Genomic DNA, 124,086 nt, shown 5'->3' with positions numbered 1-124,086 from the left:
CAGCTTACCATGATGAACATTTTAAAATATGTTTTTATTTAAATCAGGAAGAACCTGACTTTAAGAGTAGACTGCAGATAAAACGGCCTCTTTGCTAGACGCAATAAGCTACTTCAGTCACTCATCAAAATCAGCTACCGAGCTAAACCTGAAGCATAATAAATACACAATTTTTCTAGGATTTCAAATTAAATATTGTTGCCAAGATTTTTTAAAAAATGTTTTGCAAGGTCTAGGTTTTCAGGAGGAATTCTTTACATTCCTGAACTCAGAAAAATCCCTAGCTTTCTGTGCTTTACAAGCTTCTGGTGGAAGAGAACAAGAATCTAAAGGAACTGCTGCTTGGGAAAATAAAATAAAAATCGAGGAGTACGAGTTAGTGCTTCCTCCTCGCTGCAGAACAGTCATAATTTAACTGGATAACCTCCTAACAACACCAAGTCAAAGTAACTTTGGTAGCATTTATCTATTTTTGATTCATATGGAAGACGTATTAATTGTTCTGCAATAGGGATTAGTCAGATTTTCAGAGAATTTGGCAAGAAACAAGCCCTGTTCACCAAGCTAGGCCGGTTCCCACACTCACATCCCTCCCGAGCAAATTACAGGACAAATTGGGGGGGGTGGGGGAGAGGAGAAAAGCAGTAATTTATGAAAACATGGTACACCATAATTTAGCCATTTTTCTGCAATAAGGATGGCAAATGATTAATGGGGGAAAATGAAATATATTTCACTGTCATTTCAATAGATCTAAGATTTACAGCCTCTTGACTGGGACAGGAAAAACTCAGCTTGCATAGAAATGCATTTGCAAATCAGTTAATTGTAGATGTGCAAAAATAATAATAATAAAAAAAAATGAATCCGTGCGCTTCGGTGAAATAAACCGAGCGGGGAATTTAGCAAGAGAGAGAATTCCAGGCAGCGCGGTGCTGCGTGCGCTGCCTTTGTGAGGGAGCTTTGAATCCCCTCGCACCCATGCAGCTCCTCCCGCCCGTGCCAGCCCTGCGGATCCACCTCAGCACGTTTCCATGGGCTGGACGAGCAGCCGCCGGTGTCTCGGCCGGCAGGACCAGGCTGATGCGCTGCGGGTCAGCACCGCCCGCTCCGGACACCGCTGCACCGGGACCGGCGGCCGCGGCGCCGAAAACCCCCAAACCCCAGCTCCAGGGAATAAAAACGGCCTCACCTGCCAAAACCGGGAAAGTTAGAGCACAGCCCCAGCCTCTGGAGTTGCAGTGACCGTTCTCGGGCTGCAGCGGTTCAGGGGAGGCAGACAAAGCACGGTGGCCGATGCTGGCATGTGCTGAGGATCAAACTCAGTTAAATATACAGTTAAAACTTCCCAAAATATTACAGAAACCGGTGCCCCTGCTCACATCCGACTGGATAACCTCTCCTACGTGACAGTCCTTGCATGAGACTGCAGTGAAAAAAGCGGAGCAAGCTGCAAGCTTGCTCAGGGGAGCAGAATGTAATCTCTGCCTTTATTTGCAAAGGGAGCAGAGGCGAGAGGACCCGCGCGGCTGCGCCAGCGGCACCTTCGGCAGGAGGACGGGATCGGGGGGACCCGTGGCCGCTGCTCGGTGCAGCCCGGGCACCGGCAACCACACACCGGGGCTGCAACGGGCTTAAAACCTCGGGCTGAACACACCTACGCACCCAAACCCCCTCGGGTTTCAGCGAGGAGGAACGACACTTACTGAGCAGCCAGGATTCAGCCCCACTGAAGGTGGTCCTCTGCTCAACAGATGCAATCAGTTTGTATCTGACACGGGAAACACCCAGCTCAGGCATCAACGCTTAAATATTAATGTTGCTATGATATTCCATATCATATTTCTGAAACAGGCTGCAGAGCGCAAGTGAACACGAGTTGCAATAAATCTGCATTTTGGAACATTCGGTGGGTGCAAGGCCAGGGAACCCGGGCGCAAAGCGCTGCTGGAGAGACTCTCCTGCTCAGCTCCGCAGCGAACTCCGGACCGCCACCCGAGGAAATTTGAGTGCTGCAAAATATTTGGGACAAAGATGTGTAGCAAGCGTTTCCTGACATATTACTTACACACCACGGATTCGATAAAATCATAACGTTTGTCATGACTCCAGAGGTATCGGTCCTGTTGTTTCTGGGGGAGCTGTTCTGGCTGCACGTATACAACCCCTGTGCTCAGCACAGCTGCATCGCCCTTCTGGAATATCCCTATTACAAGCGTAAATTAAAACCTATAAAATAATATGGAGATTATAAAAATTGTGTTAAAACTGATAACAGCTTTACTGATTTACTGACAATGAAAATATATAGCATTTTTTTCTGCCAGAACATTTATCAACACACAGCAACCCCGGACTAACTTGACATGTAAAATGATCAAAATGGATTATGAGATCTCTTCCGTTCATTCCTATTGATTTTGGTTATGATAAAATTCATCAGTGTGCAGAGGGACCCGTGTGGCCGGCGTGTCCCCCGGCCGGGCTGTGATTGCGAGTCCCCCACCCCGAGAATGCCGAGCGCCAAATTAACTCCTCACTTTCACTTTTAAACCAGCAAGTGCAAAATTCTGAGCTAAAACGGGAAAGCACGGACAAAACGATGTCGTGTTTACCAAGCGTCTATCTGAACGTTTGTCCTTTAAAAATAAACTTTTTTGAGGCTAATCAAAGTTATTTTTGTGACTGCCACAACAAACTGCCAGCAAAGGGACCGTTTTTAATCACTTTTATTGATTCATGCTTTCAGTTCTTACTCAGTTAAAAACAAGGCACATTAAATACATCCTCTTATTGCTCTATAAATGCATGCGGCTCATTCTGTATATCAAAAGTAATAAATAATGGCAGTAAAACACCAAGACAGTTATAAAAATGACAACCCAGCCTCAAACACGGTATTTAAGAGTTCAGTCTAGAACAGCAACCTAACGAAATACCCAAGTGCCACATGTAAGACATGCAGTGTGTGCGTCTGTGTGCGCATAGATACACACACCTATAGATAAACACACTGCACGTACACGCGTGCATCCCCTCCCCGGGCGTGCAGTTTATTTAAAACACAAAATAACCAAACCCATCCAGAAATCCAACTCCTACCTCAAAAAGAAAACAAAAAGAAAAAAAAAGAAAAAAAAAATCACTTTTTTTTCCACCTACGATCAGAACAATGCGAGACAGTGACATTTTGCAACTCTTTCTACAGTACATTCAAATGGAAAAAAACCCACAAGCCAACACAAAGCCAACATTCCTGAAAACAAATGTGAGGTGACAAATAGATACTTGTAGATTTTCTTCATGTACAGATGTAGCTGTTTTAGCAACGCATGCATTTCTCTCCTTGCACAAGGACGAGACCTCGCTGTGCCACACAAAGAGCAGAGAAGCGCGACAGCAAAGTGCCTCAGACGCAAAGCAAATTCAGACCCGAGGACACACGCACGGCCGAGAAAATCCCAAAGTCACCGTCTGTGTGCAACAGGACAGACACGAGAACAGGGAGCACAGTTTGGGGAGCAAGCGGAAAATCCTGGCTTTACAGGTAAACTTGTATTGTTAACTCTTAACAGTGCCACTTACAGGGGAGTGGAGAATTTTTCTTTAAACCACACAACAGATGTTAAATATAGCAAGTTTTTATCTTTCCGTGGCCTGGAAAAGGTCTCATTACTTTTTTTTTTCCTTAAATTATTGTTAATAGTAGAATCTTAAACCCTTCCCTCTTCCTTGCTCACTGAACCGAAACAACCTGTGTACCGTGCATCCATTTCCCTCAGTCCTGCAGAACATGTAAAACCCGTTACTGTGCTCCGATTTGGAAAGGGTTTGGAAACAAGCAGCTGTGTCAAACATTTACACGCTTTACCTAAATCGCTGGAACGTATTTCGAAAAGCAAAGTTTCGCAGGAACGCCCCGATGCGGCGGCTCCCGCGGGCTGCGCCTCGTTCACGCCGGGCTCCTCACCAGTGCCTGCGCGTTGGTACAAAGCGGCGCCACAACAAAAACCAACATGCAAAAACCACCTGAAAAGCGTTTTACCCGAGACCGTCTCCTTCCTTCTAGATTTTACCAGTTTGGACTGACAGAAATATAACCATTTACTGAATTTCAAATGAGGCCTGCCAGGATTTTATATGTCTACTGGTTCTGAACATCCGATTTTTTTTTTAAAGGACACAACACCTGTACTTGCTATGCTCCATACTGACACTCCTCAGCATCCCCGTTTTGTGTATGTAATCATTTTCCCCTTTAAGATACTAAAGTAACCTTTGCTGTTCAGCACTGTACTGTTATTTTCCATTAGTGAAAGTGGTGACATCGGTTAAAATACATTTTAAACAAGTAGAAATCCTGACGCCCTGGAACTGAAGCTTGGTTTTGATTTGTGAATTGGTATTTATGCTCAAAGGATATAACAGAATGACAAATTCATCAATAAACCAATTCTGATGTTTTTCCCTTCCTTGTTGTACAAGAGGCAGAATCTTCCGGCCGATGCCGACCCTGGCCAGCCTCACAACAGAAAGGCCAAGAGCCACGTTGGTGAAAACAGCTCAAGTAACTGGTCCTAGGTTGGGTGTTGTTTTTTTTTTTCTATTAATCTGCTGAAAAATAGCCCTTTCTCTTTTCTATAAAACTTAGTGGAATGCAAGCCTAATTTCATTGTTTCACTTTACGTTTGAGAATTTTTAATACACATAATTAAGACTTACGCTATCAAAAACTGCCGTATTCTGCGTAAGAGTGTTTGTCCAAAACTGAAAACACTATGAAGTGCTTACAGCATAAACCAGCACCTGCTAGACAATGCTATTTATTGAGGGAAGCTTATTTTTATTAATATGGGAGAACGGAAAGCTGTCCCCTAGCTCTTAACTAAATCATCAGCTTGGGTGATTAATCAAAATGTCTTGTAGTTTTCCAGCTTCATACTGCTGATATTTCTGTCTGGCCAAGTATCGGTACCACTGAAATAACAGCAAATGAAAGAGCAAAACAAGACACCTACGGAAGATTCCCGATGGTTCTTCCCCATCGTCACCACCTCGGGAAGTGTTGCTTTTGTTCTCTTTGCGATACCATCCCCAGCCCAGGACATCAGCGTTCCTTCCCCGCTCTTTGTTGAAGAGGACGGATTGACAGGGTTTAAACACTAAATGCATATTTGCAAAACTCAATGCAATGCACTTACAGACAGGATTCATTTTCTGAGCATCATTTTTTTTCTTTTTTGAAGGTAAAGGCAATATAAAAGTTAATGAACAAGGCAATACGTGTGCTTTAGTGCGTGCACCCACATCTTCCTAGACTGCATTCCCAAACTCTTGTTCACGAACTCCTAAAGCTAAAGAATACCCAACCCCAAAGGCCACATACTGGAGTATTAAGAGCTGCGCAGAAAACCATTAATAACGAAAACAAGTGCACCAATGTGTTTTTGTAGAGCTACACCGACGGACAGACCCCGGCCACCTGGGACAAGCAGGACGACGAGCAGCACTGGAATGTTTCTGCGCGGAGGCGGCTGCGTGGGCTCAGAGCCCCCCGCCGCTGCGGTCCACCGAGATCAGCACCCGCTGCCGCAGGTTCTCCTCCGCCGTCTTCATCAGCACCGCCAGCCGGCTGCCCGACACGTGGCCCTTCTGGATGGCGCTCATCAGCTGGGACACAGGACAGAGCAGCCGTTAGCTGGGGACACCGCAGAGAACCGCGGGTCGCAGCCCACGGACACCCCAGGGCCACGCGGGTCGGTGCCACCAGCTCTGCTGCACGGGGGGACGCGGCCCCCGGCCCCAGGAGCTGCTGGCTCTCGGACAAAATAATTACTGAACACACAGAACCGATCCTTCCATGTATACTGGTGTAAGGCTTGTCAAAGACTCACCTCAAAGCTCATTTACATTTTCCGGCATTATCGGGGAGGTTTTGGCAAGGAATGGGTCGTAGAAGTACCAAATATGATCCCTTTGGAAGTAACTGCAGGCAACCATCAACAGCAGGGTTTCTTCAGGGACATTTAAGGATGTAGGAGAACCCATCTGTTTCGTGGGGTGCCTTTTTTTTTTTTTTTTGGTTAATATCCACAAGATGTAACGAATGGAAGAACACCATTCCTGACGTACCACTGACCCGGGCCATACCCTTTTCCATTCATATGCCCTTCTCTGTAGAGATGGCATACTTGACTTCCACAATTCCTTCAAATCCAAATTCCTTTATAGACTTTTAAAACTAATTTCCCTTTAAGTCCTTGAAACTGGACTCAGCTCTATCTCAACGAACACACACTAGTGCTAAGATTTTAGTTAATTCTGCTTTATCCCATGGATAAAGTGAGCATTAGACTTGAAATTACATGCAGTCAGCTTGTCAAAGACTACTGTGGAAAGCAATCAGCACTTAGAAAATGCAATTTCTTACTCCCATCAAGTGCTAAGAATCCTTCAGATTTCTTCCCTTCCATAGGAAAGTCTATTAATTATACCTGCAGCCGGACCTATGCGAATGCGTTATCAACCCCACCAAAGCTGGCAGGAGTACCCAGGAGGGGAAGCGCCAGAGGGAAACCCACGGTTCACAGATCCCGCTGGAAAAGCCTCCCCGCGCTCTCCACACCGGTATCTGAGCTACCCTGGCAATGAAAGCCAAATGGAAGCACTTGGCATCGCTCTGCTCCCCACCCCAGCACAACGCTTCCCTATATTCTAATATAAACGTCCACAAATATTTGCACATGGCTTTCCACAAGCATTCTGCGGTAAAATGCAATTACCTGAAAGTTTTCAGAAAGCAAACACGAAAGTATTGGGAACTGACTTAACAGATCCATTAAAAAAAAAATTAAACAAACATTCAATGTATTTTGTTCCTTCCATGGCAACCTCCTGTTAGTTGATCGGCCTCAGGAGCTGCAGACACAGCGATCGCTGGTGCAGCGCCGAGCACCACCGGGCAATATTCACATTGCACCGGGAAATGTACAGGAGGAGCCGGGAGCCACAGAGTTAACACAGTTTTACAAAACTAACAGTGAACTATACCAAAACAGTGACTTGCCTCTTATACTTCACAGGTCCTAAGACTTAGGGCAGGCAAGCCCGAATGAGACTGTTCAGCACAGTAAAGCAAAAAACCCCAGAAAGTCACCAAAAAAAAAAAAAAATCCACAGAGGGCATAATCACTGGTTGTTTCAACTTCTTAACCACAGTGTATCCAAATGAACCAAATTATAGTTGAAGACAGCCCTGACAATAAATGGTGGGTTCCCCGCCCCCAATTAATTGCAGTTTCCACGTGCAAAGGGCTGTCGGGGTGACCCTGTTCACCAGCCAGAAATACAGCTGGGACGTTCCTTACATTTGAGCACGAACTCCCAAAGCCACTGTTTCATCTTGCTGCCCCACGGTTTGTTTGGGGTTTCCCCCTGGCTTCCCCAAGCACATTTCAGTTAGCTAGCTAAATTGCTGCATTTTAGGCAAATAAATAGTCCTTTTTTCCAATGCTGGACACAACCTGTGAAAATTTCCCGCATTTAGATTCAACAATGCTGCTCTTATCTACAGCTCATCTCGAGAGAGACAATTACCATTTCCTTTGCCTTGATCTTGTTTGTTTAACTTGACACAGTGAAGAAAGGGCTGACATTGACCAAAATCCCCAGCATTAATTTATCTCATGTTCGGCATTCATCATTGCCACCAGGCAGGACAGACATGGCAGTCACTCGAAATACCACGCCAGGAAAGGCTGCTCAGAAACAGAGCTGGCAAACTGCATACGCAACAGGAGCTGGGCAAATGTGTCTCCATAGCACCCTGAATTTTATTTTCAAGCCCTGCAAAAAGCAGATGTATGGGTTGCCACTGTTTTTCATACAAACTGAGATAACGTTAGCCAATCCAGGAGTTAAAATGGGATTATATGGACTGGGTGTGTTTTAATCACAAGCTCATTCTTTAAAATATCCAAAATAGTTTAGAAACTACCAATCACTTAACAGGCCCAGATAAACGCCAGTGCGCGTAACTGTGCCCTATAGTTTCCAATGGACAATTGTGTCATTTTGAACGTGTTCCAACGGCGTTTCTGTACTAAAATAAGCCAAGCTCAGGTCTGCGGTATACTTTGTAAATTGGACCTGTTCTTTGGGTCTTACTGTTTCTGCACATAAAGAAAAAAAAAAAGTCCTTGAATTTCAAAGTTGCTTGAGGATGGCTTTGCGTGCCACTTCTCTCGTAACTACAGCATCTACTCAGGTAACACTCACCTCGTCTCCAACCCAGCCCCTCAAAGAGGGACAAAAATTAATCCCTATGCCTTTTTCATTAAAGTTACAGCTTCTCTTGTGACAAAGAAACACTTACCTGCAAAAACTCATTGAGCTCAACCTGCCCATTTTTGTTCAGATCCACTTCGTTCAGAATATCATGAAGAGTATTTTCAGCAATTTGCACACCGATGCTCTAGACAACAACAACAACGCACAGAAGTATGTCAGCTGGATTGTTCAGCACTATTTCTGCCCCACTCTGAAATTTAGATAAGAGGCTTAAAAAGGAAACTAAACGCAAGGAAACGTTACCTCCAAGACACGCTGGACATCCAGTATAGTAATAAACCCTTTCTTGTCCTTGTCAAACATGTGGAATCGCTTCTCATACCTGCAAGATAAGGATTATCAGTGGGAAAAACTGCACTCAGGAGAACGACAGGTACTAATTCTGAGCAGCAGCAGAACTCTACTTACCTTTCAATATCTGAAGGCATGAGGCTGATTTCAGAGCTGTCCGTTAATTGATCTGTTTTTACTTTGTAGCCCATTTCATAATAGAGAAATTTTTTAGCGGCTTCAAGTTCTTCCTACAACAAAAAAAGAAAGAAAAAAACTGTATATCTGAGGAATAGCAAGTTCTTACACAATTATTTTTAATGTAGTATTTATTAGCTTCTTCACTAGAATTTATCTGAGGTCCAAAAAATTAAGCAGATGGTAGCTGAAAAGTATTCAAAAATAGGTTAGGCTTAGGAACTTTGAAGTCTTTAAGAGATATCAAGTCTAGTAAAGACTTTTAATTACTGTGTAAGTGCTTCTAGGACCACAGCCCACCTCAGTCACACATGGTATATCCACCTATTTCACGAAGAACAGGACCTGCAGGTCAGGCCTGCAAAATGTCATTTAACTCACAGCTCATGTCTTAGCACAAAGTTTCACCTCATTGTCCAAAATCCGCAAAAAATCAGGAGGCTCAACACCAGGCAGGTTCTTTATGTTTTAAACTAGTTTTCTTTTCAAAGTTCAGTGCAAGGTCCGCCAGTTTTTTAATTAGCAATAAACACCTGACGTACATAAAGTACTGCAGAGCAGAGCTGCTCCTCCAGCCACGGGGACACCAGACACGGGTCTAAGAGCCACACAACCCCCTGCCACGGAGGCACCAACATGGAAGAGTCTGCAAACTCTGGTTTTGTGCAGGTGACGCGTTTTGTGTTTGAACAGGTTGTGTGTTTTGTTTTTGAACAGGTGCAAACCCAGTGTCTTCTCCCTTCGAGAGACAGGGCAGACAAAAAGGAGTGACACCAATCACGAGATCCTCCTTTTCTGAAGCAGATCCTTTGAAAAGTGTCAGTAACCAAAATATTTGAACAGGAATGGGGTAGTAATGCCAAGTCTGCTTTCATTTTTAAACTTGGGGAAGAAGAGGACTCAGATCTTCACCCTGCCCGCAGCCCCGGCCAACACCAACTCATCGCACAGCTATTTTATAAAGTCTTTACAATGAAACACACCAAGTGAATCATTCTCTCAGGAAGAAAGCATCACTTCAAGTTTCCTATTCAACTAATTTAGATCGTTAACATGGAAACTACTTCAGAAAAACAAAACAGTTTTGGATGAAAAAGGCCCTTTGTACCTTTTTCTTCTGCTCACTCCAGTTAAGTTCTTTCCCCATGATATCTACGATTCTTGGCAGGGCCTCCTCTGCAGCCTGCACGTTCAGAAAGGCCAAGCGAGTACGTCGGGAAATCATATCCACTGCCGTGCGGGCGTACTCCTTAACGCCATACACCACCTACGGCAACACAAGGGGAAAATGCAGGTGAGAAAGCAGGCAGGCGCTGTCGGAAGTCACGCTGAGCATCACAAAACGCACTGCTGGGCTGGCTGTACAAACTGAGTGCTCTGCAACTAGTTCCCGCCCAACCAAGAGAAGGGTCTGAAAAGCTCCCTTTGCCCTGGAACATTTTATAAATTTTATCTGGAATCAAACATGTATACATGAAATAAAAAACTATATCTTATATAATTAAAATATTGAATAATATATAAATATATTAGTACTTGTATGTTTTAACATAAAAATAAAGCATGCTCTGGTGAAGGGGAAAAAATAGAACAGAAGAAACATCTGGACTCCACCAAAGGGAAGAGCTTATAGAGCAAGACAGACCTGCTCTAGAACCTGCTTATCCCAAGAGAAGAATCAAAGAGTACTATGTAGTTTTCCCACATACCTCAGCTTCAATATAAGGAAATTCAGATACCAGCCGTTTTCCGACAATAGGCCATCTCTTTCCTGTAACTTGGGCTATTTTGGCCACCTCGTAAGCCTTGCCACCATACGTCGAAGCCAGATGCTGAGCCACCTGTGGAGTTGAAAACAAATTCAATGGGCTTTTGACAGCGCATCAAATATACACGTTCTTCTTGTCAATTCTCTTATCACCAATAACGAATAGGCTGAAGAGGGTATTAGATTTTGATTGTGTGGGTGGAAACTACCTGGGCTGTGACTGGGTTAGACCAGCACCGACACCCCTGTGTAGGTATCAGTGTGACTGTGAGTAACGATGCTCCAACTCTTCGGCTACACTGGGATCACACCTAAGGCAGAGATTTTGTTGGGCTCAAAGGAAGACAGACCCCAGCATGCCATACCATTTTACAGCAGGAAACAATCAACATTGGAGGAAGGGAAAAGGGAAGAAAAGAAGAACAATTACTAGAATTTATTTTTATTAAAACTGTCTTTGCCCCAGCCAGATAATAAGCTGTTATCAGGCTCAGAGCTTTGCACAAGTTATGCTGACATTTGATCTAGTGGGGAAACAAAACCCTCCGATGCAGAAACACCTGAGCATCGAGAGAAACCATGACTCACCTCACTTTCGAGTCCGTAGTCCTGGACCAGCCTGATGTAGAGCGTGGGGCTCCAGTCCTTGGCCCCCTCGAGCTGCAGGCCGATGGTCCTGCTGGAGCTGGCCCGCAGGTTGTGAGCCCGCACCGCCGCGTCCAGGGCGTCCTGCGCCATGGCACGGTACGTCGTCCACTTCCCACCTGCAACCACACGCGCACCTCTTCGTTTGGGGAGAGCGAGCGCAACGCGAAGTTGGTATGTACTGTAGATATTGTATATGTCACATTACTCTTGCTAGATTTGCTCCAACAAGCCGGTCGTGCTACCACTGACAGATCATTATCTAGTTGTAGGAACACGAAGGATTATTTTGCAACGTGAAAGGTTTTGAATAAACGACACTGGGGAAGCCCAAAGCAGCTATATGTTAAGAGAACTTCCAGTACCTGCTATGGTGACAAGGCCACTGTCGCTAATGGTGACGACGTGATTCCGGGATATCGACTGCGTGTCTTTGGAGTTGGGGTCCGTGACCAGAGGACGAATGCCACTCCACGCTGCCAACACGTCTCCTCTTCTCACTGTCCGTAACCAAAGACCAACAGAGTCAGCCAGAACTGATGGGTGTCTACCCCCCATCCTGCCCATGGCCTTCGTGGCGTTGCCTCCGAGCAGATACTGGCTCTGAAACGAGGACCACACCACGCTTGCTGAGCAACTCAAAAGCTGGAGAAGATTCTCCAAAGTCACAGAATAAGCCGGGCAGCACTGCCGTGACTGGGATCAATAACATTCTCCAGCCCAAAACAAAGTCAGAGAGGTCCATTTTTCACACCAGTTAAAAATCCAACAGGATAGAGATATCTGGGAACTGAGCCACCAAGAGCTGTCACTCACTCATCACCTCAAAAAAACCCCCAAACCCCCCCAAAAAACCCAAACTACCAAAACCAAAGCACACGCAGCCCAGCACCGTGTCTCCTTCTTTGCTTGTGCTGACAGGACAGTTCTTATTTTAGAAACCGAAATAAAGTGTGTTCCACATGAGCGTAATGTTTGCTTTTGGACTTCAAAGCTTATCTCTAACTTGTAGGTTATTTTTCCAAGTTTTCCTGTTGACAAGTGATCTTTATCTCATCAGAAGTGCAGTTACACACATGCACGAGGAGGCAGTTTATGGCAAGGTCGTGGTGAGCTGTGGCACATCCCCAAACTCGCACCCGCACCAGCAATCGGTACCGCACGCAACCCAAAAGGGCCCGGACATCTCTCACACCACCTCCTCCTCCTCCTCCTCCAGGAACACTGTCCTGCCCCACAGGAAACCTCACTAAATGGTCATTTACTTATTTCTTCCCCTATGCTGCTCCTCTGCCTCCTGTCCAGTTACAAGTACGTCCCTCAAGCCAGCCCTGATTTCTCAGCAAACTTCAAGTAAGAAAACCTGAAGGCACCGAGTAGTCACGAAAGCCCTTAACAGTTGTAGGAAAACACCCTGGCCTCTGAAAGTCACTTTTTGTTTTTCTTTTAAATGTATAACACCCATAGAAAATTTAATGAAATTAATTCTGCTGCTTATTAAATTTGCAATAGAAAAATTGACCTATTTGCTTTTTGCTGAAGTCTTCGGAACATTGTTTGTTTTTTTTTTTTTTTAATACAACTTACAAATAAATGATAATTGAAAATCAGTAACGGGGTGTAAAAATATCCCCAAAGAACACAAAATAGATTTCAGAAATCAATGGTGCTCTGCCAGCATGTTTAACCTGCCAAAATGAAGTGTTAATCACAGAAATAAGATACCATATTACGTTTATAAACTAATGAAACTAGAAAAAGCAGCATGCGTGACACTATAATTAAACAGTTGGAACACATCCAAGCCTGTGTAAGTTGATAACCCTGGCACTGTCTCTGGCAGCAAAAAGGCAGGTCTGCAGCGCATTGATATGGGCAGCACAGTTGTTAATTCAATAACAAGCAATCTATAAACACTGCTAATTGCATATGTGAAAAACAGCGTGCGCCCAGGTAGGCTTCATTCAGAAGAATTAAACACTTGGTAACATACCTTGCAAAATCTGTCTTGTTCACAGTCTTAACTCTACCAGGTACCTGTCTGCCCTACCACACTTCTGCTCAGGAAACTTGAAGGTACATTTCCTGGAGACTTCTTCCGAATTTTATGTGATACAGAGCCATCAATTATCCACTTCAGGAAACAAGTGCCCCAGCTTTTCCAGCCTCCAGACAGCAAGTTTTCCTAAACCTGAGGATGCTGCACTGCTCCTGACCCAGTGCTTTTCGCATTGATTTTAATGCTGCTGCTACGACAGAAATGCAGAAGTACAAACGCTTTTACAGGATAATTTAAACAAAACCAAAAACCCACCACTCTGAAGGAAAGAAGCCTCTCTCCTTTAAGCCTGCACTGAGCCGGAGCAGGCCAGCATCTTACAGCAAATTTGTTCTCAGCTCAGCTCCTGAAGGGAACTTTTTATAAATTCTCCTTTTTGTCCATTATACTTTCCTCTCCTCCTGAACACTGACACTATTTGATATTTACCATATCAGGAAAAAGTAAATTCTAAGAATAGTGTGCCTAGAAAATCGGAAATAAAAACAAAGACATGGGAAAAGTCAGAAAACTCTTCCTTTAAGAACAGCAGGTGAGTTATCTGAAGCATGATAGGATGAACTGGCCCGGCTCTGCACAACGTTAATGCTGCCGCTGCCACCCAAGGTGACCAGGGTGACTTGGCTGCGAGCGGGACAGTCAGGGCCAGCCCGGTGAAAGGTGTGTGAAACCTGAACATGCAGATATCAACCAGTTTCCATTTAAATAGTCCAAGTAGAGCAGGTATAGCTGGTAAAAACACTGTTTTTTCCTCTCTGATGCATAGATCAAGATGACAGTTCTGTCCCGACAGGTTAAAAACACCCAGATGCTCCAGAACCACCGTTACCAGGCACGAAAAAACCTGAGCAAGAAGCATTTGTTCCAGCTGCACGGACCCACCGGCACCTTCCCGGGCAGGGACGGAGCTGGCGCAGCTTTACCTTCCACATCCGCGCTCAGGTAGTTGCGCACTTCGCTCAAAATGAAGTTGATATCTTCCTCGGTTGGGATGGGGTGGGAGGTGACATCGGTCGGGCTGTCCGTGGTCCCCGCGATGGTCATCTTCTCCCACGGCAGGAAGAAGATCACCCGGCCGTCGCTGGTGGCCGGGTCCAGCAGGCCCATGTGGTCAGGGCTGGAATACACAAGGGTCGTGGTTCAAAAGAGCTCAGGCACCACCAGGGATTCTGCTCTTGCACGCCTTGTACCCCAGATAAACTATTAGGACCTTACCTTTGTTCTTAGGTCAAATGACTTGGAAAAAAAAAAAATTAAAAAAAATAAATCTGAGATATCACACATGGCTGTGACCTGACTTTAAAAGGTAGTCCCAGAAGTTTTGAGAAATAACGCCCTCGAATGTGATGCTCAGATATTGTTAATTTCCTAAGTGAGTTAGCAGACCACAACCTTAAATCGAGCAATCAGGCCTCTGGCATCTCACATCTCCATTCGCTCTTGGAAATCTTGCCCATTGGAATTTCAAATACAAACATTTGGAAATTTTAAAACAGTGATCACCTGAAACTCATTATGGAATCAATAACTGCTTTTAATCAAAAACCAGACAATAAGTTATATTATGGTACAAAGGAAAAGGCTGAAACAGAATGCACATTAAAATGGAAGAAATAAGAACAGAACCTTAGCTCTGTTTTGATGCATCTATGTAGATAAGAAGAAAAATTAAACATGAAATATTATTAACCCACGTTATCAATTACCTGTGCCCCAAACAGAGTAAAGACATACAAAATCTTGATTACTTCTACAGCCTGGGCTCACAGAAAGGGCCGACGGTTAATAGCAGGAAGAAAAAGTAGAAAAAGCAAGAGAACAGCAGGATTGAAATGGTAAGAACGGCGAGGACATTGAAAGAGAAAATGTCCAAGGCCACGGCAGCCGCGGCACAAACGCCCACAGATCCCCCGAGGATTTGACCAAGAAATACATTCTGAATGCTCCCAGCTCTCACCACAGCATTCCTGAACCGGGAACCGTATTTTGAGGAAGAAAAGGCAAAATATATCACCTCCATCACGACTTACAGCCACTAACTGGATGCTAGTATTCAGAGACTTTTTTTTTTTTTTAATTTATTTATGCCAGTCCTACAAACAGAATGATTCAGTAAAACTGAGAAAAGCATTAGTTCTTTGTACAGGAAATTTTAACTTATGTATAAATGTTTCCTAGTATAATTTTAAAAAAATAAAACCCAAAACATGTATCCATATGTGCAAACCCAGTTATCCTTACCACTTATTAAATAGCTCTGCTGATATTTTAGAAAACAAAAAGCTTCTGTCAACACTTCCAAGTAAACAGCTTTTATACAGGAGAGCACTTAAGCTGCCCCTTTTTGTCGTCCATTTGTATTTAAAGGCAAGACGCTGAGTTTTAAAGTCCCTGTGGGAACACGTGCCGGCGGTTCAGCAGCCTCCAGGCTCTGCCCCGTTCCTGACAGCGCAGGAGGACCCGGGGTCTATGGAAGGGGACCCCAGGTGCACATTTAGGTGGTAAGAAGGACCAGAGGGGAATAATTCAATGGCCTCAGCTACCACCACAATAAGCTGCATGCAGACAAAGACCTGTTGGATGTGAATTACCTATTTAAGAGAGCCGCAAGCTGAATCACTGAATATTTCATTTTTAGGAAGTCTAAACTGCTCACTGAAGGGAAGTTTTCAATATCAGGAAAGGCTAGGAGAGAAGCTGAAAATTTCATATATAGCATGTATATTAGAACATTTTTTAGATGATATTTATAGACAGCTTAAGCCTACAGTCGGAGAAGTACAATTTAATAGGGGAAGTCAACACAGATTTGTGAAAGGTAAATCACGTCAGACAAATGATTACTTTTGAAAATGAAAAAGCTATTGATTTAGAGGCAGAGGAAACTAGAGATTTAATATATGGTATCAGAATATTCAGAAAACTTTAGACGTTTTCTCAAAAGTATGATTTTTTTTTTAATGTGATTTCATAAAACCTATTCAAAATAACGAAGAGAAAGAAGTAAAGACTTAAGCCTCAGTTTCACCACACCACCTATGGACTGAAGTGTTTTCAATTAGATTGCACAGCAAACAATAAGAAAGGATGAAACAGTTTTCCATATGCCAATTAATTTACTGAATTAATGACTACCGGCTATCCTGGGAAGCTCCCTCTCAATCTCCTATTGCTATGTTTGTTCCATCTTATAGAAATAATTGAAAAGCCACCAAAACAAATTTAAATTAAAGCGTTCCCATCAAAAACAGGCATCCTAATGCTCAAATATTGGCTGTGGTGGGACTCCAGAGGCATCTGACCAAAGCACTGACACATGCAGCTAAAGAGCAAATATGTGACTTTCCAGGGCAGAATTGAGGTTTAACAGCCACATTTACCTGGAATCTGGAATGCAGAGCACACAGGAAAATTCAAAAGAAGAAAAAAGACAGAAAACATCTGAAATTTGTCAGAAGGGAGGGAAAAAAGTATTGCATTCATGGGCAAATTTGGGGCAGGAAGCCTATCTGAACAAAAGGAGCCCAAACCCTCGCGTTTTAGCAGAGAACAGACTTCAACAATAGGGAGTGACAGGGATGAACGGCAGCTCCTAGAATAGCCATGCGTACACTAAAAATAGAATTAATGAGAGCAGGAATACTGGGACTATTAATGAAGAACACAAATGAGTAAGAAGCCCATGGGAGATGAATGCATTATGTTAACATTAGTTTTACAAAATCTTAACTGTTCATACGCAAAAACCTCCACCTGTTATAAAATTTTCATTTCCGCGAGTCCGGGCCAAAATTCTGCAAGACGTTTTCCACAAGGCAAGTGGACGCGGTGAAATAATCTCTGCTTGTTGAGGGTTACTCCGTGGCACCGGGAGAGGACTTGGTACAAGGGGGATTAAACCCCGGGAGCGGGTTCCACGCCGGGCAGTTCTCAGGCTGAGTTATCCCACTGCAAGGGAACCCGGCGCGGTTCCATCGTGTGGGCAGATACGATTTTACATGAAAAGCCAGGCCCACACGCTGACATACACCAGGGAACAACGAGAACGAGAATTCTCTATGTTTCCAATTCAAATCATTAGGTTATCACACAATAAATAAATTAGAGCCCTCATGTGCATGGAGCCATCTTCTACTTTGAGTTTCCAAAGTGACTCAAGGTTTTAAAACTTCCCGTGTTTTTGCTGTAGGGCCGTACAGTCAATCACACACGTGCTTCTCGTAGGACCTGAGGAAACCAGGATTACAGCCCGTTTCTCCACACTGCTGGTGCTTTAAAGCAGCTCTCAGGTCATTTTCCCATTTTACATGTGGAATGACACCAAAAGAAGAACAGATTGCAAGAGGGATTTATACAAGGGCAGAAGTGCCTTAATTTTACAGTGTATGGTCATGTCCTATTGGGACAGCTCTGGCAAAACCAACATGTTATACCCTGGAAATCTGAATTTCTATTCACAGAGGAGCGTGATGAAGATACAGAAGGTATTACTGCAAGTGCTCTGCACCGGCAGAACTGGGAGCAGTCTAGGAACAGGAATTTCCATTAGGATGCTAATGACTGCAGGAACAAAGGTAATATTTGAGCTTCAGCTGACAGGGCTTATGTGGGAGAAGGGGACTTGGTTTTGCAGCAGCAAATAAGCAGAGCGCGGTGTGGCAGCTGCCACACGCTCCGCGGGGGGGTACGGCCCTCGCACCACCACGGCCACGGGCTCGTGGCCACGGCAGCACCGCAATCCAGTCCTGGCGCTTTGAACTACTTCTCATGTTGCCCATGCATTGTATTTACTGGGAGTGGAGTCATAATGTGGCAGAGCACAGAGTTTGATATCTAACAGGAGAAGCGTTTCTGTATGAAGGCTGCAGCCTCTCTGGAAGGTTTTCTGTGCATCTTGTTTTCTTAAGGGAGGTGAATAACCAGTCAGCACGCTCCACTCAAACTCCTTATTACAAAAAGGCACCTTCACAAGTCTGTTGTAAATGCTCTGCGTGAACACCCTTCTGCTTCAGCAGCAGTTCTGCCTTGGTGACTTTCAACTAAGAACTACAAGACTTCAGTCTTTTCTGAAGATCTGAAATTGTTCTTCTAATCGGCATGGTGCCAGAATCCTCTTAAAAAACAATAAATAAATTATGCATTCAAAACTACCGTAAAACCCACAAATGCATCTCTGCAAGCTTATTTATTACACACATCAGTAGATTGTTACAAACGGTCTAGGCTTTGAGTATCGTTACCTGTAATAACCAGGCATGACAATGTGCACGCCTGCGCTGGGCTGACAGATGTTGGGCACCTCCTGATCATCCATTTTGCGCACCGAGTCTGTGAAAGGTCCCGTAGCATTGATAACACATTTGGCTTTGACATCAAATTCCTGCCCTGTGAAAGAAAACAGCATCAATCACATACACCATTTGTTTTCCTGCTCACTGACACTCTCTATTATGAATCTTTCTCTGAACTTAACCTACTGTAAAGTATATCGTGCTTGTCTGAACAGAACGGCTGGAATGATTTTTGAAAATTAACAAAGTTTTAATGTAACACCAAATTTGAAAGAAAATGTTTTACAGTAAAATTCAATCTTATCTGTAAAGGCAGAGGAAGGTGGAGCAGGTAGGAGTTCAGCTGAAAGCTGCCTCTCAAACGAGAGAGATTTCAGCGTCAACCCATAGACTTGGTAAATGGGATTATTACTGTACAGCACGTAGCATTTTACAATATCATCTTTGCTTGACAGAAGGGTTTGGATGTAAAGCTTAGTCTACTCTGCCAAAACACTAGGATTTGAGTGAAAAACCTGACAGAAGTTAAAGCTGATTGACACTAATGGTATGCCACCGCGCTCTGGGAAGATGGCTCCTTTCTCGGTTCATTGATGTTTACAACCGGCAGCGTTCCCCGCTCCTCCCTCCTTCGTTATTTCGGTGTTTCTTTAACAGAGAGAGAACACTCTCCTCAAGGGCTCTGCTTTCTGGTCAATTGCAGCACAGGGAAGCCCACTGCAAAAAGTCATCGCTCCCGCCCGCCGAGTGGGGTGCTGGACCCACGGCATCGCTCCTGCCTGCCAAATGGGGTGCTGGACCCACGGCATCGCTCCTGCCTGCCAAATGGGGTGCTGGACCCACGGGCATTGCTCCTGCCCACCGAGCGGGGTGCTGGACCCACGGGCATCGCTCCCACCTGCCAAGCGGGGTGCTGGACCCATGGGCATTGCTCCCACCTGCCAAATGGGGTGCTGGACCCACAGCATCGCTCCTGCCCGCCGAGCGGGGTGCTGGACCCACGGGCATCGCTCCCACCTGCCAAGTGGGGTGCTGGACCCACGGGCATCGCTCCCACCTGCCAAGCGGGGTGCTGGACCCACGGGCATTGCTCCTGCCCACCGAGCGGGGTGCTGGACCCACGGGCATTTCTCCCACCTGCCAAATGGGGTGCTGGACCCAAGACATCGCCCCTGCCCGCCGAGCAGGGTGCTGGACCCAACCAAGGGCATCGCTCCCACCTGCCAAATGGGGTGCTGGACCCACGGGCATTTCTCCCACCTGCCAAGCGGGGTGCTGGACCCACGGCATCGCTCCCACCTGCCAAATGGGGTGCTGGACCCACGGGCATTGCTCCCACCTGCCAAGCGGGGTGCTGGACCCACGGCATCGCTCCCACCTGCCAAATGGGGTGCTGGACCCACGGCATCGCCCCTGCCCGCCGAGCGGGGTGCTGGACCGAGGGGCACGAGGTGCATCGCCACTCGGCGGGCGGGAGCCTGCCCGGGGTGCCGGGGAGGGGACCCACCTGTGAGGACGTCCCTGCAGCGCACCCCGCAGACGCGCTCCTTCCCGCCGGCCGGCTCTGTCGTCTTGAGCAGGCGCAGCACTTCAGCGTAATTGGCGGTGGCAGCCCCGTACCTGGCAGCAGTGAGGGCGATGGCGAGGTTCATCCGTGCGTCGTTGTGCTGTCCTGCAGCGGGGACGGGACCGGGGGAAGGACACCAGTCACCTCCAGCCACAGACTTGTGCTATGGAAGTGTGTCAGAACCGATCTGTCACATCTGTCCCTGTCACATTGAATAGGCGTGATGGCTGCTCGCGCCTAACGAGCGTTATTTAAAGACGCAGGGAGAGCTGTGCTGCGCACCCGCACGGGCCTCCCCGCCACCCCGGGCTGCACGAGGTGCCACAGCCTCTGCACGTTACAAAACCAAGAATTAGCACTCGTTCTCCTCCAATTTAGGAGCAGGCAAATCACTTTTTTCTTTACCTTTTCCTGTGCAATCCTGCTGTAATTCTGTAACTGTATCTAAGTATTCGTTTGACAGTCCAAGCAACATTAACCAGCAATTCCTATTAGCCAGAGTACCACACAACATGCAGCATCCAAGAAACCACCTTTCGGCAACTGTGCCAAATTATCAGCTTTCTAGAACTGTTTTTTTTCTTGTATATGCATTTTAACTTCCCAACATACAACGTAAGAGCATCAAAAAAAGAGAAATAAGAAGACAAGAATTAATGAAGGATTCTTAACATATATCATTAAAGATTTATTACTGAAATTCCCTCGTTAAAGAAAACCAAGAGAGAGGCAGAGGGATCATGAGGGGAAGATGATTAATTACTTTGAAATACCGGCTTCACCTGAGACTTTTCCTATTTATTATTGCCACTGAAGTTAAAGTCCTGGATGCTGGCTGAAAAGAATTACTATACATCGAAGGGGCCAGGCTCGGTGTGTCCTGAATAATTAATTTACAAGAGGACTAAACTTCCTGAGGTACGGTTCACTTCCCCATGTGTTTGGACCCCTTCTATCACAGGTAATACTGATAAAGTGATAAATTTGTAATAGATATTGTACTTGATTTATGTTGCCAGCATTCCCAACATTTAGTATAAATGGTTTATGTAAAGTCTGGTCCTTCTGATTCTGCCTGTGCAATCTCAAACCACTGCGCAAATAATCTGTTCCCAGCTAAAAGGGCAAAGTTATAAAGATGGGATCAATGGCCTCGCAGGCACCACCTCCCCTCCCCAAACTTCTCATTCTAACACAGCCCAGATGATGCAGCGCAATCAGTCTTCAGCTAAAAGAAAAAAAAAAAGCTACACGAAGCGTACAGAAACAGTAAGATGATAAAGCACCGATGAAGAAACAAACAGTAACTCCAATTCAAGTAAGCAAACAATGCCCAGAATAAACTGCAGAAAAGAACAGCAAAACAACTGAGCAAGATGTCAAGAAAAGTTGGGGATGCTCCATCACACAGGATGCACAAGGCTAAACAACCATCTGTCAGAAGTGGCAGGCAAATCATTACATAAACGCATCAACATTTCTGCCCCAGTAGTGTCAGGGAACGGATAAAATGACCTTAGAGGTCCACCTCCAACCTTAGCGTCTTAACGCAGGGTTGAGAGAACGTACATCTCGTATCTAGAGGGAGCACTAGACAAAAAAAAAGACAAAGAACAGCAACAAGCTGCATGACAGTTGCTGCCTCTATGTAAAGCAGAATGCAGCACATATTCCAGAGTAACCCAGGGAACGCTCCTCGGGCCCAAAGCCGGCGGCTGTCAGAGCGTGGGGTTCTGCAGACACCCCTCTTTGCCATCAGTGTGGGGTTCTGCAGACACCCCTCTTTGCCATCAGTGTGGGGTTCTGCAGACACCCCTCTTTGCCATCAGTGTGGGGTTCTGCAGACGCCCCTCTTTGCCGTCAGAGTGGGGTTCTGCAGACACCCCTCTTTGCTGTCAGAGTGGGGTTCTGCAGACACCCCTCTTTGCTGTCAGAGTGGGGTTCTGCAGACACCCCTCTTTGCTGTCAGAGTGGGGTTCTGCAGACACCCCTCTTTGCCGTCAGAGTGGGGTTCTGCAGACACCCCTCTTTGCTGTCAGACACGTGGGGTTCTGCAGACGCCCCTCTTTGCCGTCAGAGTGGGGTTCTGCAGACACCCCTCTTTGCTGTCAGACACGTGGGGTTCTGCAGACACCCCTCTTTGCTGTCAGACACGTGGGGTTCTGCAGACACCCCTCTTTGCCGTCAGTGTGGGGTTCTGCAGACACCCCTCTTTGCCATCAGTGTGGGGTTCTGCAGACACCCCTCTTTGCTGTCAGACACGTGGGGTTCTGCAGACACCCCTCTTTGCCATCAGTGTGGGGTTCTGCAGACGCCCCTCTTTGCCGTCAGACACGTGGGGTTCTGCAGACACCCCTCTTTGCTGTCAGACACGTGGGGTTCTGCAGACACCCCTCTTTGCTGTCAGAGCGTGGGGTTCTGCAGACACCCCTCTTTGCCGTCAGACACGTGGGGTTCTGCAGACACCCCTCTTTGCTGTCAGACACGTGGGGTTCTGCAGACGCCCCTCTTTGCTGTCAGAGTGGGGTTCTGCAGACACCCCTCTTTGCTGTCAGACACGTGGGGTTCTGCAGACGCCCCTCTTTGCTGTCAGAGTGGGGTTCTGCAGACACCCCTCTTTGCTGTCAGTGTGGGGTTCTGCAGACACCCCTCTTTGCTGTCAGAGTGGGGTTCTGCAGACACCCCTCTTTGCCATCAGTGTGGGGTTCTGCAGACACCCCTCTTTGCTGTCAGACACGTGGGGTTCTGCAGACACCCCTCTTTGCCGTCAGACACGTGGGGTTCTGCAGACGCCCCTCTTTGCCGTCAGACACGTGGGGTTCTGCAGACACCCCTCTTTGCTGTCAGACACGTGGGGTTCTGCAGACACCCCTCTTTGCTGTCAGAGCGTGGGGTTCTGCAGACACCCCTCTTTGCCGTCAGACACGTGGGGTTCTGCAGACACCCCTCTTTGCCGTCAGACACGTGGGGTTCTGCAGACGCCCCTCTTTGCTGTCAGAGTGGGGTTCTGCAGACACCCCTCTTTGCTGTCAGTGTGGGGTTCTGCAGACACCCCTCTTTGCCGTCAGAGTGGGGTTCTGCAGACACCCCTCTTTGCCATCAGTGTGGGGTTCTGCAGACACCCCTCTTTGCTGTCAGACACGTGGGGTTCTGCAGACACCCCTCTTTGCCGTCAGACACGTGGGGTTCTGCAGACGCCCCTCTTTGCTGTCAGAGTGGGGTTCTGCAGACACCCCTCTTTGCTGTCAGTGTGGGGTTCTGCAGACACCCCTCTTTGCTGTCAGAGTGGGGTTCTGCAGACACCCCTCTTTGCCGTCAGACACGTGGGGTTCTGCAGACACCCCTCTTTGCCGTCAGTGTGGGGTTCTGCAGACACCCCTCTTTGCCGTCAGACACGTGGGGTTCTGCAGACACCCCTCTTTGCTGTCAGACACGTGGGGTTCTGCAGACACCCCTCTTTGCCATCAGAGTGGGGTTCTGCAGACACCCCTCTTTGCTGTCAGACACGTGGGGTTCTGCAGACACCCCTCTTTGCAGAGGGGTGCGATACAGGGATGCCTGAGCCACGGGACACCGCAAGGAACTCAGCACAAATAGAAACACCCTCCAAGCGCCCTCCATGTACGAATGGAACCCTGAAGTTCTCCTTTTCGTGCAGTGGGATTTATTCTTTTAGAGCAGAAGGACCCCTGGACTAAAAGGGTCTCCCCAGCTGCTTTTTGATCCTCCATGGATTTGCTGTTTCCACCAGTGCACCCGGCGGTACCGACACAAACGGGTTTGCTGTGGGTTCCGCAGGCTGTGGACTCCGCGCAGGGCAGCAGATGTGCAGTGCCAGCCCACGGTCCCTTTGCTCTGTGGCAGATCTTACTGCTTACATCTTGCAAGCCTGCCCCTTCCCAGTTTTGTGACTTAACTGTCCAGAACAAAACTAATCCAGATAATCCAATCAGCAGAATAAACAGGTGTAATTTCTAAAAAGAACAAACACCTAAGTAACAATTGCTTATTAAGCCCCAAATCCAAGAGCCTCTCAGCATTTGTTGCAACTCCTAACGCTCACAATGTGAGTGAGCTAAGGGTATGCTGAGCGCGTTTCAGGATCTGGGCTACTGTGCTCGAGACAACGTTTTCACGCTTCCTCTGAAACTCTCATCCATTTTCCCCTCATCATTATTCTGATGCAAGAAAGCCCTTGCTATTACTCAATTTTCAGCTGTCCAAAAGGAACTGTGAGTGCCGCTGTAATGTATTTGCAGGAAGAGGACTGGGAAATAACCAGTTCCTGATTAACTACACATCCAGAAAAACCCACTGGCTTCAGATTGATGTGATCTACAGCGTGGAGTCCTTGAGTATAAACAGCAGAGATCTGCAGAGGTCTAGATTTGAAAGAAATGAAGAGTGACTTACCAGCTCAGAAATTTATCATCTGTGGAGAATAATACTGCAACAGTTTGGTAGAGATGGGGTCACAGTCCAATAGTTTTCATACTCAGGAACGGCTTTTTTTCTTTTTTTCAAACCCTCCAACTCACATGTGCACATTTTCCCCCAGACAATTACATTACAATCCTGCACTTTATATGCAATTATCTTTTTTTTCCTTCGATGTCTGAAGAAGTGGTTGCTGTTCCTCCATGCTCAACCCCCATTCTAAAAGTACCATAGCTGGATGAATTGTTACTACAGCACTGTTCACAGTTGACAAAGCGTATTTTCTGCTGATTAAAGTAAAACTAGCTATTTGCGCATGTGCTACTTTGGAATCAGGAGTGATTATTCTTACACGCAGATTGGCACATGCCCTGGTACTTAGATGATCCTTGCCGTTCTGGAGAGAAATTAAAGGACAGCAAAGCAAAGATTCTGCATCTTTTTTGACTTTCCAGTTAAACATCATCCTCTCCATGTACGATTCGGAAATCCTCCAACCCCAAGTTAAAAGCCTCCAGGCTGAACTTCCTCCAGAAGAGCCGTGTAAAGCTTTATTGGCACGAGCACTATCCCCATGTGCAGAAGATGGCCAGGAAACCCACGGCACAGCTGTGTGACAAATGGCAAGGTGACCAAAACTTCTACGGGATGTCCTGGATCTCTTGCTTCAGAGAGCTCTGTCCTTCTCAGCAACCACTGCACTCCAAAGCACGACAAAGAAAATAATTAACCCCCTTATTGGAACAGGCAACCTCTCTAGGATACCACAAGTTTTTTCCAAATGTTATAAGCCAAAGAATTATTTTTTACAACAGAATGGCTAAGCCAAATTAACTGGGCAGTGTTTTCCATATAGTAACAATGGAGCGATACTTTGATTTTTGTTACGGGAAGTCAACCTTGCTTTTAACAAAACACTGGCTTAACTGTCTTTATGAAAATACCACTGAATCCTCTTTAAAAAAGCCCTCCTTATTCTTAGCAGGCATATTGCTGAAGACGTTTAGTGCGCGAAGAAAAAGTGTGTCCTGCATCATGTTAAGAGCAACAGTGATGCCATTTGGTTTATAATTTCTTTTTTGTGTAATTTAGGAAAATTCTATTTTCATTCCTTAGTAGCAAATGCTATATTTCTACAGAGATGAACAGACAATGCTTCCGTTGGCACTAAAAGAATCCTCCCACAGAGTGCACATAGTGTACATTCAATTTTATTTTTGTCTGCGCTGAGCCCCAGCCAGCAGTGGTAACAAAGCCCACAGACTGTAGAGGTTTGTTGGTGACTGACTCAGCCGAGTTGTGTGAAAACCGCCGTGTTGTTAAGGCACTCTGGTAGTTCTGGTCTGTTCTGTCCTGTGTCGCTGTCTGACACCTGTTACTTTTACACCAGCTCCTGATTCCTCCTCCGCTAAGATGAGCATCACACAGCAGCCAGTGGCTGCATTTTCTTTAAGAAGCCAGAAGCTCTTTTAATTCTCAGAGGGTAACTTTTGCTCACGTTAACCTTTTCCTGCTAAGAACACGCGCGTGGTTACCGAGCACACCTGCTGCATGACAGCTACCCGTGTAACACGCGCACGAGCGCTGCGGCAATTGCCCCAAATCCGCGCTGGCTCCTGCCGCAGCACCACGGCCGCGACGTGGGGTTTGCAAACTCCTGCCTCTAAAGAACAGGTCGGGCCCTGCAGCAGCCACGGAGCCGCCTCACCTTTTCTGCATTTACAGCCTCTGCTGATTAGACATATCTAGTTATTGCTGTGGAGGTCAGGTTTAATGGAGAGTTGGAAATTAGCCATGCAAGAAGCTATCTGACAGTCTTAATGAACTTTCTCGAGAGGGCAAATCTTTCCACAGAGCCACCTACCAGGCTTCTTCTGAAAGGAAAGATACATTAAAAGAAATATTTGAATGAGAGAACTAGGCCCACAGTATGGTGACAATTTTATATCCCTGTATAATGCGGCCATACAAATAAGTAGGTTTTTCGTTTGTTTGTTTTCTTTTAAAAAGCTGTAGGGATAAAAGCAAACAAATACTTGCAAATTACTCTCGCTTGCATGTTACTCGTTTACTAATACCAGGGAGCTCCACTTATTTAACTGGAATATTTAAGTACAACACAGGAGACAGCCCCTTGGACTTGGAACGTACCCAAAACCCATTCCCCAGCATCGAGACAGGGATATATCACCGGATCACCACGGCAATAACGCCCATTCCCCCCCAAAAGCACTGACAGCCTGAAAGTTTTTTCTGAAAGTATATTTCTGTACCTGTCCATTCTTGCAACGGCCTTGCACTAGATAATTGCATGTACATAGTAAAGAAAAGCAATGCATGAAAGCAAATTTATTTCATGTGCATGGAAGTTTTCTTGCTGTATGTGTAGATACAAACCTTACCAAAACCTTACCGAATTTAAGGCTGATGAGCAATAATTATACATCACTCTACATAATTAAGTTACCAGGACTGCCCGCATCCTCTAATTTTTAAGTGCTTAATTGCATGAACAGTTTTATTGCAAGCGTTAAACCAGGAACTCAACATCTGTTGTACATACGGAACCCGGTGACATCCACCCAAGTTCAGGCATTATGAATCAGCTGGAGTGACTCAAAATTGTTCCAGACTTCTTTGACAAAGGACCCCGCAAGTTCCTTTCCCCAAACATAAGCAGCGTAAGGTCAGAGGTAAACATCGAACTGGACTCGTGAGTCACAAGTCAGTAAAAACGCCCTCCGACCTGAACTATTTCTTGCTCTCTGAATCACATGAAACTGGAGTCAAAAATTTGCTGCAAACTAACAGACTTTCTAGGATACGTAGCATGCACGCACTTGTTCTTGGACTGCTTCAGAGGGAAGCGTTCTGACTCAATTACATCAGTTCCAGCCCACCCACGTATACCAGAGCAATATCACACCAGACTGCTAATGCTCACACAAATCATGTATCATCTGAATCCTGCTTTCCACTGTGTTATCTGCACTACTGAAATACAGCCCGAGCAGGTGGGAAGAATGATACACAGCTAAATACGCACTTTGCACTGGAAAAAACCACACGCCCCGCATTATTTTAGTTCTTTCAGATCTGCCCGAAGATGCAGATGTTTTCAGCCCTCACTCCATAGCAGCCACAATGGAAAGGAAAGCCTTGAGCTTGGCCTTCTCACCGCTGAAACCGAGTTTAAATAATCCAGTAGCAATCATTTTGATTAAGTTCTTGCTTCCTCCACTTAGCACCAGCTTAGATCACAAGCAATAAGCCTCCCTGTCCCTGTGAGCGATGCAGAGGTACCTCACCCCAGCTCTGAGGTTCTGCTCCTCGGGGCCGGGAAGGATTAAAGCCCATTTCCCACCAACAGCTGCGTTTACCAAAGCTCAGCACAGCCCAGAGCGCGGCAGAGACCACCCAGGCGGCAGCGTAACCACCTAAGCCAGGCTTAGGGAACTTCAGGTCAAGATTATTTTCATAAGGCAAGATTAAAGAAATGGAGGAACCTGTGACCAGATTGTATGCATGGATAAAAAAAACCCACAATCACAAAGCAGCTTAGGAAATGAAAGTATGATATATTCCAACTTACATACAGAGTTAAAAACAAATGAATAACACAAGCAAGAGACAGGAAGTTTGCAAAAGCTTTTTTAAAAATTTGAAAAATCACAATACCCTGAAAATATCTAATCATGTCTACTGCCAAGTTACAGCCGAGAAGATAGAACTCCTATCAAAACAGAGATACTAGAATACCAAACTAAGCCACAATATCCAGGCACATCAAGCAAGAGACAAATTTGGAATTACTGTTCTGTGCTACTGCTTTATAATGATGTTGTTTCCCACTTCTTTTGTATCAGCCTTCAGCTTGTCACCACAATCATATTGCACTGTCAGTGTCAGTAAACGCACAGTGTTAAAATGAAACTAAACATTGTCACTGCCAGTTTATGGGAACTGTGCGGAAACGTCAGGGTGAGCAGCTGTCACGGCAGGTCTGCAGCCGTGTCACCGTGCCAGAGACGTGGTGACGCCAACATGGCCATGTCACCGTGTCAGAGAGACCCGGTGATGTCAATTTTGCCATGCCACTACGCCAGAGATGTGGCAATATCAACATGGCCATGCTGCCACATGAGAGATGTGGCGATGTCAACATGGCCATGCCACCATGCCAGAGACCTGGTGATGTCAACGTGGCTGTGTCACCATGCCAGAGAGACCTGGTGATGTCAACATGGCTGTGTCACCATGCCAGAGAGACCTGGTGATGTCAATTTTGCCATGCCACTACGCCAGAGATGTGGCAATGCCAACATGGCCATGCCACCCCACCAGAGAGACACGTTGATGCCAACTTGGCCATGTCACTGCACCAGAAACGTGATGATGTCAACACAGCTCACTACGTACCCGCGTGGTGTCAGAGCTCCCACCAACAGCCTAAATTTGGGGCAAACTTCAGTCTGAGGCAAATTTTGCTTTGCACGCCACAGCGGTGATTTTCTAGGTCTAACTGAAGTAGCAATCGCCCTGCCAGCTCCGGTGCCGTGTGTTCAGTATGCAGGTCACCCAGCTGGGCTGCGGGAGCCAGTGGGGACCAGCCGGGAACAAGGAGCAGCAAGATGCACAGGCCTTCCATAATCTGTCTGCCTTCAACATATAGTCATACCTACAATATGGAACAGCGTACATATTAACTAATGACTGACTATTAAGTTCACATAAAACGCACCCGTATAAATTACGGCAGAGTTACATGCTTCGGCGGAGTCTCTGCCCTAAAAGCCACGACACGCTGGGGAACGCTCAGATGTTTGTGCCACAATGTGCAAATAACATCGTTTTGCTCAGGAATAATCTTAAATCTTTTAGGTAACATGATCTAAAGAATTATTCCCCGTTCACTTCTTAGGGGACACAAAAACCATCCTTTGCTTACGTGAGCATTAAAAAAAAAAAAAAAAAAAAAAAAAAAAAGGAAAAGAGAGAGGCACAGAATTCACTAGAATATTCATCATTTCCAACCTTAAACCCACAGCGTACAAACAGATGAATCCAGCAAGTCAGAGAGCAAAGCCAATTTAATCTGTGGCTCCCCTGAGGTAAATGTAGTTCACAGTCCTGCCCCCACCCCAACCTCAGCCATAATCCCCGCGTCCTGGAGGTAGGAAAGCACTGGAGTGAGGAAAATTCTGCAGCAGGATATAATGATCCAAAATGACAGGGACAATAATGACAATGAATTTCATGTCTCCCAGTCATGAGCTGGGGATGCTTGACTGGGCTGACTTACACAATTAAATTGTTACAGGTACAGCGGGAGCCGCAGTTATCACCCGCGCTTTTGGGAGGGATGCCCGGGGAGCAAAGGGCCGCTCCGGGGGCTGCTGCACCCTCTGACAGCCGCAAAACCGGGTTAAAGACACACCGAGCCGTTCCAGGCTATTGATTTTACCCCTTTGGAAAAGAGCTCCAGCAGATAACACACATTAGGAGAGCAAGCAGAGACCCAACGGGTCTTCTCTCATTTTGGAAGCGCCGTTTATATGAAAATTTCCCGTGTCTCCCCAGCAGCGCTGACACAAGGCCGGCCAGGACAAGCACGGTCGCTGCCCAGCTCAGCCCCAGCCCTCGCTGCCCCTGTTCTGCAGGATTTCACACACGACTGTTCCCGTGGACAAAGCGTATTGCAAAGCAAGGGACACGGAGCACGCAGCATTTCCAGGTTATACCGCGGTTAGTGTGCCTGCGAGGCTTCTCTCACCCGCCCGCCTTCAATCTTCCAACACCAAGAAATATGGTTAGCTGTGTTTCACCTACAGAGTCCTTCTAGTGACAAACTGTCAAAGAGTTTTTATACCCAGGGAAGGAAAAAAGTCGTACAGTTGTCTGCATCTGTAATAGGGTAATACCCCTATAACAGCTCAACATTCTCAAAATATTAATTTGTCAAATATGAATTATAAAGCTATAACATTTCATAATTCAGGACACACTCAAATACTAGGAAAAATAGCTATAAGAGCCTAAATAAAAAAAAGCATTTATTCCATTTTTGACAGCTTAATGAATGCCCTACTCTTTTGCATTGATTTTTGTGTGTGTGCATGTGTGCCCGGGAAGGATTTCTCAGGGGGTTTGCTGTAAACAAGGAAAGCTAAATCCTCTGCCAATGCTTCATTTTATACCTTTAAATAACCCCCATATTAAATATTTCAGGACATAATATATACAAAATATTGAGAATGCAAAAAAATAAAGAACAATTACTTATTCTGCAGCAAGTATACTGGAAATTTGTAGAACAAGATATTAAAACAATCAAATACCTTGATGTGGCAAAACAGTCACAGAAGCGGTCTATGTTGATTCCTGCTTTCAGAAAACAGCAGTAAATTCAGAGAGCAGGGTCAGCAAAGCCCTAAAATCTGAAATTCATGACTGATTCCAGAACACAAGCTTTCCTTACACACCTAAAGGCTCATCTTGCAAGGCAAATATGCTAACAAAAGCCTGCAAGCACCTAGAGATAGAAAAATAATGCATCTTAAAAAGATTCGTGCAACTTAGAATTTCTAAACACTTTAAACTGAAACATTCTGGTCGGTCGGATCTCTGCTTTAATGTTTTTTTTCCCTGGTTCTCAGCATAATGAGCTCTGTATAATTTAAATGGAGATTAATTCTTCCATTTAAAGAGGTTTAAAATAATTCTGCCTGCGATATGGATTCCTCAGCCCAGCCTCTCGTGGAGCCTCTTCTCCCGTTTTCCTTCAGCTACATAAGCAGAACTGACAGGTCGCTGCTCAGATCGCAGCCGCATCCTTCCCCCAAAATGTTGCCTCTTTGCTATTCAGGAGTATCCTAATACCAACAAACGCTAAATGAAGTCTGACATGTACCCCTAAGAAACAAACTTGTAAGTTGTGGCTTCAAAGGAAACCTTGAATAAATAGGACACATTGTGTACACCCAGGCTAACATCCAACATATGCTTGAGTTTCCCGATGCCGAGACAGAGCAAGAATAGCCCCTGGGAAAGGCTGCGATTTGCTGGTACTTCCAACATTTATCATGTACCAGGGTAGGGTTTTTTTTTCCCCCTGTATAAACAATTTTTTAAAATGTAATTAAGAAGATCGCAGCAACATTTCAGTACACATATTCATGAACAATGGCTTGTTCGACACTCCGTTAGTTTGATCAACAATTACAAAACAAAGAGCGTTCCTGGTCTTTCCTTTGCAAAAGAACATCGCCCACCACCCAGTCACGACTGGACAGGTGGTTCTATCAAATTAAAAAGTAACCTCCCTAATGAGTGTGCTTGATTCTTCCCTTTGGCGGTGGCGATCAGTGTGTCAGGCACGGAGATGCCGCTGCAGGTGCTATTAACAACTACATACGAAGTATGGTAGAGACAGGAATAGAGAAAAGCAAGAAAACCAGATAAAACTACATTTAACTGTGCATACAGAGGAAGTTAAGACACGCCATTCTTAAAAGGCCAATTTATTTATTCATTATTTAGAGAATTCAGAGAAGGGATGGGCCCACTTTAAGACACATATATGTATATATTTGCCATTATTTAATGCTCTATTTTATGACTAATCCTTCTGAAAGAACTAAAAGGTGTTTAATTCAACCTTATCATCCCCTTCTCTACTTCAATTCCCTTTCCTTTTTGTCCTCCATTCCTCCAGATTCAGGGCACGAAAGTATATCATTAAAATTCAAGGATAATAATTGACAAGATCGAAAGTGTACTTGCTGAAACATTATGACTCAAAACAAATATACTGTGGACAGAACACAGGTTAATTGATCACAATAAAATAATTAATGTGTCACAACACAGCATGAGCCCATCTACGCCATGGGCTGACCTACAGAGGAGTCACTGCAGACAACCTCGTTCTGGAATGTGGCATGTTAAGAACTGATTTAACATTTAGTTGGAAGTTTTTTTATTCTGGATCAGGTGTAGCTTCAAAGCACCCAAATATATATTAGGAACTCGCAAATTTGACACTTTAGTCCTTCAGAACCACTTTATTCTTCTAGTAAACTAAGGTTTGGTGGAGCTTTGAGAGGGTTTTTTTAAATTATTTTTTTCACTGCAAAACACCTTGTCTTTAAATTTTGCATAGAAATGTGGATAACTAGGCTGTAGTCTTACAAGAAAATGAAAATAAGGCCAGATATACTAGCATGAACAAGTAATTTCACTGGCAGCAAAATTTCAAGTCCATTTTTTGCCACGTCTCACCAAATGAGTCCCCAGCCATCTGATTTTTCGAAACTGAAATGAACCCAATCCTCTTCCTCCATTCGACTGCTCCTCAAGATTTGGTACGTTTCCCTTTTTTCTCTTGTGTGGGTTTGTTGCTGTTGCTGGGAACAAACCCATGGGAGGCAGCTCCATCCTTCAAAGTGCTGCACAGGTGTTTGCCATTAAAACACCACATGGCACCTTGGTGCTGAATTTTCATTTATTGCAGCACTGTTCAAAAACAATTAATTGCCCAAGAAACTCAAAGACTAATTCTAAGGCTACCTTGTAGGTGTATATCTCTGGAATGCTAGAGTACTAAACCGCTATGATACATCCAGCTACCTCTGTTTAATCAGAGAAAAACTTCTATAGATTAGAAATAGGTTTCAAGTTACAGTGCTCTTATGAGAAGTGTAATTACAGCTAAGAGAACCACTTCATTCGTCTTGCATGCTCCTGGGATCCCTTAAAACAGTCTAAGGGATAGATTATGTTAATGAAAAAAATAAATCTGAATTGCTTCTTTGTATGCTATTTACAGCAGCTCTTGTTACAGTACACAAAAAAAAATACCACATAATCCCATAACAAGTTTTGCTTCTAAATAACCTCTTAATTCTTCTAGAACTTAAAAACAGGAGAAGATGCAATCTCCATCAGACAGGTAAAAATCAAGTCCATCCATTAAATCTCCCCTTACTCCCAATTAAGAACCTACACATACCTATTCCTGCACATATATACCATTTATTTGCTTCATTCTGCTGTGCTCTGAGACAACTTGCAATTATCAACATGTGCTTTTGCCAGGATACTCAGACATACTCTGTGGGTCCAGTGTGTTTGGAGAGCCCCTCCTGCTCCCTCCCAGCCCCACAGCCCCTATCGATAAGCTGATGAGCCTGTAAACGCAGTTCTAAAAAGGGAAAAGAACCACCTCCATAATCAATGTGGTGTGAAGACCTTCCTGGCTGCCAAAAGGTCACAAACTACATCTTTGGGTAAAAACTAACTAGAATGGTACCACTCCTGAAGTAAATCAGTATTTCAGCTATTTATTCTTTGGAGGACTCCTCCAAGCCTGCAAGGAATGTATGGCTTCGGTCCTACCCTGAACACACTTGACATTTTGATATTACCAAGCAGGCCCCATTACCAAGAAAGTTTTACCAAAACCTTCTGTCTTGGAAGGGAAATGGAAGAGAAGCAGAGAAGGGAGAATAACAATCTAATTAAAAACACATCATGAAAGAGAGTAGAAGTCTGATGCAAAGAAAAAAAATATATATATTCCATCTTCTAGATATGCCAACACAACCAAGTGCATCAAGAAAGTGAGTATGATCGTACAGCCGGGTACTCCAACACAAGCAGTGAACCTTCCAGCACTTAGAACTTGCAGAAGTTCAGTATTTCTTAAATACTGAAGTTCTGACAGTTTGGGGATGTAACTTGCCCGAGATGAGCAAGTACTGAGATCCAGCAGTCTGGAGAAAACTCGAGACAGCTGCACATCAACACGCACGTGACTACTCCAGATAAGTTTCCAGGTAGTCATTCGTGACATAAGCCAACTCGCCGGTCCCCAATTTCAGTTCACGTTGCCCTGTGCGTCTGGAGAGACCGAAGGGCCAGAGGTGGGAACTCCTTTGGTGGCAGAGCCCCTGCAGCCACAGCCGTGCCAGGGACCTACTGCTGGACCTCCCACCAAACCGGGCAAAAGGCTCGTCCATTCCGACACCACAAACAGGAGTGATGCTCCTGCCAAAGCCGAGTACACATCAATGCTTTTGAACGTGAAAATTGCCATTTTGAGATGGCTGCAAGGAGTTCTGTTAAATCAGTGTTCTATTTAGAACGAACATCAGAAGACTGGCAGAAAACATCTTCCTTTCTCCCACTCGGACACTGATTTTGTGCAAGTGTTATATACAAACATACCCAACAGGAGCTAATACAATAGATTAAATAACTTGAGCTGGAGGCATTTTTCCTCTCATGAATTCATAACCCTGTATTTAAAGGGGTTTTAACATTCATGTCTTATAGCAATCTCTAGTATTTCATTATAATCACAATGAACGCTGTCTTTGCACAGCAACCAATTTTATTGGTGATACACAAAGTAATTGATCTGGGCCTCATCCAGCCCAGTGCAAGAACCACAACCAGCAGCCAGGTCACCCAGACAGGTCTGAAGTTATTTGCACAGTGGAAGTGCTACAGCAAACCATTTAACATCACTGGAATGATCACACTTTTCCTCCTGACTTATGATAGCTCAGAAGTGTTCAGGCTGAGGAGCGTTTAGAAAAATTACGCACAGCTGGAAAGTTGTAGGGAATCCCCAGAATGTTTTCACATATCGCTATAACTACCAGCCAAGAAAACTAATATATTCTCTCCGACATCCAGTACGTTACTGTCGTGAAAAACATGATTTATCTACTAAATGAATGCTTAAGGTACAAGTTGAATCCTTCAAGTTGTTGTTCTTCCCTTTAGAAAGTCAATGTACGTGATCTACAGTTGTGTTCCCCAGCACCAAAGCACAGCACGATGTAATAATGAAAGCTCAGGAAGGCAACGTACCGTCATAGTAGACAATAGCTGCAACAAGCGCGTCTTTGCGTAGCATTGGGAAGAGCTCCAAGGCTCTCGACTTGCTAAGGACATAACTGCTTTTCAGACATTGACTTCCAGCCACCATGTCGTATATTTTTATTCCAAGCCAGTAGTACGGCAGCTGCCACCATCTGCAGGAAAAAAAAAATTCCCCATGAGATGAAATTTAAAGAAAAAGTGCATGTATCCACTGTTGTAGTATAGAAAATATTGAGTAACACAGTGTGTTGTATTACAACAGTTTTATTTTGTACCATCATACACATTCATGGTATCACAATATAATGTAAAAATGCAAGAACTTGTGTCTTGTTCACTACTATTTTCAACTGCTGCACTCACTGTAGTCAGTCAAACAGATTCATGGCTTCATTTATTCTAGAATTAGGTTCACAAACTGGCTCTTTGTACTTCAGTGTAAGCTGAGATCCCAGAGCTGTGTGCTGAGGGCAGATCCAGGCCATGTGCCCCAGCTGGAAGGGTCCCCAGTGCACAGCTGGGCTAACGGCCCCTGCACAGACAGGACCACATCAGCGCCGTCCACCGCTGACCTGCCGGAGCTCTGGCTATTCGAGCCCCTTCTACTAAGCCAGGAATAAAGCCACAGGTTAAGATCATTCAGCAAGAGCTCACTGCTCTAAATTGCTGCAGTGAGTAACTGTTGTGAAAACCTACCCCAAATCATGTCAAGTCTCTGCCTCATACAAGCAGCAAACTGTTCTCTCAACACCAAACAGTCACACGCCGTGGAAGGTGAGTGCACCGAACCGGTGCACGTGCTCATCGCTAGAACACTACGACAGCACGTATTGAAGCCAAGGGTGCACTGGAAAGCACAGCAAATAACACCCTGGGAATGAGAGTCCATTCAGCTGCAAACTCCCTCCTGGCTCATCGGAGGGGCAGAAACGCGCTGAGCAGCTGAATCCCAGACGTGCGGCAGCGGGAGAGACCCGTACATGTCTGCGGCACCTCGTGTCCTGCGGGACAGAGATTGTGACCGGCGCAGAGACCTGCTGGGGAACAGGACCTGCAAACTGCTCCGGGGAAGCAGCTTGTCAGCAGCAACGGGAGGAGAGCAGAGCTTACTTGTACACGGGCAGCATTATCGGCAGAGGAGCTGACAGGTGGGGAGCAATTTCAAGCAGATTTGCACGCTCCTCAAGTGCTTCTTTCACCATCCTGTACTGAAAAATACAAGTGTACATGTGAATCCCAAGTTACTCAACTCTGTCTCCCTGTGCAACATTTAATAAGAAACTGTTTATTAAAGCAGATACCTTGCAATATTTTCACTGTTCTTCCAAAAACACCCTGAGATTTGCTGAAAAATTCAACGCTTAAAAAAAAGGTTTCCCAAGAAAATTAAGTTCCACTAGTTTCATTTCGGTGCCTTGGCAGGTCAATCAAACCATTTTTCATTTGAACGTAAAGCACAACAGGCTGTGTTAGTCCAGCCATGGGCAGGGGGCACTGGAGGAGGGTCAGAGCCCACAGTCCAGCTCTGTGCCCATTCCCATAACCGACCCCAGACGGACTGAGCTGCAGACGCAGGAGCGTTCTTCTCCAAATCAATCACTATGAATCAATACAAAGTCGTTCTTTGGCAAAAAAAATAAAAGGTCGATTTCTATAGCTGGATAACTGCATGTTTTATATGCTTTCCCCCGAGAAGTCACCATTTCTGTAGCAGTATTATAACCATTAAAAGTTTGCGAGGTTTCAATGAGAAGACGAATCGATTTCTCAAAACAAAAACATCACACTTCTACCAACACAAGAATACAAAGCATTTACATGTAATCACTCATTTACCACGTTTTCTTTCCCTATTCCAAAACAAACAGGACAAGTGCTCACTCTCCCAATTTCTGATCACGTCAAGTAGGAAGCTCTTTTATTCTGCACTCAGTCTTGACTCTGCTTTCCTTCCCCAAACTCTACACAGCCTACAAGGCAAGGCAGTTAGAAATAATCCATCCAGAGGCAGCAACACCCATCTCCCTGGTCTGGAAAGCCCAACTCTCTCTGTGCAGTGGCTGTGGAATACAACAGCCAAGTACCAAAAAGATAAAAAGGAGACTCGGATATAATCGGGACAGGGAAGTGTCTACCAGCGATTTTCGCTTAACAACCAGCATGAACAATTACCTGCTCCAAATCCAGCTTCATGATGGCCTTCTGAAGATACCTCACCCCACCGTGGATCAGTTTTGTGCTCCTGCTGCTGGTCCCCGATGAGAAATCATATCTTTCTACAAGGGCTGTTTTTAGTCCTGTGTTACCAGAAAACCAAATTAACTTCTTAAATTGCACAATTTGTATGTAATTCATTAAAGACACTTCTCTAGGGTAGAGACAATCACAAGAAAAATTACTTTGTACATGGATAAATTTGTATTCAAAGTGTAGTGCACTGTCTATATTGTAATGAAAAATTTTAGCCTCCTTCCTAAGGGAAAAGTCAAAACAGAACTTAAACAGAAGCACATTAAAACCTGGAAATTTCACAATAGAAAGGCATTACAGTACATTACAGGGGCCACGCTCCCTCAAGCAAATTACAGTTCGTGTTCGTGGCAGGAACAGAGTATTTTCATGAATGCTTTTAACTCTTTGCAGCAGAGAGCTCTAAAGCTGCCATAGTATGAATTTAAACCGCACACTGGAAAGGCAGACAGCAGCATCTGTCTGTCCATCGGCCTCTCTGGGGTGGGCTGGATGTTACTGCTTGGTGAACAAGCATTTTAACATCTATCCATCTCCAAAACTTATGTCCTTAAAAAAATCTAATTATTACTGGTAACTTCCAAAGATCAGAGTAATTTATTTTTGTCAAATGTGACTGAAGATTAATGGATACAATCAGAAATAATTTGGTGAAGATGTATCAAACACATGAAAAGCAAGATTTGTTGTTAAGTGAAGCAAACATAATAAAAGAGCAAGTTCCATGAATGAACAGCAACAATACACAATTCATTAACCAAATGCCTAGGAATATTTCACACTTCAGAAATCTACTGATATAACCAGAATATCTAGTAAAAGGATAAACAGATTTACCTATAATAACTTCTGTATGCTTTACAACTGCTTTTTCTACCACGATACAGTAGAGGCAGAATTGAAAAGATCCCAAGTTATCTTCAACAATATACGAAACAAAAACTAACAACCAGATTTAAGCTTGTGTGTATCTACCAATGGTGCAGACGCTGCTGCTTTATCCATTTCAAAATTATCACACCTTCTAGACAAGCGTTTTCCAAATCGAGCTCCAAAACACTCCTGGAGTCAGGCTTCACCTCTCATTTCTGAGGCAAATCTACAGGTTACGGAACCTGAAGAATTTTATTGCTCTCTCTCTTATGTTTTACACTTTTTTTTTTTCCATTTTAGTTCCCAAACCAGAACCAAGGTGTACAAACACAGAAACTAAGGGAAGCTGGTTCTCTCTCTCATTGGCTGATTGTACCAAAACCAACTGAGCAAATGTATTCCAAGACAAGCTTTTCTCACAAATCTTTTGGGATAAAACTATTGTCTTCTGGGGGAATACAGTGATTTAATAGACCAGGAGTTAATGCTACAGCCTTGCCCACAGACGCAGCACCCACGCATTCTCATCTCTGTATCTGAAGATCTGTTTTCATTAAACTTATGAAATGACTTATTCTCTTTGAGAGCCGCCAGGTTTGATCGGAACCTGCTGCCCAGTTCCAAAGCTCCTGTGTGCGGTGGAGGACACAGAGCACACATCAGGTCCTGCCTTTTCACCCCCAGCAGAGTTTTTCACGGCTGGAGACCCACTGGGCCCATCCACAATCCATGCTGGGCCCTTTCAAAACAGCTGCTAAAAGTCCTTGTCTTTGCAGCAGATATTCTCCTGCACACACAAGTGAAATGTTAGTAATGCTACAGATGAAGCCATTAAATAGGGAGGAACAGAACGAGAATCCACCCAAGAGCATCCAGCACCAAAGTTCGTTAGGCAGCTGCACACCAGCACCCAGACAACAGAAACTGCTGACACCACCCACTGCAGTGACATTTTTTCTTCAAGTTCATTTTAGCTTCTGAGAACAGAAGTTTTATAACCAGGCATTCAGAGTACACCTTCTCTATCTTCAAGTACTTTTGGAAAGCCAGTCTGATAAATTCCTTATGAACTGTGTAATCCAAGAAGAGGAGTGCAACGGAGTTTTCCAGCCTCACCTCTAGTGACGGCATCTAAAGCACAGCCACAGCCCGTGGCTCCCCCGCCGATCACCAGCACATCAAACTCATCCGTGGTCTGCAGCGCCAAGATTTGCTCTTCTCTGGTGGGGAGATGGTTCTTTATTGGAACGGTCACAGCTTCTGCAGCCTGAACATGCACAAAGGCACCCTACAAAGGTTAAAACCAAAATATATTAGGATCTGTATTTACTGTGTACACATACACACAGCTAAATCACAGCATCTTCTACAGCCATAAAGGTAAACGCAAATATTCCCCGTCACTTTACCTATATTTAACAATAACATTGTACTGAAACATTATGGAGCAACAAACAGCACTAAAACCATAAAGGGTTAGCACACATTTACTTTATCTTGCCTTCTTCAATATCATGCTGTACTCAAGTGCTACTACCTATATTAATTATTTCTAGGAACAGCATTCTGCTACGTCGAATGTTACAGGGTGCCCGGGATGTACTTTAATGAACAGACACATGGTCAGGCTCTCAGCTCGCTACCAAAAAATCCATCAAAGCACAGGACTTAAAGATGAACGCACATTTTATATTTTAAAATTGATTACTTGTACAGTGGCATTAATCTAAGCTCAAATTTGATCAGGTTTATGAAACTATGTGGTTTACTGTCAAATATAGTACATTAAAACAGCAGAGAAATGCTATTTCCATGTCCTTTTTGAAAATCATCTTAGCAAAGCCATTTATATCCCACAGCATGTTAAAATACAACTTTTCTTTAAAGTGACAGAACGTAAGGACGTGGCAGTTTCCAGACAACTTCGGGTTTTACCGGAGTGGCTCTGAGGATCTCTCAGTCTACGTTATGAGCACCATCACTGTATGTTCACATACTCACACTAATTTTCTGTACAATGGGCTGCAGGCAGATGTAGTTATTCAGACAGTTAAACCTGGTTAAACAGGGTGCAGGACCACAGAAGCCATGCTTGCTTTCTCTGCGCCTTCAGCTCCAGCTTTGCTTTTTGTTCCAGCTCTTTTCCTCCCAGGTTTTCCTCCTTCGCCATTGTCCCTCATTCTGCACAAAACCAGGCGGGGAATTTCTCCCAACGCTATTTTTTAATACCTGAAGGACCCATCTTTCCCACCATGGAGCAACCACTCGCACCCAGAGCGGGTTTAACCACTGCTGCTTTGAAATACATCCAAACAAATAAACGCCCACACTGCCCAGAGCAGGACAGAAGAGCTATTAATTGCCTAATAACTGGCCAGTTTGGAATGGGTCAAGATAAACAAAGTAGTAAGAATTAACATTTTCAGAGTTTCCTGAGAATTATAAACGCTTTCAACACAAGAAAATCCTCTTTAAACCCTATAGTCTAAGCTCTGAGCACGATCCAGCCTTAGTCCAGAAGACAGACTTAACTGATGTAAAACAGCTTGTGTCCAGGTCTCCTAGACGGGAAAGAGCAAACTAATACAAATTCAAGTGACAAAACAAAATACTGCTTTCTTACCATCATCTAAAACAAGCTATTTGTCTTGTCTCTTTCCATCCACTGCTCACAATGTGCAAGGAAACTCTCTCATTTAAGTTTTTATTCCCAAGCATTCCTTGAATTAACCGAATTAGGCAAGTTGTTCAGTTATTCATATGGCTTCACTGCTTGCTACACCGCGAGCCGTGAATTCCAGTTGCCACAGAGCAGCTGGCAGTGGCGGTCAATGCTGCAAACGCTCCATCACACGCTGTTTACCCTGCCCCGCTGTTTTATCGCCACTCAGCCCGTACGCTGGGTTTCCCAGACATGGCTCCTCTGTCACTGCCCTTATCAAACCCCTCTGCTGATATAAGCCACCACCAGCCCTCGGGAGCTCCAGCAGCTTTCCCCAGCCCTTACACCGGGGGAACATCCACCTGACATATCCCAGCAGCGGACTGACCCAGGGTAACCCCGTCGCTTGTCACCCCCTGTTCACGTTCGCAGGGGCCGGTGACTCTTCTGTTGTCACAGAGCTCCGAGCAGACGTGGGAGCTCAAGGTGAACGCGATTCTTGCAACACCTCCGCTGTAAATTAACAGCGCAAGAAGCCCGAGCTCAGGTTATATGGTGCATACAACCTAAATATTTCTGTTCAAAATTATTTGCTCGTTCTTCAGCAGTACTGCGATTGAAATGCATTATTTCTCAATGTTCCTATCACTACCATAAAACTGAAAATAAAATCTAATAACCAGCAGCCATGTCTAAAGGAAGTACATATTCAAAAGATAATTAATCATCAAGTTCATCCTGCAATCATGGATTACATTGACTATAATACAAGTAGCTCATGCGAATTCCTTAGGATAGCAGCAACCACTTCAATTGCACGTTGTGTTACAATCCAGTCAATAAGGGAACAAGTTACAGCCTGGCATCCTACACAGCTGTGGGTTTCCCGGGTAAGCTGCTGCACTAAACACGCTTTTTGGTGCTGTATCACTGCCAGGAGCACAGAGAGCTGGTGCCCATTTCCTCGCTCCCCTAAATATCACCCTGGGACTTGGAGACAAGTGACAAGAAGGAAATTGTGAAGACTGAGAACACCTCTGGCTTAGTCTTGCACGTGTTTTGGTTGGTCAAGTTCAGCTACATATGCTCAACCTTCTTAAAATTTAGAAAAGTGAAAAATCCCCATCTCAAGATGAATTTTGCACCACGTTGCCAGGCATGCCTTCTTCAGCAAAACAAGGGACTATTTTCAAAGTGGACAACTTCAGGAATACAAGAGAATACAAGAAAACCAAAATCCAGAGTTTGAGCAGTACCAGTATCATTTGGTTTTTGACCATGTTTTGTGTTTTTTAACACATTAGTCATTGCAAATGGCCCATAGCAGAACCCAGACCAGAGCCCAAGCAGATGCCCTGGTACGGCGAGAGCCCCACGATTAGCACTGGAACATAAGCAAAATGATTAGCGCACTGGGAACCGATATAGATATGATTCATCTTGCTGTCAATTAAATGCAGGAGTGAAGAAAAGCTGCATACAGGGATTCCATCTGCAATAAGGTGATTAGTTTGGCAGTGAACAAGTATGTTTACTGAAATAAGCAATTGCTGTTTATATCTACAATTTCTCAGGCAAGAGTTCCTTGAATGGTTTTGATTACGCTCTTAGCAAGAAGAAATTTAGTTTGGCAGTTTGAATTCAATCATGAAGTTATACAGTGATCTAGTAATCCATAAGCAAGCATTCTTGTTCATTTGCTAATGTAAATCTCCAGGTCGGTTTGCAGCATCAACTTCATCATCCTTATTCATTTAAAAAAAAAAGACCCCAAAGCAGGCCCTGATGCATTATCATATCATCACACTGTATTGGATTTACCTGATGATCAACTCCTACTGACCAACAATGTACTTACACACCAAGAAGAGAGAAGGGTTGCCTGGTGGGCTTAGTTAGGAACAGTCAGCATCCCCTACAACTGCAAAACCAAGCGGTGCTTTCTCCTTTAATGACTGCAGGGGGAGGCAGGGGAGCCACCAGTGGCCTCCAGTTCAAACTTGGCACATCCCAGAACACCCACTCCACATCTAGCACTAGTGCACTTGGCTCCAGGCATTAAAATGAAGGCGCAAAAAATAAGAGTGCAGCAGTTCAGCCAGCATCTATGAGAAGCAAGAGAAACGAGTATTTCCATTTCTCTGTCCCCATCAGCGTTACAAGCTCTGGTGACACAGCTGGCTGTATCACCTTTGCTATTCCGGTATCTGGATATCTGAGGCCAAATCAATCAATGATGTACATAGCCTGTGCATTTTATGTCTCAGAGGAGTTCAGCTTCATCTTGGATGCAATTCTTCTTTTCAGGAGCTTGTGAGTGGTAGTCAGCATAGCACACATGGATTTGAGAGTTCCTGTATTGTTTGAGATGAAATTCATTTACAGTGGAAGCACCAAAAATAACCTGGGAGTCTATGTACCCTTTTGCTTTGACCCAAAACAGTTTGGGAGGGACCAGTTTCTTCAGACCCCTGCACCACCTGCTATGAAGAGTCCCCCTTTCCTCTGGAAAAGGGGTTTTCTTTTTAACCTAACCAACAGCCTCCTTGTCAGAATTACACATTTGCCCTCCACAGCCTAAGTTAGGGAGGCTGCACAGAAGCTGGACCAGCTCCCTTAAGGGAAACAGCTGGATGAAGGAACCACTCCTGTGTGTTTACCGAAGGAGGTTTTGCTTGAATTAGTGTTATATCTACTCATTCCCTTACACATAGCATTAAGCTGTTCCATCTTATTTATTCGGTAAATATCCCAGTGATCGGGTTGCTATAAAACAAACAGAAATGTAATATTCATTTATCAGCTTATGAGTTAAACTCAACAAGAGTTCTGCCACATCAACACGTGTTCCCACCCTCCCTGTGCTCAGCGGGAACTGTGTGTTGTCAAAAACACAACACGGGCAACACACTAAACTGTTGAATGCCTGCGTATGCCACACATAGGTATTCTCAGGTTATATTGCCTCAGCTGCTGTTGCAGAAATGCACTCCAAAATGTCAGTATGTGTGTGTAGAAAAATAAGTTGGGATAAAAATCTTAAAACCCAGGACAGATGTGAACCAACGGAGTTTTTTATTTCCAAGGTGTAAGCACTTTGCAGCTGTTCACAGCCAGTCAAAGTTAACCATGCTAACGGTGTCTCTCTGGTCAGGCTCTGACTCTCACATCCAGCCAGGACAATTTAAATTTCACCGTCAGAAATTGCCAATACTCACCCCTTTTTGCAGGCAAGCCACTGAGTGGTGTGCTCAACTAACAAATCCAAATGACCTCCGCCCGTTCTCAAGGGCCAGAACCTCAGCACCTTGGAACTCCCCGGGACAGCCCAGTTTCACAGAAACATCGAACACCCGCTGAGTGAGCAGGGCACACACAGACAGACAGATCACCGGACTGCGTGTCCAGGGTTACTGGCAGCTGAGCTCTCATTCTGTACCTGGTGCCTCCGTTCCAGGTCGGCACAGACAGTCCCTGAGTGAAGCAATACAAACACGGGGAAAAACCGAGCATTTTATTTCTGTCTTATTATGTGAGGGATTCTGCTCTTGCAATAACAGATTTCCTACAGTGTGTAGCCAATTAGTGCACATCTTGGGGCAATATTCTTCCCTGGCAAAGGAAGACAAGCTCTTTGCCCTGGCGTACATTTGATTGGCAGGCATTATTAAAAAGAGGACACTTGGGCTGGGGGACATGCCCACAGCTTAGATGTGTCAACACGACAAATGGACTGTCCTCCTTTGTGTCAATCCCTCCCGTTATGTTCCACCTGCTGCCCTATATTAGGTGTTTAAGGCAGCAGCTTTAAGGGACATCACGTAGGAAACGCGCAAGTTAGTACAACATGAAAACAACCTGCTGTTCACTTGACAGATCCATTTGCTGAGACATATGCTGGAAATTTCAGATCCTTTGTAGACCGATCCTACACAACAGGTTTACAAATCAGGGGACAAGCGGTTATCTAATTCTGACACCATGATCATCTGTAAAACTCTGGGTTTTAATCTGTCTCTGGAAATTCATAATGGCCATCCAACAGCCACCCATTCCCAGAAAAACGGGAAGTCCCTGAATTCTGGAATACTGCACATACAACAAGTGAGCTAGACAGGTCACTCTTCCCCTCCAACTCCTTCACATCTTTAACAGTCCTAAAGTTTGAAGCTGCCATTTCTGACAGTAATGAAGCCAGATTGTAAAAACCCTACGATAAAGACTCCAGAGAGATTTAGAAACAGTATTATCAGCTAGGTGCAAGACACGCAGCCCAATGGGGAGCTCACTTTAAATGCTAGGCTTTATTTTCTGCAAGAGTATCCAAAGCCATAAGGATCCTGGTTTCTCCACTCTCCAGCTAGGTTGCCCAGAAATGACTCACCCCATTTGCTGCTGCTCCTCCTGCCCGTAGAAACGGCCAGAAGATTCAGGTTATCATTTGTTCAGACGTAATACACACCTTCGTGGAGCTTGGTGAAGACTCTCTCCCACCACCCACGGCTTTACCTTCAACTAGACCACTAAGATCCACCTCTGTTCCCATCTTCAGTTCGCCCAATGCGAATGGCATCTTATAGTAAACGTGTGGTAACCGAAGCAGTTCCGAGTAACAGCTTGCCTGGCTAAAGAGCCGGCTGGTTACATTTCCAAGGTGAAAAGGCAGAACGAGCACCCGCTCACCCCGATACCATCTCAGGGCAAGGGGAGGGGGCTCCTTGGGCTGGAGCTTTTTCCAGACCCAGACTAGAGCAGATCAGGCCACAGCTCTGCTCCTACCTCAGCCGTTGTAGAGAACACTGATTGCAAACGTTCTCGGCCGAACGTGAGGCGCCAGCCTCACAGCCCACATTGAACACAAGATCAGGAGACGCGTTCCCTTGTACACTGAACCCAGACAGAGTGATTTGATAAAACTCTAAAGCACAGCATTACTGCATTGCAACGGTGGGCAGTTATTTGCTTTAAGACAAACAGTAGCTGTTGAGCCACACCAGCTCTGCCGAACACCAGCCCACAACGCCTGTTCCTTTCACTGATTCCTCCTTGGCTCCTGCATCGAGAAGCGAGTTAAAGAGCACGGCGAGGAGCAGACCTGCCAGCGAAACCCATTTCCTACAGCAGCAAGAATCAACGCACAAACTGACACCAGAATCTGCCGCACCTCTTTCTGCACTCCTGCTTCACTTGAACTGCAAGTGCCCAACGTCACCACTCACTGCTGGGGGTTTGTTCTGTCCGTGTGTCCGGGTTCTGAAGCTGAGATTCTCAGAGGTAGTGCTACTGGTTTCACTTCCAGCTTCTAAGTTTGAAAATGCTCTCTATTTAGTGCTTATATTTCAAATCAGTACTTTCCACTCCTCCTGCAACTGAGTAAAATCCCTAGTCCTACACAAAGGTCATTTTTTAAACGTGAAAAGTGATTTATAAGAATCCCACTTCCCCACTGTTTAAAGACCTACAATAGAGAAACATCGTTTAATGCCATCCTCCAGATTAGCACCTACCAAATCAAGCTGAGAGGCTCTTGGCATTCCTTTCCTAACAACACTATTCGTACAAGCCTAACATACGCTCAAACAGATTTTAAGTTTCATACTTTATCAGAAATCATAATTAATACTTACGTGTTTGTTTCTATACTGAGAAAATTGAGAGAGGCCAAAAATTGTTGCTATGGCACCTCCTCCAATGAGAGCGGTTCCTTTCACTGCCTTCTGAAATGCCATTTTTTACTGTAAGAAAAGAAGATAAAAATTAATAGGCAGTTTTTCCATGTTAGAATCTAGGCTACACAGAACAGACCATTTGCAGAAACTAATGACAATGTTGTGACAAGTTGAAACTTAGGGTGGCAATATACTAATTAGCGATTTTGATTGCAGTATTACTAATTTCTAAACAAAGTCTAGACAGAGGCAGGCCAGAGTGCTCTGGTATTTGCTGTGAAAGCTGAATGACAAGAGAGTGTTTAGACATACAAGTAGATGTACGCATGGCCCCCGTTTAAACTCTAAGTACTCGTACATGTGATTAGAGCTTACAGTTCTGTGGCAAAAGCAGAATAAGAACACCCTGTCACAGCCAGCTGGCCACCAAACCCCTGGCACAAGAGAACAGCTCATCTGCTTGACAAGATCACCTTCACCTGCCCTCCTGCCCCGTCAAACCACTTCTACAGCCACAGCTGCCTGAAAGCACTTCGTCCTGCTTCCCAGGCAGGAATTCTGGTGCCGGCATTCCCTGTGCACAGCTTGTCCTACCCAGGATCGGTGGGGAAGCAACGCACCGCGAGTCAGGTCCTGCAGCGAGGAGCAGCAGCAGAGACAGCAGACAAGATTAAGTGTCTCGCAATTAGCGCAGAACCTTGTCATCTGGCTACAGAGGGCTTACAACCAGCCCTATGTGGGTCAGGCGAATCCTTCAAAGACCCAGTGTTCGCACACTGAATGAAAGATTTGCATGGAACTGACCTGAATCTTAAGCAGGCACCACCTCATCCATCCTCGCAGGACCACGGAGCTCGTGTCGCGTTAGAAACAACACCCACCACGGCCGAGGGGCTCCCGGAGCGCTCGAGCCCCCGGGGATGGACACGTCCTCCTCCCAGCCCCAGACCCCCCAGCAGGCTCCATACAAGAGATTTGGCACCGTTAAGGTTAAAGCAGCAGCAGACGGCGTGTACAGCCCTGTGCCAACGCTGGAACGACAGCGGACTTGGAAGGCGGTGGGAGCCAGGCCCACCGGAGCTCCCCATCCAGGGGCTGGGCAGGGGGATTCATCTATTAGTTCTTCTAGTTTGCATAACTGTTCTTTTTTTAAAAAAATACACCAAACATGTTTAAGACACGAGCCAAACAAGAAAACTTCATTTTTAAGACGGTATAGATCTCAACTTCATTCCCTTGCAGCACATTCAGTACGGGGGGAAATTCCACACACCATTATTGTACACAAACATTTGATGCACAGATGCTGTATGTATTATATGTAAGTGATTACTGTACAGAAGGCCAAGACTTGCAGCTTCCCACAAGTTTTTCTGCAGAGCAGCACATATGCTCTTGAAGACTCCCACCATAACAACCTTTCTCGATACGTATGTAGAGTATCACATTTTCCACTTACTTCATACTTCAGTCTCAAAAAATACCAACTTCATCTTTCCCTTAGACCATGACAGGGAGAAACATCCTATCACCAGAGCAGAGTGCCTCAGAACCAGACACCATTCTGCAGGTTTATCCATCCCCCCAAAATTAAAAGGTAAAAACTAACCACCAGCTAAACCCTATCACTTCAAATCTGTTAAAACGACCTTCTATAATATCACTTCGACACACCTGATAATGCCTACAGATACTCACTAAGTCATAACACAACATGAAATTCAGCACTGCACAAGAATCAAAACGTGCGGCTGGCAAACTTGCGCTGCCATCAGCACAGGTCGTCTCCTGCAAAATAAAGTAACTAAGACAATCAGCAGCAGTTCACGTACTGCCGATAGCCACACAAAGCACACGGTGATGGTGAACACAGACGTCATCCCAGCACTCTGTACTACACACTCCGACCAGAAGGTTTCTCGAAGTCGCTAGAAAAACAACTCATCGTTCAGCCTGCAAAGCGTGGCAGACTTTCACACACCTGACGCATCAGCAAAGGAGTATAAAACCCTTGCAAGTGCCTGTTCTGGGAACACAATATGCTGTAGAATCCAAGGGAGTTTAAAAAGAACAAATTAGCATCTTCCAACAAACCGTATTACGCGCCTGCAGAGATACCGGCTTTCAGGAAAACAAATGGAAGCGTATCCGTTCGATGTTTTGCCAAGTTCAGTACGAAACAGTGATAGCTGAAGCACAAACCCCCTCTCACCCCAGTTCAACTAAACTCTTCAGAAGTTCATTAACTTTGAACAAACACAGAGGCACAGCCCAGCAGCTGCCGATGGACGGCAGGCGCAGGCCAACGCGCTCCAGTACGTTAAACATGTGGTTTTCCAGACAGCTTTGGAAGGAATTTATTTTTGTTTTTAACACATGGGCTGACAGGCAACACTTCAGTACAGATGCCATAGGATCTCATTCATTAGCGAGGATAAACTCTAGTCCTCCCAGATATGAGAACTGCTTTAAACAAACAAACAACAAAAGCAACAAGCATCCCCATGTCCCCATCGTGCTTACTTTGACCCAGAAAGCTTTGAAGCACCTGTCACCAGCTCTAACACAATGCTACAGAGACAAGCAAACAGCTTTTATTTAACAGTTTCCTATACCAAATCTTTATTAGGAATGCAACCAACTCCACAGGCAATTGCGTGCAATAAATATTCCTTCATATGTATAAACAAAGGACAGTCAGCCTTCAGAAGTTAAGTGAATAAATGAAAGCTCAACTCAGTATTGTTTGCTTGAAAATTTGGGATGAGATACAAAATCTTTATGATAGCATCTATAATACTGCAGTCTTTTGGCATATCAACCTTTTCCACCTCCAGATTTCTACCAGCGACACATTTTACCCTACAGAACGCAGCCAGCACCATGGGCCGGTGCTGGCACACATCAAACCATGGAATAGCCTGGGTTGGAAGAGACCTTCAGAAATGATCTGGTCCAACCCCCAGCCACGAGCAGGGACACGGGGAACAAGCTGGGGATCGCCAGCAGCCGGACTGTACGCCAGGCTCAGAGGACACAGCTGTGCGAACTGCACTAAGGGAAATTAGAGATGCCTCAGAGAACAACTCTGCCGCTTTCATTATGCAAGATAACACAGAACACACAGAAAGCAGCAGGCCCCTCTGTACTGGGGGGGTTTCTATCCCCAGCCACTGACAGCGGGTACGGGCAGCATTAGCTCTGCTCGGGGCTGGGAGCCACATTTATGTGATTCTCCAGAGAAAGGAACGCTCCCAGGAGACCAGCTGCACAAATTGCCACATAAATCTTGCTCACCATCGGTAAGAGAAGCTTATTCAGGGACAGAAAGGAAAGTACGGCTTAACGTAAGCCACTCCGGTGCAAAGCTCGACAGGCATTCAAATCTACAGACAGCGCTTTCACACCCTGAACATCTCAATTTCACCCTAGGAGCCCGTGTTGGCGAGGTATGAGCAGATGGATTTGGATGAGGCTGAGCTGAGCTCGGGGCATTACAGGCACTGCAGCAGAGCCCCAGACACCCAGCCAGCAGGGTCACAATATGTAATATATAGGTGCCAGGCTGCTGGGTGTCCTGCGAGGCTCTGCCCGACCCCCGCCAGAGCACATGGCAACTCCTCCCTGCCCAAAACGCTCCGGCTTCTCTCCAAAAGGAACCGCAGCGCGTGTGGGAAATGGACACAACGAGGCGTCCCCCGGCAGGACGGCTTCAGGACCGCCCCAGCGTACACACAGCCAAAGAGAAACTGCAGCTCTCCAAATGTACACTTGTGGGGTTTTTCCTCAAGTTCTGTCCCAGAACGGGTGCTAAAGGCTGCTGTGAGCACCAAGCAGGATAAACCAGGGCACAGAAGATGAAAGGGGAAAGAATACAGCCCACACAGTCATGACCAAGGCTGTACACAGAGTGCTATATACATAGGGAAGGAGCTCATACTTAAAAACCTCTCATCTTCTGCAAGCAGGTAATAAACCTTGACTCTCTTCCAAGCCAAGATCAATAGCTTGTGATGGAAACTAAATTTTATTTTAATGAAAACTATAATAGCAAACAGCGTGAGAAGTGATGCAGTCAGAAACAAGTCACCTTTCCATAACACAAATATTCTGAGTCACCTTTAAAAACGGCTCAAACAGCGTGTAGTGCTTTAATGCTGTAAGTGCCGCCTGACACACTAGATCCGCGTGTTAAATCTTACCCTTAGCTTCAATACAGGTGATAAACGGCAGCCTTTGGACCCAGCCCATGGACTGGAGGGTGGGCTGATGTCCCCGGCAGGCTGTGGACACGCGGGGCAGCAGCAGCAGCAGCGTGAGCAGGGGGTGCCGTGCACGGCGTGATCGCTCCCCAGCGCGGTAACCACCGGCCAGCGCCCAGCCAGCCCGCCGAGCGCTGCTCAACACTCACAGGGACGGCACCTCAAACTTCCAGCTATCAAAGGACTCCTGATAAGAAGAAATAGGCTTTAAAATTGAAAGGAAGCACAAAGGAGAGGGGGGAAAAAAAAAAAAAAGAGGCACAAGTTACATGAAATGGAAACTACACAAACGTTCATGCTTTCAGTTTCCAAAAGTTAAAGAAGTTACTACGAACTGTGGTCACAGGAGGAACTGCTCCCTCCAGCAGCGCATTTTGTAACCACAATTCGGGGTCACGCTGACTGTGATAAAGCAGCGGCCGCTGCCCCAAGGAGCTCAGCCCAGAGCCCGGCAGGGGACAGCGGTCCTGCCGGGGACATCCCGGCTGCGCCCCACCGGTGACAGAGCCTGGCCCTCCCGCGCCACGGGCACAGGCTCCGCTTCGCCAGTAACACACTCCGCAAAGCCTGGATTCTCCCGCACCACTTTCAGCCCCACGTTTAAAAACCAAAAAGCATACAACGCGCAACTCACGTCCTGTTTTGTAAAGGAGGAGTTTCAACACCCGCCTTCAGCAGATACGACAAATATCTGCCACCCTCCAGCTCTGATCAGCCTGACACAGACCTGAGGAGCGACTTGCCCTCCTCATTACCCGTAAGGCCCAGCCCAGCAAGACTGTCGGCTGGGTCTTATTTGGAGTTGTGCAACTCTGCACAGCCCAGAGCACACGGGCACCTGCCCAGGGCCAGGAGGCTGCCAAAGGAGCACTGAACTGCCAGCATCGCTGCACTCAGGGCTTTCTACTTATTAAACTATCGGGCTGGATCTAAGCAGCTCATGGCCAAAGTTGGGGGAAAGAATGAGAGGAATGAAGGAAGGGGAACGGTGGGAAATTCAGCCGCAGAATCGTGAGTTAGAGATCAAAGGAAGATGACTACTTTAGCAAAAGTGAAGAGACAGATGGATACAAACTGTGGAGCTTCGCAATAGGAGCGTGTGACGCCCTGTATGCTGCCATCAGACATGGCGTATGAGACGCAAAACCTGTTAAATTAAGAGAAGAAATCCAATCTGTTGTGTTGTATATCTGAGTGCTTTATGAGGCCATTACCATGGAATCTGGGTGCTTCACATTCCATTTTAAACAAACACATCTAATAAAGTGAGTCACTCAATAGAAGGCTTAAAAATAGAAAACTTATAATCATCACCACTAGTTTGCATAACTTGCCATTGGCACAGCAGCGTTGTCTAATTCAATCTGCCTTATTCCTTCCAAAAGCTTCTCAGGTAAGGTTTGGGTGACGAGAGCCCCAGGCCAGGCTGAGCCGAGTCTTGCACCGCCTCTGAAGAGCTGAAGTCACTGTCCTCAGCTCCCTCTCATTCTGAATCTGGCTCTTGATCCTTCCTGCAGGACTACTTGAAAGGTGACCAGTGTGGTGCACAGAACAGCGGCAGGACAGGCCACAATTAGGATTCTTCCTGCAGGTAACTTCAGCGGTTGAAGCTGTACCACCCTGAGAGCGACACCGGCAGTTCATGGGTGTGTCAGTGCAGGAAGTGGCCAAAGAACAAGAAAAAGGTGACGTAATTGGAAAATAATCCTACTAGCGCCCTCCTTAGCTAGATCATCTACATCTCTCCTTTGCTCTTAAAAAGGACTGAAGTGGTTAACACTAAGTTCCATAGGATGTCAGACCACACTCACCAAAGGAAGCATCTCAGAAGCAAGTGATTAAAGCTGAAACCAACCCAAACGGGAGGCGCACCCCCGGCAGCCGCCGAGCACCCCCATCCCCAGCTGGCGGGTCTCATCTCCTGGGCTGCCCTGTGCTAACTGCTACCTGACCAGCAACGACGGCAAACAGGAACCAAGCAGGACACGTGGACGGGCAACCCGAGCTTGTTACCCGCCTCGCCAGCCAAAGTCTGGCCACTGACTCACACCTTGTGACTTCCACGCGTAAGGACTGTAAGCCGTATCTAATGGAGCCACACACCGAGAGAGAGTTCCAGTGGGAACAAAATCCTCCGGATCCTCTCCTAAAACCTCCAATGGTTACTTTGGGTTCTTAAACACAAGTTCCAGCACTTTTTAATTAAAGTAATTAGCCAAGGACTACCTCACCGACCAAGCACAGAAACATAATCCACAATGTCCAGACAGCTCAGTGGGTTACAAGTCCCTTTAAGCCACGGACCACATCACAAATGTGTCAGTTCCTGTACGCAGAACTTCAAACCCCGAACCCCGCAGGGCACCCTGCACCGATCAGTGGAACCAGAGCAGCAGTTGCCATATGGGGAAAATCCTTCCCACGCTCCAGTACCGGCAACTTGCTCGGCTATCGCGCCCAAAAGTAGTTGCAGCACTTGTGATGCACAAAAATAAAGGAAAGTCTTCCCACCCAGCATTACATGATGATATCCCAACTGCTTTAAGCTGTATCCTGTAGGGAACAAACTTTTTCGGTTTCTCTTTCCACTATTTGTATTTTTAACCTAACCACTTTTTTCTTCTGTTTCATCGCTCTCCTCAAAAAAAAAAAAAAAAAAAATATATATATATAAAAAAAAATCTTACAGATAACAAGGGGAAAAGGCTGATTTTTAAATCTTTCTTGGGATTTCAGATAGTAAGAATTTTGCTGGAGAAAGCAATATGTTTCTGAGAATGAGGCAATACTTACAGACAGTGACAGCTGTAACCCAGAGAACTAAAAGGAACACAACGAACACTGAGGTCACAAGTGTTCTGAGCTTTCCCACCATACAAACACCATAATATACTTATCAAGTTTTATCATAAATTTATTTTAATTCCCTCCTGTCCTATTGAAAGATTACTTCAAAATCTGCCAACCAAGGAGTGGGAAACCAAGTCTCCAGTCTGATTATTGCCTAATGCAGGGCGATTGCCACACTTTTTTGTTCTCGTGCCAACGTTGTCTTTAGCTTAAGTAGTTCAAATAGTCATTCTCGCTTTCTATATTAGTGGGGGTTAATATCTGCCATAAAACCCGCCACACACACAATACAAACTTGCAAATACTGTAAACCAATTAGTGTAATTAGAGAGAGATGTTCTGGTTAGATATGGTAAATTTATAGCTGTTCACCCTTTTTTCCTGATTTTCTTCATTCCCCTCACAGCTAATGCAGATATTTGATTAGACAGTCCATCGATTCAGCTCGATCCTAATACCGAACTATATCCATGGTTTTCTTCTGCCCCTTAGTCACACACTAGAGGAAAGAGGATTAAAAACCAAGGTGCTTTGCTTATTACAAGACTGGACATAGACCTGCACAGGCAAACAGGCACCTGCTTAAAAATACCTACAAACCAGGTGATTACTTAGGCGTGTCAAGGAAGCAGCCTAGTTTTATACACTGGCATAAAGACTGAGACCTGATTGCACATGCAATCTCATTCCAGAGGAGGTGCATGCATTCAGTATCATTTTGAAAGCACAATCAACGCTTAGTCTGAGAAACACTTTGCTATGCAAAACAAAGGCCAAGTCCAAGACTTTGTACCCAGCCAGCAGAGAAATGACAACCTGGGCTCCAGCAGCATTTTCGGGTGTAACAACCCCTTTGAGACAGACACGTCTGCTCAGGAACCCGGCTCATAGAAAGCTATTTAGGGATATGGAATGTTTCTAAAAGCAAAACCCATGAGTTTAACGTAATAACAATAAAAATTGCTCTCTAAAATGATGCTTTTTGGAAGAAATGGGCTCCATCCACACCAGCAAGAGCTGTGTGAGGGCTGCAGCGGAGCCGCAGGGCCGGTGCTGAGGACGCAGCCCCATGGTCTCTGCTCCACATCATCCACTGCTGGCAGCTCCAGGTCTGCGCCCGCAGCACCAGGAAGAAGCAGCAGCACACACGGGGACTTCCCTCTTTAAACCGCCATCGTCCCACTTTTGCCTGATCTGCTTCAGATTTTTTTTTTTCCACCCCCCGCCTCTAATTTTTTTGTTTCACATTGATTTCCCTTTTTACCCAGCACTCAGCTTCTCTGTGGTCGGTCCCGGGTACAGGCAGAGCGCCCTGTCCCACACACCCCGAGCTCACCTCCAAGATATTTACGTGGGAAAGTAGAAAGTAACAACTGCAAACTGACTGTGGAAAAAGCACATTTCTTCTAAATATTTCCTAAAGCTTGCAGAGATTGTGCAAAGACAAAGCAGGTGGCAGAAAGGAACCTGTGTGAGCTTTCATTTGGAAAGCTAGTTTGCATTAATGGCCTTTGAACATACCACATCCATCCAGCTTCTCAAACTTCTATTAGTGACAGATTACCAGGTAGAAATGGATCTCTAGAGAAAATATTACACTACATAATAAGGGCCTGGCTCACAAAGTTATTATTACTGTGCTTCTGCGCATGCATATTTGCGCACACACATAATTAAGCAAAACAAAGTGTATATCTGTATATACACGACCAAATAACATTATAAATTAGCTATAAGGTGTGTGTAAAATTTTTCATGCATATGCATGTCTATTCAAAACTTTCATCCAAAGTTAGACTAAATAAAACTGGTAAATGGCTAACATTAATATTATTCTACTTATTGCTGTTATAGAAGAGCCAGTACTGGATTTTGCCTTAGCTATCAGCCCTTAAAGATCTTGAAATATCAGATGGAGTCTTTACTAGCTAATCGTCAGTCACTGCTCATCACTAAACATTTCTGAGGAACCGTACCTATGAATAAGTAGGGAAAAGGAAAGGTCTGACTAACTTCAATTAAAAATACACCACGCTCCTAACGGCTACATCTGCAAGCTTGCTTCTGCTCCATGGTCAGAAGATGAACTTGCAAAGAGGCTGCAGAGTCTTCAGGCCAACGTCAGTGTAATGACACCTGAGCAAAGCTCTCACACAGGTAAACTCTCAGGTGGAAACCCCATCGTAGCAGAGCTGTCACGGTTCAAAGAGAGCTCAGGACAGAGCAGGCTGCAAACACAGAGAAAGAAACTAGGACACAGAGGGAAGTCTAGCCACTGCCCCAGAACCACCAGAACGCAAACGCAAGAGCCCGTAGCGGTAACAGATTCACATGTCTTCAGCGCTCCATGTCCTCAAAAGAAGGCTGTCCTTGCCACCAGAGCTGCCCCGCACGGAGCTGGCAACGGCGTGAGCCTGGCGCCGCGTCCCTGCGAGCGCCCAGCGCCCCTGCCCCTGCACGGAGCTCCGCACAGCCGCGGCAGGCACGGCTCACGGGCCTCTCAGGGCAGCAGAGACTTCGGGAGGGCGCGGGGAGCGGGGCAGAGCGTGCAACGCCTGCCGAGCGGGCAGGGAGAGCTCCCCGGCAGCGCACGGAGAGGGGCTCGCTGTCGATGCGCCTCTGCTGCCAGCGCACAGAGGAGCCAGTTCAGCAGGTACTAAACCTGGCTGTTTCAAACTCTGGGTCTCCGCACACACGCATTTATATCTTTTCCTGTTAAGGGGCTTACAAACGTTTGCTGAAGTTATTGGGTAGGAGAAATAAGAACTACAAAAAAAGTTTAGGACTGACTTGTTACACAGCTACACTCTCACCCAGAAACGGTCCCAGGAGTATGTTCAATGCAAGTGAGAAACAAGTTTCCATTTTCCAAAGTTCAGCATAACTACAGCCACACTATTCCTCGCCCAGTATTCACATTTTTTAATAACGGGAGACACTGTATTCTGCCAGCTCTATGCAAGAAAGAAATCTAGCGAAAGAGTCCTGCAAAACCCTGTTTGTTATAAAATATACCTATGCATGTTATATAAACATACGTACACGTTACAAAAACATACCTGCATGTTATATAAACATATGCACACATTATATAAACATCCCTGCACATGGGCAAACAGCTGTTCATAAACAGAGAGGCACCAGCGCCGCGTCCCAGGCTATCGGGAAACTCAGAGAGCTCAGCCCCTGAGCAGGGTGACACCAGCACGCACAAACGGGACCTGGCTTCCACAACCAGCCACGCTCTCCATTGCTGCGGTCGCTCTTGCCACCTAAAAGCTTAAGTAAAACAGAGGGGAGGGGGCTGGCGGTGTAAGCCCCTGCTGTACCTTGCCAAAGTGAGGTCTGGAGAAGAAGAGGGGCGGTAGCGATGCGTTTGCTACAGGTTTATGCTGAGGGCGGTTTGGGAGTTTCCAGCCGCGGCTCCCACACGCCTGCCCGGCACAGCCCGCAGCCCGGGGCCCCGGCCGCCCCCCCGCCGGGCCGAGGTGCGAAGCCCCGGCAGCCGCCTCCCTTCCCCCCGGCACCCACCGCCACTCACTGCGGAGCCCGCCGAGCCGCGTCCCTCCGCGCTGCAGCCGGCCGGCTGGAGGAGAAGGCGGCGGGCGGCGCGGGGCGGCCGGCTCCTCTGCCCGCGGCGCGGCACGGCACGCCTCGCTTCGCCTCCGGCAGCTCGCCAGCCCCCCCCGCGCTCCGCCTCAACCGCCGGCGGCGCCTCCCCGCCCTGCCCTCCGCCCCAGGCCGCGGCCGGGCCCAAGGGCGGGCGAGTTCTCAGGCAGCGAACGCCGCGCTAGGCCCCGCCGGGCCTGCTCCGCCCGGCGCTCAGCGCAGCGGCCCCCGCGCCCCGCTCCCTGTTTAGGGGCGTCGCGGCCCTTCCCGGCCCCTCCTCCGGCCCGCTCAGCCCGAGCCGGCTCCTTCTGGGCCACGGGGAGGCTTTCTCTTTGCAAGGAAATGGGTGACACAGGGAACTGTTGAGAGAGTCCAGCGCAGCCACGAAGATGCTGGAGGGAGTGGAGCATCTCCCGTGTGAGGAAAGGCTGAGGAGCTGGGGCTCTGGAGCTGGAGAAGAGGAGACTGAGGGGTCACCTCATTAATGTTTATAAATATATAAAGGGGGAGTGTCAGGAGGATGGAGCCAGGCTCTTCTGGGTGACAACCAGTGATAGGACAAGGGGCAATGGGTGCAAACTGGAACACAGGCAGTTCCACTTAAATATGAGAAGAAACTTCTTCCCGGTGAGGGTGCCAGAGCCTGGCCCAGGCTGCCCAGGGAGGCTGTGGAGTCTCCTTCTCTGCAGACGTTCCAACCCGCCTGGACACCTTCCTGTGTAACCTCATCGGGGTGTTCCTGCTCCGGCGGGGGATTGGGCTGGATGAGCTCTCGAGGTCCCTTCCAGTCCCTGACATGCTGGGATTCTGTGTGATTGCATTATATTAATGGCCATTTATCTGCCACAGATCATTGCCTGGTGGGTTAAAGTGCGGTCTGGTGGATGGAAGAGGTTTCCAATACATCTCTTGATCTGTAGTAGAGCTGCAATATTCATAACTTGGATGAGACACAGAGGAAATCCCAAACCAGAAAAATGCTAAATCTGAGGAGCCACCTTTGAAAAAAAATACGCAGCGCATAATGGATGTATAGAAATTCGCATCTTTTTCAGTTGTCGGCTCCGGTATGGCGTGAAGCTGGTTGAGAAACAACATCTCCATGACTTGATACATCTGCCAGCTCTCTTATTTCAACAGAAACTTGTTATGAAGCCCCACTGAGCTCCTGGTTTCTACCAGATTTGGCAGCAGCACAATTCAGCAGTTAATCCAGGTCTCAGACCAGGAGCCAGGCTTTCCAGCTACAGGCAGGCTGCACAACCACCTGCTGGCCCATGGCCTTTGTCACGTTGTTAAGTTTATGTAGACCTGTGAGAAGCAGGCAGGTGGACTCGATGATCCTTATGGGTCCCTTCCAACTTGAGATATTCCGTGATTCCATGATTCAGCCGCCCTGGGACACAGCTAAAGGAGCCCAACGCAGGGTGACACTGTCACGGAGAGGAAACTCACAGCACAAGTGCTGGGACAGGGTGGATCTCACTTCAGTTCTGCAGCACATGGTACGCAGGGTTGTTTATTGAAGGCTTCCTGAACTGAAAGCTTTCCAATTCTTTACCTCTCCAAACCAGCAGATTTCCGATCTTGAACTTCCCTAAGCACTTGCCATATATGGCTTATAAGTGAGCTGCTGACTGGGTGATACCCTGAGACATTTTGTATATCCTCATTCTTCTTACTACTTTCTGTTCTGTGACACCAATGACAAGACTTGGAAGAGCTGCTGCCAAGAGCTGTGGTCTGTGATGGTCCTTTGTTTCTCGTCCTGGTTCCCAGGCTCCTGGGGACACAGCTGACAAATGTGGCTGTTTTGGGGGAAATCATCTGGAGATTCCTGGCTGTTGCTTCTTTTGCAGTGAGAAGGACAAACACACATCACTAATAAGCCAGGATCTTCCTCCAAAACTTGTCGCTGAACTTTTGGGTGTGCTTTTCCCTGCAAATATACATTTTTAGTGCACTGCAGTCGTGGTTCCACAAGTGTTTGGGATTTCCTTTTCCATGCTGGACCAAAACACGAGCTGATATGGTGAGTATTTACACCCATAAACCCCTCGTGAGTCTGTCTTTGCCCCTGCGCTCTGTCGGCGGGTGTCACACATGCAGGGCCCTGCACCCTGTGCCCTGTCCCCGTCCCTGCTTTCCAGGCACACGGGGATGGGCTGTGTCTAACCGAGCTTCCTGGCTGGCTCCCAGAAACTGCTTTTATTGCTGTTCCTCCACGCTCACTGCTTAGCTAACATGCTTTACAGGCGGCATGAGACGTGTTTGCTGTCAGGCACAGAAAAACAACCTGCGGCTGCCATGAAGGATGGGGCACATCTCCCTCCCACCACGTCCTGCAGGCACCTCTGGTGCCCCGCAGCCACTAAATGTCACCGCAGGTCCCATCTGAGGAGCCTGTAGCAACATAATCCCTCCCTCTTGGGTCAGATATAACCAGACGAGCTAAATTGGAAGCCGCAATAGCAATGGATGGCTATCAGCTCTCGAGGTGGCATTTAAAGTCAGTAAACAACTGCCAGGGTTGGATTTCACAAGTTTTGCAAAGTAAGTGATATTCAGGGCACCGATGCTGGAAGCAGTTTTCGTCCCACACACACGGTAGTGCTCTTGGAAGGAAACCAGATTTTGAGGGGCAGCTGGAATTAGTACCCTCCAGAGGTATTCAGGTTTAGAGTCCATGGGAATACCTCAGCTGAACAGAAAGAACTGAAAATGAAAGGAAAAACCCCCAAAAGTGGATTCATTGTTGCTTTTTTTTTTTTGGGGGGGGGGGTGCGGGTACGATTTTGGTTGTTTGGTTTGGTTTGGGGGTTTTTTTGAGTGAGAAAGGAAGAATGATACTTGGCCTATGACAAAAGGCTGTAAATGCAACTTGTGGTGAATAATTTCAGCATGATGCAACACACACAAGTTCCGGAGGTGAACACCCACCCCATATATGTGCATTAACATGGCACTAAATGTTGCTGTCTCATCTGTTCTTCCACCCCCCAAGGTTGTTGTCTCTGTAGATATGGCTGCGTTGTCAGTGTCAATTTTTGATAATTTTTGGTTGATTCAAAACACAGCAGTGTATGAGTGTAAAATGTCTACACCCAGTTTCCAAGCCAACATATTCTGTACTCCAGCACCTCTGTGTTTCATAAACTATTCCAAACCAGCAAACTCTTAATGGGAGTAGCAAGCGAGCACCTGTACTGCTCTTCTCATGAAGGGGAAATCCAAGAATGGGTGAAAACTTTTACAAGGATCACATTTACCCAGCAATCTCCCTCTCCAGGAGAGGTTCCCCACACGTTCATGGTGCAGGTACTGACAAACGAGGGACGGGCTGTTCTCTCCTCCCTTCATCAGGCTTCTTTTCAACTACAGCTGTCTTTTTATCTCAGTTAATTTTCAACCGTGATTCTATCTTAGTTACTGGTTGGTAAAGATTGGTCTTCATACGTTTGAATAGTGAAAGATTTTTACAAGGTTAAGCAAAAAAATGAGATGCCTTAAAGTACCACAAAATTCATCCCTCTTGAGTCTGTTCTTTATTTAAAGTCTAGATGACAATCTTACCTCCCAAGTCTCTGTGCGTGTGGCTTGGTCCCTGGGACACCTGCCAAGACAAGAATTCTAGATGCCCGAAATCATGTGCTCAGCAGGTGTAAATTGTGTTTAGGGAGAGTTCACCTTTTCTCCTTAACACCAGAGGCAGCTTCTCTTCATTAGCAAGGGAAGATCAAGAAAAAGATTATCATGGTTTCCTGACTGCATGCCAAAGTTATGTATCATAAGAAGAAAATCTGTTCATACGTTCACAAATATGTTTTCTCCTAATCTGTCTTCAGGAAAACGCCTTTGTGAGGAGCAAGGGTTAATAATAATCACACAAGAGTTGAAATGAAGTGACAGAAACAGAAGCAGAATTTCTCTACTGAGATTTTTTCAAGCAGATTCATGGTAAGTCCTCCCACTGGAAATTAAAAGTACTTAGTCAGGGCTGTGATTAAACATTTGAAAGTGTTCCTGTCTCTGGCTGCTGCTATCAGGTATCATTTGGAAATACAACTGTGTTGCTTCATATCAGATACTCAATTTACCAACCAAAGCAGGGCTGGATGGCCGGTGCTTGAACATTTTCCCCCCGCACTGCAACAGGTAAAAACAGCCACTGTGTTTGTGTGTCTGAAAAGAGAAAGTGGCTGATTTTTCTATTAAAACTGAAGTAATATGTTATTGTCATCATTATGTCTTATTGTTTGCAGTTATATAAAGACAACACATCAGGGCTGAGTCACAGAAACAAATGCAAAAATTGCAGTTTTAAAAGAATAAGGTCACAGGTCACATAATTTGTTGCAGAACAAACACAATAATTAATTGGCCTCTCCCTGCAATGGCAGCACAGGCAGCTGAACTAGAGGAGAGCCAGGCCATGGAAAGAAGTGATGTGCAGGAGTATCTGTATTTTTCTGGGGCAAAGAGCTGAGCTATAGAGAACAGGAATTTCACTGGCAGAGAGGGAGAAAAGAAAGACAATATCTTTTTGAAAGCAAGACTGCTTGGACTATCTAAGTGTATTTATTTTATGTTGTTTAAAGATTTTTTGTTGTGGTAAAAAGAATCTTCTAAATTTATTTTCTCCTTATGTGTGCCGGAGAGAGATTGTATTCAGAAAATGAAATGGAAAAGGCTTTTTGGAATTAGTGCTATATTATTTTTTTCTCTTAGACAATGACAGACCAAAATCTGCCCCAGTGGATTTACACATCTGCTTTGTATCCAAATGTTTTTTCCATTTGATTGATGAGGCAAAAATATTAGAAAACCTGCTCAAAGGCTTAGACAAACACTTGGAAAGCCCCAGACTAATATTCCAGTATGTAATGAGGAAATAGGGGATCTGAGTCACTCGTTCTCTTCCAGTGTCTCTTTCACTGGCACCGCTTGCCTGATGGCTTTTGTTTGTGACCATTTGAATAGTATCTGGGACCTTTCCAGGGTGTCCACAGGCTTATAACTTATGCAGATCACTCGCAACATAATCAATGGTTGTGCTGGGAAAAGTTATTTTGAATAACCACATCTATCACTGTCAGTTTGGGTTTGGTGACCTTTTGTAATCCAGAGCTGTTCAGTTGAAAACGACGGGATATGGGAAAATCCGTAAGTGTCCCCTTTGCTGGTACCTGGGACAAATCGGCGTTCCGGGGTGTGAAGGACTCCCCTCGGTGTCTGGAGCCCGTGGATCGGACACCACGCTTCAGCTTCCTCTTACCACGACTTTTGACCACGCCAGCCACCCTGTGGCTTCCCCAGAATGTAAGATTATCCCTTTTCATCTACAGAAATATTTTTCCCTGCAGATTTAAATAATTAATTGGGACGTGCCTAGTGGGTCTTGAGATAAACTTAAAAGAGGCAGCAGATATGTGACCAAGTGACCTTTTGCTGTCCTGCTCGTCCCTGCGCTCTCCCTGTGCTCAGAGGGACGCTGTCAAAATTGCTAGGCCTTAAAACTTTAACCCGCACTGACAAGTTGTTCTACATTATAAGTCTTACCTAAAAGACCACCACGATTGTTTTGTTTGTTTTATTTCGACAGCCTTTGCTGAAGGCTCCGCAATATGTATTCATTTGTCCTTTTGGGTAGGTGGATATTTTTAAAAGCCTGGCTTATTCCGTGACCTGTTAAAATCGAGTTGATGTGTGTGCACTCCACTCAGCGCAGAGCTCACCAGGAACAGTACAAATTTTCTGCACCCTGGAAACAGAGACAGGAGCGTGACTTGGAAGCCTTTGCTGAAGAGGCTTTTAGAAGCCATTTTGAAAGGCCTGCAGTTATCCCTCATTATTTTGGGGCGCAGGAAGAAGCCTTGACTAGACTTTTCTGGTAATATTCACTATTAGGTATGTGTTGGTAAAACATGATGACCAGGCAGCTGGTTCTTACCAAGAGGCTTTGGTATATTTCAGGTGGATCTGAATTGCTCTTCAGGCATTATTTCTAACAAAAACACCACTTAATACAGCTCCACGTGGAGAGGTGAATTGGCGCAAACGGTACAAATATATTTGTAGCATCACACTTTCCTTTTTTATGTACCGATGCAGGGATTGATGCGACACCGGTTTTAAAGCGGGTGCAATCACATCGCGTGACACGGGAACGTGTGGTCACACCGGCTGGCCAGGGGGGAATGACAGGGGCTGGGAGAGTAAAAGGAGCAGGGGAAACTTGTTGGTCAACCCTTTACCTCAGCCTGGCTAACTCTCAGATATATTAAAATAATGAATTAGAGTCTTCTCCATATGAATATTTTTTGCCTAACTGCTTTGGGATTTCTGGTCCAGTGCTTCTCTGGGAAAACAGTCTTTAAAGGCTGACAGATCCAACTGTAAGTAACTGTCCGAATAAGAGTTCTTACTTCAAGTATCTACTGTGTTACTTTCTGTCAGTGGAAGTTCTGAAGTAGCAATTAAGGGCAGGGGAAAGGGAACTCTGGCATTGTTACTGAATGGCATTGTTACTGGCCTGGGGACTGGGAAATACTGTCACCTGGTGTCCCCCTGACTGGTGAGCAAACCGCAGTCTTGACTTTCTTTCCAGATTCACCAAGAACGCAAGTTTTGCTCAGCTTCTGCTTTACGCGTGCAGAAAAAATTCCCCCTCTCAATGAACTGAACGGACATCGAAGTCTTGATGTTGCTTTTCCTTGGACTCTTTGGCTCTCGCATGGCCATTCTTGGGAGCGTGCCCAAGACAAACGAAATGTCAAGCCTGTATGCAATTTATATTAGAGCACGGCATCATTACATCACATTGCAAGCGAAGGTGTTCTATTGATATCACCACACAATGTGACGTTGTACCGAAATGTCAGGATCCATTAGTAGATCCTGTGAGCCCCTAAGCCCGTAACTTGTGGCCTCCTCTGGCAAAGTCCTAACGGTATGGAAAAGAAGCAAAGATACACCTTTTGTGGCTTGGTCTGAAAGTTTTTAAATTGAAAGGATGATGTGTGTATTATACAATTTTCTAGGGGTTTTTTATCCATTAGAGGATACCTGTATACAGACATTGCTGACTTTCTAAAAACCTTTTTTTTCCCCTGGAAATAATGACTTGAAAGTATTGACTATGGACATGGAATTGAAGAAAGGAGAAAAAAAGAATAATTTTAAGAACTCTGAGGAAGGAGTTGTCAAGACAAGGCTGTTGAGCACGCATTGGTGGTTCAGTGGTAGAATTCTCGCCTGCCACGCGGGAGGCCCGGGTTCGATTCCCGGCCAATGCAGTTTGTTTTTCGGGGTGGAAAAACGGCCACGTTTCGAGGCCCGAGCGCTTACAGCGCCCTTTTATTTTCTCCGCGGGGTTTCCGAGCGATAACAAACGGCGCCGTTGGGGCGAAGGCATGTCGTGCCGGCGGCCCGGCGCGCTGCGGCGGCGGCTTGTCTTCCTGTTAAACGGAAGGGGAATATTTAGGAAAAAAAAAAAAAAGCAATAGAAACAAAAAACGAAGCGCCGATGGAGATGCCGGGGATTGAACCCGGGACCTCACACATGCGAAGCGCGCGCTCTACCACTGAGCTACATCCCCGGCTGCTCAAATTTCGCGCCGGGCGCTATCAGAGGGCGGGCCGGGCCGCGGCCCCCGCCGTGCGGCGTGGGAAGTGCCGGTGTCCCCGCCGCCGGTGTCCCCGCCGCCGGTGTCCCCGCCGCCGGTGTCCCCGCCGCCGGTGTCCCCGCCGCCGGTGTCCCCGCCGCCCCCGCCCCGCGTGTGGGCCGGGAACGGGGCATCGCCACCCCAGCCGCGCCCCGCGGCGAGCGGCGCCGGGCCCGGGAGCAGCACAAGCCCCGTCTGCGGTGGAGCGGGGCTGTGCGCGGGGAAAAGCCCCGTCCCTCACAGATCTCCTCCTCTCTCTGCACCCCGGTGCCCGCAGCAGCTCCTCGGTGCCCGGACCGCAAAGCCGCCGCGGAACCCCCAGCCCGTTCGGTGGGAGCCCGCAGCGCACACCGGGAGGGGGGAAGAGCCCGGGACATGCTTGAAGCCCCGTCTGCTTCTGTGCGTCTTCCTTAATCTCAGGTTTTCCCAACAAATCTGAATTTCTAAATTGTCAAGTGAGAAATGACTTCCTATGACATAAAATGCACCTCTTCTAGGCTATTTTTCCTATCTAAATATGGATTGGTCAGGTTTAGAGCCCTGATACTAAAAGAAAAATAACCCAGCCAGGTCCTTTTGGTGGCATATTCCCTGCAAAACCAGCAATTTCCATCAGCTTTAGTAGGGACTACCCGGTCCCGCTCTTCATTCAGCTTTGTTTTCAGAATCTAAGTACCATCTCCAGGGTATGTGCTATTTTTCGCGGCTATTTTTCGGATGCACAATGTGCATCTACACTATAGCACATCATGCTGTAGTGTGTTTAATTTTTACTTTTACAGGAAGCTGCTGGAAGCAGCCGTGCACATTGCAAAGGGCCTGAGATGTGGAGGACCCTTCACCACCAAACGCGGTTCCTCCAGCTCACCTCATTTTGACATTAGTAACCTCTGCGACTCACATTTTTCTATCCTGTCAGAAAGCAGCATTTAACAGAACGACCTTCTTCAAAACAGGTCCTAAGAAGCAGCTTTCTAAGAGTTACTGAATTTGATTTTCATAATTAACATACAAACTATTGATGTGTCTGTTAGCACAGAGGAAGAGCAGTGGCTGCTAACAAGGCTGAGCCAAAGGTGCAGAGCAGGTTAATGCCAACCACTGCAATAAAAACACAAAGCAATTTCAAACCTTCTCTTCAGGTTTTTCTCCTCTTGTTTACCTTTCTGTAGACTTCAGAATAGCAGAAAATGAATAATACAGATATTACTATGCCTTTATGGATTTCTCAGCTTTGATGGACAGTCAGTCCAATTGTGAAACTTCTCATTCGGGAGGTGGATCAGAGCAGAGCACATTGAAGCTGCTGAGAAGAGCAGCTACATAACCAAAGTATATCAGCAAGTATTTAATTACTGCCCCTGTGGAACCAACACGAGAGCGTATGTGCTGCCTATATTAAAGTGAAACAACGCTTCTATTGCAGCTAGATCTAAATATCCTCCGGACCATCACCTACCAAACACAGAATAAATTGAATTATTCAGGCAAGACTCAACATGTGGATGCTACGGGAGGAATGAAGATGCCTTACACTGAGCTGTAAAGTAAAACAAAATGACCCATAGATGGCTATAAATCTACTCGATGGTAAGTCCAAGCCTACCAGTGCTGCGTGTTCTCAAAACTCCAGGAGGCAGGAATGGAACGATGCAGCTCCCGGCGCTGCCACGTGCACATCTCCCCATCCTGTCGCCCACAGCTGGTCCTGTCCAGATGTCTGGGGCAGCCCCTGGTTCCAGGAATCCCTGGCCCATGGGGTGCCCAGCAGTTTGCAGTGCTGCCGGCTGCCAGGGCACAAGCCCCACATTCAGCCGCTCTCACAGGACAACATTCACGTCTTTGTGTTTGGGTTTCTGTGCTGACAGCAAGGAAAAACAATGTCACTCTGTTATCTGGCAGCTCCTCCGCATTCCTTGGGGGGATTAACTCCTTCCTGGTACCCGCAAACCTTTCGGGGAGCCCTTCCTTGGCCCTGGGGACAGGGTTTGCATTGCATCTGCTCAATTTTTTGCATTTTCCATCCATTCTTGTGAGACACGTGCTTAAATTTACCCTGTATTTTCCACAGCCATTTTCTCCACGCTGATGGATTTCTGTAGTCCAGCCTGAAGAGAGTTCCATTTCAAAGTTTCCCGATCACAGCCTGCACGGGAACGAGCACAATAAATTCTAATGCGACAGACAGGCCTCACTGTGTTGCTTTCTGAGACAGTTTCCTATCTCTGCACTTGTTCCCAGGATTAAACGTTTGCACTCAAAATTCCTTCTTAAAATAAACGCACTCATTCAATGAAATACAGAGGCACAGCACAGCAGTGTAAAACAAACGTAGGAAGCGTGTTCGTTTCATTGCTCCGGCTCAGCCGCACACACTCATTGCCTTGTGCAATCCCATCTTGTCCATTGGTTTGAGGCATCCAAATGAGTCAGCGCAGAATATTCACGAATCTCTGACATTGTTTATACTTTATTTAGCGTTCCTGTCCTTCAAAAAACATTCCCACTGGAGATTAGGAAAACTGTAAAGTGACAAATTTCAGAGATTATGAACAACATGCTAGCTACTTATTTACGCCACTTACCAAATAATTTTAAATAATAAATGTATTAGGAAAAATAAAGAGGACAAAGTTTTGACTTGCAAAGTTAAACGACTAAAAAAATCAGAAACATTATTTGGCAAACAAATAGTTTTTACCTCCTACCACTAATCAGGGAATATAGTGCCCAGCATAACCATTAGGAAATTCTGCACATGTTAGACTGGGTTGGAATAAAATTACCATCTAAAGTCCTCCAAATACAGCTCTCTTTTTCTCCTGTATTTTTACATCTTTGATTTTACTGAATTAACTCCCTTGTTTGTTCTGGTGAAATGGAGGAATAAAGCAAGTCTTTCGTTAGTTCCCAGTCATGCAAGGAATACTACAGAGTCTGAGTGTTTAGCTGGTGTTTGTTGTTCCCAATGAGAACATCATAAGAACATCCCAAAAATAGAGGTTACGAATCAGCCCATAGTAAAGAATTATGAAAGTTAGAGTTAAAAAGGAGAGAAAAAGGCAGAAAACAGGATTAAACTACTGAACTGGGAGATTCATTAGAGTTGCAGACAGATAAGTAAATTATAGCCCTGCAGAAATTATTTGACCGGCAAATTAATCACCCAATATTACAATGGTTTTCTCAGCCACATTCAGCCCTCGGGAAGCAGGTAGGAGTCTGCACGACTTAATAAAAGGAGCCTCGACTGGTCTTCAGCTTAATCAGAGATGAAAATTAACATCTCAGGATTTGGGGCAAATAGGAGGGTTTTTTGTAAAGCTCAGAAAGACAGAGTCTAGCACAGTTACACAGATTTACACGGATTATAAAGCCGTCCAGCCTGTGGAATGCTCCTGCTTTCTTCACAGGCCTTGGATTCACAGACCTGCCTGTGCAGCCGCGGTAGGAGCTGGTTTGCAAACACACACGGAGCCTCATGAGGACAGATCATTCCACAGGACACTCCGTGTTTGTTTAGAGAATGCCTGATTAAAATATTCTACAAAATATTTTACCCAGTTCTGCAAATGTACACTATTATTATTATTATTTCCTAAAGCACTGACTTATTCTCTAAACCTTATTCCACATTTGCAGTTCTCGCTCTGTCCCCAGCTTGCAGAAACATAATGCACAAGAAATACTTTTTTTTCAGTTTGCTTGCTAAGTATCATATTTTTAAGGTAGAGATATTATGAGCTCTCTCTTGGAACAAATGTTCTTTGCTGTTCCTGGAAAAGCTTTGGATAGATATATTTATATCCCAATTGAAACACTTCACCTTCTAGTGATAAGAATCATACGACATGCTCATTAACCCAGTCTGAACCACAACATCATTACAAATATTAAGGAAGGTCTTTTCTGATTGACTGAAATTACACAACAAGAAGGCAAAGCTCATACTCATCATCTTAATTCAAGCATAACTCTTACTTCAAATTACTACAGAGCATTTCAGTTTCCAGCGCTCCATTTTCTCCAGGGGAATTTCTTGCTTCTCTGTTCTTCCTGTTCGTCAGGTTACATCTGGAATCCAAAACATCAATGTTTTTTTCAGACAAAAGGAAGATGCAAATCTTTTGGAAATAAACAATGTTGAGATATTACAGGATGAGGTGTGAGCCCTTTAAGCTTAGGATAAAATTGTTGTCGTGATTTAACCCCAGCGGGCAGCTCAGCCCCACCCAGCCACTCGCTCACTCCCCCCAGTGGGATGGGGAGAGAATCGGAAGAGTAAAAGCAAGAAAACTCGTGGGTTGAGACAAAGACAGTTTAATGGCTAAAGCAAAAGCTGCACATGCAAGAGAAGCAAAACGAGGAATTAATTCCCCGGTTCCCATGTCAGGTGGGTGTTCACCACCCCAGGGGAGCCGGACTCCATCACCCGTAACGGTGACTCCAGAAGACAAATACCATCGCTCTGAACATCCCCCATTCCTTCTTCTGCCCCCAGGTTTTATCATGGAGCAGGATGCCACATGGTGTGGGATGTCCCTTTGGTCGGTGGGGGTCAGCTGTCCCGGCCGTGTCCCCTCCCAGCTCCTTGTGTCCCCAGCCCTACTCACTGGCAGGGAAGGGTGAGGACCAGAAAAGGCCTTGGTGCTGTGCAAGGGCTGCTCAGCAGTAGTGAAAACATCCCCGTATTGTTTCAGCACAAATCCCAAACATAGCCCCATAGCAGCTACTGTGAAGAAAATTAACTCTGTCCCCACCAAAACCAGCACAAATGTGTCCAACCAAATGGACCTGGAGATCCTGGAGATGTGGCCTCTTATTAACAAGTGCTTTTTTGTACTTAATAATAATTTTTCATCATTGCGGATTACAACAGCCAACAATTTCTTCTGTGTATAATGCTGACTTCTAGGCTTGCTAAAAGGCTTGATTTCTGCATGGACAAAACCCGTCAAACTGAGTGAGGGATCTCTGTCCCACATCCCTTTGGTCTCTTCTTTCCTCCTGCTGGCTGGAGGCAAGTGGCCTCAAGTGGGGCTGAAGAACCATGGAACTGGTGTTTGTCCTCGGCATTCTGGACACTTCCCGTTGCACAGCTCTAATTTCGTGCCATCAGCAGTTCAGTGGCCACAGTTTGCTTTCCACCCAAACCATACGCTAAATGCGGTGGATGAGGAGCAGGAGAGGGGTTGCCTGTGCCCCCCTCTGCCACCTCTCTGTGCAAGGGAATCTCCAATCCTGGGGGCAGTTTGGGGCCCCTCGTGCCAAGAAAGGCCTCGAGGTGCTGGAGCGGGTTGAGAGAAGGGAACGGGGCTGGTGAGGGGCTGGAGCACAAGGGTGATGGGAGCGGCTGAGGGAGCTGGGGGTTCAGCTGGAGAACAGGAGCTGAGGGGAGACCTTCTGATCTCTGACCTGCCTGAAAGGAGCTTGGAGCCAGGGGGGTCGGGCTCTGCTCCCCAGGAACAAGCGCCAGGACCAGAGGAAACGGCCTCAAGTTGCGCCAGGGGAGGCTGAGGTTGGATGTGGGGAACAATTTCTTCCCCAAAGGGCTGTGGGGCATTGGAACAGGCTGCCCAGGGCAGTGCTGGAGTCACCATCCCTGGAGGGGCTGGACAGACGGACATGAGGTTCTCAGGACATGGGGCAGTGCCAGGGCTGGGTTATGGTTGGACTTGATGATCTTAAAGGTATTTTCCAAGCTAAACGATTCCATGATGCTACGATATTGACAAGATTAAAAAATAAACAAACAAAGCAATTCTCCGTCACATGCACAGCCCCGTTCCTCCTGCCCTTCCCCGGCCGTTGTTCTCCCCACCCCTGGCTGCTCTCCTGAGAACCAGCTCTTCTCCGCTGGCTGCGTTCACCTCCGTGGCATTAACCATGCCAAGAGTTTGGTTGTGTTTGTGTTTTTCAATATACCAGCGCATCCAGTTAATTCCTGCTCTAGTTGCCACTGAATAAATTGCCCAAATTTATCCAGATGTTAACCTGCTGCGAGGTGTGGGTATGGTATATTTGACAGTGGAATAAAAATGCAGATTTACTGCTTTAGTAGCTACTTTGTTGGTCACATTTATCAAAGAGGTTTTCCCTGGGCTCGGTTTTCTGAACTGCCAGTCTAGTCTGTTGGGAGCTTGCAGGGTGGAAGGATCTTGCTATGAGGCTGAACAAGACCATACGATGTGTGTTAAATAGGATCTTCATACAGCAGAGAGAGTGAGTTCTTACAGAGCCATTACATGACCATCGTTTTAGGTAAATGAGGAAGACCGAAACTTCAAATTTCTTAAAAAATTAGACTCAACTTTTTATTTCTTTAAAAAAGAGTTAATAAACCAAAGTCAAATTCCCATGGAACTGGGAACTCAGCCAAACTGATTCTTGCCCCTTCACGCAGAAGCCACCACTGACTCCACAGAAACACATCCAAGCCTCACGGCCCGAGGACTTCAGATCAAAAATGTGTCCCTTTCCTCGCTCTGTTATTAATCCAGACTCATTCCATTAACTTGGTCTTCCAATGATATCTCGTACTGGAATGTTGTGATCTGGAAACGAATATATTTCTTCTTGCTTTTCACATCAATACGGCCTAGTTCTGTTGGCTTTTGTAATGAACAATCTGGTAAATATATGATGCAGTTTTGATTCCTCTCTTTATGATACCTCTTATTATTAAAGCTCTCTCATCCAAAAAATAAAATATTTTTATTTACTAGTAAAATTAATGGGATTCAATTTTTACCTCAGTTTTAATCTTTTTTTTTTTTCACATCGAAGAATCGGATCCCATGTCATTTAAACCGAAAAAAAAAAATCACAGTTTTTCTTCCATTCTGCGTGCAGGTGGAACTACAGTTTGAGTATTTTTGATGGAAAATACGGGTCCTCCCAGGCACGGCAGTGACTCCAACCCGTGGCCCGGGAGCCCTGTGGAGCGCGGGCCAGGGAAACCCCGAAAACCAGCAGAATCCACCCAGGGTAAAGCACATTTCTCAGCCACAGTAAAAATAAGGCTCAGCCGATAGCCTATGACAGCGTTTTAAAACTGATAATTAAAAATCTGTCTTACCAATTTTGGTAAATTATTTTCAGCTTAGACTTCCCTTTTTGAAGCACTGGAAATAATTAACTTCTTTAAGCATAACTCCTTTATACTCTGTATTAAAGTCAGGCATTTTAAAAAGCAAAATGATAGTTTAATAACTATACTCATAATTACAAACTCCATTCTCTACACAAGTCCTGTATTCAATTAACATGCTGCATTAACGGGTTTATTCTCCTTGCCATTTACCTCCGATGACAGAAACTGTCACATACATGAAGAGTTTCGCAAATTCGTGACTATCATGAGCTGTTTTTTCTTAATTTTACCACTATTCTCTGGAGCCCGCAGTACACTACGAGCCTTTTACCCGGGAGATAACCAGAATTCCCATGAGATTTTGTTTCTGAACTTGTAACCTGGCAGTTGCTGGCTGCTCGACACCCGTGGCAGAGCCAGCTCTGGGGAAGGTCATTGTCACCCGAGTGGCTGGACAAGCGCTGCCGACAGCTCCGTTTGTGACCGTCATCAGAACCTCCAGCAGCAAACACCGGCTTTAACAGCCCCCTTGCCAAAAAGGGACTGTGTTTGATAACCTGGACTTAGCTCAGAGCGAGGATTGCAACACGCGAGTCGGTCACCTCTCGAAATGAAACGTGTGTTTCGCAAACCAGGACGTCACCCGGGCTGGCTGAGGGAACGGGAGGTGAAAACTGGATGTCCCTGGGGAAAGTCCCTTTGCTGGGGACACATCCCGGCTGAGGAGGACCCGGCGGAGCCCAGGGACACCCTGACCGCCCATGACGGGGGTTCTTGTGCCGCAATCTCAGCGCAGACCGCTGGGCTGGGGGCGGCGGCTGGCACCGCCAGAGCCGCACGCACACAGCTCCCACTCGCTACTCATCAGCATCATAGTTTTCAAAGATATCGTGTAAAACACTCAAAACATCCCTGTTTCAGGAGGCCTTGAGGCTCACAGCCTCAGTGGAAAAATATTTTCTTAAAACTTGTGTGAGGGATGGAGCCCCAAAGCAGCTCACGTCGGTCCTCGAGCAGCAGGGCTGAGCTCACAGGGCCACCCGCACCGCGGCAGCGCTGGTGGGGCCATCGGCACCGCTGTCCCCTCCCCTGCAAACGCAGACCACACATCCTCCGCCTCACACATCGCCATGCACAGCCATTTCAGCCAGCGAGGGGTCGCAGCCGTGCCCTGCAGCGATGGATTCACCGGGCCAAACGCTTCGCTTTTGGCAGCGCGTCCATCCCACAGTGAAGTGTTTGAGAGAACTTCAACAAACTGAGTCTGGTGGGCGATTACAGAAATAGACTCCTAGTAGCTCGGTCACACCAGACATTCCTCCGGCATTATGTTTCGCAGCTGTGAGGCTTTGTGCAAGTGACCGCACTGCGGGATGGGAGACAACGATGCTGACATGTCCCCAGAAACACCCTCTCTCGCGCAGGCGGGTTTGGCACCCGCGGACACGGCTCCTGATACCACGTCCCAAGCAACCTCACGCTGTTGTTATGAGGCTCCAGTAATTAAAAACATCTTGGAGGAAAAATACTCCTTGTGTGTCAAGCGCCTTTCCTGGCTCCAGCTCCGAGCAGCGCCCAGACCCAGAGGAACTTTGGGAGCTGCTCACCGACCCCCTGTGCACAAGGACCTCTGGATGGGGGTGTCCATCTGGACATGGGGCCAGCAACACCCCCCGGCACAGCCGGCGGCTGGAGGGGGCTGCGCTGGAAACCTGCCCCTCTGGCCAGGAGTTGTGTTTTCCCGCAGGCAAACGGGGCAGCATCTCTCAGGGAATGAAGTTCTGAGGACAGTATGAGGGGGAAGGATCCCAGATATGTTGAGAAAATCCCTCCCGAAACAAGAAGGGGTTTCACTTAAAACAGCAAAAGGGATTTCTCTTAGAGAAAGTAGTCAACTAAACCAGATTTCTGTGTGTTTTGTCAGTTAATTCCCAAAACGCAGGGAAAACAATATGCAATTATGCTATTTTAGAGTGCTTGTGGCATAAATACATCACTCAAGTATCATTTTTGGGGGGTTTCCAGAGCTGGCAGAACAGCCTGGAGCCAGTCCCCAAGACAATTCCCAAGCAATGCCAGCGATGGCTGTCGCAGACCCCGTCCAGCTCCACCATCACCGCAGCGCGGCACGGGCCGCCAGGGCACTCATGGCACCTTCAGCATCCTGGTTTTTCATGTATTCTACAGGAAGCAAAATGCCTGGAAGAGCTGGAAAGGTGCAGCTCCACTTTTCTGCTGTCCCTTCCCTGACCTGCCGATGCAGTGGCGGCTGCAGGCGCTTCCCAATTGCCTTCCAGTGCCGTCCCAGCACCCGCAAAGGGGCCTGCGCTATTCCCGGGACAGTCTTGGGGTTCTCTTGCCATTATTCCAACCTGGCTGGCATTCTTGCCAGGTAACAGAAATTCAGAAATGAATAGCAAATGAGAAGCTATAATAGTATCTGCAGCGTAGTTACTACTTCTGGCAGTTTCAAACCTTTTAGGAAAACACTGCCAAGTTAAAAACCCAATCTACATATGCGTTATAGTGTGTATGTGTGTGGGGGTGTGTGTGAGTATATAGATGTGTGTTTTATGTAAGAAAACTTTACAAGGTACTAAAATTAGTCTGGTTTCTGGAATAGCTTCCATCCAGAGGATGCTCAACTGACATCAAACCACGACGCACCCCTTGTCGTGGAGCTGGGGAGCTGCACCCCGGGCAGGCCGGCACCTGTTTGACCCTGAGATGGGAGCGGACACGTAGACGCTCGCTGAGCTGTGCGGGAGCTGAGATGGAGCAGCACCATTTCCAGTGCGAAACAGCCCTAGGGAGGTCAAATGGAATTGCAGTGAAACGTCGGGGCGTGCGTGGAAAAAACAAACAAACAAAAAAACCCCAACAAAACAAAACTAAACCAAACCAGCCCTCCAAACCAAAACAAACCAAACCCAAACAACCCCCCAAAACCAAACCAAACCAAACCAAACCCAAACATCCCCCAAAACAAAACAAACCAAAACCAAACCCCCAAAACAAACCAAACCAAAACCAAACATCCCCCAAAACAAAACAAACTAAAACCAAACAACCCCCCCAAACCAAACCAAACCACAACCAAACCCCCCAAAACAAACCAAACCAAAACCAAACAACCCCCCAAAACCAAACCAAACCAAACAAATCCCCCACACCAAAACAAGCCCACGCCAAGCCCCGAAGCCGGGCGGGGAGCGCGGCCCCGCGGCCGGAGGGACCCGCGGGGACCCGGAGGGAGCCGGGGGGAGGCGGGGGAGCCCCGGGGCCGCCCCCGCGCCGCCGTCAGCGCCCCCCGTCCTCCCCCCCGCCCCGGGGCCGCTCCGCCGGCGCTGCCGTCACGGGGCCGCGGCGTGACCGGCGCTGACGCGCTTGGCGGCGGCGGCAGCAGCTGCGAGGGGGCGCGGCGGCCCCCGGGCCCCGGCTCCGGGCTCCCTGCCCCGGCTCCGGGCTCTCGGCTCCGGGCTCCCTGCCCCGGCTCCGGGCTCTCGGCTCCGGGCTCTCGGCTCCGGGCTCTCGGCTCCCGGCCGCGCTCCGCTCCGCTCCGCAGCGGCGCAGGCAGGTAGCGGCGGGCGGGCGGCGGGGCGCAGCGGGCGGAGCGGCCCGGGGCGGCGGGGGGGCCCGGGGCCCGGGCGGGGCTGTCGGCGGAGCGCGGTCCCGGCAACAGCTCCGCACAGCTGGATCGCCGGGGAGGGCAGATGTTGGTAATGGCAGCTTTAGCACGGATGGGCAGAGAGCATATGGGACGCAACACGTGCCATATGGTCCGTTTAGCCTTTCACCTCGCGGGATATCAATCAAATATATCCTGGGAAAAACGCGGCGGCTCGGCGCGGGGAGATGAATGGCGCCGTGCGGTTCCTGTGCCTTGACCTGTGTGACGATAAGGTGGTGAACGGATCTCATGGCTGTTGTGTGAGGGACGTGGCCAAAGCGAGCCAGACTTCAATCGCTGTAAACGTCTATTTGCATTCTGGGGCCTTGACAGCTGTCAAAGCAGGCAGGCGTTGATGTGCGACCTGTTGTGCTTGCTTGCCGGTAATAATAGAGGGAAAATACAGCTTTATAGTCTTCCGCGGAATAAGCACATGTTAATAAGAATAAGCTGAAATAAACATTACCGTCATAAATACCTTATATCATCTGACACTAGCACTGCAACTGAGTTTCAGGGGTGGACTAAGAGCAGGAAAGGGGGGAGAATGATGCTTCTTTGGAAATGTTAGGAAAATATAAGTGGGTAATGGAGTGTTCATGAGCTGCTCCATTCGCATCTAAGTCTGGCCATGAGCCCCCCTGCGCTCTGATGGCTCTGACTCCACACTGGGGCTCTGAACTTCACATCGGGGCTCTGCTGCTGTCACAGCCGCCGTGTGGAACCCCGACGGTTCCCGCAGGAACACGCACATGTACACTCTCATTTACTGCCCGGGCTGGTGCTGCCGGCGCGTCCCGCAGGGGAGGTCAGTGCGGCACTGTGGGCACCACGGTGAAGATGCTGATCTGTAGCTGATTTCTGGTGGTGTAGGGACCAGGTGCTGCCGGCGGGGTTGGGCACAGGCACAAGGCTCGTGCCTGATGTGCGACTTGCCTCTTCCTCTGCTGGGGCCTGTGCTTTGAGACCTGGCACCTTGCACGAAGAAGTGCTACAGTGAAAGTGGACAAAAAGATGCTTTGGTCCTCTTTCCTGCTGGGAGTTATTCACCGAAGTGAAATTAATACTACTCATTTTGGATCTCTGGGTGATAACACCAGGATCTGTCAGTATAAACATCCTGCAGTGCGTGTGTTGACACAGCGGGAAGGGACCTGGTGCTGCCGCTTCCCCAGCCTTGTCCCCGTGCGGGGGAACGGGTGTTGGCCTGTGGTGGGGATTCCTGGTACAAGTAGTAGCAGCCACTTGTACACATCAAGTAACTTTTTGTAAGTCTTCAACTTCTGCTCTGTAGAAGAGGAAACAAAGCTTCCCTCTCCCAAACCTCACCCTGAAACACTTGCCTAAGCTGGACAGGGTATGTGTGAAGGGCTCGAGTACCGAAGCGTGTTCACAGAGGGAATGGCCTGGTGCAGAGGCTGCGTTGACGGTGCAGCATCCTCTTCCTACGGGCCACACAAACAGGGTCCCTGTCATACAGGGCACCAGCCAAGTCTTGCTGGCCTGGAGAAGGAGCAAACCTGTGATGCTGCCATGGGACACCCGTCTGAGCGAGGTACCAAAGCCGGGCTTGCCTGTGTATGAATAAACAGTCGCTTGCGCACAGGGAGATCCTTCAACACCGTGATGCCCACTTGCCACACACATACCGCAGCGCAGACTCGATGCATTAACAAGACGCCAGAGGTGGGTGTTTCACGGAGTTCCTGATGTGTGGCATCCCCAGGGGAGGCAGCTGCAGTGTGGCTGTGTCTGGCCGTGCTGGCTGCTGCCCTGGTGCTGGCTGCGGCACTGCCCACTACCCCCGGTGCAGCAGCGCTGGCGTCTGCTCTTGTGGCTGCAACAGCTAAAACTCAACCAGGGGACTGGGATCCAGTTACGGTCCTTCTACTGCTGGGTGTACAACTACAGCGCCCACAGATCAGTTCCTGCTCTTCTTCATCTTAAACAAACACTGTGACTTTCCTTGGGAGTTTGCTTCACTCATAGGTAGGAATGACATGAATTTTTGCACTTTTATTGAAAAGAGCAGTCCCCGAAGCAGGCCTACACACAGATGGTCTCCCAAATACGGCCTCTGGGGTCAGCTGCAGCGCATCCTCCTGTGGAAGCTGTTCTAATGAGCTGGAAAACCTTGTTAGTTAGTGGTGGGCGGAGCCTTGCAGGAAGATGGAATTTTACTTTTTGGAGTATGCTTGGGGTTGGTCCCCCTGTGTGGGCTATTCAGGGTCAAAAATGCTTGTAATTCACCTTTGCTTCCTTTAACCACCAATGGGAGGGAGCGGGAGCAGTGACGACACACCTCAGTGTGCACGTGCATGCGTGTGTGCATGTGTGTGTGTGTGCGTGTGTGTGTGTGTGCACGTGTGTGTGTGCGCACGTGTGTGTGTGCGCACGTGTGTGCACGTGTGTGCGCGCCTGCACTTTTCCTTGGGGAGGGCGCAGCAATGGGCGCTGTGGGTGACAAGGGCCGTGAGTTTCTCTGTCACCCTGTTGCACGGGAGGTGATGGTGTCGCACGGGAAGGGGGTGCAGCAGTGACACTGAACGTTTGCCAGGGTCCCTCGCTCCTCTGGCCCATCAGTGCCCCTGTTCCCTTGTGGCCGGTGTTTTGGGGGCCTTCTGTCTTCTGACGTTTCCCAGCTTTTTGGTTTCAGACATTTCTCAGCCAGTCAGCGGCTGCCACAGCTCCCACCCCGCACGGCTGTGGGGTCATCCTGCGGGGACACGAATGCAGAAACAAGGGACAAGGGACACTTCATTGTCAGTGCTCTGGGGGAAGAGCGACGCTGCTTTTTAATTAAACGTGTTCTTGTGCTCGTGTATTTGGATACCAAAATACAGCATTTCACCACATGTATAAAATTGTGTTTGCATTTATTTAATTTAGAGATCTTTTTTAAAAGCATGTAGTCTTGAATGTTTGTTCTCCATTTTTTTTCACATCGTTACTTTGATACTGCTTGATTAGCTCCCTCCCCAGTCATGATTGGTAATTAAAATAGGCATTAAAATTAGTCACTTAGCAATTTTGCTGTTCAATTGGCAATTAAATTACTTAATTGCAATTAAAGTCCTAATTTTAATTGGCAAAATGATAGATGTAGATTTAAGATAATATGTATAAATACTTTAATAAGTGTCTATATAAGGATTACTTAATTACTCAACTTCAAGTTTATGCTGTTAACTTTAGAACTTTTAAGTGAGTAATGAAATTTATATTACATCTATTCTAAGGATATGGTAATTAGATGTATTACTTATCCCTATAAGGGCCTTTGCAGTAAGTTTTTTTCTGTGATGTTGAAACTATAGCCTGTGTGAACTATTGTGGTATGAGTGATGCCAAGCGCTGTGTGACAGTGACAGTCCCGGGAGCCCAGGGGACACATGGAACGGCCTTGGGCTGAGCACCATGAGGACACCGAGACCCCCAAACACTGGTTTAAATGGCCCTTGCAGATCAGAGGTGTCTTAAGCATTGTATGATTTCTCTACCGACCTTTATCACCTTGCCTCCCATTTGATAAATCTCAGTGACTCTGTAGGAGCAGGAGAATATAAGCGCAAAGTGGAAATGATCTTTCTGGATGCGAGCGAGCCAGACGGTGGGAGGTGGTTTGTCTTGGGTGTTTGGGTTTTTACAGCGTCAGCTTAAAGGGAAAAGGATTTTTGAAGTGAGAATGATGACTGACTTACAGCAAGAGAAACATATTGGGAAGGAATGATCACAGTTTTGCATAAACGATTCATATATAAGTGCTTCATGGGGGTTTTATGTAAGGCAAGGATTTTGCATTGAAAATGGTTTTTTTAGGTTCGGGTTGCACCGTGTTGGGTGCGTTGGCTTTTATTCTGTTGCTCTGTGCAGTTCGATGCGCAGTAGCTGTTCCCAGCCTTCACCACACCCCGCACGCTCCAGTCTGGGGAACTTTTCTGACAAATCACCTGTGAGCAGCAGCACCATCCCTGGTGTGCAGAGCACCCTGTTGCCTCAGTTTGCAGCGGGGAAGGACTCACAGTTATTTAATTTCTACTCTTTTTTCTTTTTTTTTTTTCCAGGCTGAATTGCAAAATCTGGGGTCGGTGTCCAGAGCTGCTTTGGGGAGCCCAGCACAGAGAGGCCTCATCGGACCAGCGACCCCTCCAAAGCCATTGCAGCTGATGCTGGATGGATCTGCAAAATTAAGATTAATAATAGTTTTATAACAAGTGCAGTGTGCACATATATATATATATGGCCTCATCAGACCAGCGACCCCTCCAAATCCGTTGCAACTGGTGCTGGATGCACCTGGAAAATTAAGATTAATAATAGTTTTATAACAAGTGCAGTGTGCACATATATATACACATATATGGCCTCATCGGACCAGCAACCCCTCCAAATCCATCGCAGCTGGTGCTGGATGCACCCACGAAATTAAGATTAATAATAGTTTTATAACAAGTGCAGTGTGCACATATATATATATATATATATATGTATTATATATATACAGTTCTGCTTTGCATCCTCGCCCCTACACTTTCCCCAGCCCACACTGCCCCAGTGATGCAAATCAGAGGGAATAAATAAAAGAATAAAATAAAATCGGCTGAAATTTTCCGTGGGGAATGGAAACGCGGGGGGGCGGTGGGGACCTCCCGGGGCCCTCGGGGGCGCGGGTCCGCGCCCCCGAGGGCCCCGGGAGGTCCCCACCGCCCCGGGAGCTCCCGCTATTTTTGGCGCGCCGGGTAGTTGCGTCAATGATGACGCAAGCGACGGGGGGGGGGAACACGCGCGCCGCCACGCCCCACTCTCACTTTTTCCCTTTCGCCGGGTGACGCCACCGCCCTCTATGCAAATGAGGCCACGCCCCCACCCTTAGGGCGTGTCCCTCCGCCGTGACGTCACCGTCGGAAATTAACCAAAAGGGAGCGCTCCCCCGAGGGGGGCGGGGCCAGCCCGGCCCACTGCGGGCGGTGATTGGGCGGCGGGCGGTGACGCGCGGTGACGCGCGCGGGCTCGGGGCGCACGTTGGCTGTGGCGGAGGGAGCCACATAAACAAAGGCACATTGCGGGGACGGGGACACTCCGGCCGCCTCGCAGCGCCGGGCGACACGCTGCCGCCGCGCTCCCGCACAGCCCCGGCGTGTCCCGACGTGTCGCGTCCCGCCCCGCCGCCGCACGGCACTTGGATGCCCGCACAGGTGTCCGCTCTCCGGTGAGTCCCCACGCGCGGAGTGGCGCGCAGCGCACCGCGCACCCACGCGCGAGGCGGGGGACGCGGGGTTTTGGCCGGGGGAGGCGGGGGGGGGGGGGGGGGGTGACAGCGGCAGCTCCGCCGTCCCGTCCCACCCGCGATGGGTCTGTGGCGCTCGGCGCTTCTCCAGCAGCGGGGGTCCCGCTGTCCGTCCGTGGGTGTGTGTCACGCGTGGTGCGGCTGGGCTGCGGGTCCTGCCCGAGCTGGCTGTCACCCGCTCGGGCGGCGGCTCACGGTCCCGCGGGTGCCGAGATCCCCGGGAGGCGGCAAACCCGCGCCTCGCCCGGCTCTCCCCGGAGACGCGTCTCTCGCCTTTTACCGGTGGAGACGGAAAAACGAACCGCTCCTCTCGGCCACAAACGGGGGGCAGACGCGGCTCGTTGTGCGGCAGCCGAGTGACAGCCCGCCTGCGGAAAGTTTTCTTCCTGATTTGAGAAAAAAAAAAAAAGAAACCAAACCAAACCTAGGAGCTCGGGGGTGTCGCGGTACCGAAGAGCCCCGCGGACGCCGGGTGACCCGGCCCTGCCCCGGGAGCGCTCCCGCACCTCGGCGGGGTGCCGGGCCGCGGGGTCGGTGCTGCCGTCGCTCCGCCGCTGCCGCCCGTCCCGGCAGAGCCTCAGGGCAGCTCCGTGTGTCTGTGTTTCAGCCAGCGCGCTGGGCAGGCTGGAGTCCGCCTCCGGGTGCTAAAACCGCGGAAAGTTTGCTCTCCGCTGACCTCCGACACTGTCCGCCTTCAGCTCCCCCGAAAACGCCTCTCACTCGGCTGAAGGTTTGTGCGCTTCGTTCCTGCGGCTCCGCGGCGGCCCCAGCGGGGCCGGGGCAGGGAGGGCTCCGCCGCCGGGCTCCCCCCGCGTCCCCCCGCGCCGGCCGGGGCAGCGCGGTGCCCGGCGGAGCGGCGCGGAGCGGGGCGGGCGGAGGGAGCGCGGTTGTGCGGGCCGAGTCTATATGACCGTGTTTCGTTTCCAGCCATGCCCTGTGTTCAGGCTCAGTATGGGTCCTCGCCACAAGGAGCCAGCCCGGCCTCCCAGAGCTACAGTTACCACTCTTCGGGAGAATACAGCTCCGATTTCTTAACTCCGGAGTTTGTCAAGTTTAGCATGGACCTCACCAACACTGAAATCACTGCCACCACTTCTCTCCCCAGCTTCAGTACCTTTATGGACAACTACAACACAAGCTACGACGTGAAGCCACCTTGCTTGTACCAAATGCCCCTGTCCGGACAGCAGTCCTCCATTAAGGTGGAAGACATTCAGATGCACGGCTACCAGCAGCACAGCCACCTCCCCCCCCAGTCCGAGGAGATGATGTCCCACTCAGGCTCCGTGTACTACAAGCCCTCGTCGCCCCCGACCCCCTCCACGCCCGGCTTCCAGGTGCAGCACGGCCCCATGTGGGACGACCCCGGCTCCCTGCACAACTTCCACCCCAACTACGTGGCCACCACGCACATGATCGAGCAGCGCAAAACGCCCGTCTCCCGCCTCTCCCTCTTCTCCTTCAAGCAGTCGCCCCCCGGCACCCCCGTCTCCAGCTGCCAGATGCGCTTCGACGGGCCCCTCCACGTCCCCATGAACCCCGAGCCGGCCGGGCCCCACCACGCCGTGGACGGGCAGGCCTTCGCCGTCCCCAACCCCATCCGCAAGCAGCCGTCCATGGCCTTCCCCGGGCTGCAGCTGGGCCACGCTCCGCAGCTGCTGGACAGCCAGGTGCCCTCGCCCCCGTCGCGGGGGTCCCCGTCCAACGAGGGGCTCTGCGCCGTCTGCGGGGACAACGCCGCTTGCCAGCACTACGGCGTCCGCACCTGCGAGGGCTGCAAGGGCTTCTTCAAGGTGAGCGGGCGGCGGGCAGGGCGGCGGGGGGGACCCGCCGGGGCGAGGAGCCGCTTGCTTTCCCCTTCAGATGGAAATTGGTTAGGACAGAGAACCGTGTCTGAGCTAACCAAGTGGAACAGAATTCCCTGTGGTAAAATTAAGTGATCTCTTTATTTCACCATCCTGATTGAATAATCTTATCATTTTAAATAGAGGAGGTCTCCAAGGAATGTAAATAATATGAATGCCCACGGATTTGTATTTACCGAGCGTCTCCTTCCCTCCTCTTGGCATATAAAACGCAGCTAGGAGCTGCGAGGTTAGCCCGAGTGTTAACGCTAGCAATTTTCTCCTGTTAAATGCCCTGAAAAAAAAGAAAGGAAAAAAAAGAGAGAGATAAGAGAAAGCGGGGGGGGGGGGGGGAAGAAAAAAAAAAAGGGGGTAAAAAAAAAAAAGGAAAAGAAAATAAGGGAAAGAGTCCGGGAGCTGGCGGGGTCCGGGGGAGCGGGGCCCGCACCGCGGGGCCCGGCGCTGACACCTCCCGCCCGCCCGTCCCGTCCCGTCCCGCAGCGCACGGTGCAGAAAAACGCCAAGTACGTGTGTCTGGCCAACAAGAACTGCCCGGTGGACAAGCGCCGCCGCAACCGCTGCCAGTACTGCCGCTTCCAGAAGTGCCTGGCCGTCGGCATGGTCAAGGAGGGTGAGTCCGCGGGGCCGGCGCAGCCCGCACCGACCCCGGCCGCGCTTGGCCGAGCCGCGCCTAGCCGAGCCGCGCCTAGCCCGGGCCGGGCTCGGCAGAGCGGCTGAGCCTCGTCTCTCTTGCAGTGGTGCGCACAGACAGCCTCAAAGGCCGGAGGGGTCGCTTGCCATCCAAACCGAAGAGCCCCCAGGAGCCCTCTCCCCCCTCTCCCCCGGTGAGTCTGATCAGTGCGCTGGTGAGAGCCCATGTCGACTCCAACCCGGCTATGACCAGCCTGGACTATTCCAGGGTAAGCTGGACCGAGCGCGCGTAGGGACTCGCTGCGCCCGCCCGCCCGGGGAGGGGGGGCAGCCGGCCCCGCCGGCCCGAGCCGCCGGCTCCGCGGCCGCGGGGGGAGCCGAGCGCTGCCCGCCGCCCTGCCCGCCCCCCCGGGGCCGCAGCGGCCGGGCCGGGGGCCGGGGCTGCCGTGCTGTGCCCCGCCGCGCTGGCTGCCCCGGGATCGGGCCGCGCACAACCCGCCCCGCAGATGGAGAGCGGCGACCTCGTAGCGCCGTTCCTAATTGAATTAATTGCCCCGGAACATCCAATTTCCTTACTGGTCAGAGAGAGGTTTAATTGTTATAAAAACCTGGCTCCCCGACTAGAAACGGGGTTAGCAATTTCACGGGTTATATACTTTAGAGAACCTCATTAAGTGCTTTTTAAAATGAATTTCCAGTTCCAGGCTAACCCCGACTACCAGATGAGCGGAGATGACACTCAGCACATCCAGCAGTTCTATGATCTCTTGACCGGCTCCATGGAGATCATCCGAGGATGGGCAGAAAAAATCCCCGGCTTCACTGATCTGCCTAAAACGGACCAGGACCTGCTCTTCGAATCCGCCTTCCTGGAGCTGTTCGTGCTGCGGCTGGCGTACAGGTGAGCGGCAGGACCCGAGGGGCGACTTCTGCGTGGTTATGAAATCAGATCCTTTCAAGGTCCACTGATCTGCATTTTATTAACTCCTCGATAATTAGGTGCCTCTTAAATCCTTCATTTATTGCTCCTCAAGTAATTAGTTGTTTAGCTTTTCTACCCCCATCTTTTCTTTCTTTCTTTTTTTTTTTTTAATCTTACCCTTTCTCTCTCTTTCTTTTTTCCTTTTCACTCTCTCTTCTCTATTTTATTTTTCTTTCATTTCTTTCTCTCTATTCTTTTTCTTTCTGTCCTCTCTACTTTCTATCCTTTTTTTTTCCTTTTAAATATATTTTGTCTTTTTCTCCTTCTCTTTCTTTTCTTTCATTTTCTTACCCTATCTAATTTTCTCTTTCTACTCATTCCTTTATCTGTTCATTTTGGGGTTGTCATATTCCTTCCAGGTCAAATCCAGTGGAGGGCAAGCTTATCTTCTGCAACGGGGTGGTCCTGCACCGGTTGCAGTGTGTCCGTGGCTTTGGGGAGTGGATCGATTCCATTGTTGAATTTTCCTCCAACTTGCAAAATATGAACATCGACATCTCGGCCTTCTCTTGCATCGCTGCCCTGGCCATGGTGACAGGTCAGTGTCCCCTCCTCAGCCCCACCGGGGGCTCCTTTTCCCTCCCGCTCCCACCTGTAACGTCCCACATCGTTCTCTTTTGCAGAGAGGCACGGGCTGAAAGAACCCAAGAGGGTGGAAGAACTTCAAAACAAGATTGTAAATTGTCTCAAAGACCATGTGACTTTTAATAACGGGGGGCTCAATCGCCCCAACTATTTGTCCAAACTCTTGGGAAAGCTCCCGGAACTGCGCACGCTTTGCACGCAGGGGCTGCAACGCATTTTCTACCTGAAACTGGAAGATTTGGTGCCACCGCCAGCAATAATCGACAAACTTTTTCTGGACACTTTACCTTTTTAAGACTCTTCTCCCATGCACTCCCACTGGACTGAAGAGAAACTTCACCTCTCGGAAGGGGGATTCGTCTGGGCCCAGAGCAGCACCCCTGGGTGCCAGTTCCCACCCAAACAGTGTTGGTAACTCCTGCGGGCAGAACGGCAAGGGGCATTTTGGCTCTGGGGCATCATGGATGCAGATCATGGACTACACGAAATACCATGGTATAAACTTTTTATTATCAGCTTATAAATGAATTTATTATTAAAGACTTCTGATTAAAAAGATCTGGCAATGCCAGGTGCGCAGCTAAGACTCTTATGGTGGCAAACAAAGCGTTAAGGTGACCCACAAGTCTCTCTCTCCTAAAGACTAAAGTTTTCTGCTGTAAAAGAAAGCTGTAATATATACAAAACCTAAATGTTGCGTGGGTGGCATGTCATTAAAGAAGGCAAAGGCTTGTAAATTTATCAGATGCAGTTTGGCTTTTTAAAAATTATTCTGTGCCTATTTATGAAGAAATATGGAAAACAATTATAAAAAAATATTAAAAAGAAAAGCTAAACATGTTTTCAAAAAAAAAAAAAAGAAAGAAAAAAGAAAAAAAAAAGGGAGAATAAAGAGAAAGAAAAATACATCTCTCTGTACCGGGAAAGCATGATGATTCTAGGGTGACAATGTTATAGGCACTTGCTATTTCAGTAATGTCTATATTCTATAAATAGTATTTCAGACACTATGTAGTCTGTTAGCTTTTATAAAGACTGGTAGTTATCTAAGCTTCAAACATTTTCTCAATTGTAAAATAGGTGGGCACAAGTATTACAGAACCTGAAATCCTCCCCAAAGGGACACATAGTGTTTGTAAACACCGTCCGACATTCCTTGTTTGTAAGTGTTGTATGTACTGTTGATGTTGATTAAAAAAGAAGTTTATATCTTGATTATTTTGTTGTCTAAAGCTAAACAAAACTTGCATGCAGCAGCTTTTGACTGTTTCCAGAGTGCTTATAATATACATAACTCCCTGGAAATTACTGAGCACTTTGAATTTTTGGTTTGTTTTGTTCCGGTTTTTTATGTCTAAAATTGTCGGTTAATATATTATTTTATGTTCGAGTAATATTTTTAATATTGCCATATTCTGTAGTATTTTTCTTTGTATACAAGTCACTGCCTTTTTTTCTATGGTGTATGACAGTTAGAAACGCGGATTTTTTTTTTTTTCTCCCGATAACTCTTTCTTTGAGAAAGACAATTTTAATGTTTACAACAATAAAACATGTAAACGAATAGAATTTCGTCTTCTCTCTGTCCAAGCGAGCCGCAGCAGCATCCCTTGCACACAGAGGACAATGGCCTCTGCCGGGCAGCGGTAGGGGCGCAGGAGGAAGGACGGGGCAGTTTCCTTGCGGGAGGGCGAGCGGCAGGACCCGCCGGCTCTGCGGGAGGAAGAGGAGCAAAACCCGAGCCTCCCAGGTTGGTCCTTTCCCGGGTTTTTCCCCCGGCAGTATCCCAGCCCGCCCTTGGCGCGGCATCGCCCTCCTCCCGCGCAAGCGTTTGCTGCGGAAAACCCCTTTTTTATTATATTAACGGGATCTAACGGCGAAACCTCGTCCCGCGGCTCCGGGGGTGGGTGTAGGGGGGCAGGATGGGCCGGGCGGGTGGTGGCTCCTCACGGGCAGCGCTGCGGGGGCTGGTGTCGGGGGTGCCTGGTACCGGGGGGTGCTCTGCGCCGGGGAGTGCCTGCACCTGGGCTGTTCGCTGCCCTCCGAACACTTCGAGTTCCTGGAAAACTTTGCAGCAGGGCAGGCGATTTGCTCTGAGCTCGGCTTTGCCGGGGCCGGCTGCGCTCAGAACCACGCTTAGCACCGCGCTTAGCGACTTCCCGGGCGGTGCGCGGAGCGGCGGCGGAGCCGCTGCGGCCCCCGCACCCCCGGCGTCCAGCCCCGGCGGCGGGACCGGCGCGGACGTGCTCCGCGGGTGTCCCGGCTCCGCACCCCGCGCGGAACGGGAGGAGGAAACGAAACTTGGGTGGCACGTCTGGGAATTTAGAAAACTTCAGCCTTTTGCGTCAGGGGAAAAAAAAAAAAAAACAACAAACTGCCCGGGAGACGGGGGCAGGATGCCAGCCCTGAAATCGGTTTTAAGGTGCTCTCTGCCGCGCGTCCCGCCGTGCCCGGGCCGGGGAGCCCGGGGGTGCTTGCCCGGTGGCGACGGGCTGAGGTGGGCCGGTCACAGCCCGTCGCCAGCGGGCGAGCAGCCCTGGCTCGCTGCGGGAGCTGCGGGCAAGCCCCGGCGCAGGGCTCGCTTATGCGGTGGTGGATGACATGGGCACCCCGGGCTTGTAGGAAGTAGGGACTTTGTGGCTCGTTTAGGCGAGGAATTCATTAAAAGAGTTGTAAGAAGAAATAAAAGAATGGGTCCTGCGGCAGGCCTGTGCTGGGGCAATTAGCGGGTCCGGGAGCAGGGAGTTAGGCAGCGCCTAACTGAAGCTGAGCGAGGTCCAGAGCTTGGTATTGCCGCAGGCACGGGGCTCAAGTCGTTGTGACTTTAACCCTTACATGAAACCTCCACCTGCTCTCATTTTCTGTCGAGCAATAAGCTGCTTTCGCCAAACACTTTCCTCAATGTCTTTTGTAATAACTTTCCTAAATGCTTAATCCCCTGCACCTGGAGGAGAGCAGAGATTGTCCTTCCGAGCCCGCCGGCTCACACCTGCCGCGGCTGTTCCCTCCCTCCCAGCGCTCCCATCTTCCCGCAGGTTTCCAGGCTCTTCGTCCCGCATCCCCCGGCTGGGCTCGGGTGGCACCGGGTGACAAGGGGTGTCCCGCAGCGGTGCCCCGCAGCGGTGCGCGGGGCTGGGGGGACACTGCCCGGTGGGACGGGAGCCCCCGGGGGGGTTGGTTGGGGTTCGCGGGAGGGAACGTTCCCGGGGCTCTCCCGTCGGGGGATGTGCACCCTCAGCCGGGGAGGGATGGGTCTGTGTGCCCGGGGGGGGACGCTGCTGGTTCCCTGCTCTGAACGCCCCCAGCAAGGAGGGAAAGAAAGAAAGAAGCACTGGCATTTAGAAAAATGTTTGGAGTGGAAGCCCAATGCAGAATATGGATCTGAAGGAATGATTTTAGAAAGGTGATATCAATGGGAGGATTTATTAAAAGATTTTACTTCTGTAGGCATAAAATATTTCAGATTAGTCTGAGTTATTTTAGCTCCATGCGGATTATGAAATTTGTTACTGCTTTTTCTGCTTGGCTGGTGTGAGAAGGCAGACAAAACCCATTATGGTTTGTTCCTGCAGGTTTCCCTTTTTTGTAGTTCATTATCAGGCCGCTGGGCTGATTTGAACCTAACTTTTTTTTTGCTCGTACACTTGCACTGTCTTCTACAGAGTTACTCCTTCGATGCATCGGTGCATAAGAATGGAGTCTCTTTGCTTTATTTGTCTGAAAGTCCCATTTCTGTTTCTAGTGAAGCCCACACAGTTACCCTGTGGACTGTCCCATTGTTCCTCTCTGGAGCCGGACACCTTTCTCCTCCCAACGTGGAAGGCTGAGAAGATTGTTCACTAAGATTATGCACCAAGGCATAATTTTCCATAGTATGCTAGGGTTTACCAGCTTGACAAACAAACTGCAGGTGAAGGCAGGTCAGGTGTTTGCATATACAGTGCATCATATTCAACTTGCGACATTTAATTTAAGCTTCATTTTTCCGAGGGCCTGGATAATGCGACATATACCTTGCATGTGTTATGCTTCGACTTCCAGCAAACTGTGCTTGTCTGCAGTAATTCTAACAGAATTCACAATGCGAGACTTGGGGACACGGAAGTGTTCGGCGTATTCTGAAACCACCTTTCCCGAACGTAGCACTGGGAAGATGAATTACTGCAGGCACGAGACCCGTGTAGGAGCTTTATTAGTTTTGGAATGCAATCAGCAACACTTGCTTTCTTAGTTCTTTACCTAATTATCCTCATTGCATATGTCATATACACAGAGAGCAGCCAGGAGGAATTCATGTCTAGGGAAGTCAAAGCTAGAAAATTCGTGTTTTATGTGATTTTACCCTTCTGACTTTCTTTCGTGGTAGAAATCCCTGTACTGGTTGCATACGTAAAAGCACTTTGGATGCACCTGTAGCTGATTTTTTATGTATAAGTAAACCCACTGCTGCATAATCTGCACTTGCTGAAACGTTAGCCCTAAGTAACCTTTACAGCTGGTTACGGTGCAGAGGGAGATGTTGGTATTCATGAATGTTTTGACATATTTGACATTTTCTATACGGTGTGCTCTTTCTCTGTTTTTCTGATTTCCTCCTCTCATTGCTCCCCGATTTTAGTAGCAAATGGTAGAATTCACCAGACTGTTGTGGTCTGGGTGCTTTGGAGGCAGAAGGATGGATCTGCAAAGAAACTTAAGCTTTGTATGTAGTGGGGTGTGTGTGGGTTTGCGTGTGTGGGGTTTTTTTTTAATTTTATTTTTAAAAAATTTATTTGTTGCATTTCCAAGCATGTGTCTAGGTAAATAATTGGATTATTGCATTTTGATGTGGTGCAACCATGACCAGAAGAGTTCATTTTCACAAAACAGGTGATTTGTGTTCTCTTTCAAAAGAATCACGTCTGGCATACAGATTTGTACAATTTGAAGGCAAGGGATTTCTGCATGGCTAGAACTCACTGTTTTAGGTTCATTGCAGTACTGGCAAGGCAGCCCTGCTTACTTCAGCAAGGTGATTTGTGTTTGCTTGAGTTTCCAATGTGATGTTTTCTGCAAGATGCAGAACGTGCCGGGCTACTGAAGGACTGATGCTCAAACTGATTTTGGATAAACGTAAACAATACATTTAGTTGAATAGGCCTCATGTCTATTCAGATAACTCCCAACTTTTACCCACATCGACATGCAGTATTCTGTATGAAACCAAATCTCATTAGTAAATTTGGGACCTTCATTAAGATGAGAGAAATCCCATAACAGCAGTGCATGTTTTGATCGCTTGACGTTTTTCTGCTCGGCTCCCTCTTTTATGATTGAGCAGCTTTCAGAATGTAGGAACAGTGTAATGCAGGTAAATGTTTCTGTTCAGGAGAAATGAACAACTTCTGTAGGCAAACGCGCAGGTTTTTCCTGTCCCTCCGTGGTGGGGCTGGAGGCCGGTCCCTCGGGCTCACAACTTGGGGTTGGCACAGGGGTTTTTTGGCACTTCAGGTCTGGTGATTGAAGCAATGCCTTTAACAGGACAAATCTCTACAGCACTGGCAAAAATAATTTTAATGCTTGTTGCCTATCTTATTAAAGGCCTAGGGGCTCACACACATTAATAAATACTAAATAACATTGCTTAGCTAACTTTTCTTGACTAACTTGGTTTTCTACAAGGAAACATAAATCCAGAATTTTAATTATTCTGTCATTTTACTGTTCCATGCAAATCACACAGTGTACTACAACACAGCCAGAATTGCAGACAATAAAACCTAGCTGTAATCCGGCTGTAAAATAAATGGCAAAAAGTCTTTTCCTCATGTGTTCCCATTCTCCAACAAAACTTGTAAAAATGGCGGGGACTTGTAATCGTTAAATCCCGAGAGCGTGCCGTGTTTGGCTATGGGAGCAGCTGCTCAATGGCGATGTGGTAGTTGCGTGTGTTGGATCACGGGTGCGATGTCACTGATGCGCCTGCGTTGGTGGCACAACCCTCGTCAGTAGTTCAGGTACGTACCTTGGAACAAGAAACCCTCCAGCTTCTTCATAGAGAAATAAAGCGAAGCGACAAGCTCTGGAGCAAAACTTCAAAGGCCACTGACGAGGGGTTCTGCTGCGGGAGGAGCGAGCCGTGGCGTCAGCTCCCCTGGAAATGTTCTGGCTCCGGGCAGGGAGCGTCACCGTGAGCCAGGGCTGGGCTCAGCTCGGCGTGGGGAGCAGACCCGCCGCTGCAACAGGCTGGCTCTGCCTCTCAGCTCAGCAGCGGTGCCTTGCTTTCCGCTCCGCTGTGCTCAGTGCGGGCTCGGAGGGCAGAGCCCAGCCGGGAGGTTGGATGGATGAGGGGCGGTGGAGGCGCTGGAAGCCCCGGAGGGGATGCTGTGTCCACCCGGGTCCCCCTCAGGGTGAGGGGGAGCAGCAGCTGTGCCTGGGCCTGTTTGCCTGCTTGTGTGCACTGCTGGGAAATTGTAATTTTGAAAGAAAAGGGGCAAAGCGCGCATCCCGCCTCTGCACAGGGGCAGGGTGTGATGCTCCTCACGGGGCACGAGCCATCGCTCCCCACTGAGCTCTGGCAGGAGGTTCTGCGGGTGATTCGGTACCTCTAGCATAAAGAGATCGCTCTTTTTTTTTTAAACACTGATGTGGCTAGTTCCGTAGGTTTACTTCTAAATGTTATTCTCTTTAAGACTGTCCCCAGGTCTGTACAGGTTGACATTTTTTTGTCCCAGATATTTCTCCTGTGTTTTATTTCCGCTTGCTCCCTGTCAGCTGCCGCGGCAGCTCCGTTCCCGCGGCTGGGAGGGCAGGGGGCAGCTCTCCCTGGCAGCCACGTCGAGGTCGCTCTGCTTCCCCGGGGGGCTGCTCCTGCTCCCTGCGGTGGAGCCTCCGCGGTGGAGCATCCATGGAGCTCGCGGTGCGGGCGCTGCCTCCGAGCTCCCAGCCGGCAGAAGGCTCTTCCTTGGCATCAGGGGATGGCTTTGGAAAGCACAGCTTAGCCACTATTGCCACTATCCTCACAAACTCTTTTCTTTAAAAAAAAATTTTAATTTTTATTTATTTTTTTAATGTACATCTCTCCAGTTCTAAAAGTCCTTTATGGAAGCAGGCATACCACGGTTAACTTGTTGGGCAATTTTGTTTTAGAGGCATTAAGTAGTTTAGGATCCTTAGTTTTGACAATTTTCCTCTCCTGTTAGAAGAAATTGCCAATGTAGAAGTGTAAAAGCAGGAATCTGCTGAGGCCACAGAAACAGAGCTTGCTGCTCCTGCAAACAGTGCTGCTTGTGTGGTTTTGTGACTCAAGTTTAGTGAAGGTTCAGGACTATCATATTTTCAAAACGCATTTCTCTACAGCTGCAATTAAGCATTTTGAGAAGCTAAGTGACTAGATGCTATAGTATGCTGCTTTTTTTTCCCCCCCGTTTTACTGTAAAATTGAGTATTTATCTGGATGATGTGTCCAAATAACACCAATATGATTCTTGTGTGGTGACATGACTCCCAGTATCTGGCTCTGAATTTCGCTTTACAACAAGAGTCTGATTTTACAAATCGTAGGCACATGAGTATATTGGCATTAATAAACTGCTGAAACTAAGGACTTGTTAGCAGAGCATCATACTGTTGGATCTATATATATAATGTAAATGGTGGAGGTCACAAATAGAAACCCCAAATCCTGTATTTATGACATTTATAGCAAGAATAATCTATTGTGCAACCGAGAGCGTAAGCAAGGGCAATAAAACACAGCTATTTCAAATTAATTTCAAATCATATACTGGTGTGTTTTCTCCTCAAAAACCTCTATAAAAACGAATCTTTGTGCTAATTCCTGAAGGTGGAGTTTATAGAGAAGTGTAAAATTTTTACTTCATTTCATTTCCTAACAAAAACAAATTTCATGTGTTCACATTGCTTCCATAATAGTTTGTAAGTGAGCCGTATGACCATGACTAAGAAATACATGTTTCCTACAACACATTTTTTTTTATAGTTTTATTTTTAGGAGATTTACAAAACAAGTATGAAATAATGGCATAAAGTTATTTGGAAAAAGTTATTGATATTAGTGAAACCAGAGCGAGACTGTTAGCTGACATTAACTACCACCATTTGCTGTCTCTGCCTTTAATAAAGGAAAGAAGAAAGTTGCAGGTTCAGTAAACAAGGGGCTAGAGAGAAACCACTATTTCATAATCCTAGAAATACCTGTGCCATGGACACCTCGGCCAGGTTTATTTTCTGTAGTGATCAGAGGGTGTACAAGCCCTGAGAGCATTTACAGCTGTTTCTGCACCGGAGTGCAATTTCAGGAAGAAATCCTGTGTTGTTTTTATTCGTACATCCACAATTCCTTTACAGGCTAAGCAAATATTTAATTGAGATTAACACTGTGGTGTTCTTCATTCAAACGTGAAAATAAACTGGGAGTGGTTAGTTCTTTTAACGCGGAAGAGACCGTGCTGTCAAATCCACTGTTTTAGACTGAATTTCAAGCCAGTGCATGGGAGTGCAGAAGATAGCAACATGTTTGAAATTGTAATGCCGTGCCTCACAAAATCTTGCTGGAAAGATGCATTAAAGGGGCCGGAGGATGAGCAGGGCAGCAGGAGCAGGCAGCGAGGGGGTGCGGGGTCCGGGTGAGGGCAGCGGCTGCAGCCACGGCTGTGGAGCTCGGGGTGCTCAAGCACCTGCACTGGCTATGTGGAAAACAAACAGCGAGTGTGTCGTATTTTTAGGTGAAATTATTATTTATTTTCTCCCAAATAATCGGGATAGTTAGAGGTTACCAATATACATAGGGCCCTACGGAAACTGATAAGTGAATGCAACCCGCTCTTACTCTCCGAGACAAGCCAGGTTTAGGAATTAAGGCCAGGCTCAGGATGGCTTTATTTTCCAGATTAACTCTTACTTAGCTGCCTAGTGTAGAAATACTGCAGACCACAGACATGAGTGAGAAGGAAGCAGCTTTAAAGAAGAGATGCGAAGTTGGATCTAGGAGGAAATGTAACAGGGTTTAACGAGCTTGTCATGGGACATGCGGGCGGAATTGAAGTTGGAAGTGTGCTTTGAGGTGGAGAGGCGGGATGGAGCAGCGCAGACTTTCTGAACGTTGGAGTCCAGCAGAATGCAATGCTGAGCAGCCTGTTTAACGCGGTTGTTGTGTTTGTGGTGGAGTCGATGTTAACATTTCTATGAAGGCCGTACCATGGCTCCTGCCAGCGCAGGGCTGTTCCCGTGCTGCTCGCGGCTGTTTGCGGAGCCAGCGGCTCTGCAGGCAGCAGGTGATGCAAGCGAGCGTGTCACAACCACAAAGTGGTAAAACTTCCCAGTTTAACCCAAGTGGGTTTTGTCCGTGTGCTTTTTCATGGATTCTCTTCAGTCAACAGGCTCTTTGCATGGGTATTTCTTGGGATCTGATTTTAACGAGAAAAATAATTCAGGTGTGGCTGCCATCAGCTCATGGAGAGTATTTACTGCTAACTCAGAAACCCCTTGGAAAACTGATTTTTAAAGGAAGGTATTAATATAGCTCTAAGCATGTTGTTGCAGAAATGTATAATTTTACTCGCTGCCATTTGAGAAGACCCATTTTCAAATCCTGCTCGAGTCACAAACAGAAATGATCTTGAGCGTCCCCCTAATCCCTCCCGTATCTCCCTGAGTTTCAGCAGTAATGACAAACCCTCTCTGCCACATGCTTTGGCACAGCCGGGCAGGGCTGGCAGCTCCTCGGCGGCGCGGGCGAGCAGATGTGCCGCACGGCTGCTCCGCGGTGCCGCGGCACAGCTGGCCCAGGGCTGCTCCGGCACATGGGCGCCTGGGCTGGGCTCCAGCCCGCGGCTCCTCCGGCGCGGGCTCTCGGAAGCTGTAGGATCTGTTAAGGTAAGATACCAGCCAGTGCTTTTTCTCTGCACGGTTTGTAAATAGTGGGGTAAACATGATAACTGCAGAAGTGTCTTTAATGAATGGCGTTTGCATAAGCGGTTGTATCAGAAGGTAATGGGGTTTGCATAAACAGTTGTATCAGAAGGTAATGGGGAAAAGAGCAACAGTTTTTTGTGTAAAATGTATGTATTGGTTGAGAAATTTTTTGGAAAACTGAAAGCTGTGATTTTTGCCAGAGGTACATTAATAATGGTTCACCTCCGGAGTCGGCGGTGCTTTGCTAATGCCAGATGCTGGTGTGCTCCTCTAAGCCTGTGTCTGAGTGATGGGGTGACATCCCTGCAGGGATGGCCTGGGAAAGCGTGGGGCCGAGGAGACGCGGCTCCGTGATGTGTTCGTCCCCTTCCCCGTGACACTGAAGCCCCGCACAGCTGGAGCTCTGTGCACCAGAAGCGCAGCGCCGCGCACCCAGAGCGCCGGGGCTTCGGCACGGGAGCGCAGACGCGCCATCACCTCTGTGCTCGGGGATCAGCTTGGGAATTAACCCGCCTGTTCTCACACCCAGCGTGAGTCTTGGGTCGGTTTTAATGGGACGTGAAGCTCCTGCGGTCCCCAGGCGGGAGGGCAGCGCTGGGAGCACCGGGGCCGCACGTGGTGCCGGGGCGGCGGATGCTCGGGGACAGCGTCCCGTCCGTGCCCGCAGCCCGGCCTCACGCCTTGGGTGTGAAGGGGAGCAGTACCTGGCCACTGCTGACACAGCGAGCAGGGTGAATGTGGAAATACAAATGAACCCTTGCACAGGGGAGCTGAGGTGGGGATTTTTTTCGGATCCTCTTTGCAGGCGTCTCCACTGCTGGGCTCTTGTGACGTTTACATTCCCTGTAAATGTATTAAAACGTGTAACTTCATTTGTTAGCTCATCGTTTTCTCTAAGGTGTTTGCAAAGCTGGTGGCCTTCTTTGCAGGAAGGCGTGACAGATGGAGCTGTTGGAAGGCGGCTGCGTTTCCAGCTCTTTCACATTCAGGGAACTTTGGCTCTATGCTTTGTGTCTTTTTTGGGTTTTTTGGTTTGTTTGTTTTTCTTCCCCCGTAGGTAAGGCTCATTGACAGCCAAGACCTGCGAGTTCCTTGGCAGAACCGCAGCAGTCTGCCAGCGTTGGTCCGGACCGTGGGGCGAGTTTGGTTGGGTAGGTGCAGCAGTGGAGGAAAATATTCCATGTAACCCTCCGGTTCCAGTCCCTCCCTCAGTGACAAACCAGCATTTGCCGTGCTGTCAAAACAAGGCAGTTTTGCCTAACAAGAAGGGGAGAAAAAATGCCTTCTCTGTGACTTACTGAGGGTTTTTCTTCTTTTTAATCAAGCGAGTTAACACTTGGATAAAGGGAAAGCTTTACTTCCAACTGTCTGTCCGTGTTTTAATTTTAGGGTTTTTTCTGTACCGTGGCAGTAGTTAGTCTCACGTGTCAAAGGCTGTTTCCACAATTATGGTTTGCCTAATGGTCCTTTTGTTATAATTCATAGGCTAATAGAAGTCAGAGATGGAAAAGACCTATTAGATTATTGAGTCAATGCCCTGCAAATGCAGGATATAATCTCCTAGATAGAGGATGTATCGGATATTATTAAACAGATTTTACACTTGATCTTAGCTAAATTATGGTTAGTAGTCATTCGATTCCTTGAACAGTGTAATAACAATAGCTTAATTTTGGGTTTTGGGAGAGTATATCTGTATTTAAGTTTACCATTTGGCATTTCTCTGTATTGCCTGTAGATGTGTGTACTCTCTGAAGGAAAGATTATGTATTCCTACCGTGCAGCAGAGTAGGGGAAAAAAACCCCTATCAAATATTTCTCTAAAAAGACTGTGAATTTTTCCTGGGTTAAAGCAGTGCAAAATATCAGCTTTGTAAGGAAAAGGAAGCTGAAGAAGGGAGAAATCCTCATCAACATAGGCATCAGCGGTCAATGTTTATGGAACCCAGCTGGTTTTACCTTGTTTTCCAGTGGAGTTCTGAATGCCTCTGGGTTTGGGCACAAGGGAACTCAAAATCTTACGGGAGACCTGCCTTAAAAACCCCAAAGTTCTGCTGAGTGCCGGAGCAGACACACAGCAGCGTCTGAACTCCGGGTTTCTGGGAACTAAATGTATCGCGGTTTGCTCTAACCTCCTTAAGATCCAAAGGCTCACGCTAACGAGCTACGGGGAGAACTCTCTGTTTAGTTTTGTTGTGTTCCCGGTGTCCGGGACCTGGGAAACTGGGGTGTTTTAGCTCCGCGTGCCTTTGCAAGGCGCTGCTGCCCTCGGACGTCTCGGGACGATCTCCTGCCGCTTGTGCTGTTTCTGCTGAGCCAAAAGTCACCGTAAGAACCGCTGAGGCTCGGGCTTGAGCTGGAACCTCGTTTGCCCAGTGCTAACACTGCATTGGTTGTCTCATTGCTGTGTGGCTATGTATTCCCTAGCTCTGTTTCCTATTTTTACTTTTTAAATTTTCATGTGACTCTTAGAAGAATCGCCGCAACTAACGTGCAGGATGCAGATGGTCTGCCTGCAGCTCCTCCTGCAGCTCACAGCGTTTTCCTCTGTTTCTCTTGGTATCTGGTGAGATGTTTGGATAATATCATGTGTGTGACGAACGCCTGACCGCAACGTGTCTCACCTGTCAGCTCCGTACGCCAGCCAGGCTGGGCTGCTGCTCAGTGTTTGAGAAGGTCTGAAGAAGTGCTCCTTGTTTGAGTGGGGTAAATTAAGTGTCTTTCCTTCTGTCACTGCTATGAACTGTGTAACACACAGCGCACGAGGCTGATCTGCTCCCGCAGGAGAGCTCGGAAATAGGACTGGCGCTGTTTTAAACGGTGTCTCCCTGGTTTGGGTTTAAGGAGCACGTGAGAGCTGTAGGAGGGACCCACCCCACAGCTTGGGAAGCGTGTGGGGAAATAAGAGCTGGAACGGGAAGGGCTTGTTAAGGCTGTAATTAAAAGATGCATAGGCTTTGTTGGTTGGGAAGGCCATCACTCGAAGATGGATAGATTTTCTTTTCTAGGGCAAAGATAAGGTGCAGTTCTTCAGGTGTCAAAAACTGTCCGTTCTACGGGAAGTTCATCATCAGTGGGCTCTTGATAGAAACCCGTTATACGTTCAAGGATAGACACCCGCGTTGCTTCTCTGTGTATTAGGTTATGCGCAGTCTTCTGAAAGCCTCTAGTACTGAATCTGTGGGATTTACGGTAAATCTGCCATCAGCTGTTCTCAGATCTTCCTTGCAAGAGACCTCCCTGCTGCTGGAGCTGCAGGGCGCGGAGGGGACCTTGGCGGCTGTGACACCGCGTGGAAAGCTGGCAGTGTCCCCGCTGTGGTGACCACGGCTGAAACGTGTGCCCGTGGAGCCTGAGGCCACGCGTCCGGCCCATGGGTGCAGACGGAACAGCTGTGGCTGTCTCGCTCGTGTTAGACTTTGGCCATCTTCAACCAAACTGAGCCTGATTACTTAAAGTTAATATACGACAAAAAATTGACCTCCCAGTTATTTTCAGTACCATTTTGGTCCACTCCTCTTATAATACATTTCTCAGGTGATGCCTCAGTAAGAGAGTCTGGCCCTTCTGCTGTTAAAAAGCAGCTGTCGTCAAATACGTGGGGAAAAATTGGAACACAAACATGAACATTGCAGAGATCGAGCAGAAAGTTTTGAGAGTTTTAGATGGAACTGAGAAGGAGGAATTATTACAGCAATAGGTTTATGTACTTTATAATCTCATGTGTCTAAAAAAAGAAGTCCATAAAACATCCTATTTTACAGCATTTTTCTTACCGTGACTATTACTGCAGGAACCCTTCTGAGACTAACAGGTATTGTCTTGAGAGAATAACGGTATTGCTTCTTGAGTACAAAAGTACAAAAATATTATACGTGTCAAAAATATTATACATATCAAAATGCAACTTTTAAAACAAGTTGACAGAGACTGGTGGTTTTTTTTTCAAAAGTGAGTAGAGACTCTGGGTACATGCACCTGGATGTGCTAGAGAGATGCCTGGATTCAGGAGCTGTACAAGGAGTGCTCTACCACTGAGATATTCTGAAATTACATACACAAAAATGCTCACCGTTCATGAAATCATAAGCTTTTCATCTTGGATGGGTCGATGAACAAGCAGAAGGACTTTTTAAGATGCCCATGTGTTTCTAGGCTTTCCTGCAGTTGCTGTGAAATGTGTTGGTTCTTATACAAAAAGTTTTAAGTGCGTTATTTCACATACGAGCAGGGTGTCTGTGGTGCTGGTTTTCCCCTCATCCCTGGTTTGCAGTTTCTGCAGCTGATCCGTGCAGCACCAAGGTGACGATGAGGAAGAAAACATATAAAAAGATTAAGGTGGTGCTTATACTTCACCCAAGCAAAATGATGATTTTTCTGGTCGGTAGGAAGGAGTGCTTGGAAAAACGTGCAAGGGAGACAACTTTGTGTATGGCACTGAAAGGGTTTTCTGCACGGTGAGCACATTCCCCCTGTAGCAGGTACGCTCACCGAGTCTTCACAGTGCCCTTTACCTGTCACACTGTATTTGATCTAAGTTTCCCTCCTCAGGGTCTACAATAAGCTTTAAAAACAATATTTGAAATATGCCTTGAGGACCCCAAAACATTGGAAGCCAGGGTTCCTGAAGCATTAATAAGGGGAAAAATGATGCATCTCCTGAAGCCGTTTGTGTTTACCCACTGTTGCAGCATGGCTGAGAAGCCTCTGCTGTAGTATATTAATAGTATAGCACTGTGTACCTCTGAGTGATGGAAGTCTGCTCTGTTTTGGGGTCAGAAAGAATGGATTTTTCTCCTTTATTTTTTGTTTTTTAATTTTTGCGGATTGCCCTACCTGGACAGTAACTAGACAAACGTTTACAACTCGGATGATGTAATGCAATTAAGACTCTCTTGTAACAATCTGATTTGCCTATCTCATTATGGAAAGTGACACCATTAGAAGACGTGTTGAAGCTTTCAAAACGATTATGGGATACAAAGATACAAAGGACATGGATGATAAAATTTGTTAGATCTTAGGCGCCACTGCAGAATTGTTTTGCACAGATAGTCATGAACAGCTCAGTCCTGTAGCTGTCTTTGGAGAAAAATAACAGATTCTGAAGGACTAAGTCAGAACTAGAATTAACAAATTAACACTCTAGCTTGAAGCTTAATTGCATTTATTAATAGGAATCGTGATGCTGCTGTTGTTGTTTTGTAAGTTTGAAGCCAAAAATCTGAGGAAAACAACTTCTGAAAAAAGTTTGCTTTTTTTTCTCATACATGTGCAGGTATCAGCAGAAAAAGGTAGGATGAGTGCACAGCGTAGGATATTTTGAATTTTTGTATTCCTTGTGCTTGTAGAGCAGCCAGGGCTGCTCAGCTCTCAGTGTATTGTCAGACAGTTGTGAGGTTGCTTTAATATACTTGCTGCTCCCTGTACTCCTGGGGAAGGCAAGGACATCTCTTTTTTTGGTGCCATAAGTGAAATCCATGTCTTTTTTCACTAGTCATAAACAATATTACAGTAACAATTGCAGTTCCATGCGGAAGGAGAAAAATGTCGCTAATGAGAGATTTCTAATTCCAGGTTTCTAAAGGGCAGTTGCTATAAACATCAATGAGTCAAAAATGGCTAAACACACATCACAAAAAATACTTCTGAACACTGATTTTTGGGCTGAGAAGCCAGGAAACACTCTGCACAGACACGACAATGACATAGGATTTTATAAAGAATCTTGTACAGTATTTTCCATGGTAGAACTACCGAAGCAGTGAGTGGAAGTTCTCTGACACTACCAGGGCTGGCAAATTTATAGCCTGAGCACCTCCTTTATCTCAGTAGAAAAACATATAAATTACAAAGTGCGGCTATTTGTTATTTTCGTGGGTTTTTTTAATTTAAGATCCATGCCGGATCTGTTTAAAACACTGCAGCAAAAGTTAGGGCATAGAAATGATATGCTGGCTGTAATATTCCTGCCGGTATCAAGTCTGACCTTGCCTCTAGCTCACTTGCAAATATTTTTCTTCGGCAGGGTAAACGCTTGTTTTTTCTGAAGTGTGTAAGGCTCGAAGCTATGGGCCAGCCCTCATCCTGAAATGGGGCACAAAATATTTCCCACAATCAATGAGAGCAAAGCTGGGATGCAACTAGTAATAGGAAAGTTATGGCTTATTTTCTCTATGAGATTATTTTACTGTGATTGGTTATTTTTGGAGGTACGAGGTTATATTTGGAGATATATGTTTAATCATTGTGCAGGCAGACTTTAGCTTCAGCAGGAACTTGCACCGGTAGTGAATAAATAGAAATAGAAGTTTTGGAGTCTGATTTTTCCCTTTTCAAAGGGATTAATAATTCATTGAATAATTTTAATTAATATATTAATCCTCAAGATCAATAAATACAGGTTAAGCATGCAAATAATAAATGCAGTTTAAACATGCGAACACCAAGATTAAGCTGTAAATGCCAGTTCTCTTTTGCAGAGCTTAAAATTTGAAAATTTCGCAGCGGGGTTACGGTCAGCCTGGTGGTACGTGAACCGTCACGGGCACTTTTCGTGGCTCAGCTCTCCCGGAGCTGCTGTTCCCAGCCCAGAGTCCGATCCCCCAGCGGGTGATAAACTGGACCCTTGGGAAGGAGCCCCAGTCACAAGGTGGGGAGATGGTCCCCACCGTGGCCTGGGTTCTGCTTTTATTTCCTCCATCCACAGCAGATGGATTTATTTTTAACTCCTCGTTCCTGTGGTATTCTCTCTCCTGGCTAATCCTCTTTGGAAATAGAAACGTGCTTATTGAAATTTCACGTATTTAGAAATAGCGTCCCCCAAGAAAGATGCATGTAATGTGGAAGAGTAGTCTTTAAAATATATATCCATATATTAGGTAAGCAAAAAGATTGGCTTATCCATGGTCCTGCGTCTTCTTGTCAAGATTTTGTCGTGTCTTGATACAAGCTCTTAAAAGGCATTTGTGGTGTTGCGGCTTCTCCAGGTCCCTTGGTTGTGTGAAAGTCCTTCCTGGAAATCAAACCGGCTCCTGCCTACAAACGTTTAACAAACATTCGGGGAATAAGCACACAAGCGTTATGACGCTGAAGTTATCGTTTGGCTTGTGGGTATCACCTGCTGCCTCTGCAGACTGGGCAGACTGTTGTTATTCCTGAGAGGTAACTGGTTATCGCTCAGAAGATCTTGAGGATTTATTTCCCCTGACTAACTGGACTAGGAAGATGAGTACCCTCACTCTTTGGCCTTTCAGAACAGATTATCTGCAGTAACTAGAAGAACTAGATATTAATCCATGTATAGCTTTGTAATGCGAATTTGATTTTTAGATTACATGCTGCTTTGCCACAGTTTAAAAACCTAAACAAACAAAAAAAACCCACCCAAAACACAGTAGATCTGCTCACTCCCTTGATATTTAAATAATTCATGATGTCGATAACACAGGTCCTTTCTCGTTTTCTAGTAATCAGTTTTGAGGCAAAGTCTCATGTAAACTAACTGTGCTACAATGCAGGTTACGCCCGGGCTTTTGACAGCGCTGTCCCGGTGAACACGCAGGTGCTTCTCAGGTTTGCTGGCGAATGTTGAATTAGTGCTCCTAGAACCCTGGGTGTTTTAGCAAAACTGCTCTGAAGCACAACCAGGAACATCTCAGAACCTGCAGCCCTGAACCAGCCCTTCCCCATTGCCAGAACATGTTTAATACTCCTGCTCCATAAAAGATCATTACTTTCTAGGGAGAATTAAAGCAAACGGAATGAGAACAGTCCGTATGTATAAACCACGTATGGTTATTCTTACAATTACAAGTAAGATAGTGATAATTACCATGGCAATTTGTTTCTTTATGGATGAGATTTCTTCAAATAGATGCAGGAATAGGTCTTCTCTGTATCCTTATGTTTAGCTTTTCTCTGAGATAACGGTTGCACAGCAAACATTTTAAGGAAATTGATGGTGCTTACAGGAAAGCCTCGTTTTTAAAAATGTTATAATAATTTTCAGTAGTCGTTTAACTACTTAAATAAGAAATTGCCCTTAAAAGTTCCCATATCATGTTTAATATCCAAGGAGGATCTTGGTAGCTAACCAAACTAGGGGAAAACACATACAACTGCGTCATTATCCATATTACTGGTTTGAATGAACATGGGTTACCAGCAGCAGAGAACTAACAGGGTTTTTCTGTGGCCCTGTTGACTTGCTGAGCTTGGCTTAAACCGTGTCCTGCAGAGGAAGGTGCTGCCTTGGGCACCGACTGATTCCTCAAGGCCAGATGCTCTTTATCGCTTCCCTGGATTTGCCTGCTGACCTACTCCAGCCTATAGTACTGGCTCTGAAATATACAGTTAGTGCCAAACGAGGAATCAGTTTTGCCCACACAGAAGTCAATGGGATGTAGAAGTGGTGAGTTACCAGAAGAATTGATTCATCAAGTAAATTATTCAGTAAAGATGGCAAAATTAATTGAATAACATGTTTTAATAAATGGAACCTGACTGGCTTTGTTGTGCATGTTCATGAGACCGGCAGTGGTTCGGTTTAGGTTTGTCTGCTCAGTTGCTTGGCAATAGAAATTCGAACTTCTGCGTCCACTTCTGGAATTTTACTCTTTGGTCTTGATTTTGTAGATATCAGCATTACATTCTCTACTTAACAGGAATTCTAAATTGAGATTAGTTAGCAACAGGTAAACTTGACTCAGGTTATGATTAAAAAAATTTGGGGGAAGAGTCATTTACGTGTTAATATATGGAGAGGTTTAATAAAATCAGTTCATTATTATACAAATTCAGATTATTACACAAATTCAGAGCCATGTATTTTTGCATAAACCTGGAAAAGTGCCTCTTGAAAAACATTTGTAGTACAACCTTGAAGTCTATTCCTCTTGTTCCTCTAGATGAGAAAGGAGTCCTTTTCCCAAGCCTAATAAGTACAATTTAAAAAAAAAAAAAAAAAAAAGATGTACTTGTTGAGCATCCCCTGTAACGTTCAGGTAAGCACTGCAGGGCTTCCCAAGTGCAGCGTCAGAAGCGCCGCTGTCCTTGCCGTTGGGTCTGCTGTCGCCAGGGCTTGGTCGGAGCCCAGGAGCGATGTGCGCAGACAAAAAGAACGGGTGGCTTCCCTCCCTGCTGCAGCTGCTCCCGGTGCGGAGCCGCCTTCTCCTACGGGTGGTTTTGGAGACCTGAAGGTAGAAACGGAAGGTTTAGTCATGAGAATCACGCAAGTGCTGTAGTGGGATGTTTCCTTAATTCTAGTGACCTCGGTCGGGGGTCCACGGCCGCAGCTGAGTGTGGAACCTCCTGCAGGCAATGTCCCCCCTGTCCCCAGCCTCCGTCTGGGCTCTGGTGGCCCCGAACACGTCAGGGTCTTGCAGACACGCGTTCCTTAGAAGTCGCGAAGAGGAGAGCTGCCGGTTTCCTGATGGCGCTTTTCATTGCGGTGTTTATAACGGATAGGAATTGCGTTCTCTAGGCCTGTTATATATTTATAAAGTGATTTTTCTCTTTGTCACTGGAATCCGGTTCTGATTTCCTTACAGTAAAGATTTTCAGTAGATTGTATCGCCAGAAAGGCAAATCTGTTAGGTCAACTTTGATTACATTGGGGAGACATATTCCATTATATAATTCACTGGGGTCTGTACTATGCTTGAAACAAAATATAAAGCTACCACAAATGTCAGAGTTTGATAGATTTAGAATGCGTCCTCTCCGAACTCCATTAGGTCTCCTAATCGTTAAAGCTCTTCTTGTTCCTCCCACCCGTGCCTTCCAGAGTTTTAGTCCATGTCACAGGCACTTCTTCCAATAAACGCTCTGGACAATTTAATCTTGTTTCCACCATCTGGCTGGGATGAATGGCGTGTTCTGCATAAGGGAGGGAAACTTATAGTAAGTATTTAAGTGTCGTCTTTCTTCCATTTAAGTATAGTCGAATGTTTTGAGAGTATAATACAAAGCACAAAAATGCAAAGTTGTGCATGCAGAATAATACAAAAAAAGAGCAAAAATGACTAAGGTGCTGACTGAAATGGTGTCTGCATGAAGATGTATTCCAGCATCTTTGATCCAGCATTTAGTTCCTTGGCAAAAGAGATTGCGTGGAATGATTACAAAATTGTAAGTTATTTTTATGGGTACATCAGTGGTCTTGATAGTAAAACGTGGAAAACATGCACAAAAAGAGCATTTTAAGTAAAGAATGGGAAATTCTGCGAAATAATTTCATTTTTATTTTTAAAAAAAATTATCTAGATCCTGTTTCATTAAAAACCACAAATCATATGCTATTTGCATGCAGAAATGAAAGCTCATAGGGATACTTACGTGTTGAAGATGTTGGTGCTTAGCATGTGTTTTTCTGTGCTGCCGTTGGCTTAACTGTTTTACAGGTTTCAGGCTGGTACAGGCATGAGTAGGTGGTATGTCCCACCATGAGAGTTAGGATGTGGAGCTGAGTCAGTTGTCTTTGAAATAATTATCAATGAATAATTGATAATTACCAGTATCAACAGTCATATTGAGATGAAACAGTGTTTTTTGAAATGGAGGGAAAAAAATAGTCTTTCGTACTCTTGCTCTAGTTCTGATTTAATAGGAGACTAAGAACAGATAAGTTGAACTTTGCTTGTAGTGATTTTTCTTTGTTTATTCCAGATAGAATTTAAATTGGCCTTTTTTACAGTATTTTTAGATACAATGGGGAAGTTTTGCATAGTTTGTCATGGCCATGTTTTGGTTTTACCAGCCTGAGGAATAGATGCTATTGAAAAACACGCCCATGATACTGCAAATAGAGCGCTTCTGAATAACCAAAGCTCTGACTGGTTGAACTTTTGTGAATAGTAGCATTTTGTCAGCGGCTAGATCTGTTCTCCATGCTAACTGCCTGCTTTTCCTGTTGTGTAATTACTGAGTTCAAAGTGGAACTCCATAGCTGGAAGTTAAAGAACAGCTTGATAGCCTGTTCATACACAGCCAGTATTTTAGCTCAGTCACATCCCAGCCGTGTTTTTCTGACAATTTTGAATACAGCTACGTAAGAGATTATTTCCCCATTGATATGCGCATTTCTTGTCTGCTGGGCATTGTCTAATTCTGCGTGTAGAACTCAATGACATCCACAGGGACTGAGACCACAGATTCTTCATTATTACTACTGCAACGTATTGGTAACGAGTAGCAAGTGGCCGTCTTCTGCAAGAGCATCCGTGACACTGTATGATTCAATCATTGGTTGTATGGGCAACAGACCAAGGTATTATAAAAATGTGTTACACAATAAATGCCCTTTGCATTGTAAGAGAATGTCTTGATTTTTTCTTTTTTTAATTTTTTTTCCTCTCCTCCTAGTGAAGGTCTGTTGTAAAACAGCGGTGTTCTAGTGTATTAACAATATCTCCAATGCTTTCTTAAGTTGGGGTCTAGAGCATTGCAACAATTGCACAACATACAGCATTTTGGACATGGGCAAGGCTGAGAGATGCAGGGCTTTGCTTAGTTTGGTAATCCTTTCACTGTTTAATATAATATCAGAATTATATGTTTGCATGTATTAAATATGTTTGTTATGTGTAATATGAACTATCTGTGTTTCAGGATAAAATTAGATTACAGAAAAAAAAGACAATTTCTCTCCTTTACCTGGGAAGCTGCCTTTCCAGACTCTCTGCTACAGCAGGCAAAGGGACTTTGCAGCAGCTTCATGCATTCATGTAGTAGAAGACTGATGTGAATAAACTCGTGACAGGCACAGAGGGTATAGCAAACCCTTTTCTCTGTGAATTTCATGGCTGCGAGTCTCCTGTAATTCTGGCAGGAAACTCAAAACTTGGTCAGTGGGAGCTTCCTGCTGTGGAATATTTGTTGAGGTCTGTGTGAACAGTGTGTTGAAAATGGCCCTTTGTCTGTAATTTTTATCCTCATATTTTACTGGAAGCATTTTCTTTTATGTGCTAAACATGTGACAGTGCGTGCTTGGGGATGTTTTGGACTTTTGGTTTGAACCAGAGATGAATCTCTCTCTATAGTTCCAAGTATCTGTATGCCTGAACCTACTAGATATAAAGGGATGTGGTAAGTCTTGCATGTGAGATCTGTGGTGGTTCTTTGAATTTAATACCAGCTTCTGTTATGAAAGTGTTTGGTGCTCGGTCACTGCTGAAAAGCAAGTCCTTGGCAATTCTGCCAGTGCTCTTGTGTATCAGACACCGCCTTGGTTTTCCTGTGAGCTGAACATCAGCAAGACTTGATAAATACCACGCCGTTTTAGCTAATGCTGACTGCTGCAAAGTCTTGTTACATGAGAAGCATACTTTCACTTATATTGAAGAGTCAGAACTCACTTGTACTCTACAAATGTTAATAATGACTTTTTCAAGCTTTCTGGTAGTCATTTATGGGAGGGGTTCATTATAAGACCAACTTTCTGTCTCATACCATCTCTGATATAAAAGATATGGCAGCATTAGTTTCAATAGTAGCTTCAGGATTTCCAGAATAGCAGTGTGCTGAGAGAGAACAGCCTTCTCCTACCCTTTTTGGTGCTCACCTTCTTGGGAATCACCTGCCCCTTGGTGCTTGTTTAAGCTCCTTCTAGCACTCCCTCCCCATCCCATAACCTCCCCCACAACCAAAAAGGGAACAAAAGGAAGAAATAGTTTCATGACGTAAGCGTTGGAACGACGTTTTTCCCCCAGCTGTGCCATTTGTCACAATACAAAGAGGCTGTGGGAAGGTGCCTGGCCATGTGAGCCCCGTGCCGAAGGCACCCTGTTGGTGCCCTGTGCCCAAGAGCCAGGCTCATCCTACGTGTTACTAAAACCTCCTGTGCTTAACTGTGGCATGGCTAACAGCACACGATCGCTTAAATCTCCAAAATAATAAAGACAGATAAATTACAGTCATGCGAAAATCTGTGCTTCTGTGAAAATCCACCCTAGTATGACTTGGGTTGTATCTGAGCCACAAGTACTTGGAGACTCATCTTTCAAAACTGAACCGAAACTCAGTGTGAACTTAACCATTCCAGGGAATTCAAGTGGTGAATCGTGCTGCTTGAATGAAACCACACAAACCCATCATAAACAGTAAAAACATGTGACATTTGTTCTGTCTGAAGTAGCTTCAGTTCCTGAGCTGGAAGCTGGAAGCTCTTGTTGTCACCGGTTTGAGGAGTTATGCACCACTGGGGTACATGACTGAGAGGCATCCGCTTATAGGCAGGGTATAAAAGGTTGATAAATCACAAAAAAGACATACTTTTATGTGGAAAAAATGCATTGAGCATTTTTTCCTGAGTAAAGTATGCAGAAAACCTGCTTAAATGGGGCATATAATTTTTAATGAATCAGACCCTTTCTCCTAGGAAATGAAGCAAGTATGATAAATATGATGGAAACTGGTGAATATCTAGGGTCTAGTAATCATTTTGTATTTGAAATCCACCTGAGGGTTTATATGAAAGGCAGTAGCTCAAAAGGATTAGTCTTTAGACTAGCAGACTTTGAGGAATGTGGCATAAATTGAAGAAATTTGATTGTAATCAATTAACACTGAAATAGGGAGGTACTAGAAGAACAATTAGAAGGACATGAGGCACGCTAATTTCAGTAAATCAAGAGCCCATTTGCTTAAATATTTATTTTTAAGGAATCCGGTGGGTTTTTTCTTTCCTTACATTAACAGAGGCACCTGAGGTCACGGCTTCAGTTTATGCAACTCCAACCATGAAAACTGACCATAATAAATTAGGAGTGCAAAGGTATCGATGACAAAGTAGGAACTGGAAACAGGATGGAATTAATATCTAGCATCTGTCATGTAATGTTTTTACCCCCAGATGCTGGGATCAACTTGAATACTTGAAAAAAACAATTGTCCTGTCAATACTTAGGATAGAAAGTGTATCTGATAATATATCTGCAAAAAAGGGACCGTGCTGCCTACAGCACACGTCTGTGTGATTTATCATTGCCTTCGGGTGCAGGGGATCACTGTCGATCATGGGAATTCCAAAACAAAAATTGCTTGCATTTCAAAAGTATATTTAATGTCTCATTTGTAATTCTCCAGCGCAAATTAAAACAATTCAACAGTTCTCCTTTGGTACGTGTATTGCATTGAAAGCGTATGAGATGCATTTGTACACTATTTATTGCTTTTCATTGGCAGAGTGATTGCATTTTCTCTACTTACTTATAAGGAGTATTTTCTAATATTGGCCTCGCACTTTAGTAATTTGCCACTTACAATTTTATCTTAGCATATATTTATTGCATTTCTCGTTGACATTTTTAGAATTCCTACATTTTACAGAAACTTTTTGGATTTTATAGCTTCTCACTTTATGAGTATTTCTTTTTCTAAGATTAAATACTTTAATGGGAGTTCTAAAATGGCAAGATACTCTTACCTGTCTTGCTGAGATTCTTTGGGAGCAGGGCAGCAGGGAAAGGAAAATGTGTCGTTTTGAATTTTAACTCATCTCCCATGGTTCTTCCATAAAGGGTTTCACTGTGAAAAGGATATTAAAGAACTAAGAATTTTAAAACGGTGTTCATGAGGCCTGGCCGTATCTGAATGAGAAGTGGCTCAAGGGTTAGGGAATTTATGTTAGATTTCGAGTGTATGTATGTGACAGATCTTTTAACGATGATCTGCGCTTTTTCTCACAGTCCGCATCTATTTCAAACTTTACTTTAAAATCCTTGCGATGTTATTAATCGGGTGTTCTTGAAGTGGCAAACAACGTGCTCACATCTTACCAGACCGTTACACTACCCTGAGACTGGCTCCCTGTGTTCATTCAGAAGAAATGTTCTGAATTTCATGGGTTCACACAAACTTGGGCCTGTTTTATTAATTTAAAAGGCAGTGGTTTGCGTGGAATGCAGGAATGACAAGAAGTGGTGTCAGAAGGCAATGCAGTGATGCAGCCCAGCTGTTTTAGGTGAACACACAGGGCAGCAGGATGTGCCAAGGGCTTTAATGTTTTAAGATTAAACAATGGCAAAAGTGCTGAAAAGTGAGAAAAAGTGATGCAGATCTGATATTTTATGATGAAGATTTAATGCGGATTTCGCCTTGGCCGCTGCATTAAATCAGATTCTGTATGGTGGAGTTCTCAGGCTTCTGGAGAACTCTGAAATTCTTTTGATTATAGAGGAAAAGCAGTAAGTCTGGTTGGGGGGCTCCATGTTTTGGAAAATGAATATGAAAGAGTATCTAGAATATTAAGTTAAACCTGAAGTGTTTTTTATCTCAAGCAAGTTTAGGATAACTGACACTTGGACACCACTTTTTCTTACCATGAACAGCTCTCCGCCTTACTTTTAGTTGTGCATTTTCTTATTTTGGCATCTGTAACGGCAGAACTGTAGCAGGAGTGCCACATTTTCAGGAGGGGTCAGAACTGCCATCCACTGTCCTTTTCTTGTGGGCAATGCTACTGAGAACTGTATTTTTTTTTTTAGTAAAAATCTATTTTTCTGTTTACAGACCAACTTTTCTCTAAGATGTACCTGGTTCTCCCCAGGTTATTCAAGTTAAATATTTTTGAATGAAAATTAAGAAAAAAACTTCGCATACTAATTACAATTTTTGACCATGGTTTCTATGACGAGCCAGCTGCGCTGAGCCCCAGCGTGCCCAGGGCTTCGTGCCCCTCCTTGCAGTTTGGTTTGTAAGCAGATGAGGTTTTGGGGTTTCTCTGGTTGGTGAAATACTCTATGACGTGGTGATTATGCTCTATTACAATATATATGCTGCGTCTCCCTTGGCTTTGTACTCTGATCCAGGATCACAAGCGATGCCCAGCTGCCTGGTTTTTATGTATCAGTAATATAGAGGCCGTTTTTATAAACTGTGGTGCAGCCAAGCGAGTCCTATTAGACTGCTTGTTTTGATCTGGCTGGTTTCAGGAATACAGCAGCAGAGCTGCAGAACAATTGTACTTTGTCCACACTCAACAGAGAGATCCACGTGCAGAGGCAAGGTTTTTATTACAATGTTTTAAAAATACATTTAACCTGAACAGATAATTCCTTTAGATGTTATACTTTGGGCTATTTAAATTATGTTTATTTTTAAATCGTAATGTTAAAAAAACCTGCACAAAAACAACAAACACAAAAAACTAATGGACTTAGAAGTAGGGTGAGAAATTAAGTAAAAATTACGTTTCGTTTTCTGGAACTGGTTTGCCCCAAAACTGAGCAAACAGCTTTTCTGTGTCTGGGCAGACTCCGGTGTTTCCTGATGCTTGTTAATTCTATATGCAGGCAACATCCTTCACTGCTCAAGCCTAACATATATATACTATGTGAACCTGAAAACCTGGGTTATTCACTGTACGTAACTTGTCTTCCCAGGTCATGTAGGACAGAGCACGGTCGTGACTCAGCTGCAGAAACACGTATTTACTAACAGTACTTCTCCAGTTCTTTTGAAGCCATTATTTCAAGGGTTTGGGGCTCAGAATCATTCCAATTAATTGCTTGTTTAATGCACGAATTTTATTTCATAGTTTCACGATCCTCTCGGTGAATGCTGCTGTAGTTGGGGTCACTGTGCACCAGGCAGAGGCGAGAAATTGGGATTTTGCCAGGGGAAGGTATTCCAGAGGGAGGTGGGGAAATCTGAGCCTTACTAACATACAGAAACGGGGCCTCCGTTCTGCAGCTTTTGTCCAAAAGTTTCCTGACATAGTAAACTGCTTGGAAATGAATTAATTTCCTCTCAAAATAAGAAATGAGGGAATTGTCCCTGAAATTTATTTTTCCATTTGGGAAATATGCGTTGTTTAAACCAAACTCTTTGAGCTCTTTTTGCTACTTATGGTCGACGCAGTAAGAATATACTCAAAAGGTTTTCAATGTAAATCGTCGGTGGTGGCAGAATGGTGTAAAGCTTGGGACATCGGTCAAAAGGCTGGAGAAGCATTTACTCTTGTAGCTCTGAGAACAACGGCCAGAAATGATTAGAAGTAGCTGAATCAAGCAGATGTTTATAAACACTTCTCAGTCTCTTGCATTCTTTTGAAGGTGTTTGCTATTTTTAATCCTTTTCCAAGAACTTTCATGCTAGCTTGCTCACGAGAAAAGCATGTTGAACACAAGTGAATTTCCACGTGTGTTAGTGGTGGGAATGCTACGTGTTCCGCGGCAATGCCGTTGGGCCGGGAATGGTTTCACACACCTGCAGATGCTGCTGTGGCTCCACCTGGGAGACGCTGATGGTCTCGGTCACACACTGGTGAGATTATGGCACTGTTCTGCAACCACAATTAAAAGGGCCTGTAATGAGCTTGTGGTTTAGATCTTGACTCGGCAAGAGGTGGAGGTGGCTGATGTCCCAGGGCTGTGGAGCAATTGCCCAAGGGGTCTCTATGCTCTGTCCTCTCCTTTTCTTCCAAAGTCCCTTTGCAGCCGATTTCTCACCACAAACACTCTCTACGTTACAAAGCTCATGCTTCGGAGTTGATGTTAAATTGTTAATAACAGAGAAAAGGATGTGTGCAACTTTTTGTGTGTGTAGTTAATTCATCCAGATTCACATTTTGCTGTAATTAAATACGTTTTATATATTGGGTATAATTAATATTCTAGGCCATCCAAAAGACAGTGCTTAAATACCTAAATTTTGTTAATGGATTCAATATATGAACCTGTTTTGTAAGCACAGGACGACATAATCGTTCAGGGGTTACCGTGGATCTTTTATGAGGGTTCTAATGTACCACCCAGGCTAAACCACCTATTTGTCTGGAGGGTGATGGATTATAAACACAGATTTAACTAACAAATCCAACACAATAGCCGAGATTATACTGACAATCCTCTTTTAGTGGATTTTTATCAATTAGTACCTAAAATGTCACTTATTAATGTCTTCTCTGCCTTTGTTGATTCTTGATAAAATTTGAGTAGGAGACTCACGTTTTAAAAAACAGTGGAAACGCGATATTTTGGGGTTACCTTGTAATTCTAGGAATTATTTATTAGTCTGATTTACCAACATCCCTTTGTTTCAAAACCAAATATGCAAATTAAGATTATGGCACTGTTCTGTAACCACAGACAAAATTGTCTGTAATGAGCTTGTGGTTTAGATCTTGACTCTGTGCTCCTGTAGGACATAATCCAAAATCCACTCGTAGAGGGGAAAAAAAGTCTCCATTGTCTTCGGGGAGCTTGAGATCGTCACAAGCAGCTTACAGTCCATGCAAGGAAAAAGGCAGAAGTTGGGATCAGAGCTTCTCAAGAACTTCTAGTTCTCTCTGAATGTTTAGGAAATGTTCATGTTCAAGAGTGAAACTCGTTGTGTCACATATTATTTTCCCAGAGATAGGTGCTAAAGGAATTGGGCAAGCCTTGCAAATAAGAATTCGGAAAAATAAATGAAGGTGAGATTTACAGGGCTGGGTTCTCATATTTGCTCTCGATATCATTGCTACTTAGAAATGCCCTGTAAAATCAGTGGAAAGATTGTGCTAGGCTTTTAAACATACCTTTAAAACATAGCGGGTTGCTGAGGGGCTTCCTGAACGTGGCTGGCTCGTGGTGGGTTTACTGACGCGGAGCTGTGATGTCCCGTTTTCGGTGAGCAGATGGTGTTGGAGGATCCAGAACTGGACAGGCCTCGTCTTTGATTCCCTTCTCTGTCCAGCCCCAAATTTGAAGTCTTCTACTCTTTGGGACCACAGATACCTTTTGTTGTATTAGGTTCGGCGATCAGGCTGGCCTTTGCATGTGGCTGCTCTTTGTGATATTATTGCTCTGGAAGCAACTGACAAGCAGCAGGATTGTCAAAATTATCGAAAAATGCTAATTAATCTTTAATTTCTCTAACATGCACCCTTACTGACCAGCTGGGTGGTTCTTCCATTGAATCTACTCAGGGATTTGTCTTAGTGCGAGCAGCAGAGTGTGTCGTTTGGATGCGTGTAGGACAGCACAGAAATGGAAAACAAGCCTTGGGTTGAAAATAGAAAGTAGCTTCTTAAAGGACTGTGTTTTCTCTTACTTTTCTCCTTTTTTCCATCTGCTTAACTGGTGCACACCCAACGTGTATTTTGTATGAACCTCTTTTTTAATATGTGCATTCAGCAGCTGTATGAGAATTTAGTGAGAAACCTAGATTGCATCAGGTTATGGTGGGAAATGGAAAAAGGGTTTCTATGCATTGCTTTTGTCCACTGTCATAGTCAAGAATCTGACGTCTGTCACTTCCCACTCTCTCAAAATAAGCAAATATCAATGCAGTATTTGTGGGGTGCATTTAATGAATAGTGAAATTCTTTGTGCTACTGTTCTCTACTTTTTGCTTGGTCAGCTGTACCTTCTGTCATCAGTATTTCAGGAACAGAATATGTTCTCATAAAGGCGAAACTAAGAGTTTTGAAATTTTTTGTTTGTTTGTTTTTTTCCTCTTGTTTACCCATCAGTATCACAAGTGGGTGCGTATTAAAGGCTTTGCCTGAGATTTTTGTTTAACAGAGCCTAAATGAGCATGGGAAGATGACATTTCATGAAAATAAGTTTTTTAAATATTTGAGGCAAGTTTCTTTTTCACAAATACCTATCTGTAACTTCTGGTGGTAAATTCATAACATAGGATGGATGATTCATGGCTTGGGCATGTGTGCACACCTTGAGATAATGTTAGATAGTTTTTATGGATATGTTGAGATTATTATGATCATCCTAGTAGCACATTTGATAAATGAACGTAATTACAAATACAATAGCAATTGATGTGATCACAGTGTTTACAAAGTGTGGTTCATTTTTTGTATTGATCGGAACTTTCAGAGGAGATGTGGAAGTATTCACTGAGACCTTGTAAAACAAAAAGCTGTGGCCAGATGCACCAGCCCCTTCCCAGTGAAGAGGCTGCGTTTCGTCTCTGCTCAACAGCTGAGTGGAGTGAAAGTGCATATTGTGGTATCTTTCCTATGCACTCTACTTTTTAGAGATTTTTGCATGCATTTAGTCTGCCTTTTTTGTCCCTGGAAGGCAAATAACAAAACAGGTAGAGTCTGCCTAACGAAAACCACCAGTCTTGCTCCTTAACTTAAGAGTGGGAAGGGTCATTTTTTTTAAAATCACAAAGATTTCTTTTAAAATAAAAATAAAAAACAAACCACAAATCAACAAAAAAACCAGCTGATATGCTATGTGTTAATTGATGGTTATTGATTAATACATACAGTATTCTACACGTAGGTTTTGGAAAGACCACATTTTTTAGCTCAGGCTAGTTAACGTAATTTAGGAGGTCTGCAATTATGGGATGCATTCAGCTCTATACCAGAGAAGATTGGTATGCATTTTCCTGTTGGGGTATGCGTTTCCCATATAAACTGACACATGAAAAGAAAAGCTGCAGAGAAGAGAGATCAAAGTTAGAATTGCTCAAAAGGGAGGAGGTGATACTGCATTGGTCACAAAGGAAATCATGAACTAGATCAGAGATCCGCTGTGAAATTGCACCTCGTGAGACTTACTCGGAGGAATCGCATTAGAGCTTGAGTAGTCCTAAGTGAAGGGGGCAAACTGGGTTTAAGAGTATTTCAACAACGTGCAAGTCTGTCCTTCTAGCTCTGTGCATCCTTCTCGAATGAGAAGCAATTCTTCATGATAAAATACCAGATTTTATGGCTTTTCAAAAGAACTGTTATGCTTGCTGTGGTATCCAATTCGGGATTTGGTCTCCTTTCCAGTGTTTATGTAGCTGCTGGTGTGTTTTTAACTTCCAAGTTTTGCAGCCATCTGATGCCTTCTTTAGTGTCCAGTGACCTATAAACCAGCAGACATCACTTCTCATCACGGTGGCACTTTTTTGGCAGACGTCTTGGTCTCATTGCTTCTGCTGCTCCCCTCCCTGATGTCTGTTTCCCTTTCGTTTGTGAACGGTCCTTTGTTCTTGCACATCTCTGTCAATTGGGAGTGAATCCAGTGACGTCAGCAGAACAGTAAGGGCTTATATCAGTGAAAATAAGAAGACCTTTAATGTTTGCATCTGTGGCAAATCATACCTTGTACAGCCTATGACACTCTTTTATTCTCGTACTGAAAGGCAATAAAAAAACCCCAAACTGCATAAGCATCTGTTTACCATGCAGTCAGGTTGAATGGGGATAGTGGGGAAAAGGATCTTCTGATACAGCCAGGTCTTTCTGTTTGGAGTTAGCTGAGGTAGGACCAGTATTTCAGAATGTTTGATCAGAGCCTAATGCATGGTTACAGTGTATTAATGGCTATTTATATTTCTTGCTAAAATACATGAAAGATACAACTTCTGTTGTTGTTCCGCAGAAAGCTAACAGTACTTTTTTTGGCTGTAATTATTTTTAACATCTTCCAGTGGGGAATTCCAATGGGGGTCAGTTTTTTTCCTTGCTACTAAGTACTCTGGTTGCACTACTCAGGAAAGAGTAGGCATGGTATGGAGAGGTGTTGTCTTAAAATTAAAAAATTAGAACCGTTTAATATCTAACCTATCTTAAGTATCCGTGGTCTCTTTCCTTCCAAATCATTGAAAACCACACACTGCTATATACATTTCGCATGTAAAAGCATTTTATTTGCTTATTATGTAGCCATGAGTAAGATGGGAATAGGACATGTGGTTAGTAGTGCATTCAACATCACAGCGCTCCAAAACCTCTAAGGGTAAGACATGGCAGAGGAAGAGGATTGATTGCATGTTATTAGGGCCACAAAGATGATTAAGGGAGTGGAGCATCTCCCTTATGAGGAAAGGCTGAGGGAGCTGGGCCTCTTTAGCTTGGAGAAGAGGAGACTGAGGGGTGACCCCATTAATGTTTATAAATATATAAAGGGTGGGTGTCACGAGGATGGAGCCAGGCTCTTCTCGGTGACAACCAACAGTAAGACAAGGGGTAATGGGTTCAAGCTGGAACACAAGAGGTTCCACTTAAATGTGAGAAGAAACTTCTTCTCAGTGAGGGTGACAGAACACTGGAACAGGCTGCCCAGGGGGGTTGTGGATTCTCCTTCTCTGGAGACATTCAAAACCTGCCTGGACGCCTTCCTGTGTAACCTCACCTGGGTGTTCCTGCCCTGGCAGGGGGATTGGACTAGATGATCTTTTGAGGTCCCTTCCAATCCCTGACATTCTGTGATTCTGTGATTCTGTGATTATGTTGAAATTAAGGGTGAGCTGATCCCGCAACTATAACCAGGGCACTGGAATTTTCTTCCATGAATTCCGGGATAGTGGTGGCAGCACTGTCACATTCTGCAGGTGCTGTTGTTAGAGGAAATCTTCAGTTCTTCTTCTTCTTTCTGACTACCCATTTCAATAAGGACACTTGGAACAACGCTTCAAGATCTCAGCTGAGAATTCCTGCCCTTTGACAAATCAGAAAAGGTTCATCTTGTGAACCGTTGATCACCCTTAGCTCGTCTTGGCTGAAATGTGATTTAAGAGTACTTTGTACCTTGCATTAATTGGGTCTAAATGTGCAAAAGGCATTAAAATGAAGCTCTTTTAATGAAGTGATATTAAACATCCAGTATCTCAACGCTCGGTTGTGAGTTATTTTGGAAGTCCTGCCAAGAAGAGTTGGTTGGTGCATGTTCTGGCCACGGAGCAGGTGGCCGGGGCCGTGGCTGGAGATGTCCTGGCGTTTGGGGTGTATCTTACTCAGCCCGAGGCAGAAAAACCGGCCGAGGCAGTTCTCACTTTGCTTAATTTTCCCTTCCTCTGTTTGCAGAATTCTTGGCTTCAGCAGCTTCACGAGCTGGACAAACAGGGAAGTGCCTGAGCTAAATTCAGCTTAATACGTCCGTGTCTCTTAATTTTCTGACTCTGCTGGGTATTTTTTCCTTTCCGAGAGGGAGTAACACTTGGAAAACTTTAGTCAGTTATAAAGGAAAGATATTCTGGTGAAGCGTTTTGCCATGGCAGTCTCAGCCAGCCGTGGCAAGGTGACGTGTGGGGACAGTCTCACATTAGCGATCTCAAAAGATTTTAACCAGCACACGATTGTCGAGTAGTTGTTTGCAGCCTCCAGCAGCAAGTGTCTCTCCCTGTTAAAAGAGAGGCACGTATCTCGGTTTTAGACCATCGTTTGATTGCTTATTACAAACCGGTGTGATCACCAGGTTTCTGCTCCTGTACCTGTTGTGCCATTGTGTTTCTCCTGCCAAGTTTGCCCTGCTCTGTTTAAGTAAGATTTATCACTCTGATAAAGTAGTTGTACAAGTGCTATTGCAGGAGGGAGAAAATCTTACTTCGTGTAGCCTTGACTTTCCCTTTTTATCCCATTTTGATGCAATCAGCTCCTCATAAACCGCTCCCCTCAGTGAATGGAAATTTCATTAAAGCCCTCTTGGTTCCTTGCCCACTTCTCCACCATGAATCCAATCGCTGTTATTATTTCTGCCTGTGTCACTTTTATTTTCTCTTACCTTTTCCCCCTCGGTTTTATGTAAATAATGTTTGGATAATGGAGTGAAATGGTTTCCATGGTGCTGAACAAATACAGGTCACAGTGTGTAGGACTCCTCTGCACCTGAACATAAAGGTGAACATGTATGTAATTTTTAATTGTTCTTACAACTAAGGAATAAGTTTTGTGTGTCTTATAGCATGATTTTGCTGATGAGAAAAATTAGTTCATTATGAATTCTGTGAAAATAATTTTGCCATTTGAAATGGTAATTTTTTTACTGTATTCATACTTTTTTTTTTTAAATGACACTATCATGCATTACACCATCTGATTAAAAAATCTGCTGGAATAATATTTGCACTGAACATCTGTCATTGGCAGCTGTAAATATGTTCTGTATTTATCTACAAGAAATCAAGTAAAGAGCCCCTTGCAGTCAGCAAAACTTCTACTGAGGGTAGGAGTGTCAGCATGCCTGGCTCCCATGCATTTCTCTAGATATAGATGTCCTGAAAGAGGTTAAACACATGGATTGTGAATTTTGAAACCAAACCGAAGTTATAAGTATTATTTTTAAAATGCTCCGTAGCAGTTGCAGTCACGGAGAAAAGCTGCAAAAGCAACTTTTGCAGGAAAATGACGGTTTGATCGGCGGGGTTTAGGAGCAGTTGGGCTGGAGCCCGGGCAGCAGTGGGGCCAGGGGGCTCGGTGTCACTGTGTCACCCTGCCATAGTGGCCCCAGAGCACCCCGTCCCTGCTGCCATCGCTGCCTGGGGAAAGCAGCACAGGAGCTGTCGTGCTGGCGTTTTTCTGTGCTGGATCCGAGTAACTGCCTGGACAAAGTCAACAGGAGAGGTGTTGTGGAAAGAGAAATGCATGTTGATGTCCTTCTGTCCCATTTGATATGTGCCTCTGTCTGTAGGTTTCATAGATATTTCCTACCCTCTGCAAACAAGGAAAGAGGATTTTATTCATCCTCGGAGAAGGAGGATGATAAAATGGATTTTATGGCCTTTATCTTATTGTCTGCGTTGCCATCTAAATAGAATCCACCTTGCCTAACCTTACACAGACTCTTGTTGCTCCCTGCGAAGTCCATAGAGGAGCTGAGCTCGGTGGGTTCCGAGCTGCTTCCTCACCAGCCCAAGTCACCGCAGCTGCAACGTACGAACCGCTGGAATCCAGGTGTGCAACCAGCAGGCGTGTCTGAACTTAAATCAGTACATTCAGCAATTAACGCAGTAATGCAGCATTGCATTGAACAAGTGGCGATGATGAATCCTAGAAGGAAAGTTTAAAAACTTGTCTTTCAAGATTCAGTAGCAGTTGTTCTGCTGTTCATAAACCTTGCCCTTCTCAGGAAAATTTAGGCTGAATAATGGAGCAAAGAAAGGAATGACTTTAAATAATGAAATTCACAGCAAATTAGTACCTTGACTAGCAGATAAAAGTACATTCTCAACTCTGTGTTATGTGAAAGCTTGCAGAAAAGAAGTCGTGCCTCAGTTTCTGAAACTCAACCTGGGCTGTATTGTCAGGGAAAAAAAAAATCCAGACTAAAGGGTCTTTAATTGAAAATTCCTTGCCAAAAGTTTGAAGGCATTTACATCTGGACTGAGTTCACTCAGCTGCGGATGCAAGTGTTTTTGAATTTGTAGGGTAGTTACCAGTGATTAGAAACAACATCATATGAGTTAAATGACTAATCAGACAGAAAAATAAATGCTTAAGCCAACAAGCTCGAGAACAGTCTGTGGCCAGTTATTCTTGTTATTGTAAATGATTTGTTGGATAAATCAGAGTAACTTATAAATGAATGTAATAAATGAGTATCAACAGAAGTTTATACAGGGATAATTCATAAGCAGAAAAGGGTGGTGCATTTGTCAAAAAAGCGTTCACCACAAATAATTCATCTGCTACTCTAATCATCACCTTGAATTGGCCCTGGTGGTGAATGAGGAATTAACATGGCCCCTACCACAGTGATATAAAGAGATGTCTTCAGCTGACAGCATTAAATAGTGCCACTGCCACGTTCTGCAGCAGATGACAGCGGGTGGCCCTCTGCACAGCCCTGTGCTGCAGCCATCGCAGAACCCCAGTCTGACGGTGACAACGGGACAGCTGATACTGCAAGGACCTGATGTGCAGGAGTCTGTGCTGGTGTGCGGCGCCGGGCATCAGACGTGCCCAGAGCGGTGCAGAGCCCTGGTGTCCTTCCCCATGCCTAGATGTTGTTTTAAGCGGAGCGGGGAGCGCGGCACGTTGGGGATGGCTTCACCCTGCTGTCAGCTGGTCCCTCGGCGGGTCCCCTTCTTGGCCCCCAAAAGGCAGCAGAGAGATGCTTGAGACGGGACCTGTACCTAAGGCATGAAGTAGAGCTGGAAGTCTCAAGCTGGAAATGGCCTCAAGTTGCGCCAGTGAAGGTTGAGGTTGGATCTCGGGAACAATTCCTTCCTGGAAAGGGCTGTCGGGCATTGGAACAGGCTGCCCAAGGGGTTGGACAGATGCTGACGTGAGGTTCTTAGGGACGTGCGGTAGTGCCAGGGCTGGGTTAACGGTGGGACTTGATGACCTTGAGAGTTTCTTCCAACCAGAATGATTCTGTGATTCTGTGACTGATTTACCCGTGGTGCTCCCAAGGCAGTTTAAGCTGTGAAGTTGTTTGGAACATGAATTAAGTTTTCCTCTCGCCATCCTGAAGGATGGTGCTTGTGGTTGCTCCCGTGCTGTTGCAACGGGTAAACCAGAGCATGGCCAGCAAACAGGTAAATACAACGAACCCTTTCACCTAACGCTGCTTTGCAGAGCAGGAGAGCTCCCCAAGGATGGAGTTGCTGCGTTTCATGGACATCCCACTTCCCTACCCTCCCGGTGCCCTAAGCTCTGCTGGCATTTCCTATTTTTCAGGGTTTATTATGCAGCAACCCAGACTCTTGACAACAGAGGTTTTCCTCAGAACTGTTAAGAGCACAAGATGCATTATTAATCCCACTGTGCCTCGGGAGTGGATGAAAATGGAGCTCGTCGCCGCGATGCTCCCAGAGGAGGATGGTGGATGGGTCTGGCGCTGCATGAAGCCGGGCCATTTGGATCGGGGGCAGCAGGGGCGTGCTGGTCCCATCACACCCAGATCGGGCCAGAATACAGGAATTAAGGTATTGGGTAATCACCAGGCACCTTACAAAGTGTGGTAGCTGTGAGAGGGTGAGTGCTGGGCAAGGGCAGTAACGCAAACCCCACCTTCAGTGGCCTCGTGGGTTGCACAATTCTCTTTTACAGTATTCTGCTTCAAAAGTGCTCTGTGGGGCTCTAAAAAAAAAAAAAAAAGCAAGCAGAGGAGGCTGCTGGGTCTGGTGAAAGCAATTGCATAATATGCGTCTTCAACTGCTAAACGTGCTATCTGTGAAGAATTACGGTGGTGAGGGACAGGCTTGCTTCGTCCTCGTGCCCTGATGGTGGGACAAGGGTGAAGAAGAAGAAAGTGTTCTTGAGAGAGGAGGGGATGCATAACACAAAGTTGTTCCAATGCTGACTTTAATTTACCTTCTACAGATTCCTCGTGTCCCTACGGTTGGTTCCTCAATAGCAAAGCAAGGGGTGTGCAATTCGAAGTCCCTTTGCTACAACACTGAAGGTGTCAGTGTAAGGAGAATATTCTGCCTGTGTACATAGTCCCTGGTATCTCTTTGGAGTATTTTAAAGTGACAAGGTACTGTGTCATTTTTCTGGTTTAGCACTGCGTTTAGAATAATGCTGTAGTTCGCCAGTTTTCAAAAAACCAGCCAAACACAGAATTCATAAAGGTTGATAAGTCAGTCCTCACATCCTAATCTTTAGTATTTAAAGGAACAGCTGTGTATGTTCTTTCATCATAGCATGCAAACATCGTGTTTTAGAAATCACATTTAAATTATAAAATTAAGATAGTTGTCTTTTTTACTACTACACCATATTACAGATTAAGAATACCAAACTGATGACAACAGTCTTTAGTAGATATTAATAAATACAATTTTCCCTGAAGTTCTGACATCAAAAAGTTTGCGAGGAGAATTATGGCACTTATTATCAGGAGTAAGTTATGGTCTAAATTTAGTTACGGATGTTGTAGGAAACTATGGGAGTAGTTTTGGTTTAGACTGAGGCTGAATCAAAGAAACCCACCCTTCTCAGAAATTAATGGATGCTTTCATTCTTCCTGGCAGAGCTACTTTATCATTCATATGACTAAACAGACAATCAATTTAACAGCAACGTATGAGGATGGAGGGAATGAACAAATAAGCTATGAATGATGAGAATAGAAAAATCAAGCCCCCCTCCCTTATTCTCTTTTAATGGCTAATACCAACAGGGACAAGACCAGTAAAAAGAGGTTAATGAATTGCAAAGATCCTTTAGAAAGTGATTGACTGGTATTGAAGCTCAGTCAAATCAGTCATAAATATTTACTTTTATTAGCAACAGTGGGTTGCCTGTTATTTCCAATTGATTTTTAAAGCTGTCAAAAATCTACCACTGCGACTATTATCAAGTGTTTTATTTCATCGATATTTTCAAGCTACAAAGAGCCAGACGAAACGCTGTCCTGGAACTATTTCCTATCTGTGCGATAAGCGCTGCTCACAGATGATTAAAAGAAGTTACAATAAGATTCGCTGCACCGTGCTGGCTCATCACCCCACCGCAGCGCCCCGTGTTTCATGTCGCGTCCACTCGGGGTTTGTTCTGCCGCGATAATCTCCGTGAAGCAGCCGGGATGCCCAAAGCCGGCGTTGTGCGGGGGGTTTGCCGGTGGGCAGAGCCGCGGTGGGCGCCCCATGGGTGCTCAGCACCCGTCCCCCCAGAGCATCGCTCCCGATGCCAAAACCCGCCGAGAGGAGCCGCCCAAAGCGCTGCCCGGCACCAAGAGGAAATATCTTCAAGGTGGCGTTCGCTACGCGAAAGCCTAATAACACAACTCAAAGGGAAATAACAAAAGGAATATCCGAGAGATAACAACAAAGAGTTAACATTTCCCAGGGCAGACAAGTTTCCAATTCAATTAGTTTTAATGAACCTTCTGCTCACTGGTTACTGAACTAGAAAGAACAGCAATAAATGCCCAGAGGAAGGAGAGAGAGAGGATATTAAAGGAGGGTTAGTGTATAGTATATAAATTTCCAAGTTGACTAAAAGAGTAGCCTTGATATAGTTTTAGGAACCAAAACTGCAGTATCATGTATGCTTGCACTTGTCACACAGAACGGATAAACCAGGATCCCCTTTGATTCCGCCAGACTGTTGACCCTCTATTGTCTCTGGAA

General features: G+C 46.3%; 2 protein-coding genes and 2 non-coding genes across 9 annotated transcripts; 2 read left to right on the top strand and 2 right to left on the bottom strand.

Moving 5' to 3' along the window:
* Window positions 1-2,721: 2,721 nt before the first annotated feature.
* On the bottom strand, window positions 2,722-57,708 carry GPD2 (glycerol-3-phosphate dehydrogenase 2). Of its 3 annotated transcripts, none has more exons than XM_065638039.1 (17): window positions 57,572-57,708; window positions 46,887-46,994; window positions 39,714-39,885; window positions 37,647-37,771; window positions 36,585-36,682; window positions 35,463-35,626; window positions 20,088-20,252; window positions 18,530-18,674; window positions 14,213-14,406; window positions 11,596-11,730; window positions 11,174-11,349; window positions 10,527-10,658; window positions 9,926-10,084; window positions 8,758-8,870; window positions 8,593-8,671; window positions 8,375-8,473; window positions 2,722-5,670 (listed from the first exon to the last, which is right to left on the bottom strand). In XM_065638039.1, the coding sequence occupies exons 2-17, from the start codon at window positions 46,986-46,988 to the stop codon at window positions 5,545-5,547; spliced, it is 2,184 nt and encodes a 727-aa protein (XP_065494111.1). In that variant the 5' UTR covers window positions 46,989-46,994; window positions 57,572-57,708; the 3' UTR covers window positions 2,722-5,544. The 3 variants fall into 3 exon arrangements, with proteins under 3 accessions (XP_065494111.1, XP_065494110.1, XP_065494112.1); XM_065638038.1 differs by having other exon boundaries at window positions 57,582-57,708; XM_065638040.1 differs by lacking the exon at window positions 57,572-57,708 and adding an exon at window positions 57,370-57,405.
* Window positions 57,709-64,873: 7,165 nt separating this feature from the next.
* TRNAG-GCC (transfer RNA glycine (anticodon GCC)) lies at window positions 64,874-64,944 on the top strand. The gene has a single exon. It is a non-coding gene; the product is annotated as a tRNA-Gly (tRNA).
* Window positions 64,945-65,175: 231 nt separating this feature from the next.
* TRNAA-CGC (transfer RNA alanine (anticodon CGC)) lies at window positions 65,176-65,247 on the bottom strand. Its single transcript has one exon. It is a non-coding gene; the product is annotated as a tRNA-Ala (tRNA).
* A 15,926-nt stretch (window positions 65,248-81,173) lies between these two features.
* NR4A2 (nuclear receptor subfamily 4 group A member 2) lies at window positions 81,174-86,217 on the top strand. 4 transcript variants are annotated; one of them, XM_065637625.1, is made up of 9 exons: window positions 81,174-81,285; window positions 81,971-82,093; window positions 82,291-82,700; window positions 82,833-83,156; window positions 83,709-83,838; window positions 83,964-84,127; window positions 84,557-84,759; window positions 85,200-85,378; window positions 85,464-86,217. In XM_065637625.1, the coding sequence occupies exons 3-9, from the start codon at window positions 82,293-82,295 to the stop codon at window positions 85,718-85,720; spliced, it is 1,665 nt and encodes a 554-aa protein (XP_065493697.1). In that variant the 5' UTR covers window positions 81,174-81,285; window positions 81,971-82,093; window positions 82,291-82,292; the 3' UTR covers window positions 85,721-86,217. The 4 variants fall into 4 exon arrangements, with proteins under 4 accessions (XP_065493697.1, XP_065493696.1, XP_065493694.1 ...); XM_065637624.1 differs by having other exon boundaries at window positions 82,291-83,156; window positions 83,964-84,052; XM_065637622.1 differs by having other exon boundaries at window positions 82,291-83,156.
* The last annotated feature ends 37,869 nt before the right edge of the window (window positions 86,218-124,086 follow it).

This window comes from Caloenas nicobarica, chromosome 6 (assembly GCF_036013445.1).
Source record: "Caloenas nicobarica isolate bCalNic1 chromosome 6, bCalNic1.hap1, whole genome shotgun sequence".
Classification (NCBI taxonomy): Eukaryota; Metazoa; Chordata; class Aves; order Columbiformes; family Columbidae; genus Caloenas; species Caloenas nicobarica.
This window is presented reverse-complemented; position numbering and strand designations above follow the sequence as displayed.

What these genes read in the sequence shown, in the direction of transcription:
- GPD2 (XM_065638039.1), bottom strand. Translation starts at nt 46,988, where the DNA reads ATGGCATTTCAGAAGGCAGTGAAAGGAACCGCTCTCATTGGAGGAGGT. An exon ending in TTTAGATGCCGTCACTAGAG is followed by an intron (nt 37,772 to 39,713) that starts GTGAGGCTGGAA and finishes CTGGTAACACAG; the next exon opens with GACTAAAAACAGCCCTTGTA. An exon ending in ACTACGGACTCGAAAGTGAG is followed by an intron (nt 10,659 to 11,173) that starts GTGAGTCATGGT and finishes TCAACTCCACAG; the next exon opens with GTGGCTCAGCATCTGGCTTC.
- NR4A2 (XM_065637623.1), top strand. Translation starts at nt 82,293, where the DNA reads ATGCCCTGTGTTCAGGCTCAGTATGGGTCCTCGCCACAAGGAGCCAGC. An exon ending in CGTCGGCATGGTCAAGGAGG is followed by an intron (nt 83,839 to 83,963) that starts GTGAGTCCGCGG and finishes TCTCTCTTGCAG; the next exon opens with TGGTGCGCACAGACAGCCTC. An exon ending in TGCCCTGGCCATGGTGACAG is followed by an intron (nt 85,379 to 85,463) that starts GTCAGTGTCCCC and finishes TCTCTTTTGCAG; the next exon opens with AGAGGCACGGGCTGAAAGAA.